Below are 121,910 nucleotides of genomic sequence, written 5' to 3' on the forward strand. Positions count from 1 at the left end.
CAGAACATTTGGTAGCGGCGCGCGTAATATGGATACGGAAAACGTGTTCCGACGAGTACGTCCGAAATCCACAAGGCCGGTTACGCTGTGCGCGTATTCCGATAGCACGTGTTTACCAATAAGGACGAAATCGATGAATTTTGTTTTCCAGAAAGTCCGTTTCTATTGTTGAGTAGTGAAAGAACAGAGCTTGTCGAACCAGTTATTTTCTAGAAGGGACGACAAAGAGGTTTTCAAATGTTATTTCGAAAACTTAGGGGGACCATATCCGGTGAAGTTAGTGTTGCTAACCCACATCAGTCAGTTAGGTTACTAAATGCTAGTGCTGAGTCTTGTAGTAGCAACATTCCCCCACTTTTGCCGAGAAATATCTCTGTCACGGTAATTGTTGTCACTCGTGTCCACAAACACCTGTACTCGTACACAAAACCGATCGATTTATCGTAGCCCATGATCCATTAATCAAATCCACCGGATTAATTGACCAAATCATTCGAAATTCATCGCGCGAAATAATCAAAACTTATTTGAATGCTCAACTCGTTTCCGAAGACGCCGTGCGCGTAAACAGGCGTTTTTATTGTGCCGACGAACTCGTCAGAACTCGCATCCGCAATGTAACCAATCACGGTTTTTGTCACGGACATGTAAAAAATCGAAAGCGCATTACCGTTATTGTGGAACGCGTTCGCAAAGCTCGGGCTACATTAATCGGACGGTATTACGCGTTTCCATCGTTCGTCCGCTGGCACACTCAGGGGCGTATTTTAGAGAGAGGCGAATGAGGCAATCGCCTCCCCCCCCCCTGAATCTGTATTTGAGGAATCGATTATATGTGAGATACACATTTAAAATTTTTTTAATGTCGATCATTTTATAACGAAATCAAAATACGCATCGCTATGAATACTGAATTGGGCTTTTTGTCAGGTTAGTGAAAAATCAAATAAAACACAAGCGTAACTTTTAATATACAGACAGGTGTTAAAAAATAACTACACAAAAGTTGATTCTAAGTAGATCCAGCTTTATATTAAAAAAAAAAAAAAACCACAAATATTAAGGATTCACCTGATTTAAATATTACCAAAAATTTTACTGGTAAATTTTGAGCCTGAATTAATGAAAACATTTGAGTCACTTCCCTCCTCCCCCTATAAGTAAGTCTAAATACGTCACTGGGCACACTAGATAAAAGATATGTGTGCCCGGTGGAAACGTTTAGGAGTGCGCGGCGGCACGTCGTACACAATGTTCACCGGTTGTACGTATTGTGTTGCCCAGCCCGATGTCGGTCAATAAACGCGCGCGCAGTATCGTATCGTTACAGAATTATTCCATTATAACCTCTAACGAATTGATTGCCGTAGCTTTTCCCAGATCGTTAGGACAGTGCATGGGCATTATTATTATTATTCGAGACGATATGTTCAATAATGTTCGCTGACGGCCACTGTTGTTTGGAAATGTTGAGAAAAATATCATATTTAATATGTGTATAAATAATAATCTGATGATCCGAAGCGAATCGATTTTTCTCCCGACGTGCACAAACGGCTAACAACAAGTTGTTGACTCTTAATGTACCACTTGTTCGTGTAAGTACGAGTTACACGATTACAGTTAAAGATCAATATTTTTTCTTGCACACACGCGCGCGCGCACGTTTATGTTGTACGTTGTACCATTTTATATTTATTTCAAATTTGATTAGAAAATTGAAATCGACGAAATACATGTAAATCATTCCCATAGACGGTAAATCAACTAGAACGTAAATTACCGGAGAAATAATGGAGTATTATGAAGAACACGGTGAAGTGTACTACGGGTACGATGAAATTGTTTTATTTTTGTTTTCTTAACGGGAACGTGTGTTGTGTCTATAGTTTATTGTGTACAGCGTATAGTTTCGACTGTTTTAAGTTATATAAAAACACTATGGTACTGCGAAAAGCTAAACTAGTCTGCGTTGAAAGTGTCGACTGTCTTCAACAGAACTATTTTTTTTTTTTTTTGCTAAATAACAATAGTGGCACGATAAAATATCAAAACGTCGTACAACATATTAAAAATTGAATACCGAATTTCTTGCTACTTCATTATTGTCACCTTTCGCGAACGATCTAAGCGATACGGGAAACGTATTGGTTCTACCGCGATGTGGTTTTTTTTTCTGTTGTTCGTCTGTCAACACAACCAGAAGGATTTCTTCGGATTTGGGAGGTTAGGATTTTTCAACAGTTTTAACAAATAATTATTAATTTTGGATCATCATCTGGCTTGAAAAAAAAATCCGTATGAGTGACTCTATGTTTAATAAACCTTGGTCACCGACTACTATGCATATATTACTACATTAATATTGAATAATATTATTTGATATAAATCGAATTCAAAATGTATTACCGACCATTGTCTTTGCGTTGCGAATTTTAAAATAGTTTTATAGGTACCCAAAAAATATCCAACGTTGAGTGGAATGTAATACTGTTAAAAAACATCGAATTATTATTAAACTTGTAGTCATGAATTTTCACTGTCTGATTTTCCGTGACGTATGTGTTTATTTTTTTTAACAATTTCCAGACCAAATAACAATTTATATTTAATATATTTTTGTTTGTTCATTTACCGTCAAGGCGATACGGTGTTTATAGTTTTTATGATGATTGATCAAAATTGGAAATATAATAAAAATAGATTATAATAAATTATGTGTGGTTATACACACTGTTACGTAGTCGTTTTTTTTTTTCATTGTTATTATTTAAAAGCCTGTGATATTTTCCAGTAGGTAGTCAATAATATTTGATATTTTTTCTTTTTTCAACAGTTAAGAATTATGAGAATTATGAACAGTAAGCATAAACCGATAGTTAACTTCACGGAAATTGGTCATTCAAGTAGTATAATAATAGTATAATAATTTTTTAATCTCAAGATTTTTTTATTTTGTGTTAAATACACTCGGTTTCTACTTTGTCTGTTAAAATATTTGATTCGTAAACTTAAAAATTCGTAAATTCGTCAGATTCCACTGCCGCACCCGTTATGAAGCACAAAATAAAATAAAAATAAAATGTGTACTTATGACACGTATTATATTGCACATAAAAATAATTTGAATTAAGAAACCGAGGTCGACATAGTTAAGGAAATGTAATATTGTGTTACATTTCATTTTGGCGAACTTAAAATTAGATATTACAAAAAATTCAATCCTTAATTGAAAATTATATGATTTTGTTATTTCATTAAATTTGAAAATATCTAACAAATACTTTTTTTTTTTATGGTTATTATTACAGTAGTAATCAATGTCAACAAGGTTAAATTTATTAGGATAAACAAATACACTAGTACGACAATATTCAGATAAGAAAAATCTTCATTATATTGAATAAACACATTCCATGGCCGTTTGTTCGAAATTCTAAAAATATTAGGTCTTGGGTTTTAAAATTACTTTTTCTACACGCTCGTACTGTACTAAATACTCACTAATTAAGCAATGTCTATGAAATTACATAAATATCAGCTAATTTTAACGATGGAAAGTACACAGTATGGTAATAAATAATGATTGTGTTAATGTCGTTTTTGTGTGATCAGTATTATTATCCGTCGTATCCGTCGTTCGTTCGACAGAGGAAAGTACGATTTTATAAAATATTAAACGCCGACAATTTACGTGTGTTCTAAATCATATTTTATACAATTTAATTAAGCGTAACTGGTAATTATGTTGCAAAATTGTTTTCAAATTAAAAAATTGCGGAGAATTTAGATTTTCCATAAATTTTTCAGCACAACATATTATTAATACGAGTATTATTACAATATCGCATTATGTTGTCATCCTCAATCGTGATCGTGATGAATACCACCTAATTGGCACTGTTAGATAATAATTATTTTGCAACACAATTTATTATTGTAATACGTGTTCTAATAAATTAGACGTCTTGCATAGATACACGAGAATACAAATAATATTACAATCAAATCGCAGTATAGGTTACGCCATTGAAACAGTGCTCGGATGAAAGTTATCTATTATAAGCATATTATGTTCGAGCTGATTACATTTAAATATTACATTCAGTATACATACGTATTTCTGTGCAGACATTACAAGATGTAGGATAATTTTTTCTAACGGAGCGATTGTCCATTTGCTTGGACGCGCGTTACGCAATAGAAAACATATTTTATTCTAATGTGTTGTATGGGTATTTGGTAATGGCGACTAATGCCATAATGTTCTATAGTTTGTAAATCCGCTGTGGCCCAGGAGACAAGCTGAACATAGTGTCGTACGGACGGGTTAATTTGCATCAATCGTATCAGTTTCCTTTTGAAAATAATACTGTTGTGCAGTTTGATGTGCGTGTGCGTGTGACAGAAAGAAGGAATAATATACGCGGGTAATAGATTTGCATTACCTGTTAGTATCGTTATCATTGTTCGGAATGTGTAAAATTTGTAATTTTTTCATTGTTATTGGTACGATTGAATTGAGCGAAAGATTTTGCCGCACGCGTGAAAACCGTTAACGAAAATCGTCATCATCGGTAATTAGAGATGGCTTCTCGTACACACGGGTTCATTATGCATATTGCTCGCCGAGAAAACGTAATGCATGCATACGTTAAACGGGTGAGAGAAAAAGAAAAAATAATCCAAAATCGTTTTCCCATTATCGTGTTTTATAGTACAACGTGCACACGCACTTGAATATCGTACGCGCGTACGTCTCGTGTATCCGGCGAATTTTATCAATTATTTTTTTTTGGAAATCGCCCGGTGTAGTCGTACAAACGCGCCATGAACGACCATGCCTGTACGCTTCGTATTGTAATTACGTTACGTGCAGTGCGTTCGTTGTACTATTGTACGCCGGTAATTGACGGACGATATGCGTACGCAAACGTTTTACCAGTTTTTACTGTTGGAAAAAAAAGAAAAGAAAAAACGAATAAAATGAAACACAGACGAACGTGCGGTGGATGGGCAGTGAAGCTGCCGGTGATGATGATGACGATGGGTGCCGATTTCGAATAATATGTGACGGACAATACTGTTTTCGACCGATTCGCAACGCCCAGCCGCCGCTGTTATTATTATTATTATTATTATTACCAACGTGTGTGTGTTACTATATATTTTGTACACACACGCACACACACGCACACATGCACACACGTCTACTGTTGGGTTAAACGAACTGCTGCAACAACAATAATAATGATAATAATGATAAAAATAATAATAACCGTCTTTCTCGCGGGCGACCGCGAAATCCGATTCGGAATAATATAATGTATTGTAAAAGAAAAAAAACCGCGCAGTCATTATCGTAATGTATGTACGCGCGCGCGCGCGTTATTATTATTAATATTTAAGTATATTATAATAACGTATCGTTATTGGTCCTTCCGACGAAATAGCGGTTTTCTAAACCTCGTTCCCAGGCTAGATACGTTTTTCCGAAGAAATCTCTTGCATTGCATACACACCGTTCGTTTTTCACCTACAGTTAGAACCTCGACTAGTCGAAAGTCCAGGTAGATACAATTTTTTCGACTTACTAAGGTTTTAGGTAGAAAATTCGACTTGAAGAGTTTTTAAAATGTTTTAAATCGTTTCTATTACTGTTACATATACAGTAGAACCTCGATTATCCGTCTCCCGATTAACCGTCTTTCTCGGTTAACCGTCAGGCCACTTGTGTATGAGTAGGTTATAAATAATAATATACACGGTGTATCAAAAGTCTTCATCCAATTTCAAAAATTTATATTTATATTAAAAATGAAGATATAAGGGTAAAATAAAGTAAAATATATTCTTAAAATAGTCAAGTTTTATTTACTTTGGTTACAAATGTTTAATATGACCCCCACCGGCTGCCCGACACACATCTATACAGTAATCAAATTCTTCACATCATATCTGATATCGCGGCATGAACAGCATCTTTGATTCTAATTTTAAGCTTTTCCAAGGTTGTAGGTAATGGTGGTACATACACTTTATCTTTTATGTAGCCCCATAAAAAAAATCACACACTGTGAGGTCAGGGAAACGTGGTGACCAGGGATGAACTTCGAACAAAACTGTCGAACATGCTCGATGTTTCCGTCAGAGAAACGAGGTCGACCTGAGCATTTCTGTGCACACAGACAACCACTTTCTTGGAACGTTTGGTGCCAACGTCGAATCCTTTGAGTAGTAGGAGCTTCAGTTCCCTAAGTTCTTCGAAAATCACGTTGAATGGTTAATGCCGACTCGCACTTATTGAAACGTAGGACGTAAAACGCTTTCTGTTGTGGAGTCGTCATAACGAAACAAAGTAACGGTTCCTAGTTCATTAACCATTAAGGTGCCAAATTTATCAACTAAATAACTTAAAATAAATTTATTTATATAATCTTTCCATTAATACATCGGTCATTAACCTGCGATTAACTGTTGCCGAACTATATCAGTTCGTAATCGGATGAAGACTTTTGAAACACCATGTATATAATCCGAAATTTACCGGCAAAGTCTACTATATAAGCGATAGGTATATATGTATATACATACATATATATTTAATGGGTGAAATAAAAACAGTTAATTGAGATATTTTGTTGATGCATTTTGTTTTTGAAAAATTAGTTATACATTGCACGTGTGTTCGTTCGATTAAATAAATATAATGTATGTATGTTTAAATTTTTGTTGCTTGCTTGACGTCTTTTCGATTATCCGTCAAAGCTTTGGTCCCGAGACTGACGATTAATCGAGGTTTTACTGTATATGTGTATTATTATTAAAAAAATATGATAAAAACGTGTAAAACTTTACGAGAAATAATTTGATATCTTACTCTGAGTTGGTCACTATCATCAATAGTATTTTCTACCACATTTAGAGCAGAATACACTTTATGATCTATAATACTGGATCGTTCGGTGAATGTCCTCAGCAATTTGAGAGCTGCAGCTTTTGCTTCCTTCATTGAAACATGTACGGGCTCCAATTATTGTTCGTCGACGTTTTTTAAAATTTTCAAGCCAACCATTACCGGCTTTGAATTGTTCGTGGCCTAATGATTTTTTGAAATTATCTGATTTTTCTTTTAGAATAGGACCCCCGAAACTGACATTGGCATCTTTGCATTGCTTAAACCACTTAACTACACATTCTTCTACATTTGAAAATTCAGGGCCTCTCTTACTCTTCCGATCTATTGGAAGGTTTAAATCAATTTTTTTTACTATTTTTTATTATGGTAAATACCGTGCTTGCTGGTATTCCAAATTCTTCAGCGATATCCTTCTTTTTTTTTCCTTTTTCAACTGTTTCCAGGATCCTTTGCTTTTCTCCAATAGTAAGCGATTTCTAATTACGAGGCATTTTTGCATTCACACCACTTAACAGCACATCTGTTACGGATCGACCGCAACTGACAATAACGAATGTATACATAGTGATACTAAAAACCGAATGAAACGAAAAATCTCGAGTTATCTATAGTTTTTCTTCCGAATAATCGAGGTTTTCTCGAAGGAACGAAATTTATTTCGACTTATCGAGGTTCCACTGTACGTACGAGGTGGTACGGCTTCCGGGTGAATTTTCCAACGGGTTTTTTTTTCCTTTTTTTCTGGTCCGCATACGTTTTACTAGCCTTTTTTTTCCAAACTAGTGTAATTCGATTGTTTCCGATTAGTTCACTGATAACACGAAACGTGTCGAATAAACGCACGCAGTGGTCGTACATGGTAAATATAGTAATAATAATTTTGTGTTTGGCTTCGTGCGCTGCGTACAATACAACGGAAACGAATTCTTAACCAACTTAATAATCAACCGCGTACTATACGAATACGATCTCGTCCGGAACGCTGTCCGTTGGCATTTGTACAAAATCGTATAATATCATTTTGTACGTACACGGTAGTCGTTTAATGTTTTGTGTTCATTTTTAAAGAAACTATCAATTAGCCGCACACGCGTTTACGGCCGTAGTTTTTTTTCGCGTTGTAATACTCTCCGTAAGGATGTAGCGAACGAATTGCGATTTCTTAGATCCCGATGAAATTAATTTTTGTTTACAAATCGTACACAACAGGTTTTCTGTAAAAAAAATGTTCAGTGCGATGTTTTCGCGATTACACTCGTTTATAGAAAATATGATGTACAATGAACTCGGATAAGATTTAATCGAATTATTGACCTACGATTAGAATGCATATCAACAGACGGTTAGGTCATGCACAAGACAAATATACAAATGAAATATTGGGCAACCAATAGGGAAATATAATACGATCTTCAAACTATGGAAAATTCATTATTACCTCACAAATATATGGATATAATTACAATTTTTTTTCAATTCCTACTATAATACTAAACGTCGTTGTGTTGAAATCATAACTTAGCATTAATTGATAATACAATTGAAGTAAAATCTTGCAGGTCGTGCCAATTGCGATGAAATTAAAAAAAAACGGCTTCGAGCTGAAAATTTAACTTCGATTTTATTGTACCTACGAAGTTCAGCACTTGAGTTTCAATGTTTATAACTTCATCAGCTGCTCATAATATTATAATATCGTTATTCGTTGACCGTTTGCGTGCGGAGGGAAAATAATAATAATTTTCGGACAAGTTGACCGGTGCGTTGAAAAAACATGCCCTTACGGTTTATTGTGTGTTCTAGATTGGAGGGATATTGATATTTGCGCAAGCGGTGTGTACGCATTTGATATATTACATTGTGTACATTTTTTGTTTCATTTTTTCTATATCGTAACTGTTGCTCCACGGTCCGGCTACAACAATGGTTAAGTTAATATTGGGGGGGGGGGGTCAAAGGTCAAACCAGTTAGCTCCCGAAACCCTTAGGAACGATGCAGCACTCTCCCCTGTGCGACCATCGTACACACTTTGCGTACTGCGTTCTCGGTGTTAATCTTCCCGGCATCCCTGTGGGTCACGGCGGTTAATCCATCAGCGACGGCGCGCTGCGGCAGTAACTTTTTTCTTTTATTTTTTTAATCCAACTATTTGATTCGTAGACATGATCCAACTCGTTGACAATTATTTTCGTCGTTTACGACCATTGCATTAAATACCCAACACGGTGAATCGTACACGCGAATAGTCACAATTAGAATGATTAATATACCATTTAAATGAAAATAATAAGTACACGTCATGTCTCCACGACCGATGAAATTACTAAGCCCCTTTTTGCCTATTGTTCGATTCTTTATTTTTGTTTTCATAATTAAATATGCGAAACGAATACGAAAGACGCTCAAGCAAATCGTGTGCGTGTTTATATGAATACGAGAAGGAAAAAAATAAAATAAAAATAATTATAATGGATTTTCGTGTACTGTATTATAAGTACACGGTTTGACGTCGTACGCCTGCACTGCACGGCACACACATATCGCGTGAACCGTAAACAGTAGTATCGGTGTGTGTGTTTTCGTGTCGGAAAAAACAACTAGAAATTAGTTCGCAATTAAAAACGTCAATAGGTTACCGATACACGGATAATTGTCAAAAGTTGCGTTTAATTAATTTGAATTTCGTTGTGCACGTGAAATAGTCCAGTACGATGCGTTATTGTATTTCGTATGCGCGCAGATGCACGCGTGCACGACATTGCGACAAGGACGCGAGACGAATGAACCAGGACCAGGGAAGGAAAGGAATACAACACATCGGTCGGTACGGAACTAGCGGCGGGGGGGGATGTAGGGCAGCACAGGCGGCTATCGCCGACCGGGGATGACGTGAGTAGGGAGAGGAGGTGGCACCGGAAAAAATAGCGTTCGTCGAATCGAATTTCCCCTGAGGAAAAGTCATCGGCCGCCGCCGCCGTCGCTAAAACCATAGGATTCGAGGAGGTTTTCCAATTAAAACCTCCTCACCCCCTTCTCCACAAGTGTGCCGTATGTGAATGTGTGTGGGTATGCTCGGGCGCGTGTATATATATATATATATATATATATATACATACGTGTGTGTGTATAAATATATATGCGAGCACGTGTGTGTAGGCGCTCTAATTAAAAACCCTTCGGTTCGTCCGGGCTAATTGCTTTATTTTTCTTTCGACGCTTCCCTTCACGGCCTCCGCCGACCGTCGAACCCCGTCCACGTGTGGTGGTCTCTTTTTCTTCTCTTTTGTTTGTCTTTCTAACCACTGCCACCGCCGCCTCCACCACCGCGCGCCGACGACGTCAATTTGCGCTCGACCCGCCGCTAGCGGATCGCGTTAATTTGAAAGACGTCCAAACCCGTAACCTAAATGCATTGTTCTAGCAGTAATTTTCATTTCGCTTCATCGCGTCCGTACCGAACTCCTCTCCGTACGGCGTACGTCGTTCACACGGTTGTGTACGACGCAAAGTGTTGACCGATTTATACATCGTATTGACGATTTTCGCGTACACCCAGAGCAGTCGAGCACTGCGCGCAATACGTACGTTAACATAATACCTGCGACAACAGCTCGTTTGCGGCCGGTTTCGGATTCGGAGCACACGTGCTCAATGGAAAAACCGCAGAGGTTCATTGTACCGGGGCCGCTGGCAGAGACGTATTTAGAGTTTTGACGCCCCAGGTACAGTTTTATTGCCACCCCTACACACGTTTTATACGATTTTCAAGAAAAATAATATTTACCATCTATGAATTTTACGCCATCAACTTTTGATAATATTAACATGTAAATAAAAATCGCCATGTGGTCACTTTACAAATTCTTAAAATATTAAAATTGTTCGATTGACGAATGAAAATAGATGATGGATTATGGTTACAAAAAAATGCTGCCACCCCTTAATTCCGAAAAAATGTGTCGCCCGGGGCGATGGTACCTCCCTCCCCTAAATATGTCCCTGGCCGCGGGGTTGGTTTTCGCGTTACGTGTAAGATATAGTGGTAGTGACCTCTTGTCGCAAAGGCCTGGCCGAGAACGTTTTAATCCTCTACGACGTATCATACTACGGTCAAGATTATTGACGTTTTAAACGTGCGTACGAACTTTTAATACGTATAGTTTGCAAAATATTATTACGATCGTACATTGTCGCGTTTCGATGTTCGACTGTAATAAATACGTACGTGATTATTTCTTTAGTTAAGCCCGCGACTTTTATCGGCCATACAAAACATTTTCGTTGTTTCGCACTAGTATCAAGAGATATGTTCTAACGTTGTTCGAGATATTTCAATTTCACGCAACCAAAAACTGTTAAAACACCGTTACGCCGACATAATGAAGAACTGTGCGAAAACGTTCGACTAACACCCGTGATAATAAACTAACCTGCATTTGTACAAAGGCGCAGTAGATTCTGTTTTCTATTTTACTCCCCTGGAAGAACGGACATACTTACCTATACAATTAACAAGCACAATAGTAATTTAGTAATCGCAATTTTCACATTTTATTTCTTAAATGTCTAAAAAATGATTTTCAAAATAATCATTGTAATATATGATAAATGGTCTTTTTATACACGAGTATTTGTATTGCTTAACATTTGTATGGACTACAAACGGATAAGTATTGACGAATCAAATCCGTAATACTTCAAAAGTTCAAAAAAAAAATCCTGTTTACGTTTATTTATATTATTATAGTATAGATACGACTGTTTCGTGAAGTTCCCATTGATTTTGATGAGAGTTTACTACACCGGCAAGTGTCTGAATATGAAATTTTTTACGACGGTGGCGAAGGTGGGAAAAGGTTGTAAATGTTAACAAAAATTTAAATGCATGTAGTATACCCTATTGGAACACCACTGCTATGAAAATGTTTTTGTCAAAAACTTATGTAATTTTGTACGATTTTGATTATCTGAAGTTTAATAACTTAATAAATACGTATTGGATATATTTCTAGTAGATGTATCTTATTGTTATTCAAAATGTTAAACCTAAAACATTCCACATTGCCTTGTTGGTCATTTTTATAAACTCGTCTTGTTTTTATAAGCCATCTGTGTCTTGACTACTTGCAATATGTTTCGTCGAATTAGTTTAGATCTGAGATCGAAGCAATAAATAGGTAAAAAAAACAAATGTTACTTCCATTAATGAATTTAAATTATACAGTATGTTATACATGTGTCCGATAGTATATTATTACTGAAGGGCAAATAAAATAATTTCTAACGAATATTAATAACAATTAGGTAGTGTTTGAATAATATAGATTTTATCGATTCGCTTGGATATTAAGTGATGAAATTTAAAATTATGTATACTATGTATATTGTGTGTACTTCCTACATTATTATTACATTCATATTGTAATTATTCCAAACAAGTGGAACACACATTTCCTATTTTACACGTTGACGAATTATTATAGTTTAAATTTAAAAGATTCAACACATTAAAGGCAATATTTTTACTAGTCATACAATTGATTTATATTCGTCGTATTAATAACTTGTTATACAATACGTATTTTCAACGATATTAATTGTATTAAACGAATGAATGGACTCAACGTCGTTTAAACTGAGGTGATAAATTGTTTCCTCCTTAAATTATTATCACTGAATAGGGCGAAAACATAATTACATAACTATAAAACTAACTATACGCTATTTAATATTTATTGACATGTAATAACATTAGATCTACTTCGTTTAAATGTAGGTTAAAATTAGATTTTTGTAAAAAATTTAAACTTATCAAATTATGATTGTGTATATTATTGCATAATATAACGAACTATAACTATGAAATTAATTGTATATGTATTTAGTTTGACATCATAAGATTATAATAGAAATAAGTAGGTAATTTTTTTAAATGTAATTTTATTTAACTGCACAGAACGGCTATGTTTTTTTATTAAAATTTCAATAAAAATCTGTATTGTTTTAATTATTTAACTAACCTTATTCAAAATTAAATGCTTGAAGTTTAGTTAGTATTTAAACCATAGGTGTGAGCAAGGGTTATGTAAGGTACGCATTCCCTGAACACAGAGCCTTGTTTCTAAAAATATCAAAAATAAACTAAAATTTTACGTAATCGGTCTTAAAATTGATATTATATGATTTTGTGATTACGCTATAATTATAATTATATTTTTATAATCAGTTTCAGACATTTTTATTTATTATTGAAACACAAATTATATACCAACATAATAATGCTTTAATGTATAACGGAATTAAGAAGTACTGTGTTTCAAGATAAATTTTATATATACCTTAATTTTTTTAACTACAGAACAAGAAATATATTTATCATTTATATCCAGAAGACATTATTGATAATTGCTAAAATTAAATTAAACGCAGAATTGATTTATGATCAATTATAATTATTTATCAAATTTATTTTGTTTTTCGTTGAAGTATAGGATTATGTTTTTGTTTATTTACCCTATTTTAATATACCAGTATTACTCAAACCATTTCAAGTGTTAAATTTTTAATTTTTTTTTTCGTTATTTATTTTAAATTTTAATTATGGAGACAGTTATAACAATAAAAAAATTACTATTTATCCATTTTTTTTTTTAAGAAGATAACTTTAATTTCAAACTAAACAGTTATTCAGAAATTTTATATATTTTTTTACCAGAATTTCATATACTTAAAATAACTTTCAGTCGGGGAGAGGGGCATTGGCTGCCTTTTGCATATCCTGAAAAAGAAGTTTGTGCACGCCTATGAGTTGAACGACCTGTGAATATTATACGTAGTTATTAAACAAGTCGTAGCGAAATTTGTAATTAATGCATTGGCCAAACTACAGTCTACAACAATGATTCAGTAACACAGTTATTTCTTCTATTTTTCACGGTTTCGGTATTTCTGTTGTAATATCGGTTATTAAGTGATTCAGTGTAGTTTTAAACTGGAAAAAATAGAACGAGTAATTAAACAAAAACTATTCCCATGGCAGTAATTAATTATTTTAAATACCGGTTGTTATTTAAATAATTATAACTCTTCCCGGTATAACCGGAATTCTTTCTAAAAGTCATAATTACTGATATTGACTTTACTGTTACACAAATCAAATTATGTTTAACGTAAATGAATATAATCACAAAGTAGAAGATAATATTCGAAGACCAATTAAACGTAACTATAGAAATAGAAGTGTAAAAAAATAAGCACACAAGTCTGATTAGTGGGTTTCCAAATAATTTGTCTAAGTACTGGTATACAAAATTAAGATACCAACACCCCTTTTATGGTGGGTAGAGAATTAATAAATTATTTAACACGATCCAAAACTATTCAGTCGTAAAAAAAATCAAAAGCTAAAGTTTAATAATACAATTTTCTAATATTTACTTATCATTAAATATTAATTTACATAATTTTTCGAAGAAATATTGGTGTTTAACAAATCAATGATTAATGTTTGTGTAAAACTATTTAAGAACTCAATAATGGTTAGCATCAGTTAAAGATATAAGTTAGGACTATAGTACTGCTCTTCCTGAAATCAAAAACAAGGTTCAAAAATTACATGAAATGTGATATGTAAATGGTTTGAATAAACGATTTCGACATATGAGTTTCTTTGATTCTATTGCATTTAGGCCGTATATAAATTATTAAGGTTAACTAAGGCTAACCCCCTCGACATTTTCTCCGATGTCTAGGTTAAAATTTACAAATTTTACAAGTTTGAAATATGAATAGCTAGTATTGAATATCTAGTATCATTGATTATAAAATAGTCTATTCTATTATCAATGCTATTATTTCAGTCAAAATATATTAAGGATTTACATAATTTTGTTAATTGTAAAATATGTTATATTTTTACCTAGACCCCCCCCCCGAAAAAAAATCCTGTGTGCGCCAATAGATATCGGCAACTCTTTCGACGAAGAAAATATTTTCCAAATGAGATACTACTGCCGCAAACCTGCATGTGATGACGTGTAACCCCACGTGTTACTGTTTGATGGGTCACAATGTGTCTATTGTACGTAAATACCATAGGGATTTCTATAAGTAACCAGTTGTTACAAAAAGTGGTACAAGTGGTTAGAAAAAAAATACACCGGCGTTTACAAACACGCACACACGCGAAATCACGCATGCACACGCACGCACAAACGCTGCGCTCACTGACCCCACTGACGTTTTGTACACATACATGTGGGAGAACGAATGCCGGACTAGGTATTATTATTTTTCCTCACGCCACCGATGGATCCCTTTCTGGTCGAATTTTCAGACACGCGCCAGAATTACGTCAAAATTTAACGAAACCGCGAATGTACTTTATCCTGCCAGCAGCACCAAGTGTTTCCAGAGGGTTCCGGTAACGTTTCTTTCTTTTTTGAGATCAATACGATTAGGTCGGTATATACGGTTGTCCGGTACGCGGTCGTGTTCAACCCGTTGATAACACCGTGAACATGTAACAAACCGCTGCGCAACGTCGCGCGATCGGAACACGGCACATTGGTATCGGCGGCGAGGGGAGGAGGAGTGAAAAAAAAAATAGGACTCCAGAAAAACTGCCTCCGTACGGGCACCCGCGGACGAACGACCGAACGGCGACGGCGGCGGCTGCGGGTCGTACGTATTATATTGTGTTTAAGTGCGCGGCGAAAGACGGTCGGACGAAATTAGGGACGGAAGCTGGTCTCGGACACATACGCACACCCTCGCGTGAAACCGAAGGCTGACGGGCGGCGTAGCGGTGGTGCTCGGGGCTGTTAATATAATGAAAGTTTTTTCTCGTTTCTTTTGTCTATCTCTCATTAAGACCGTCGCCCCCGCCACCCGTCCGGCCTATCGGTCATTGATCATTGCGCGTGCGTGCGTGCGTGAGTGAGCAGGTGGACTGGCGGGGTGGATGTTCTGGAAGGACGGTGTGTTGGGAGGCGAGTTCGAAGGGAGAGCATCACCGGTGCGGCTAGAGCGGATGGGGCGGAGGCTATAGTTCTCGCTAATGAGAAAGTTGGCTGAGCCCTGGCTCGTTCATTACCCTTCCACCCCGCATCGCGCTCGGCCGACCGACACGGCAGGCGGTGGGCGCGAACTATAAGGGTGGTGTGTAAAAGCTGCCGTTTGGTGGTCACACGTGAAGACCGCCGCCGCCGCAGGTACGGTTTAATAGGGTCCTTTAATCCTTCGAGCCATTTGGCCGAGCTCGCGCGACGCACCCCGTATTCCGTCTCCGTCACCGCTTTCGCAACCGCCACCGCCCTCACTGCGCTACCGCTGTCCTTCGTAATTATACCGATATATCTTTTTATATTAACTCGGCCGGACCGTATACGTATATACACACTGGTGTCGTAGCCGTTCGTCTTGTGCGCTTCTCTCGGTGACTTGACATCGATCGGCACGTGATGTATATATTTTTTCCCAGTTTCCTTGCAGCACCAGCAGCTCACGTCGGTCTTTTATTTTTATTTTTCCTACTCTTGCGCAGTCGTCGTCTGTTATGTTATGCACATGTATGTTTTATATCTACTCGTACTATTTGTGAACATTTTACTGTAATTTACACCTGCAGATCTCTTACTCTCTCACGCACCGGTCACAAGGTAGAACTCAACTATTATTCGATCAAATTATAACCTTAGAACATTCGCCCCCTCGTTTGTCTTGAACCGTATAATTCAAGTGGTATAAAAATTGTCCAGCACATACTGTATATTGAATTAAGTTTGTTTTCCTTTTATTCTTTCTTTCGACGAGCCATGTAAAAATAATGACACGCAGAGTAAAGTCATCTGAAGTAATATCTAATCAAATTAAATACCATACATCACTGTAAAATTATATTTAAATGATGAGAGAAATTTATAAGGTTTCAGTTTTAATAAAATATCCATATTTTAAGTTTAACGACGACCACGTAAGACCAAAAATCAGTTGTTCCAATGTTGAAAAAATCGTCTCTGCTGCAGATTTCCATTTGATTTCATATAAGAAAATATATATATATATATATATATATATATATATATATATATAGAATAAATATTTGATTTGAAGCTCTGCCTAACGTCCGCTTTCTCTCAAATAGAACTCACCGACGTCACTTACGATAACGAAAGCTTCGTCGTTAAACGCATTTATCACCATCTCCAATTCCCATATAAGAACTGAGTCGTAAACATTTTAATTGCTCCAAATGCCGATCATACGGAAATAACAAAACCTCGTTAAATCTTTTAAAGTTTACACCGTTTTCACTAAGTCACATGTGTTTTCAATTAATTTGTTTGCCGTCCAATCAAGTTTTTTTTTATCATTTTTAAGTATGATAAAAAATGTTCGTATTAAACTAAAATGTCCATCAATTAAATGAATGGATGATGTACGTCAATTATTTATTTAGAATATTAACATCGATGTATTTTTTATGTACATCGTTCTTCGAGTTATGTATAGTTTGTTAATAAAATATTCAGTTAGTCGCATTTCTTAATATTTTTTCATACATGTAATTTTACTTTTAATAATTAAATATTATTTGATTTAATAGAACACACATTAACTTAATAATACAGAAGTACAATAAATATTAAGTGATTTGCCATTTATAGAGAATATTTTTAAAAATATAAATCATAAATTAATACGCATTATTATCTAAAAAAATTTTACTAATTACTTATTTAGCTTTTTTTATTTCTCCCTCAAGATTCATTATGGAAAAGTTTAAATAAAAAACTCAATTACTTTAAGAGGTATATTATTCTCTATATTATTCTCTAATAATTTATTAATTTTTTTCTGATTCGTTAATAATGCATGTATTATAGTAAATATATATATATATATATATATATAACCTCTACTGTACATTACACGATTGGCATATCGATTAGAGAAAATTCTTTTCGTTTAATTTGATATTTAAATTACGTTATATAAACGGTTTTATCTGTCTAGTACAATTTATCAGTCAGAAAAAGATACCAAACGAATTTTATTTCGTCATATAGAATGGATACCTATATGGACATAAACAGTTTGGTTTTGTACTTTTATACCACTTTGTTATACGCACACAATTGTCTTGTATAGTATTATAATTCCCCGAACGATTTTTGGTAATCCAACAAATGAACCTATTTACTACGTTACATAATAATATTCTATTCTATCGTTGTTGTTTAATGTAATACGTTCTAGTAGGTATTACATTTGACCAATTGTTAATACGAATCTAGTTATTACCATAAATTAAAGTTGTTGCCAAGTAAATAAATGTATATCTACTGCTTTTACGTGTGTCTGAATAATTTAACGAATTACTTAAACAAAACCAACACGTAATTCACATAGTGTTATGTTTCGTCGTACACAGCATTTACATTATTTTCCGCCATAATATTAACAGTAATGGCGAGCGTTCAAATAGTCCGGGACAAAAGGAGGTTTTATTATTTTTTACACACCAAAACCCTTCCTGTTCTCATTTACACGGCTCAACCCAAGTTATTTATTTAACGCTATTGTTACACATCTCGAATTTCCGTTGGGCTATTGTAAGAAAGATTTATTCGAACGCCCGAAAAAAATATATAAACATTACTAGATAATAATAATTATTACAGTTATTATTAGTATCTTTTGTGTGCATCTTTTTAAGATACGCTGTTTATCACGATGGTCACGACTATATGACCCAATACAATTTTAATATCGTTAAAAAGTAAAATTCTTAATTATATTTCTTCCAAACGTACATCGAATTCGTATTGTATTCACGGAAAAAATATAACCGTGAATCGTATCTGTACACATAGTTGAACATTTTTCGCGTACACGATAGTTATTTAATGGACCGAAAGAGGTGGTAGCTTTTATGATTTCGAGCGTTGAATTGTGATTGTTAAAACTGTTTTCAAAAATATTGTAAATACAGTAGAATCCGCTTAATACGATGCCGTATATGACGATATTCCCGATAAAACGATTCCTAGAAATGTACTTGGTTGGTTTTATATCTCACGTAGGTAATGTTTTCGTCATCTGGATACAACGATTTTCGGATATAATGATCTGATTCTTTAGGTTTCTTGAAGATCGTTATAAGTGGATTCTACTGTAATTAAAACGCTCCAATTATAAACAATACCGAGATGTATATGTAAAGGGTAAAATATTAAAATAAAACTTGTTTATGACCACTGAGGATATTATCGAACATATAATACGTTCAACACGCCTGCATATATGTTGCTCCTGTTCTTCGTTCTTTCCTATACTTTTCTGTAGACATTAACAACGCGGACATACATAGTCGCACGAGCGTCGTAAACACAACCCCCACCCCAAAATGCTGCCTGTTCCATCATCAACTCGGCACAACGACCGAGATGTACTCGTTTTCATGGTTTTTTCTTCATTTTTATTTTATTTTTTTTCGGTGTCACCAAACGGTACGGCCGTGATTTAACATCAATCGGGATAGATCCTGCGCATACGGAACAGAAACGAAACACGTACGTGCGCGCGGAAAAGGAGCGTACAGTGCACCTCGTCTCGGCAGTGGTTTACCGTCAAGAAGTGTACCGTATCCTTTGTATCGAGGGTGGGCTACTGGCCCGCAAGCCTTTTTTATCTGGCACGTACTATATTTTTAAAGTTTTTCGTCTATACTCTATTTTATCGATACAATAATTTTTATCTGGTATTAAACATCGTTAAATGTCTAAATGCCATATGTATACGTATAGATTTCAACCACGGTTGTTTATACCGAACTGTTTAAATACATACGTTTTTTCCCGTTCCTTTTTATCATTTGTGCCATGCTGTCGTGCGTGTTGAATTCATTATTTCCGTTTACATAAACGTTATTTAAATTTCCTACTTCGAATGACCTTGTTTTTTGTTTCTGTTGATCAGGCCTGCTAAATTTTAATTTTCTAAAAATTTGCCCTCTAGTAACTTTGAGTTGACTGTCCCTGCTATATACGTACTTGCGCATCGCACAGGACCGCTCTCGATATCATATCGGACTCGGATGTTTCGTCGTGTTTCTTATTAGCCGACGGTGATCGGCCAACGTGCCCTCGGGACGCGCGCAATCGTATACTATGTGTGCAGAGCATATTATAACGTACAAAGTACCCCCCCCCCTCCTGGTGATAATTGAACGCTACCCAGTGGTGGATGATCGCGCTACGGACCAACACATTCTCACAATGACCGTAGGTGATATGAGTTGATTTTCCCTGTACGATCCTCTGCAGAAGAACGCCTCGTCTACGAACTACGACGGGGGACAATTTAATTCAAGCGTCGCCCAGTGAAAATGATTACTTGAAACATGTTCTGGTTGTGCGCGGACGGACAATTAGAGTGAAAAATATTGCCGTGCGGGATGCGAGTAATATCCTTCCGCGAGGATACGCGACACGGGTGCGCACACACGCCCGTGTGCTCCGCGTCCTGTGTACGCGCGACCGTACCAACACGGTCCCAAAATCTCGTCGAAGTATATATCGTGTGTGCGCGCGCGCCCGTTTGTTTTCATTATATTCCCTAGCAGCCGTTATATTAGTTTTCGCGGTCAGGGTAGGTACGATGGGAAGGGGGTGGTGAAGGGTGTTTTTTTTCATTAGAAACTTTTAATTAAAAATCTCGCGCCGCGCCGTACAGAGCAGCCAGCGGTGAGCGAACGCGCACAGTTGTGGTACACATAGGTCCAGATTTCATTGGTCGCCGGAAAACCGCAGTAGGTACGCGATTCCTGATCGATTTCCAAACGATTAGTCTCACGCGGTTTTAATCCGACGATTTAATACATGCATGTATACGTACATTAATTTCAATGAATATTATTCGAATATAGCCCGAGTATTTACATATTTACACGGCAGATTCCATCGTATACGTAGAACTATAGAGATAAGATTTTCTAAAATAAAAATAAAAACAATTCTACTTCTTATTGATATACTTGTTTGGTCCGTTTTAAAATGTACACTATGCACTTATAATACAGTTTAATGAAAATATAATATATTGCGTTGCACTGAATCTGTGGTGTATGTGATCTGTGTATAATTAATTGTATACGTACTAGAGCTCTTAATATACGCGAATTCAAGGAATTCACGTGTCACGTGTCATGTGTAAAATCCAAAATAAAAAAAGTAAAACCTTAACTTAATACTGTACTAATAATATTTCAATAAAACCAAGTACATAACATAAAATTACTAGTTTTTCCATTATAAAAATGGATATATATTTTGGATAAACACTTATTTTACGTGTCACGTGTTGTAAGAGCTCCAATACGTACTCATTAAGGGGAACATTTCTTTTGGATTCTGTGCCCAACGAGTGTAATATATTAAATAAAAATCGAATTCTGAAGATTATTGTTGTTATTGTTGTAAAGTTGTGACGATCATTCGTGAAGAGATTTCTAACCCTCAGTAGTGGTGTTTAAAGAGTCGAAGGTTTTTGACAAATTTACTATACACATACGCACACGATCTTCGATTTTTATGACGAGTCTATGTGAGTTGTATGATGTGAAAAACAATACGTATATTGCCGTGTCGTATGCGTGTTCTGTATTTTTGCGGAATTCGTTAAAAATTTTAAAATGTTTATGCAGTTATAAGCATAGTCGTGCACAACACAATTAATATTCGTGTAATTATAATCCGATAGATCTCGTATTGTTGTGAACCGACTTTACTAGTGTTACCGTTTTAAATCCGTTACCGTATTCAGTGATTTCCGAATATTTTTCTGTTCGCACAGTATACACCGTAATAATCGGACAGATTTGTTGTCCGTTTGAACGAGGAAATTTGGAGTGCGATGGTTTTGCAGTTAGTTGGATTACTTAAGCTACAATATTGAAGTCAAATACATATCACCGCAAGTTTAAAATATTGGTGAAACAAGGCTTATCAGTTGAACGTAAGAGGATTCAACAAAATTGTACCGTACTTCAAACGTCCGTTGGTGATGGTCGTTCAAGTTGTATGCAATAAAGTATATTATTCTACAATCTCCAACATGATATTTATTTCACGTAAGTTCTAACCGAATGTAAAAACCGTAACGTATAAAAAAAAATCTTTTATTTTTGTAAGATTAAACAATAAATCAGACAGAATACATATATTCATGACCGGTACGAAGACAGATACGTGTACATACGTAGAGTCCAGCGTTGTAGATGTTCAGAAAATTATTTTTATATTTTTAATGCATTCCGATCTTATACTGTCTTATGCTTGGACAGCGAATACAGATCAGTGATTGTTCGGTTTAAATGTCCTATAACGATTTGATTGTACACCGTACGTGCATTTTATACATTATGCACAATATTTGTTCACGCTCGCGTAATGATTCTTTTTACGTGAAATTGAATAATTATTTAACGATTTAAAAAAAAAAAAGATTAACTATTTGAAAATGGATTTTGGTACACAAAAGTTTCAAGTGTATCCAAAACTTAATAATCTGTTGATGTTTTGTTGTTGTTGAAGCAAGCTAGGAAGAAAGCTACAAAGAAATGAAGTGTACGATGTAATAACACGTAACGGAATGTGGCCATAATAAATTGGTACCTACGTACTTGATTTAACAATATGTTATTGTTGTCGCGCGCGTCAAAACGTTTTCCGCTGTGCGATCATATTATAGACAAAACGAAAACACTATAATAAAACAAATGCGCTGCGGAGAATGATTACGATGGCTTAGGTCCAATAAAATATTTAACTTCGGCCTCCTCGCCGGACCGTTGAACGTTCGCCCAGCATTCGATTAAATCAACATCGGTATTGTTAGGGAAGTTAATATTGTTTTACGCATTTTTATAAACATCGTTTGCAAACGTCGTGATGTAAAAATATGTACCCCCGTACGTGTGCATATAAGATTTTCACTCGGTTCAAGAATTCTAACCTAACCTGTAGATCGGACGCGCGGCCGCGCTGTATATCGTAAGGATCCAAACGAATTAACACGATCGTTATACATCGACCGTTCGCATCAGACATATTACGTATATAATACGTTTCCAAGTGCGAATGTGTGGATTAACCTATCGGAAACACCCACTGATTAAATTAATACCGTATCCTGGTAGGCGTAATTACCACGCCTAAAAATATGCAAAAACGTTCGAAACGAAATTGGCATTGTTTAACCATTACGTATACGGTATCTAATTCCAGTACGTACATATTTTTTGTGTATTTCCGTGACGGTTGACAACGCGAGATCTATAAATATGTATTTTGCATACCAAGGACACCCAATACGAGTACAATTTTTTCTCAGGCACAATGGAGGTACGTAAAAAGATGTTTGCAGTATAATAACGATTGATCATAAACACGTCGTCGATGTTCTATGAGATTAACCAAGTTTGTGGACGAATCATTTTTAATTATTAATGTAAATTTGAATTTCGAGTGAGAAATTTCCACAACCATGGTCGTGATTCTTAAAATAAGAATAAATATAAAACGATAAACTTAAAAAAATATCCAAATATATTGTCTGACTAAAACTTTTTTGTGAAATAAATTCCAAATGTCTGAGAAAATAAATCATATGCACTTTTATGAACAATGCAAACTTAATTGCAGATTAAATTTATTTCGTTATCTTTCTTATTTATTTATATATTCCAGTATAAACTATGGTAGCTCAAAAATGTTGTTATCTTTTAAAGGAATTTCTTTTGTATCGAAATTTATTGGAATAACTACTATTATTTCTACAAAAAGTCAAATGTTTTCATCATAGCAACTAAAATATTAATTTAAAATTATCTAAACAATTTTATCTAAATGTACAGTACATTATTGGAAAAGTATTAAGCCATTATACGCAGTTGTAATTCTATGCAAGTTAAAGTTTGTGAAGCTGCAGCTTCGCAATAGACAGTATGGCCAAAAGGCGTACATTGCATAATATATTAATGCGTAAATCGTAGAATATAAATTTATTATTATTTATAATTCATGGTAATATCAAAAATAAATTAATATTAATTTATTTTTGTATGCATATCGTTAACATTTGTAATAAAAATAATTTAAGCATTGTTAAGTAAAAAATTGTTATGCATTTTGGTACTGGGTATATGATATGGAGTTGTAATATATCATTTCGGAGACACGGGATACTGTTTATTTTCGTTTTTTTTTTTTTTTAATAATTTTCATCGCAAATAAACCAAAATATTTTACAATTCTTTTCCAACAGAATCGGAATTCTGAATTCTGACGAACCACATTGGACTTTTGGTTTTTATGAATTTAAATCACGTTCAATTCGCTTTGACTAAATTCAGTCTAAATTCATTTGTGTGTGTGTGTGTGTATGCGAGTGTAAACTCGACAGCGATGTTTAATCTCGGACTGGGATGTTCAAACTTATGGTACGCCTGTTGAATATGTAATGTGCAGGGCAGCGAAAGAAAATGTCATCTTTTTCAGTTTCGAATGCATATAATTGGAATCATTGCCCGAGTCGAGTTTTCTGTTCTACGCAACGTTTTGCGTGCATTAAACTAATTCACGAATTATAATCTCCAAAATATTACCTCTCTGTGTACTGTTAACAATTCTAAATCCCATAACAATAATTCTATTTCGGTTTCGATAATAGATAATCGCAATATACATATAGTTTGGTTTTTACTTGAAAAAAACCATTGCCTGTTTTATATTAGTTCAATCATAAAAATATTTTTGGAAAAGATCGATAATTTAATTGGTACTCAACAGGCGCCTAGCTTAATTTTGTCTGTGAAACGGAACAAAATCAAACGTTGCTGACAAATTAAAATCAATACGGTTTGGGAATCCCAAAACTTTGACAATGTTTTTTCGCTCTTACCTACTAATTTGTTTATCATGATTTTCATACAATGTTGTTTCGGACACACTTATACGAATTAGTACGCAGATAATAACATTGAGTATTTACACTTAATAATATGTTCAGCCGGGGTCTGTAAAGATTGAAATTGAAAAAAGGAATTTATTTTTAAATGCATTGTCGAACGTCGCTCACGGAGACTTTTTTTTCTCTTTTCCATTACTACTATAGAGTTAATTCACTGTTACAGTTGAACACAATTTATGTTTCGGAAGACTCGGTCGGTTGGTAAATGTTACGTTTTACGACCGCGTTTTTGTGTATGCGGTCGTTATTTTTTTAATTGTCTTTTGTGCGAAAACGTATTAATTCGCATTTTTCGGGACGTTTAGCCGATGTAAATGTGTTCGTCAGCCGAACAGTGTACGACACCGGGTAGGGACGGTACGCGACGGAAGAGACCGAAATGTCCGTAGAAGGAAAAAAAAAAGGAAATAGTGATTAAAAAATAAGAAAAATAGAATAAAAACTTAAGAGCATTCGAACTTTTGACCACGTCGTACCGGGGGGAGGGGGGAATAGCGTTTGCTAATGTTGTTCCGAAGCACCGCGCGGTGTACCTGAGAAGTGCGGTCGGAAGTAGGTTCACGCCGGCGACCGTCCGGCGAAAACGGGCTGGGCGAATGGTGGCGACCGTGTGTTCGCGGACCTCCCGCCAATTATTGTTTTATTCTAATGAAACGGCGAAGAAGTCGCTTGGGCGGACGGGGGGGCCGTACCGTTTGCGCGCGGCCATTGGTCGCCCCGTCGTCGTCCTCGTCATCGTCGTCGTCGTCGTCGTCGTCGTCGTCGAAGCCGTGGTCGTAGCCGCGTCTGTCGTGCGGAGTGGTGGAGGGGAGACGGCGGCGGCCCAGGTGCGTGCTAGTGTCTCTCTCCGACGCATTGTTTTCGAATCCCCCCCGCCCGCCCGCTCGCCGGCGACGTGACTCCTCCGCCGCCCTACCGGCGTGTAATTAATATATGCGCGCGGCCGTTACACCGGGGCCCCCTCGCCCCGCCGCGACCGTGGCATCGCGCCCCGCAACCCGACCGCCGACTCGAACGAACGGCGGCGACCGCGGACGGGCGGGCGCGCGCGGTGCGCCGGACCGGGCCCGCCGAGTCGCCGGCAGCCGAAACGACTACCAGTTGTACGATGACCGCCGGCGCCCGTGTCCACAGGACGTGCCGAGTACCGCTCCCGTCGCCGAACACGTGCCGCTGCCGTCGTCTTCGTCGTTGCTATCAGTGCGATTGTTGTTAGCGGACACACACATCATTAATACGTACGCGCGTACGAATGCGAATATTATTAAAAAAAAAATAATTTATAATTTTCGTTTCTCCATAAAATTGTGTTTTGATAATTATTCATCGTAATAATAATAATAATAATAATAATAATAATAACTTAGTAATAATATAATATATATAATAATTATTGACGTCATTCGCACGCACACGCACACACATACATACACACACACATACACATAAAAACACACATACACGTGTATATCGTATTCGAATAAAAAATAAAACGATGCGGATGTTGGATGCGGTTTTTTCGGTAGACTAGAATTATTAGAAAAATATCGTTTTGTGCGCGGTTCAGTGTTTCCGGGAGTAATTAACAGTGCGTTTGTTAACACACGCACCGAGAGACTATATTTAGACGGGGAAATATTTTGCTACATCGCGGACGGCTGTCTATCGTACAGTTGTTCCGATTCGTTTATTGTCATTCGGTTTGTTTTTCCGATCGTTTGTGACCTGGCCGCCTTTTACCACCTGATACGGGACACTTCGGTCGTCAACGTCGTGCCCGCGAAGAGCAGGAGCAGCGCGACAACCCAGGTAAATAATCTTTTCGTTACAATCATTTTTGTTCGAAGCTTTACGCTTCCAGCCCATCAGCACTCACTCACCTACTATCGTTGCGTAGGAATATGAACGAATCGTTGTACATTATCAAATAATAGTAATAATAATAACGCACGAGGGGTACGGTTAGGAAACAAAAATCGATTTTTCTTTTTCACCGAGGGTTGTTACGATAATTAGGTTTTGAGACCACACGGCCGACGAGGGGTTCAAATTTTTCATATACTCGACGGCCCCGGGGACGACGCCCTGCCCGTCAACGATCGACGAATGAATATTGAATAATAATTTACTTTTGCCGAGTTGACGGTGAAAAAGTTTTTTCACCGTTAAATCCACATTGTACACCGTACGAGATTTTAAAAATATTTCTCTGTACCTTATTCCGGTTGTTCTGGTGTCTGGTCGTTAAGTGTCTACGCACGGATGATTTTAATTGACTTTGATAACGTGATCAGTTTATTACCAATTACTTAGAGTATTTTCTCTCGTTCGAATTTATTTCTAAATGTAGAATATTTCTTTTATTGAAAACTATCGAACCAAGCGATTAACGTTTTGTTTTAATTATCAGTATTGTACGAAAGTTCTTGTGCTTAATTTGTTTTTACACCTAATTACATTATTTTTCCAAAGGTCACCTACGTTATTTTCATTTAAAAATAAATTATTTTTGAAATAAAATTTTCGGCCACCCTTTACAACTGTTCACCTACATAATTCAAAACGTGAGTAATTAATTTATTAATTTATTCGTGATCAATTATAAAATATTATTTATTATTTTAATTTGACTTTTACTATGAATACTATAAAAAAATAATATATAACACGTTTATTATTTCATTTCTTTTTTTTCATTTTACATTTTGATTAATAGCACTTTGTAAATTACCTACTTAATATCATATTTACGTATAGTGATTTTTAAGTTCATATTTATTGATTATTAAAAATTATAATTTTTAAAAAATTAACTGGGAATGTATAAATACAAAGTCGACTTGCCACTCGGGTTAATAACCCAATAAATAATGGGTAGTATATTTTATTGCCCACCATTTATTTATTTAGCGAAATTGACCAACAACACTTAGACTGCTCATTTTACATAAGTGAACCATAAGTGCATTGCTGCTTTCTCATTTTCATAATATTTAACCTAACATTTTGAAGATGAACAATTACATCAGAAAAATTGTATTAACAGGATATTAAATAATTATGAATTCGGTTTTTACAGTCACTATGGTGTTGTAATCCCTTTAATCTATAAATTCTCAAGTGCGTACGGTTTACGGGCAACCGGGAATTCAAAAAAGTCGTAAATCTCAACGTGAACGATCTTTTTTGTCGTGCGCAACGAAACTTTCCGATTTCCGTCTCGTCCGTAATTCGTAGTGCTAAAAAAAAAAAAAAAACTAGTATTTGATATTTATTCTATTTTTTGCCCACATACACGTCGAGTGAACTTTCGCCGAGTCTATCGGTTCAGAAATACACTCGTGGGTGCTGAATCTCGGTGAAAAAAGTGGCGGCAAAATGCAGTGCGTCTTTTTGGCGGGAACGCGGTGTAGGTACCTGCTGCTGTCGTGGTCGCGTTGTGTTTGCGCGTTAATGACTGAGCGAAAAGCTCGTCGGCTGCAGGGCCGACCAATTAAAACGCCGCTGCCCGTTGATTATGTATGCGCGCGTAGGCGTGTCTGATAAAGCGGAATAGATAACGGGGACGCCAACCCTGTGCATATATTAATTAAAAAACCCTCCCCGTGTGCGTGCCGCCCGAAGTTGTCGACGCACCGCTCGTCCCTCCGTCCCGAAAAGCCACCCCTTTTCGCGCAAACTTCACCGTCATATCGTTGTCGTCGTCGTTCGTTGGTGCGTGCGTGCGTGCCAGGGATGATGCGTCGTCGGCGGCGGTGGTACTGCGCCCGGGCGGGGGCTTTTTTGAATATGCGCGCGCGGCCCGTGTGACGAGTAGGTCGACGGCGGTGGCGGTGGAAGCGACGACGACGACGACGACGACGACGGCGACGACGACGACCGAGGGGCACGTCGTTCCCCGGCATTAGCATATATACCATCCCTCCAAACATCTTCGCTCCTACTCCTGCGTTCTTCTCCTTACTCCTCGCTACGCCGCGGGCCAACGGTTTGTCGGGTTCTAGTGCGCGTGCACGGCCGCTACCACCGCCTTCTCTTCCACCGCTGCCGCGACGACTATACGGTTAAGGGTAGGGATCCACCACCGCGCACCGCTACTCCGTCGACGCGAGGAAGACGCTTAATTATACGAAGCGTGTGCGGGGAGCTAGCCACCCCTACAGACACCGCTTCCACCACCGTCGCCGCCGACACCGAGCGGGGGTGGATGCGCGGAAAGCACGCACGGCGGCGGTGGCGGCCCCTTTTCCCATGCAAAACAGAAGCGTCCCGGCGCTGCCGCAGGCTCACGCGCGCTCTCCAGCAAAAAAATAATCGCGCGGCCCCGACAGTTCCAAATAACCATTCGCTCTGTGATAATATACGGTCTGTGTAGTTCCTCAATTATTATATATAATTCTTATTATTATATTACTATTTACCTTTTAATTTTTTTTTTTTGTTTTTCGGTCGCTTTTTTTTTATTTCCATTTCGATTTTATTATTTCGTTGTGTTTTATTTATTTTTTTTTTTTTTTTTTTTTTAATTTTTTTTTTTTTATTCTTTTTATTTTAATAAAAAAAAAAAATTTAAATAAAACAAAAAAAATAATGATTTCGGCCACCTCGACGACGATGGTCAGTCGACAGTGTTTTCCGTCCGCGAAACGTCACCGGTGATAACGACGAAACAATTAACAAACGTTTTCCGTGCGTCTTCCGCGCGCGCGGTTTCTTCCATCACCCGCGAGGACCGTCGTTCGGGCCCGCGTCGTTCGCGGTGTCGTCGCAGCCAGACACTACTGACTACATTATCCGTGAGTACGCTTTTTGCACGCTAGTAGCAATGATTTTTTTTTTTTCAATTTTTTTTTATTACATTTCTCCGTGAAAACAAAATAATTTCACCCGATTCGAATACTGTTTTCCGGTTTCGTATTAAAAAATGTGTCGTTCTCGTGCGTCGGATTTTATTCTCCTGATCGTCATCGTACGGTTTGAACTTTTTAAATTATTCGATTTTATGTAACCGGGATGCAATAATTTTAATATTCATATTTTGAATTATAATTATTCTATTACGTAACAAATTTAAATATACCGCTTTACGATTAAATTGAATTTTTTTGTTATTTTCGTTTTTAATTTTTTAAAAACCCCGTGATACGGTTAGTGTTGTATTTTATCGAGTTTGGCTTCTCACAAAATTTAATACACCCATTAGACGGCTCGTTTTCCTGGTTTCACGCGTAATCCTATATCCGTAAAACCTGTAAACCAGTGTCGTTACCGTAAACGCGTGTTATTACGAAATTACTATGCAGTTTCAATTAACGAGCTGTATTATTTTATGTAATTATTGGCTTACCTACATAATTATTGTTGCCGGATTTTGCGGTAAATTACATTTTTAAGTTATCCTTGAGTATTTATACGTAATTTCTTTTACCGTATACGTGTTCGCGTCATCGGATTTCACGAAACCAGATTTATTTTATTTTTTTTTTTTTAACACGAAATTGTTATTAAAATTTTATTCCCAATATCCCGGCCCTCGTTTGTTCGGGAAACTACCGAAGTGCAATTATCTCTACGGACATTAATAACTCCACATCGTGAAAATATGAAATCCTAGTCATAGCCCCGTGCATGCGGTGTTGGCACCCTTGTGTTCTCTCATCTAAGCACGTTTCCACCCTCGTATATTTAGACACTACCGCCGTTGCCTCCACTACCACCACCCTATGGGTTTCCGGGGTTTTTCTTAGTTAGTTCGCGCTAATCCTATTAACCGATATCGATTTTTTTTCCCCGCACATTATATAATGACGCGCGCGAGTATATATATGTATATATGTATATAATTGTGTGTTTTTGTGCGTGCGTTTGCGTGCGTGCGTGAACGTGCGAGTGTTTTGCTACCGAGTGAATTTGGCAACAAGGCAGTTGGTTTTTAAAAAGGGGAAAAGTATATATTTACCAAAACTCATCGTTTTTCAACTATACGTTTGAGGAACAGGCCCCCGGCAATGATGATGGGTATGCGAGTCGTATACAGTGTTACGCGAACGCGTGTTGGTCCGGATCAGCGGTGAATAAAATCCCTGGGCTAGGTAAGACTTTAGGATGTGAATCCATTAACGCGCGAGGCATAAAATATCTGGCAAACTTATTTAATATAAACGGTTTGAAGAGCGTAGAAAATGAGAGAAAAAAAATAAATAAATAAAAGGAAAAGCTGTTGTAAAACTATTGATTATTCACCGCTCCCTAGATTTCTCTCTTTCTTTCTCCCTCTCCGTCTTCGTTTCCCTTGCTCCGCGCGTACGTGTGTATGTGTGCATGTGGCTGATGAACCGCGTGTTTGGTAGCCACACATTCTTTTTTTCTTTTTCTTGTTTCTTTTCTACCCCCGCACACACACACTCGCGAACTACCCGTAACCTCCACCGCACCTCGCTCGCATTGTCGCCCGATGTTATTATCCGTTTTCGCCTCGGCTACTCATGAAACTTTAAGTCCGGTGTTATTACAAATGATACACACACGCGCTGATTAGCTTTTTCTCTCTATCCGATTTATTATATATTGTGTGTACGGGCGGTATATATAAGATTTTTGCCCCAAAAGGGTGGAACAACGCGCACATACACACACATCATTAATCATATAAGGCGCGGCAGTTAGGCTGCTTGGTCCGCAGGAAAAGATAATGTTTCTCTTTGGATAAATTAATATATATATATCATAGTGGTGGCGAAACGCACGCGGTTTCCTCAAGGCTATTCAATTGGTGGGTGCTTAATACTGCGACCGTCTCGACCGCAACGATGTAAGAATTTTCGGAGTGAAATCAAAAGCTCTAATGGTCATCACTGTTATAAAAACTACGAATCCGTATAAAAACTTCATCCACATCCTATCTGTTCTCCGTCCTCCTACTAAATTCTTGGGTCGTAAAATCGTTTATGTCTTTCGACTCGCGTTATACCCGGGTGTGTATGTATATGAAACGGATTTACATCAAGACGTTTTATAAATCATGACGTTTGTGGAGTAATAGAGATACACACACGCAGAGAGAGAGAGATGGATAAGGAGAAAAAAAATGCTCTAAGCGTTTCGGATTTTTACTGTTGGCGACCGGCTGACGGCGGTCTACCAACTATCACCATCCTCGTCTCTCGTACTCTTCTCTGTGGGCGTTTGTGCAATTCAAAAATGTTTCGCAGTATCGTATTATTTTTCCAGGCCGAAATAAACATCGACGCACTGGCGATACAGTAGCAGTTAACGACCGTAATGACCTTTTCAAAAACGTCGTAATTTCATAACGTAACGTTCTGATATTTGCCCGATGATTGATCCGTCGTTTTGCAATCGTTATTCAAGCGACATTCGTTAGTAGTAGTTGTACAATCATAATTTTGTTTTTTCTAATAGATATATATTTTTACCGTCGCGTTGATTAGTACATAGAAATCTGTTTTACGGATATTATGATCGTGCCACGTGTTTAAACATGTGTATAACGTGTACAGAGGCGTGTATTTTTTGTTGTTTCCTGGTCAGTTTTTCAACCGTGAAATTAAGAACATAAATGGTTTTCATTGCGTTCCTGGAATTGATGGTTTTTATATTACCTTACGTCCCTTCCCGGATCGGTTTTTTCGTACTTTTTTTTTTTTTTAGCCAAAAAAAAGCCGGACGACCTGTACTCGGTGCTGCCTGTGACGATTTCGCATTGCATGATTCCTCAAAGATGGTACCTCGAACAATACGCTTTTCGAACGAATCGTCTATTACCTGTAACATAATTTGTAAACATAACAATAGTTATTACTGATTTGGTATGATTCGTCGACGGCAATAAATTGTTATAAATATTCCCCACTCATGCTGGTTCATTCGAAAACGTGATTTTCCTTACACAATACGAATGAAAACTAATGTAATTTAAATAAATGGTATTTAGTTGTATGTAGACCGATCATCGCTTTAATAAACCGCAAACAACCAAACTTTGATGAGCGTATCGTATCCCAGTGGTATGTACGACGCAGCAGTAGTAGTAATAACATCGTAAACATCAATACTAAAAAAAACAATGACGACGAATACTTTGTGTGTACCTAGTATTCGATTTCTTGAACGCAGTCGCTTGTATAAACCCGAAATGATTACTTGATCAATGCTAATAAAACCGCTGATGCTAAGGTCGAAAGTGGAAAGTTAATAGTACGTTTTATCGGTTTCAACCCCGTCGGTGCTGCCGCGGCGTACGTATAAAACCGTATAAACTCGCAGTCATGCAATCGTTCAGCTGTCAAAAACGACGGGGCAATTATTGTGGTAGACGAGTCGTACTTTAGACCGTTTCGAGGGAGCCTTTATATGCCGTTACGAACTGTTTTCGATTTCGGGCTTGGCTTGAACAAGTGTCGTATAAAAAAAAAATCAAAAAAAAAATAAAATATCAAAAAAAATTACTCTCAAACTACTTCTCCCGTTCATGCGATTCGGTGTCGTACCGACGACGGTGTACCGTTATCGCGCGTGTACAGCGGGGATTACGGGCGATCACGTCGGACGTGTTTACGCGCGTTCTCTACGCGACGAAGACCGACGGGCGCGTTTTGGCTCGCGACCAACGCGCTGTGCCGTGCTCGTAAGATGCGAAAATCGAAATAAAAATAAAAGAAAAATCGATTCGTTTGGAGTTTTATTTATTTTCTTCTAAACGCCGGTGGGGTGTCAAGGTCGGCTTGCGCCGTCGTCGTCGTCGTCGTAGCCGTTGGGAAGATTATTATGCGGTCAGCGAACCGTAACATCAGCTGTTGGCCACCCCTTCGGCCCTCTCCTCCGTCGACGTGTCAGAGGGGGTGCGAGGGGAAGGCGGCCGCGGTGGTGTTCGCTCGAAGTTTACCGCCGCGGTGCACTGACCTACTACACGTGTGCCTCCGTTTTTAGTCGAAGTGCAACGGTCGCGCGTACCCCCTGAAACGGTGACGAAAACGTTCGCGGCCGCGTCCGTTCGGTCGCATCGTCCAGCGCCGTCCGCTCCGGCGACCTTTGCGGCTGCCGCTCCCGTTGCCCCGTTCAAATGCCGCTTATGCAAAACACCGACGCCGGTGCGATCCGTGCTGCCGCCCCGGAAGGGACGACGGCGAGACCGACCTCGCACGTCGCCCGGCCGTTATTTTTACATTTACATAATGTACGTTGTTCCCGTGTCGCGGACGTTTAATTACGACGACGTGCGCCTGTTGATCATAATTACCACGCGCTCACGTTTAAAAATAGCGATTTTAACAACATTCCATCGGCAATAATTATTTTTTCCTCCCGTCTTGTTCTCGTTCCTCGGATCTAATAATAAATCACTCGCGGTCGGTCCGTCGTCCAACAGTAGTTTTTAGTTCCTGTCGCCCCGACCATTCGAACGCGATCGTTTTCGTTTTCCCCGAACGGTACATCGGTTTTCGAGAAAAAACATAAAAGACCATCTCGGTTACTGACCTATAATAATGTTCGTGTAACGTTCAAATTTTAAGATACGTTTTTTATCGTCACGATATTCTCCGTTCGACTTGCGACAGTGATTTACACTCGCACGGGACACGTTTCGGTTGCTATTGCGCAGTTACAGCTCGTACGTTTTTCGACACACGTCTGTTCGACGCGACTTCGGATCGTAATTTTTTCCTCGTCGACGGTGGAAAGCGTGTGACGCGAACACGTGTTGTATTGTACAGTTGCAGAACGGCGTACCTGTTACCAGTGTCGTGTTGCGCGCGATAATTGTTCCGATATTGTTTTACCACTCGAGTTTTTACACCTTTTTTACGTTTCGGTGGCGTTAACATTTCCAGATCAAACCGCGCGTAAATGACTTCCGGGACGCCGGCTATCGTCAGTCCGACAGAATGCCTTCGGAACCTACGGTTCACGTTTTCGACAACACGAATGCGGCCATCGTGCGCCTCCTCACTGCTGTTGTTGTTTTCGTACGCTTGTGACGTCCGAACTTACGTAAGTTTTCCGCTTATAGACCCCGGCTATACTCATAAGCCCGGCTTTTCTTTAAACCGTAACTCACGGGTGTTTTGCATAATACACTATCGGGACGTAATCCGTGGTGCACGTGCGACGGGGGGGGGGGTCGATAGAGCGAATACTCCCTCGGCGTGCACTCGAAAATAAAAAATTACCCTTTGGTATGCGCATTATATTAGCATACGCTTAAAAATCCTTTGGCACGTACTATTTTTTTTTCAAAAACTATTTTGCAGTCCATAATAATAATAATAACGATGATGATCGTGTGCCCCCCGAGCACCTTTGGCATCGGGGGTAGTGTGGCTCGCGCGCCTACCTTATTAACATAGCGCACGCGTTTATGCAAAACATATTCTGTTTTCAAACGCATTTGAAATTCAAATTCTATGCACAGTTTCCCCGTGCACGCGCTCGCATGGTCGCGCGCGCGCCGCGACGGATAGGGATCCACCGAAGACGACGGCGGTAGCACACGATTCGAAAATCCTCGTGCTCGCCAATAATTACTATAAATCCCCCCCGTCATCTTTCCGTGCCGGTGTCCAGCGCCTCGTAGATTATCGTTAAGGACGAGAATAATTTTCATCTGTACAACGCTATTAAATTATATATATATTATGCGTGTATTTGGTACCTACCGCGCAAACTGGTTTCTCTGCTCTTTGTGAGCAACACATAAATCATCATCATCATCGTCGTCATCGTCGTAGTAATAGTAGTAGTAGTTGCGCGTACGATCGAGACGATGGGTGTGTGAGCGCGCGCACGCGGCATAGATCCATTAATGGTCAGCAAAGACGGTACGATAATAATTTTTTTGTCATTTCAATAAATCGGGTTGCTCTCCCTCCCCACCCGATTGCCACTACCACATTTTCTTATTTCTAAAAAACCGGTTACCGGTAACCTACTATATGTATACTTACGTGGCGTCGGCGGCCGATTCGCGAGAGTTTCGATTTTAATTATGTTTTTCCGACACCAGGTAACATTCGTATTGCGTACACCATTCGTTATTTGCTTCCGATGCATGATGTAGGTATACGCATATGACGACGGCAGACAATTATAATCGTATTACGTAACGGAAACGGAACGGGAATAATAATAGTAATAAAAATAACAATATGCAGATAATAAAAAGGAAGAAAAAAAACGGTTATATGTGCTCGCGATTTTGCCAATTCGATCGTTCTTTTTTTTGACGGCGTCGCACTGTATCGAGTGAGAAAATTATTATGCAAATTATGCACAGGGGGACAATATTTTCATATTGTTTATTGTTAATGGGCCCTGAGGGTCTCGGTTTCTCGGTCGTCGTTTCGTATGTATATATATAGCGTTTCGGTGGCTGCGGTGGCGCGACGACGAAGACGACGATTTTTAAAAACTTAAGAGGAGGGTGCGCACCGGTCCCCTCCGGGATGACAGGCAGAGAGAAAGAGAGCAGTAGCAGGTCTGAAGTGATGCGCGACGATTTCGCGAATTCTACTGACTACCCTCGGCGGCGACGGGTTTGTGTGCGCGCACGGGTGCGCCAGTGTGAATGTCGCGTACGGCTGCGAGTGAAATTTATGGTTGACAATTAACCGTTTATTAAAAAAAAAAAGAAAAGGAAATCTGGTGCGCCTCTCTCTCGCCGTACACGAGAATATAATAGGTAAAAGATATTGACAAACTCGCGCGCGCACACATCTGAATTGCCGTGTAAAAAGGGTTACATCGTGTTAAACGATTCACAATTGGAACGGTTATTATTCGCGCCCCAGATAGTTAAGGTACTACGAGCCCGACGACGTGCGTGTTGCGCGCGGTGATCGGGATCCGAGAGAGTGGCGCGCGCGGACGAACGAAAAAATATGCGCGCACACGAGTCTTACGGATATTTATACGGATGTACGGTACGAACGTTCCCCTCGCATTTATTTTTACACTTAATATTATATTACGTTGCACCGCGTGCACAAACTCGGTACATCGGTTATTGTGTATTGCACATAGTAGTAGGTGTACGTTTTCACGTGTTTGCACGAAAGTGTTCTGATCGCGATTATTGTTTCGTTTGCTTCGGTTATTCTTCCGAGACGCCATCGACGTATTTTGAATACTAATTAAATGGCATGCATACGTCGTACCGTACAACCGTATTACATGCGCGCGCGCGCGTTTTTGCACTCGTCGCTCCGCTGCGTAAAACGGTTTTCCTGTGCTCCGTGTGTTTTATCGTCCATTTGTAAACGTATATTCATTCACGCGTAATGGTCATTATTTCCATGATCGTCGACAACCTTCTCCGATCTGCCGCATAAGCTGCTGTTCTCGATCTCTCCGCACGACGTTCACGTAATATTTTCCCGCAAACGTACCCACTCTTTAATTGAGACAATCTAAACGCATTTTCTTCTTATTCTCCGATAAATTATGCAACCAGATTAGTAACAATATACACTCGGTACACGTGCACAATTGAACACGTCTTACACTTCTTGATCTTGTTGTAGAACGTAGAACAATGGCAATTCGATTACCGATCTTATCCCGTGTTCGGCGAAAAGCACAAATGAACTTGTTCGTGTGCCGTTTTTAATACAACAACGCAGTTCTCGGATTTCGAATATCCTCGGTAGGATTTTTTTTTCCATTCTTTCGTATGATTAGTAAGCATGCCATTTGCATTTAACACCGCGGCGCAGGATTCAGAAAATATCAATCTTTCCACGGATGACGGGTGTTCTCACGATAATGACGTGTACGTATATTATATACGTGTGCCTTATTCCATTGTGGACGGAACAAAATGCATTTGGATATTATTATATTTGTTATTATTGTGCGTGTATAGATATGTGTATGCGTGTGGTATACGTGTGTGTAGGTCGTTCGGTGCGTTGTTGTGTGTCCAAAAACCGCGGGACGCATTTACGAACATTTCGGTTGTATACATTCCAACCGATTGTGTCTCACACAAATCCCTAATGAATTGACCCTGATGGTCAGGTAAGGCCCAGAAGCCCCAGCATACAACGCGTATAAACATCTATGTACCTATATTGTGTTTGCGTGCCTAACCCATACAGAGCGGTCGTTGAATCCGTCCGATATTTTTCTGATGTAAAACAACCTAATGAATGCTATCGGTGGCGGTTTTTTCTGTTTTTTAATTCAGCCGCTGTCACTCTGTACATTTACATGATATTATCATTGTTCGATTGGAAAATTGATCGTATACATTCCAATATGAATAATTCCGTATAAAAACGCTCAAACGTACGGCGTAAAAACGAGGTTTTATTCGACTCTATTGTATGTAATTAATATTCCGAGGTCAATTGAAGGTGATGCATTTCGTTTTGATAACTCCAATATTGTTCCAGTTAACTGATTATTTATTCTTGTATGATTGTGAGTTTTTTTCTCGTCCGTCATCTTCGAACAGTATATGATATGGTACATGGTATATGGTATATGAGTTAATGTTACGTATACGCACAGTTAGCGAAATACACACATGTACATGTGTTTACTATTTAACGTTCGGAAAATGTGTTAACGATACGTAGGATCGAGTAAAAATTAATCCGAGGGGGGGGGAGGTTATTTTATTTGCGCCTGCGAGACGAATAATAATTCGTTTTAACGAACGCAACACTCCTACAGCTGCCTACAGTCGTCGGTACATTACTATTTAGGTATCGAAAAGTGTTCGCGTACAAACCTACGACATCATTGGACTACATCACTCGAAACGCTCTGTATGAGGGTTTGGTGTGGCCGATTTTACCTGTACGGAAACGTCGACGATATATGTATTTTTTTTCTCTCGTCCTTCTTTCAAATATCGTACAGTGTGTACAAGACGCCCTCTTGCACGTGAATTATCGGTGTCCCTGGATTCGTGTCAAACCGAAACGTATTCATCTAATAATGGATTACCATTATTACAGACTTTTTTTTTCATTATATCACATACACGTTCACATTCTCTGTTATTATTATTATTATTGTTATTATCATTTATAGTATATATTTGTAGTTGTATAGAGATAAAATTGATTTCTATTGACGTGGAGCGTCGTGCGTGGTATATTATATGTTTTTTTTTTTTTTTATATTTAGTATAGTTTTTTTTGCGTTGCTCGTGGAAAAAAAATGTTTAATTAACCGGTATATCGGAACCGTGTGCGTGCGTGTACGATAGTGGGTGCGGAGAGACACGTAAGGGTGGGGGCGTCCTTTACTTTAATTGCCTGTAATCACACACCTCCGTTGTGTGCACTGCGGAGACAAATAGTGCCCTATTGCTATCGCGGCGGCCATAATATTTCGCGCGTTGCCCTCTGCGCGCGCAAACGCGCATATCCAGGAAACAACTACGTTCAGTTGTTTCTCCAATAGCACACACGCAGCAGCGGTAATATAATGATAAAAAAAACAATAATTATCGTAACAGTAATGTTAACAATAAAAATAGGTAGTTATTCTAATTCGGAATAAAAAAAATTGAAAAAACGCCAACAAAAACTACGTGTATCCGAAAGTAATTAACCGTCTCGATTATTATATTATTTTCTGCCGCACAGAACACGTAAAGCAGTTATTAACCGTCATTACGTCGTTCGAAAACATTTTTTTACGTACACCAATTTCGTCACTCCGCAAACATATAATACTTGTACGCATTACGGTGTGCTGCATGCCGCGTTATATTTTCGATTTATCGTGAAAGATCTTTGCATGGTATAATTACGATCATTGTTCGATTGGATGACGATAAAACGTGTAGGCGCACGGGGAACGGCCTAAAATTATTATCCACCACCTGTGTGTGACTATCGACGATCGCTGATGATAACTCGCAATGCATTTTTCCCGTACACCCGTCGTCGCCTCGCGTTTTTTTTTTTTACCGCATACGGTCTTCGGGTGATTTTGTTTAAAAATATGTTCTACTTTATTTTACGTTCCGAACATCTTTCTTTTGTTCCGAGATAACCCGCGCCATGATCAACGCCAAAGGGACAGCTAAATTGTACAAAAGATATTAATAGAATCGTTTTTATTTTTTTAATTGTACATCCATCGGTTTTACGTTATTCAAACGGTACGCGCGATGACACGTCTCGTTTGATTTCAAACGGCGTGTCCGTCGCCCGTTCGTCGGTCGTATTTAGATTTTAACGTTTCGGAAATAATTCGTTGCGACGCAATACAGCGAGAAACCAACGGCAATTATAATATTAATATCATTATTATTTTCGAGGACCTAGACGCACGGGTCGTCGAGAGCATCAGCTGCAGACCAAACGCATACCAGAAACGTTTGCCAACCGAATAAGAGATACGGTGAATGCAAGGGGCAAGAGCGAGAGAGTCTGAGTGGGGTGTGAGGAGATGTCTTGCTCGACAAAGAGATTATGCGAATAAATCATCGTCGTAGTCGTTTCCCGAGACCAGTTTTATTTCTGGTGTGTCCGGCAGTAACAATTAAACACTACGTACATGTATATATATATATGTGTATAATCTCTTAGCACACTCATATACAAATACAAACACATTTAAATAAATTAATATATTTGCATCTTGAACAATAATCGTAATATTAAGAGTAAATTATGTTTTATTAACTCATTTGGCGTTCCTTCAAACATCTCCGAATCCTTATAAAACCACTCTTTGGGTTGGGCCTCAACTGAATTCCTCGGTTTCTCTGTGCGATATTTAAATAAATAAATACGTAATACACGTATGTATATATATATATATATATATATTTTTAATATATTGAGCCCACGCTATTTTAGTTTTTTTTTCATTCTAATTAATGACCGTTTCTTTGACACACTTGTCCCCAGTACATGTGTATATTGGCCCCGTTGTCTCCTATGGTTTTAATTAATTCGCATATTTTATTAGAAAACCGACTGCCGGTGAGTTCATTAAACACCACGCGCGTTAAGAAGAAACGTTCGGCTAATTAACGCGCACTCCTGGTCACCGGGGCCAAAAATCTTTTTAAATTTAGAACCATCATGTTTTTTTTTTAATGAGTCCGTACGTACACGTGTGTTTAAGCCTTAAATATCTCACGTTCTCGTCCGCAGGATATATTATTTATTTTTTCCGAATCGATTGTTTAACAACTGTATTAAAAACAGTTCTGTTTAATATAATATCAATTACTAATATTGTGGCAGCAATAGTAATAAAAACGAATCGCAAGTGCATCATACGCTAACATGTTGTTTTGTTTTAAGACTTTGAGAAAATAAATGCACGTCGTAAACTCTGTACATTTGATATCAAAGGAACGCTACGGTCGCGCTCGTTTCTTCCGGGTCACTATATCACTATATCATCCTTGTGTTATTGTTTTCTATACTTTTATTAAAAATATTAATATCTGTCGTTACGGCGGCAGTGATGATGATCATCTTTTAACGAACGTAATCGACGGTATAAAATTTGTTTTTTCCCGTTATATATTTCTTCGTTCCGTTTTTCTCGTACGTTCACCGACCACCAGAGAATATTGTTAGGTTCGATAGGTATTCGTTGTTTCGAGGATTTGCGCATTACCCGCGTTGTTGTTAATACCCGTATACAACAACTGCAGATGTTGTCGTCCGAGTCGTCGCGTCGGCGGCGGTCCACCGTAAACGGAACGACCAAATTAAGTATTCCATTAATGCGTTTATTTTATTCTCCACAACTGGTCCATAAAGTACGCGTACACCGCGAGAGCAACGTGTGAGACGAGGAGGAACAGAAAATAAAAAATAGAATGTACACATTACGAGATATCGTTGTTTTATCTCTCTTTCATTCTCATTTTCCCTTTCCCCCGTTCACCACACACACGATCTTCGCGCGTGTGCGTGTCTTGGCTTTCTCGCATATTTTATTAAAACGAGATTTCTCCGTGTGCGATCACCACCACCACCACCACTAACATCTCTCCTTTCCCCTCCTACCATATGCACACCTTGGACTCGGTACGCGCAAAAAACATCGATTTCAAATTAGCCACTACACACATAGTACACCGACGCCAGGAGTTTATGTACCGGCATAATAATATGTCAAGGTGGAAAAAAAAAAAGCAAAAACCGTTAATTATTGCTCGGGCACACTACAGATACAACCCCGTCGTCCGACGATGACAACGCCCACGTTCTCGACGGTCGCCGACTCGGCACATTATGAGATTGTCCTGTAGTGGGTGTACGTACGTGTACGGTGCGTGCTCGCGTATATATATATCTATATATATACGTATATGTACGATGATAATGTGATAGTTTTTGGCGTTCCGGAACAAGTCGAAAAATAGACTAAAATAATAAATTAACGGCGCCCGAGGGTTGACGTTATATTTTTGGACGATGCGCCTTTTAAATGGCTCTCGTATTGTTCTCAATTAACCGGACCCCGCAGGTAAAAACGACAACAATACGGCGGCTATCGTAGTGTGACACCAGAAATACTCTATAATATGCTGCTTCGACCTAGTATGTTTTTACTACCTTCCTGTCCGATAAATCAAACGTAATGGATTTCGGCCATGGGAAAAATTGTTTGTTTTCCCTCGTACCATTTTCGTACATCCTTTTATTTTTCTGACGCCAGGGTCTTATTTTAATTCTGTTTCACAGCGGCCAAGGATGCATGTGCCTGCGGTGTGCACACAAAATGCATGAAATACTTTTTTTTTTTTTTGTTTTTGTCCCCATAAATACGTCAAACCGTGTATTTATTATCGTACGTCCATTGTGTATTGTGTTGTTGCAGGTAACACAAATATATTTCCGAAATTCGTGGTTCTTAGTGATATTTCCTAATCCTACGCGGCTCTCGCAGATCAACGAAATTAAAATATTTACCGTTATAACACACGTAGAAGCGTAATAAAATGTTCAAGCAAAACATAAACGTCACCGAAACAATGGACTAATATTTTTTAACCATTTGGAATACGTTCAAATCCGCTCGGTGGACACGTATATTTACAATATTATTGTATTTGTCGTTGTCTTGTGTGTACCTACGTTGTTATTCAATGCGATTCGTTTACATAGGTACTCATCGCTTCTTTGATATTATTTATAAGGCAAGTGACCGTTGAAAAAGTTACAAAGTGGAAAACGTATTATAATATATCGTATATAAGGTAGTGTTGCATAAATATAATTAATATTTGGATATGAAATATAATAATATGTACACACGAAGGACGTGGAATATAAAAATAAAATCGCTTTGCAGTTTTAAACCCAATTGAAGTTGAAATATTATCGGGGATCGAGAAAAATATTTGAATCAAAGGTTTATTTTTGAACTATTATTGTCCATTAGAATAGACACTCTCGAGTCATTTAGATGGGATCGATCTTTCAAGTTTTTTCGCTGTACACGGTTGTTAACATGTTTTAGTGTCTTAAAGAAAAAAAAAGAATAGATCACTCAATTACTGCGAGTGCCTGTATACTTTTATTTGTTTTATTTAGAAATCAAAAATAAATGGTTACAAATCATTAAGTTTAACAAATAGGTACAGTTTTAATTACTTACCTCTTGTAAGCTAAAGCTTGTGTTGGAGTTAGGTAGATATTAAATGCACAGATAAAATAATACAATTAGGTATTTTTCTTATAATATTTGGTACAATAATTTGTCAGTAAGATTACTTTAAAAGTATAATAGTAAAAAAGAAAAGAAAAAATGAAGCAAAGTTTTAACATTATTAATTTACAATAAATATATAATATTAATGCACATTATTATTTAATTCTAAAAATACATATTTATATAATATTCCTTTAATATTAATTTTTTTACATATAATATTTCTTTTAAGATCCAGATGCATAGCATTATAATAAGTCGAGCCTAGGTAATCTACAAATGTATGACCAGAAAATTTATTTGTAAATTTAACTATTTAATATTTTATGACTATTATCATTATTTAACTCATCACAATTAAGTTGTTTAATAATGAACATAATTGCTATTTTTTTTATATAACTTTCTTATTGACAAGACCCCTAATTCTTTATAATTTTCAATTGTTGATCATTGTAGTGAACATTTATTTAGACAAATTCTAACAATGTTATTTTGATTAATTATTAAAGGACTTAATATATTTTCTCAAAGGCCACCCCAAACTAATAAGCCGTACTGAAAATTGAATTGGTATAGAGCAAAATAAACTAATCTCATTGTTTGCTCTGGAACTATTTTTTTCAGTTTAAACATATTACAAATTATGAAGCGTAGTTTCCCTAATATATTGTTAACATGTAAGTTCCATTTCATGTTATTATCAATAATTATCCTAAATAACATATTTTTACAATTTTATTAATTTTCTTATGGTTAATTGAGTTACAGTTTTTGTTATTAGAGCATTCATGTATTGATATAGAGTTAACAAGTAGAGTCAGGTTTATTAATAGAGAACGGAATGAACACTGTTTTTTCTATGTTTAAGGATAGATTTCTTTCTTTTATTATTTGTAATACTTTACGAAAGTCAGTTATGGATTTTTCATACATACCTTCCTATATATTATATGAGAAAAACAAACAGGTATCATCCGCATATGTTACTATTGAACCCTCAATGTAAGCATCATATATTTCATTAATATACAAAATAAACAAAACAGGGCCCAATACACTAACTCTGAGGTACTTCATATTTAATTTCATATACGTTACCATTAACTCCATTAATTTTAACCGTTTGTTTTCTATTAGTTAAATAGCCTTTAAACCATGTTAGATTACACTTATTTATTCTAAAGCTGGGTAATATACTAAATAGAATATCGTGATCAACCGTATCGAGTGCCTTAGCTACACCCAAAAAGATTGCCAATGATTTTTTTAGTATTATTTGATGAGCTGTACAAAAATTGGTCAACTTTATAAAGGGCAAGGTCAATAATAATAATAAAGGTCAATCTGTACTTGACCCTGGTCCGAAGCCATATTGGTTTTTTGATAAAAGTTGATTTTTTTCTAAGAAAGTCTCGCTTTAATATTTTTTCAAACATTTTATAATGATAAAGCCCGGCAACTTCACTGGCAACTCTACCGAATCCGGGCGGTCGGTTGATCGCACTTGGCGTCTAGTGCATGAGAACAAGTTACCACGCGCATGTCGCACTTCGGTATTGGTGGAAGATGAGGCCTTTTCTCTTTCACTCATTTCGTATGCACACCGTATACGATTTTCATTCCTCTAAAATTTTTCCCCTCGCATAAGAAATAAAAAATAAAAACGTACACATACATAATACACAATATACGTACACAAATAGAACTAGAAGGTATATATGCTTTTTCTCGACGTCTACTTATTCTTATGGAAATTTCCCTTTTTTCCCGTACACACACACACACACACCTCCCGTCCGTCGCGTTCTCGCTCTTTTTTTTTTTTCCTTATTTTTTTTTTTTTTGTCTTTTTCATACATGTTAAGTTTCTTCGCTCCCGTTTTTCATTATTACGTTCTTTCAGTTTCCCGCATTCAGACTAATGTATATGTATGGGTGCCCATTTCCATTAAAACTTTTCCCCGGCTCACCGCTTCCTGCGCTCATAGACGTAGTCGTCTGCCGCCGCCGCTACCCCCGTGAACCCGTCACATCCCGTGGCCGCTATTTCCAAGACGTACGTATTTTATTAATGCCCGCCCGCCCATCGCTCGCTAACCCCCCCCCAACCCTGGGGCCGTCCCTTTGGACGACCGTTGAATTATTAAACCGTTTTCGTTTTTCTCCTTTTATTTTTTCCCCCACCCCCGTCCGTATAAAAAGCGGCGCTTTCGCGTGCGCGATCGCGCGCGCGCCGTGAACACGTGTAGCGTTTCGTCCGTCCGCACGAAGTAGGCCAAACCGAAGACCATCCGTTGCTGGTGCATACGATTTGCGCACCCGGTAGTAACGTTAAGTGGTTTGTGTAATCAAGTGCACATGTGAGTAACGTATAGGCGCGCGTGCGTACGGGAAACGTCACGACGACTAGTGCACCGGTGCGCTTTCGCGTCAACGTATATTTATTTCTTTTTGTTATGGTTTATTTCCTTTTTTTTTCATTCTTTAATTATTATCACTTGACAGGTCTTTTGAGGATTTTTTTTTTTTTTATTTATATTTTTTTCGATGCGTTATCCGAATACCGCGTCTTTGAACTCGCGCCGGTTTTTTACGAGTCGTAGACAAATATCTGTGTGTACGTTCGCGCGCGCGCGCTCGTACGTTTTTCATCCTCCACTTTGTTTTTTGTTTTTTTTTCTGATTTTTATTACTAACACCGAAACCCGTTTGCCTGCATTTTTTTCGTTTTTATGTCATCCGTGTTAATTGCCCCGCCAGCCCACGAGGTATGAGAGATCGTACGTGTGTTTGTGTATGTTTTAACGTTTATACGTGCGCGATAGAGAGGTGCAAAAATAAACGATCATAAAAAGAGCAAAAAAAAAAAAGCGAGTGGAAGAGTGAGTGGGAGATAGAAAATAAATACTCGAACCGAAAATGTATAAATGGTATCGAAATGATTCTTAATTAACAGTACTGTGTGTGTGTCTTTATTTATTTTTTATCATTCTCTTCGGTCGCTCGGACAAAAGAGGCTTAATTAATTATATGATTGATCGGGCCCATTAGACACCGGCGTGGGCGACTCATCAATACCTATCTGATTTCGCGTCTCTGGCAATTTATAACCTCAATGACAACACGGGTCTTGTGTTTCTTCTTCGGTTCAATTAACCCTGTTGGGGCCTCGCGAAGGTGATTAAAACCGACACTTTGAGTTGTCATTCGAACAGAACATTTACGTCGCGTTCTTGTTGTTTGTGGGAATATGAAAATTAGGTGTTCCTTTTTTTTTTTCGTCCATTATATTAATTAATTATCCCATCGACGAAACTTATCGGGGAAATATTATTTTAACAATATATTACAACACTGCCGCCGTGCTATGTATAATATAGTGTTTGGTAACGAAAACCGTCGGAGTCCGGTGGTCCACTGTTGACGGATGTCAAAAGTACCCACTTACGTTTTTCGTAATCGGACAGATCCGGCAGTTGCTGAGGAATGATTGTTGTTTAATGTCATCTCATCAGATAAAATCAATCAACAGTCAAACTGATTCGTAAATTGTTTTAATTTACAAGAACATTAAGTTTTTGTAGATATTTTACTTTTTTTTTTTCACTAATTCTAAGCATATTTATTTAAATTGCCGAGTTCCAAAATTGAATTAATTTCATAATATTAAAAATACACTGTGCGTCAGAATTCTGTGCGGTAGAAAATAATTTAAAAGAGAATTATTTGTGGTATATAGAAGATATATAGAACAGGTTTTCATTGCATATTATTAATTCTAGACTATAATAAAATATTATTCGTATACGTTCTTTTTTGTTTGAACAGTTTCATTGTTAATATTAAATGTTTGTATCTGACTAAAATCAAATTTTATTTCTTAAATATTTCATGTTCGTATAAAAATATTTTGTTTCTAATTTATTTTTTTATAGTGATTTCCTAATACCAGTGGAATTTTTCGCAATATCCAATAACAATAAAACCACTATTAATTTTAATTTTCTTCCGGGCCACATTGCCCAGGTCCTTCAATTATATCAAAAGAGGAGAATGAAAAGAGGTAAAGATGGATAGAGGATGAGTCTACCCCTAAAGATGACGTCCTTTCTCGATAATATTTAATATATTTAGGAATGCGACCCTACGAAAATATTGGGCTTAATGAAAAAATATATTGTCCGATTTTTCGTTTCCGGCAAATGCCTCGATGGACGGCCGCGAAGGGTTCTAAAGGATTTGTTTATTCACAAATCGAAGATCGAAAAAATGTCCGGCTTAAAAGCTCATTTTTTTTATTTTTATATTTAATAATCTTTGTTTTATGTTTATTTTCAAGAGAGTAAACGAAAAGAAAAAAAAAATCCTCCCCTCGTCGGTTGAAATTAATTCCTTTTTACACGATCGTTGAACACGAATTCCCTCTAATTAATTGCTGAATAAAATCGCAGTGGTCATTAAAAAAAAAAAAAAAATCTCCCTCTCGCGAAATGCATTCCCCGTTTAAGACGTTAACCGTGTTTTTATTTTTTTTATTATCATCATCATCGTTGTTCGGTGTAAAAATATTTAACTAATTTCCTTTTTACCGCTTAACTTTTTCATCGCCGTTGTTTACGTAGGATTTTTTAATTGCCACAATAAACACGGGTTTCCGACGGTACGACAGTTTTCCCCCCTCGGCTATCAAGTGGCAGTTAAGACCGCGGGTATTACAAGCGCACAATTAACGCGCGGCGACCGTTTAGCGGGAACGATATTAATTATAAATTTCCATATTTCGCCGCGTCCCTCGAAAACGGTGGTGGTGGTGGGGGGGAGCGGTTGCTGTTTTTCTCTCCGCTCGTCGAAATCATCCGGCGTACAGCGACACGGTCTGCTGTGCAGTGTTCGCGCCCGGGTAAACGTACGAATCGGCTGGACGGTCTTCCACTGCAATCGCGGCGCGAACGGGAAACTTTGTACCGCAGGACTTTCCGGTGTTCGCCGTCCGGACCGGCGCAAACAAACTGCACGCACTATTCGCGTACATTACATCACGTTGCGTGTACGTTCTATACTTTTGACGCGCGCGCACGTATCCAAACTGACGTCTCGTCGTTACGCGTACGCGCGAGAGCGCGTCGACGCGAAAATTCCGGAAAAACCATCGACCCGGTCATCCGTGCCCGGCGCACGTTTCGAGAATGAGGGGGAGAAAGAGAGAGAGAGAGCGTTTCTCGGGCGGTCGTTTTTAATTTCTGCGTGCGCGTCCGGGCAAAAACAACGGGCGGTCAATTAAACCTACTACTCTCTCGTTCTTACGCGTCCGCTCCGCCACCGCCGCGCGCGCTCACGTCCGCGCTCGGCCGATCGGTGGTCGGACGCGGTGGCGGCGGTGCGGACGGTTAAATCGCCGGGGCCGCCAGGCGCCGGCCGGACAAACGACGCGGTCTTTAATGAGCTTTTGCGCGTTCATTCCGGCAACGCCGCCGCCCGCCATCATCCCCCGTGCGTGCGTGCGTGTATGATAGACGGAGGCTCGGACGTCTTGCGTGAACGTCGGCGGGAGGGCGGGTGGTAAGTTTTTCCCCACTCGGTTTAGGCTTTTAATTAATGGAAAAACCCGGGCTATGTACGTGTGCGTGCGCGTGTGTGCGCGCGCCTATATGTGCGGTAGAGCGCGCGGAGAGGGGAGCCAAATGGCGACTCTGAGATATGCTCGGACCCGAAACGTAAGCATCCAATTTATCTAATTGTTGAAGACCTCGGAAAGAAAATAAGACGACGACGGGGAAGGAAGTTCGGCGAAGATCGAACAGGGGGGGGTAGTGGGGAAAAGAAAATAAGGAAGGAAAAAAAGAATAACCCCAGTACCGCCGTATAAACTGCTGCTGCTGCCCCGTCACGTCGTGTGTGTGTGCGCGCTCCAGTGTGATTGTGTTCGCGTGTGCGGTAGCGGACCCGAGGGGTGGAAATGAAAAATGCTCGTCGGACTCGGGTCAATATTAATAACGGGCCGGTCGTGGCTTAATTAATCTGTAGCGACCGAACGGAGAATTATGACGAGTCTCGTTTTGTGTCTGCGCAACGGTTCGCGTGCAGAAACACGCATGTTCGGAAAACGATAGTTTTACAAACGGGCATTTTTTTAACGACGACTGCACCGGGACTGCACTCGCGACAACATCGGTGTGTTTCGTACACCGCGGCGCAGACCGCACTTGTGGTGTGCAGCGTATGTGTCGGGGTGAACGCGTGAACGTGCGCGTGTTTGTTCGGTAGCGGAGGAGCCCTTGACCTAGTCTCAGGTGACGTCATCAGGGGCGTGCGTCCCCGCGGACTTGCATTCATCCGCGTTGCTGACCACTGGTCAGAGAGATCCCATTGAAAAACGCGATAGCCGCTGCCACCGCCGTCGTACACCGCTCGCGCACAAATCCCAACGCACAAACACTACACCCCCTCGGACGAGGGTGTCGTATGTGTGTTGGTGCGTGTTTTGTCGGTTTTGTACGCACTTTGTAAAAGTCCGTAGCACACGACCACCGCTTTACGGTACACACAGCTTCATTGCATCCGGTCGCAACCGAAAATTAATCGAATATGTTTACGCTCATGATTTGGTGTCACGTGCACACCCGACCGCTGATCAACGTTATTTGTCATCGTCAACAAACGTGTGTACGATTTGTGTACCATTTTTTAGTCAACATCCAAAAACGTTTGGTGATTTTCGTAATTGTATTATTTTTAATTTATTTTTATTTTTTTTATTGCCATTTAACTAACCGTGCTTAAGTCGATTTCCTATAGTATAGACGCATTATTTTAATCTATAATTTTTTTTACCGAAAAAAATGTACGCAATTGTTTCGGCCGTTCGTCTGGCTTGTAAATAAAATCGTATGATATATACCTATACTCGAGTAATATGGGCGATGCGTGATGGTTATCGGTCGGATGTTTCATTTAACGAACGAGACACGGACTGATTACGAAACGGTGTCACGTTGGAAATATTACATATTCCTTATGACGTTTACAAACAATAGTTTTCGGGTGTTTGAATGTTTTTCGTAGGTCGACGTCTATACGATATTCAGACTGTACCGATGATTTATAACAACGTTACTCTGTGTAATGCTTATAGATAAATCATCGATTCCGTTTGTTATTATTCCATAGCGTGTTGTGTTTGAAAACCGCGTTCGTGGTACCTAACCACCATTGTTGTAGGCGACGATGTGAAACAGACGTGTGTAGGTTGACAATGTGATTTCCAAAGAAATGTCAAAAATCAGTTTCTACCTGCGTGTGTGGTCAACGCGATCGATAATAACACGTAGAGGTACCCATATCGCTGCAGCGAATGCATATAATTTCTTATATAATTCTCCGACGAATAAAATCCTTTTTAATAATATATACGACGTTGACGTTAACTTATCGACGGTTTTCGGTCGTGTTATTTCCCCTCGGGTTTCCTCTCTCTCACTCACTCTCTCACACTATTCATCGACGTTTATAACGTATATATATAGTTTAAAAACGTGAAAAGATATTATTTTCATTTGGCAAAATCTTTCAGTCCCGAAGCGCGCGACGTTTAAAATCGACAATGCCTCTTTTGTTGCATTACACACTTCAATGTTGCAGAGGTGTTTGAGCGGGATCCGTGCAAGGTTTTCCGATTTCGATTTACAGTCATTTCCGCTCTAACCTTGTTTATCGTCATCGCCGAGACAATATTTTGGTATTCGATTTCCATAAGTGTTTGCGAATAAAAGTAAATCGTGATATCACATCAAACGGTCCAAATGTTAAAACACCATCTTGTTACGTTTCCGTCGGTCGGGCAAACGGATGAACCTAACGCAAAAGCCAATCTTGATTTTGTCCGTCCGCAAAATGTTGAAACCCGGTTGTTTTTAGCCGCGGTCCATCCGAATGATACGAATGAATCGAATAATAACTGCGTTGCGCAACAACGGGAGCCGTTGCGCGACGTGCACACACGTATCGGTCACTGTGACGCGCGGCGGAGTCCGGTGACCCGCGTGCCGGTATAACTAGCAGTGCTATCTTTGGGCCGCGGCGTCAACTATCGCGTCGTCGTCCATCGGTCGCGCCGTATCGCGCGTGTTCCGCCGACAACCATCTCGTCGCGATCGACCCTTCGACGCGGCGTTTCGCACGACCATGATCTGACGATTTTTCCCGTCGACCGATACGATATATTTTATAGTTTTCGCGTTCGTTTCGGCGACGTGTTCCAACGCCGTAATACGAAAACACACTCGCCAACAATTAGTGCAAACGCAATTGTTCTTCCATATCTGCCATTCGCGCGCGTCCCGTCACGTTATTCTTTTCGTCGTTCCTAACCCTCTTGTTTTCATTTCCGTATTTTTTACACGTAAAATACGTGCCCGTAACACGCATTCGGTTTCGCGTTGATAATTATTACTTTCGGTTTTCGGTCGCGCGCGCGCGCACCACCACCGCCACTACCACCGCACTCCGACAACCCCCGTGCGCGACCCGTCGGCCCTGCGCGCCGTCGCGATCCGATCGGCCGCCGCCGCCGCCGTCGTTGCCCCTCGGAGGCCGTCGCCGCGGTTCGCGTTCCCCACCGCGGCCGCCCCGCGCGACGACGACGGTTTGACGTGCCGCATGCAAAACACCCCCACCACCGGCGGCCGCGCGAATGGGTGGGGACCGGTCGGGACTCCGCCTCCCCGTGCCCATTGCAGGGGAACCGCACCGAGCGCATCGGCACGCCGCGCACCAGTCTCCCGGCACAGAGCGCGCCCTCACGTACTGCCAGTGTCGAGTGATTTTTTTTTTCCGTCTCCACACACCAAAACACTGTTAATTATTTTATTTATTATATGATTTTTATTATTCGTCTTTCGGTTTTCGCGTAACGTCGTCGTCGTTTCAATCGATATTTTTGTACTCGCAATCGTTTAACGTTTAATTAATAATCGTTTTAATTAGTATTATTACTAGTATTAATATTATCGGGTATTTTTATTTTTTATTTTTTTTTAATCCCGTTCGATATTGTTGTGCGATCGCTCTCGTTCTACGCTTGTGTTCGGATTCACACCATCGTCGTAAATTTTCGACGCTCGTGCACTCGCGTCTCGCCGTCGTCCGTCCGTTCGTAAACGCGAGCGCGCGCGCTCTCCGGCACAACCGTTTGCTCCGAGTGATTTTCGATATACAACAAGTGTGTTTGAATGTGTCCAAACCGACCGGGAGTGACCCGAGTGTACGCCGTTTTTTTTTTAACTCTCACTCAAAGGATAGCAGAATTTCCATTTCGGATGTCCGAACGACATGTTTAGAGGTATAATATAAATATATAAATATGTGTATAGGAGACCATTATTTTTATTATTACATTTTTTCTCCGTACCCGCTAACCGAATTTCGTTTGTTTTCGGTACTCGTAAACCAACCGTAAGTGTCGCGAATGTTTTTTAATCGCGTTAGTGACGGAATCAATATAAGAAGCGTCGGATTTTTCTTTTTTTTTTGTTACTTTTCCATCGGTGTTACGATTGATATTGTGCGTGTTACGTTTCTCATTATTGCATTTGTTCTGTTCCTCGACTTCAGCCAATAATTCTTCCCGCGCTCATTGGAAACCACGTTATTTTTTTAATTTAAATTTTCTATTATTCCTTGTGTATTGTTTTTACGTAACACCGTCGACGTACATATATTATGATATCGCGAAGAGACACGGCACGACGGTGCTCCGACGGTCGAACAAAAACAATTATAGGCGCTTTATTCTGCCGTCGGCTGATTAAACGTAAAAAGTCCATAATGTCATGTCGTCATGATTCGTGTTACGAGAAACAAAAACAAAGGCTTACGTTGCCACCACGTGCTCGTGACAATACCGCTCACGCGTGTACAACAGTAATTAACCGCTCGATATCTGGTCGGAGGTGTAAAGGTCGGTTGATAAATCGGCATTTTTGTGCGCCGGAAGTGTTTTATTTTTTTTAATTATGTTATTCGTATCGAAGTTTATTATTGCTGTGCTATTATTATTTTTATATCCATCGTGTATATTATTATGGTTTTCTCCCTCCGTTTATTTATGTAACTTGCCCGTCGGACGCATAAAATATTTTATTCCCCGGTACTTTGCATAATATCACATCTTTCCGGGGAGAAGAGACGGACGCTCGTGCCGAACCAGTTTCACGAGAAATTCAAATGAGACAAAATTTGAATATGTCTCTCCCTACACGTTACAGCAGACGTCGTCGTCGTCGGTGTGTGTTTCGATGTTATTGTGCGCGGCCGCGGTGGCGGTTGTAAACGCGCGTTCGCCGGGACCGCGCACGTGGATCACACCGTAAACACCGGGGGAATACGGTCGTGAATTTATGTTAATTCCTCGGGCACGTGGACGTTACAAAAAAATTTTACCCGGCCAGCGCAATACGGTTTTCGGTCTTACGCCGTAGAAAACATAAATCGGACACTTTCGCGAATGGGATTAATGTGCATGTTTTGGCCGACGGTTCCGCGAAGCCACGAACGCCACACCACGTCATGCAATAAAAATAATTGCGCAACGCACGTTTTAATCTTTATTAATATACTTTATTAATATGAAAAAGTGCACACAAACGTTTCTCGGCAACGACTAATGAGTATAATTACTGTGTTAAAAAAACATTAAAAATTAAAACGAATATAATAATAATGATAATAAAAGGTGTACGTATTCCGTAACGCGCGTATGTTAATTAATGAAAGAAAAATATGGGTTCCAAAACGTCTTTGAAAATTATTCACGTCGAACATTGCGTACGTATTTTATTATTCGCCTGTCGCGTTTTATTTATCACTTGCTCTCGGGGAACGAAAACGCGCGGTAATTATACTACACGCACGCGGCGGCGCACAATATTCATATATATATATATATATGTTATAAAAAACCCATATGATTAATCGGACTCACGAATGTTTTTTTTTTTAATTAATTAAAAGCAATTAAAAACCGACACAATACTAAAAATCGTTTCTGGACAATCGAACCAGTCGACGGCGGCGTACCTGCTGTAACACACGTATTCCGGTTTTTTTTCGGTGCAAATCGATTTCGATAAAGCAACAGTACCCATATAATATACCGCGCGGTCACTTCGGTATAGTAAGCCCGGAGGATAATTAACGATAATAGTAGTTAGTTCTCGGCTGGACGGTTTTCGGTGTATCGGTTTTTACGACATTCGTTTTTTCATACGGTTACAATGTTTTGAATAGGAATGTGCTAGTTGGTTTTGTTCATAGTGCAATACGAAAACAACTGTACATCTTATCATTCGATAATGCACCCGAACACCCCTAAGACCGTATATTTTTAACTATATAGTTAAAAATATAGTATACTATAATATACTATATAGTTATAGTTTACTACCGTAAGTAACAATAACAATATAACTATAACTATATAGCATGTGTAATTATTCAGTTCTACCCGCAGCAACGTAGGGTCTTACACGGTTCTCCTCCTCGTGTTTTACGGCCGCGCTCCGTGGTGGCCCTGGCCGAAACACCTTCGTTTTCGGCACGCATTTGTTGTACGCGCACACTCGCAATGCGTACCAAGCACTGGTTTTGTGTATATTTTTTTGGTTATTGTTGTAAAAATACAACGGACGAATGCGTGTAAACGTTATCCGTTCGTTTGAGATTTTTTCCCCTCGAGTCTGCAGCGTTCCTAATCGTGAATAATTAACGAATCCGTGCAAGAGAACCGAGTGTAATTAATATACACGCGTGGGGACGAATTAAAAACTTATAATATATCTGCTATCGTCGTTGCCGGCGGACGGTCGTCTCCTCTTCCCGAAACGAGAATTACTGGTTTTTTTTTTCGGTGACCACCGCCGGACCTCGTTTCCTTTTGGTCGCCGGGTCAAAGACAATATTATCGTGTTGAAATCTCCTTGTATTTTATTATCTGGTTTCTGTGTACGCATCCTGCGTTATCTTCGATTAGGATACCAAATAACGTTATTCCGGTAGCGTTTTTTTTTTTGATTTTTTTTTTTTTTTGTTAAGACCGCATCAGTTTCATTTTTATAAATAATTTCTCGTGTCGCTTTCCTTGTCAACTTATACAATCGTTGGTTTGACATCATCATACGATATTATATCAAATCTTGTCTTCGACACGGTACATTTTGTTCATTGCTTTTACCACCGTACTTGATGTGCATTTCGAAGCGTTCGCGTTTCACGTTTAAACGATTTATCGCGCGCTAATCGCACGGTGCACAGTGATATATGTTGAACCGTACAGATTTCCATTTCCGTTCGATTTGAGAGTTATTCGATCACGATATGTTTTACTCGCGATAATCTCGTTAAACCTAATCAACGTGTTACAATGAACATAAAATTATTCAAATCCGTATGAATTCGTACCCCGCGATACGGATCAACAAAATGTCACGTCATTTTCTACCGTGAATTCGATTTCGACGGTCGCGTAGATACAACAACACCAGGTCGTTTTTTTTATTATGTCTCCTAGTTATCGTTATCATCTGTCGTACAAAAAACAATGACGAGCGTGTGTCGTGCTCACCGCGACGCGTTTATGTATTTATGGGTGTGCGCGCGTTTGACGGACCTCATTCGGAATTCAAGATGGCCGGTGTCGTCGGACCGGTGCGAGGGCGGGTGGTACGCCGCGGTGTTTTTATTACAGTACGCATGTTGTATTATGTAACGCGTTCTGGTCGGATGATGAATAGGAAAACGGCAATTATCCGTCGCGTCGCCGACGGGAGAAAACGCGAAAACCGCGCGTTCTATCGCGTTCTTCGGACGCGCGTATCCCCACAACCAACGAGGTAATCCTTCGACGTACCGGGATACGATAAATTTATGTGTTTTCTCGTCGCCACCACCGCCGCCGCCGCCGAAATCTCGTTCGTATTTTTTCCTCGGGAGAAACACACCTCCGGGGGATGTTTACTAATTAATGCGGAGTAAAAAATCGAAATAAAAATAACGTTCAGTACGCGTTGTTGTGCCCGGGCACCCGGAGGCTGCGGCGTGCATACATAATTAACGCGCGCGGACGCGGATAGCGTGATTTATCATTCGAACAGGTGTGTTTTTCATTATTATATAATGTGTATTAAGAATATTATTATTATTAATATCGTATTGACGTGTATCCTATTATTGTGTTGAGCTGTGCGCGGGAGTATATAGATGCGTCCCCAGACTCCGTGCGCAGTCGGTGAAAGTTTCGAACGGGTAAAAAAAAAAAATAAGTAAAATATCGACCATTTATTAAGCGTTAAAAAGTTTCAACATGATCCGTACGGTGTCGAGGTGTACACACGTATAGGTTATAATATATGCATACAACGTATACAGGAAAAAAATTACAAACAATTAAAAAAAAATAATCGTTTACACATTTAGATAAAGTCTCGCCGCTGTTATTAATTATATCGCACCCAATAGTTGCGCATACTATACACAGATAATAACATGAATGGATTAAATGGGTTACACAGAAATCCGTTATTTCGTGTTATACATTATTACTAATTAAATTCGAACTGATCGTGAAAACCGCGTAAAACGAATGATAATTGTACACATCTGCTCTTGAAATTCATCACATTAATACATCTACTGATTAAAACGATGATCCTTGCACTAGATTATTATTGTTAACGTGTAATATAATTATATGTGCACGCAGTGGGTATTAATGTAAATGTCTTTATGTGGATTGTGAAAATTCAATCTGATGTGTGTATCGCATCTTCGCGTTAATTGCGTATTCTGTCGAAAAAAAAACAGCGGTAATGCGTTATTCGAAAAAACGTTCTACGTCATTTATTAAGGTTACGAAAAACACATTAATTAAAATCGAAATAAACAAAGTAATTATAAACGTGTGTTGTTATAATTATTAATGATGTAAGGTTTCCGATATGATTTTAACGCGCCGGTTCGTTGTTGTATAATTAATTATTATAATGCGTTATAATAATAACGTATTTAGTATAATTTTTCTATTCGATTCGCCCGTACCTATATTGATTACAGTGGTTTTGGTCCACACGTTCGGCGGGAAAACAATAAACTTGTGTACAGTATCTCTCGTTCTTTAATGTAAACACGGTATATAATAATTGTATTTGTGCACGTATTCTTCTGGCGGGCGCGCGGACGGGGTTCGCTCGGGAGATACTACGGGAAAATCGACTTCGGTTTCCACTGGAAACGCCGCGCGGTCGCCGTCATCCGTGCAAATGAATGCGCAGGCTCTCGTTACGCCGGGACCTTTTCCTCCTCCCGCGAATGGCCGCGCCAATGGGAAATTAGAGGAAGGACTCGCGAATACACGATCTTTTGTATCCGTAAATTATCCGCGTCGCTCGTATTTTCCACCGTACTCGAGTTTCCGGTAGCCCGCGGCGGTGGCGCCACGTGTTGTGTTCCGTCGATTAATTAAAAAACGCGATTCTCGTACGATGTGCGTTTTCATCGTTTACGCGAACCCCGGAGCCGGTCTCCTGTTTTTTTTCGGACTCCTCGGCGTCCGTAATCGCCGCGCCGGTACGCCTATTTACGTATTGTTTTTCTGATGTATAATTATTTCGTGCCGAGGGCCCGACAGACTGCCGATGCCGCCGCCGCCGCCAGTTATAATTATCCTCTAATTTGTCCCTGGTAGACGGTTGTTCGGCGCCAACCGTCAACCCCCTAGAAACCACCCATCTCTCTGTCTGTTCCGACTTTGCTCTCGCACCACTAGAGGTACGTGATGTAGACGTCGTTACGAAATTGTAACATTGACCGCGTAGTAGTAAACGCGCGCGAGCATCATCAAAACGTCGGAAATGTCGACCTGGATGTGTTCGCGCGCGAAATCCTTCTCGACAGAGGAAATCGGCCGTTTCCTGCGTTTCGCGCAATCGTCGTTTCCTCTGGCCCACATTCGGTGCCGCGCGCCTTTTTCCGCGGCATATAGTTGTTTCTCGACGGTTTTTTTACATAATTACGGATAGGAAAATAAAAGAAATAATAGAAAACCAATTAAACGGTTATTCTGTAAAACGGGAGGGGAAAAAATAAGACATTGCGCGTGTGTGTGTGTGCGGTGTGTACATATTATATTCCTCGTTCTGGCATTATGTTAATGTTGTTGCAAAACACAAAAGAGCATTGTTTTTATCTGAATTCGTGAACGGAATGAATAATACATTTCGCAGACCGGTTGTATGTGTGTATGTTGAACACGGTGGAACTGGTATGGAAAAGAAAAAAAATGAAATAAATAGCCAAGAAATATTAACAATTCGCTAAGATGTATATAAAAATATATATATTCGGACGGGCTTGATTAGCTGTGGCGGTTCCTGAACAATGGAAGCGTTAGTGTCACATACCACGACAACAGCTGTACATCACCTTTTTCTTCATGGAGGACGACGGACATACGCGAATTAAGACGGACACGTTTCGAGTTCCCCCCCTCCCCTCTCAACCCGTTTTACTTGATCAGAATTGTGTGTTAAACGTAATACACGCGGTTAAGTATAATAAAAGAATAGAATAATAATAATGGATGAGAGGATCAAAAAAAAAAAAAATTAAATTAAAAGATAAAAAATAAAAATAATATAAATAAAATAGTAATGAAGTACCTGTTTTCTTGCTACCGGTTTTTGGTGTACAATGTGGTGCGAAACGTGTGGTACACATCTCGAGGCGTGGTCGAAACGGCCGAATTAAAATTTGAACGGCATAAAATATTATTACCAATAGTAGTATCGCATGACTCGTACGACGAGTTAGTAGTGTTAATAACTTACGGGTCGCACGTAACCGATTTGCGAATAAAATAACTTTTAACGAAAACATACGCGCGCAACGTATACAGTGTGCTCATCCTTGTATTAATTTGCAGATTGCGGTGTGAGCGGGGCATGTCAAGGCAGTGGTGCGAATACATTGGTGATGATTGATAACCAGAGATGCCGTCACCGATACCAGTACAATCGTCGTCGCCAACAGGCGGAGGCCTACTAGTGGACCGTGCCGCCGGATGGACAGCGGACACCACCGCACCGCCGGAGACGACTAGCGCAGCGCATAACGCCGAGGCGGCTGTTGCGGTGGCCACCAACGCCACCAGCACCACCACCACCGGTAGCATCAACACCAAGAGCAGCTCTAGCAGCAGCAGCACCGCGGCCGTCATGAGCCCGGAGGAGGAGCAGTCCAGCTCGCCGGTGACGGGCGTGATTGCGGGACGGGACGAGGAGGAACGCCGGTTGACGTCGCCGCCGTCCGGCAGCAAGTTCGACTCGGTGGCCAGCAAGCCGGATACCACCGAGTCCGAATCGTGGGCGAACAGTAGCGATGTGGAGAAGTTCGACGGCAAGATCGTGTACAACCCGGACGGGTCCGCGTACATAATCGAGGACAACAGCGAGCTGAGCGAGGAGGACGGCGGCGGCGGCGTGGACCTGCCCTCGGAGCTGTTAGGTTCCGGGAGTATCGTCGACGGCCGAGGCGTGAACCTGTCGCAGGCCGAGGTGTTCCCGCAGATAGCCAACGCGTTCTACGTGTCCCGCGGTGGCGGCGGTGGCGACCACCATCTGTACGACCAGCAGCAGCACACCGACGCCGCGCCCGCCGCCGCGGCCCTCAACAGGGTGTTCCAAGACAAGAAGATAGTTCCTGAAGTGCCTGTGATGCACAGTTACAGGGTGTACTCGGTCCGCGACAACAAGACAGGCGGTGGCATGAACGATAACCGGTCGTCTCAGCAACAGCAGCAGCAGCAGCACCACCACCAGCAGCAGTCCAAAGACTGTTCCACGGTACCGGTCAAACCGATATTGATGTGTTTCATATGTAAACTGTCGTTCGGGTACGCGAAATCGTTCGTGGCACACGCCACCGGTGAACACGGCGTGACGCTGCAGGAGGACGAGTACAACATACTCGGGCACAAGAACGCGTCGGCCATTATACAGTGCGTGGGAAAGGAGAAGGAACCGCTGGTGTCGTTCCTCGAGCCCCTGGCCCTGTCGTCCAACAATAAAGCTCATCATCACGCTCGGGTCGCGTCGTCCCCGTCGTCGTCGAGCGCTCACAAAGTTCCTAATGCCTATATAAATGACGGTAATCGTTCCTGTTCCTCGTCCTCCGACGGCGGTGGCGACCACCAGAAGAGCTGCCCGGAAAGTCTGGTGGTGCACAGGCGCAACGCCACGCCGCCCACCTGTTCTCCAAGCGTCAACACAGTTCCTGAGACGTCCGTCTCCCTACCTCAATCCGGTAGTCCTAGAAGTAATGTTAATAACTCGTTTAGCTTAAGTAAAAACAACAACAATTGCGGTAACAACAAAGCTGCGGCGACCGGTGCTCCTTCCGCCGCCGCCGCCGGCAGGTCCAATGTGTACGATTGCATCATGGACCTGACCAGGAAGAGTCCCATATCCGCGTTGGCCGTGTCGTCCGGCACGTCGGCCCGGAGCAACAGCGCGTCTCCGGGCGCGAGCCCGTCGCCGGGCACCACGCTCAGCCCGCAGCTCATGTCTGGTGGCGCGCCGCTGTCGTACCCACAGCCGCCGCCCAACTTCATGACCGGCACCACGATCGGCGTGTGCCCGGATCACATGAACGGCCGGCCCAGCGGCGTGGACTGCGCCCGGTGCGAGCTCATACTGAACTCGTCCAGGCTGGGCGGCGTAGGCGGCTCGCTGGTCGGTATGCACTCCAGAAACTCGTGCAAAACACTAAAGTGCCCGAAATGCAACTGGCACTACAAGTACCAGGAAACGTTGGAGATACACATGAAGGAGAAACACCCGGAGTCTGAGACGTCGTGCGTGTACTGCATCGCCGGGCAGCCGCACCCCCGGTTGGCCCGCGGCGAGACGTACACGTGCGGCTACAAACCGTACCGATGCGAGGTGTGCAACTACTCAACCACCACCAAGGGCAATCTTAGCATTCACATGCAGTCGGACAAGCATTTGAACAACATGCAGGAGCTGCAGAACGGCGGCGGCGTGGCCGGCACCGAGATGCAGAGGCACCAGGCGTCGTCGCCGTCGCAGCACTCGAAGCAGCAACAACAGCAGCAGCAGCAGCAGTCGGTCATGAGCCCGGGGTCGACGAGCGGCCAGCATCCGGCCATGGGCGGTCCGATGATCAACCAGAAGCCCAAACCCACATTCCGGTGCGAGGTGTGCAACTATGAGACGAACGTGGCCCGCAACTTGCGCATACACATGACCAGCGAAAAGCACACGCACAACATCATGGTGCTGCAGCAGAGCGTCAAGCACATGCAGACGTTGAACGCGCTGCAGACGCACCATCAGCAGCAGATGAACTTCGAGTCTCTTATGCACTTCCACCCGGGGCTGACGTTGCCCGGTGACAAGCCGCCGCCGCACACGGAGGCCGCGCTCGCCGACATGGCGTACAACCAGGCACTGCTCATTCAGATGATGACCGGTGGACAGATGCCGCCGCACTTCGCGGGTGACGTATCGCCGCACGTGGACACCGACATCGGGCTGAACCCGGAGACCATGGAACCACCGCCTGAGCCGGTGGACAAAAACCCGAACTCGATGTTCCAGTGCAGCACATGCAGCACGTTCGTATCGGACTCGCTGGAGGCGCTGTCGCATCACCTGTCCGCTGACCGGACCAAGGTGCGCGAGCAAGAGATACTCACCGTGGTGGCCGGCAACTACATCTGCAACCTGTGCACGTACAAGACGAACCTGAAGGCCAACTTTCAGCTGCACTGCAAGACGGACAAGCATCTGCAGCGGCTGCAGCACGTGAACCACGTGAAGGAGGGTGGGCCACAAAACGAGTGGAAGCTTAAGTACATGTCGTCGCCGGGCGGCGTGCAAGTCCGGTGCAACGCGTGCGACTACTACACTAACAGCACTCACAAGCTGCAGCTCCACTGCGCCGGTCAGCGACACGAGGCCGCGTCCCTGTTGTTCCGGTACCTGCGGGACAACAGCGACGGCGACGGTTCCGTTTACCACTGTCTGCTATGCGAGTTCTCCGCCGGCGATAAGTTGCCATTGCTGCAGCACGTCCGGACCGTGAAGCACATGCAGATGGAACAATTGCACCAGATGCAGAGGCGGTCCGACGGCAAGGACATACAGACCGACATCAACATGGTGTTCCAAGTGACCAGCGCTCCGCAGCAGTCCGTGGACAGCGACCAAGAACAAGGTAAGTGTCGAAGGAATCGTCGCGCGTTGATCTGACTTTTTTTCGTGGTGCGAAATCATCTTGACAGTCCGTAAATCCATCGCGGACGGACCGTCCCGGGGGGGGGGGGGGTTGGAACGTTTAACTGCTTATTGGCGAATACGTAAGATTATAAAATTGTTTTTTTTTTTTTATAATTACCGTAAAAACGTTCTATAATTAATTCTTATTTTCCCTTAACACAATAAGTTAATGATTTATTTATTTTTTTTTTTGCCGATTACGTTATAGATAATTATACATATCAATTAATACGGTCTTATAAATAATTGTCTAATCATTTTTCGTACCTAGAAGGCAAAGTACAATAATAGCTATTATACGGTATATTAGCATAAAAGTTATAATAACAATTTAAAAATAATGAAACCGTATAATATTTAAAAAATAATTAAGCATAGAAACGACTTATCTCAATTAAAGTGTAATTATTTTGTTATTACAAAACTATTAATTTTAACAAAATAAATTATTTTTATTAACTATTATTTAGTTTATTTCTATACACAGCATGTTGACCTGCGTTTACTAACCGAAATATGCGTAGGTATTGTATAATTGTCGTAATTAATTTTATAGTTTGATAATTTAACGGAATAAAGTAATAGCGGCACGAGTACGAATACAAACGAAATAATGTTTGAATGTAAATTCATTTTTTAAAAACGAGTCTTCTCACTGCACTAATATCGATTTGGTAGATAAATAAATAATAAATTACGCGTAGTCTCCGCCTATGTAGACATTTTCTGTGTAAATAGTTTCGAATTTAGTCGTGCTAGTTTCATCTGTAGTAAACAATATCTCATATTAAATCTCCATTGACAACAAAACTTAAGTGAATGTAAATCATTACCGTATTGTACGTTTAATTATCGGACAGCACAAAGCCCCTTGAACGTGAAGACGCGTATCATTGTTTGCCATTTACGGAATAAAGAATTGATCCCATTGGTCGAGAACCACTTGATGATTAGAAAATGTCTTCACTTCTTTTGTAGGTTAATTTCTATCGAAGGAATAAAAAAATAAAAAATAAAAAAACACGAAATGAAGTTTTGATAATAATTGCATTAATTAGTTAACATTAAAGTTCCACCTCACAATGACACGACATAAACCGTTGTCTTTTTTTTATTTATTTTTTTTTATTCTTTAATGTTATTTTTCCCGAACACTTGATTACATTTTAAATTATCTTTAATTGTATTAAAAGTGACGGGTTGGACGGTAACAAAAATCTTATTCTTGTTGTTCACTCATTCAAAGTGTGTACGCCCATTGTTGCTTTCATACTCCGTTGACTTCGGTTCCCACAACGCCGTCGCATTAATACAGTTAATACTTTATACAGTAGGATATAGATTTTATATAAATGTTTTTTTTTTTAAATTTTTATTTAGATCGCGAAAATAAAGGAGACAACGAGAGTCAAAATATTTCTATGGACGCGATGAAAGCCGAAAGTTCCGAACAATTCGAACTAGATTCCAATCGTAACTCACCGAAAATGATCGAAGGTCAAGAACAATCGACCGACCAAAATAAAAACAAACTTTACTGTCCGCTTTGCCAAGACGTTTTCGTAGACATAAACATTTTCGAAAAACATCTGATGAACATTCACTCAGTCAACTCTGAAGGCCTACAACGGCTGTTGAGCTTAGTTAATCAATCGCATTGGTTGAACTCCTCGAAGTCGTCGCAACAGAGTCCGCCTCACACGTTGACCAGTCCACCGTCACCGGATTTGGACAAATCGAACGAGAAACCCGACGAAATCCAAGAGCAAGATATCGACGAATACAGATGCCCGACTTGTCAAAAAGTGTGCAAGAATATTGACGACTTGTGCCAACATCAGAACGACACCGGTCACGTGGAAATCAAACAGACGCCCAACGGACCGGGATACTTGTGCTGGAAGAAGGGCTGCAATCTTTACTTCACCACGGTTCAGAACTTGCACATTCACTTCCGCGAAGTTCATGCCGGACAACAAAATATTCTCGTGTCCGAAAAACACGTTTACAAATACAGATGCAACCAGTGCAGTTTGGCGTTCAAAACGTTGGAGAAACTGCAAGCGCACTCGCAGTACCACGCCATTAGAGACTTGACCAAATGCGTTTTGTGCAGACGTAGTTTCCGCACGGTCGCGACGTTCCAAAAGCACTTGCAGACCGCCCATCCGGATCTGGCGCAGGCTGACCTGGAGGCGCTAAAACAGAATTCAATGCTCCAATTCGAGCAGTCGACCGACGAAAAAATGGAAATCGACGAGTCCGTGGACGACGAAGAGGAAAAAGACGAAGAGCCCGAGTGCGACAACAGTGACGATTCGATCGCGTTCAAACAGCAGCAGTTGATCGAGGACTACATGAACGGGCAGACGCTCGCTGAGGACGGTTACAACGATTCCGAGAGAAAATACAAGTGTCACCGCTGCAAAGTGGCGTTCACCAACCAGAAGTACCTTACTCACCACAACAAGACGCTGTTGCACCGCAAAGGCGAGAAACAAACGTACCCGATGGAGAAGTACCTGGACCCCAACCGGCCGTTCAAATGCGAAGTGTGCAAAGAGTCGTTCACGCAGAAAAACATATTGCTGGTGCACTACAACTCGGTGCTCCATCTGCACAAGTTGAAGCGTTCCATGCAGGAACAACAACAGCAGCTGAACAACAACAACACGCCGATCGTCTCCAACAACTCGTCGTTCGTGGCCGTCAACGCGGCGTCCAAGACTTCGGGCTCAACGTCAGAGGACGATGACAAAAAACCGTACAAGTGCAACATTTGTAAAGTCGCGTACACCCAAGGGTCCACGCTGGACATTCACATGCGGTCCGTGTTGCACCAGACCAGAGCTTCGAAACTCCATGACCTCGCGTTAGCCGGACAAGTGGATCTGACCAAACCGATAATCGAACAACCCGAGCAGGGCAGCCGTCCGCCGTCCCAGAACCGACAGGACGCCGAGAGCCAAGCGTCGGCCGGCAGTGGAAAGGACGAGCCGCCGCAACAACAACAACAACAACAACAACAACAACAACAACCACCACAGCAACAACAACAACAGTTGCTACAACAACCGCAACAACACTTGAAGGGCAATCAGTTGAGCTGTCAACGGTGCAACGCGTTGTTCTCGAACCAAGAACAGCTCAATACGCATCAGCAGCTGTACTGCATGTTCGGCACGCCGATGAATATGTTGCCGATCAACCCGGCGCTGGCGTTCGCTGCGAACAATCTGACCGGTGCTGCTCAAGGACCGAAGTCTCCGTCGCAACAATTGACGTTGACCGAAGAACAGCTGCTGAAGGTGCCGTTGTCGCTGCAGGGCAAGAAGCACTCGCACATGTACAAGCTGTTGGAGAGTTACGGGTTCGACCTGGTGATGCAGTTCAACGAAAACCACCAGAAGCGTAAAGAGAACGAGAAATTGTTGCAAGAACTGACCGCTCAAATGGAAATGGAACAGGCCAACGCCGTAAAAGAGGAGATCACCGAAATCAACGAGGAGGAGACCAGTGACCTGCCCGAGGTGGCCAAGTCCACGTGCGTCCACTGCAACAAAGAGTTCTCCAGCGTTTGGGTGTTGAAAGCCCACTGCGAGGAGGTGCACAAAGACCTGGTGCCGTTCGATTTCCTCGAGAAGTACGCCAAGCAGATCAAATGTGAGATCGAGAAGAAGGGCAACGATCCGGCGACGACGACTGTCGCGTCGTCGACGTCGGTGTCCACGACCACGACGCCGATGACCAGGATCAACTCGCCTGCCGAGGACGTGTCCGTGAAGACCGAGAACGACCAGGACATGGAGACGCAAGGAGAGAACTCGGATTACATGTCGAACACGGCCACGTCGTCGACCGGTGAACCGTCCAACGCGAACATGTCCGGAGTGCCGCCAAATATCCCGCTGTCGGTTGCTCAACACCTGAACGAAATGCAAGCCGCGTTCAACGCGATGGCCGCGTCGCAACTCACTCAACAGTTGCAGCAGTTCAATCCCATGATGGTGGCCAGCATGGCCGGTCTGGGAATGGGCTTACCTTTGGGCCTCAACATGCAAGCGCTGGCCGCTATGAACCTTCAACCCCCGTTGGTGCCGATGATGATGCCACCGCCGAATTTCGAGTCCATTATGGGCTCCCAGCAAAACGCGATTTTTCAACAGCAGCCTTCCGGCCTGGACCCAAATGGAATCTTAGCTAAACAACAACAATTACTCCAACAGCAACAGCAAGTAGTGAGTACCGTTTGCTGTTTTATTTTTCCTTTTTTTTTTTTTTTTTTTGACCGAGTGAGAAATAATTCGATTTGAAAATCGTTTGTTAAAATAACAATGTACGTGCGTATAAGTAAGCACAGTCTCTCCATCTTATTAAAAAATCTTAATATTGGAAATAACAGTTTTATTTAAATTATTTGTGTATAAATAATATACATATGATAACTTATTGAAACGCATAAAATATGTTTGGTTAATGAATCTAGTTTATACGTTTGAACAGTTTTATGTTTTTTAAACATAATTGTTGCCTGAGTGTATTTATTATTTGTATTCGCTATCGAAACGATTAAGCTTAACAGTATTCATATATTTATTAAAAATAAAAATAAAAAGTAAAAGTAAAAATAAAAATTTAAACTTAAACTTAAATTTCCACTTAAAATTTATTTAGCTGGTACATTTATTCTAAAGCACTATAGCATAAGTACAACATAATCAATCAGTATAGTTTGTTATAAATTTAAATCTATAAATCGATGAGTAAAATATAATGGAAACAATTAAATACTTTATGGTGGTAAATTTTATAATATTTAAATTTTAAATTTAATGTATTAATGTTATTAATGTATTTAATGTATAGTATTTATTTTTCTGACCAATACAATTAAAATAAATTGTTTTTGGTTGGTTCTTATCGTTGTTAAAATTAATTGTAACCTTATAATTTTAAAAACTTATTCTTAAAAACTAGTTAATATCTGCTCATGTTTATTACATGTTAATAAAATATTACAGATTATTCTAATATATTGAATTGCACGGTGAATCACAAAAATAAAATAAAAAAAAGACTAAAATAAAATGTTATGGTAATTATTTTACCTATAGTTATTTGAAACATATTAAATAATAAGGAAACAATGTGAAACTGTTATTTTTTCACAATACATTTATTCTTATAGGTTTTTTTAATCCATAACGCTTATTATTATGTACAATATTATTGTTTTTAAATTTCATGCTTGAAACATGTTGCGTAATTAATTTCGCATACAGTAGTTTATCTTTGAGCAATGCTTAGTTATTTCATTATTAGTGTTTTATTGTCATGGTTTAATTTTTTACAGCAACAGAATTCGCAACAAAAACGAGCGAGGACACGCATCACTGATGATCAATTGAAAATCCTACGTGCTCACTTTGACATCAACAATTCTCCGTCTGAAGATCAGATACAAGAAATGGCCAGCCAAAGTGGTCTTCCGCCCAAAGTCATCAAACACTGGTTTAGAAATACTTTGTTCAAAGAAAGACAGAGAAACAAAGATTCTCCGTACAATTTCAATAACCCGCCGTCGACTACATTGAACTTGGAAGAATACGAGAAAACTGGCGAGGCAAAAGTAATGCCGCTCGCACAACCGATTGTCGAAAGTACCGAAATCATTGTTAAGGAAGCACCAAAAACGCCGACGTTTACAAAAAAGAAACCGCTCCAGACTAGTACGCCGAACAACACCACCACCACTGTTGTCCGAGCTCAGAGCCAAACCCCCACGTTTCCACAACAAACATTTGCTCAAAACTTTTCTAGACCGTTCACCGCACAACCATTGGAGTCTCCTATCAAGATGGAGGCACAAGTTAAACCCGAACTCAAAGACGCCGAGACAAGTCAGTCCGAGTCGAAATTTCCATGGGGTAACCCTGAGTCTCCTTCCAAACGCAGAGACTCAGTAGAAGAAAAACAAAACCTCTATCTGCATCACGACAGAGTATCTCCGTTAGACTTGAACGCGGCCGAAAACTTGACCCTTTCATCTATTCTCACATCCCAGCACCAAGAATTGAACATGACGAATGCGATTTCCACGAGTAACATGCTACCGCCGAAATTGTCCGCGGCCAGTTTTACGTCGCCTCCACAAATGTCTGTCACCACCCAATCTGGCCCGCGGAGCATTAGCCCGGGTAGATCGCCGAATTCGTCCGACGGGTTTCCGCACTCAATCATGATGAACCAGAGCAGCGGTGGTTCCGGTGGTTCCACTTCGTCGGGCAAACGAGCCAACCGAACTCGATTTACCGACTGTCAGATTAAAGTATTACAAGAATTCTTCGAAAACAACGCTTATCCGAAAGACGACGATCTCGAGTACCTATCGAAATTACTTAATCTCAGCCCAAGAGTGATAGTCGTGTGGTTCCAAAACGCTAGACAAAAGGCTAGAAAAGTTTACGAAAACCAACCAGCCGTAGAACCAGCACCAGGTATTGTTGAAGAGGGATCTAATAGATTTCAAAGGACACCCGGTCTGAACTATCAGTGTAATAAATGCCTGTTAGTGTTCCAGAGATATTACGAACTCATAAGACATCAAAAGACACATTGCTTCAAAGAGGAGGACGCCAAGAGATCGGCACAAGCCCAGGCGGCTGCCGCCCATATAGCGGCTGCGCTCAGTTCGGAAGATTCCAACTCGAGCACGGTAGAAAACCATCAAGGACAAAGTGCCAACTCCAATCCGATGACTCCGACACCCACTCCGACTTCGACGTATCCAACGTCGCCATTACAAACATCTTCGTCGCACGACAAAGAAAACGTGTACAACTGCGATCACTGCAACTCGGTGTTTACAAAACTCGACCAATGGAAAGAACACCAACAGGTGCATTTGATGAACCCTAATTTATTTCCCACATACCACCCGGAAAGTGCTTTTGGCATTTTGCAACAGCAAGCACAACTACATCAACAGCAACAACAGCAGCAGCAACAACAACAACAACAGCAGCAGCAACAGCAACAGCTTCAACAACAACAGTCTCAATTACAACAAATAAGCGGTACGTCCGAAATGAACCCCAATCCTACGTCACTGATATTGTCGATGATGCAACAGAACAACAAGAGGTCGTTTGACGAGTTCGACGATCAGAGCGACAAGGAAACGGAGTTCACAAAGGACAAGCGCTTGAGGACTACTATTTTACCGGAACAGTTGGATTACTTGTACCAAAAGTACCAGATCGAAAGCAATCCGTCTAGGAAAATGTTGGAGAGCATCGCGCAAGAAGTGGGCTTGAAAAAGCGCGTCGTACAGGTTTGGTTCCAGAACACCCGGGCCAGAGAACGCAAAGGGCAGTTCAGAGCGCACTCGCAAGCAATCAACAAGAGGTGTCCGTTCTGTTCGGCCATTTTCAAAATAAAATCGGCGCTCGAATCGCACTTGCAGACCAAACACCCGGAACAGTGTTCCAGGGGATACATCAACGTGGACAACATCCCGGACGAGGACGTCAGCATGGACTCGTTCGCGTCGTCGCAGATGAGCGAGATCGGCCAGAAAAACCAGACGTACGCGCCCAACCTGTATTACCAAAACGTGGAGGACGTGGAAAACCTGGGTAAAATGTACCAGGAATCACTGAAGAGATATATGGAAGAGATGCAACAGTCGAGTTTGCAAAACGGTGGCGGCGGCCTAGCCGAGGGCGGTGGCGCCGAGAAGACCAAACCGGAGGGTGAAAGCCCGTTGGACCTAAGCAAACCGGTGGACCTGCGCATGGACAATGAGCAGGACGACGACGAGGACAGCATGTCCGAGTGCACGGACATCATGGACGACGAGAGTCCGGCGTCACCGGCGTCGAGTACGCAAAGCGGCCAGCAGAGGGCTAGCGCACCGGGCGGCAGCAGCAATAGCCAGAACAACAAGCGGTACCGCACGCAGATGAGTAACGTACAGGTGAAGGTGATGAAAGCGCTGTTCGACGACTACAAGACGCCGACGATGGGCGAGTGCGAAATGCTGGGCCGGGAGATCGGGTTGGCGAAGCGCGTAGTCCAGGTGTGGTTCCAGAACGCCAGGGCCAAGGAGAAGAAGTACAAGGCGCAGACGAAGCAGAACCAAGAGCTGACAGGACCGCCGGACGAGTGCAAGTACTGTCGGTTCAAGTACACGCACAAGTACTCCGTCCAAGATCACATATTCACCAGCCGACACATAGCCCTGGTCAAGCAGCACGTGGAGAGCCGCATGTCAGTGTCCGACATGTCGGGCAACTGCAGCGACAGCGACTTCACGGTGCCGCCCACGCCGGGCGACCCGCACAACAACAATTTGCCCAACCAACAAGTCAATCAGCTGCAGATGCTCCAGTTGGCCGGGCTCATCGGACAGTCGCCGGTGGCGCAGGCCGTGGCGATGGCCACCATAGCCAAGCTGGACGGCAAGGACCAGTCGCAGATGACCGCGGAGGAGCTAGCCCTGTTGCCGCACTTGTACAACCTGGGCGTCAGTTTCCAGCAAGGGTTTATGCACCCGGGCACGGCCATGATGACGTCGCCAGGTCAGTAGTCTTATACTAGTGTTTATTAGTTCGTAGTTTACCGATAAGAGGTTATTATAATATTACACTTTAAGCGTGCGAAAATACTTGGTTTTTTTTTGTCCCTAACGAATGTCGTTTGGTCGACTGCAATATTGTTATTCGGGATGGGACTGCAATACTTCGAACGTGTATGTCGCAGTACTGCATAATAGGTACATACGTCTATTATTATTACTATTATTATTATCATTATTCGAGTAACAGCCGTCTGGGAAACGTTTCGTGATGGACAGCTTGGGGTGTGATGCGTGAACAAAAACAAATTAATATCTATCGGCGTGCAAATTGTGTGTGTGCAAGTCACATACATACACGCACACACGCGCGCGCGCGCGCAACGAAGTATAATATAATACGGAATAATGTGCAAGAGAAATAAAACTGTATAAAACACATAAGTGTATGGACGAGAGGTATAGTGAGCATGCACAGAAATTCTTTCATGATCCGATTGATATTTTTAATGAAAAGGGTTCCGCGCGTATCGAACGTATCATCTCTGTAGCTGCGTACACAATGCTTCACGTTGGAATCGTTGCTGGGGTACGTTAATTCTGGAAACAATGTCGTCCGCGCCCCGGCAACAGTATATATGTGTGTGTAGAGATTATTACAGAAATTCGTTACGTCAAACGTGAAACCGGAGAAAGGAACATCTCCCCAAACAAAACAAAACAAAAAAAAAAAAAAAAAAATGGAAATAATAGAACTTATATATATACCAATATATTTCTATATTTATATATGGGTTTGTATGTGTGTGTGTGTTTTTAAAGGTTTCCCTCATATTTCTAGTCGGTAGGTATTATAGTGTAGTAAATAATGTGTATGTATGTGTGCACGTGTACGAGCCACGTTTTTGCCATTGTTGTGTGCGTCTATCGACTATCGCCCCGTTAAATTTTGAGAGCTGATAAACGGCGGTGGCGTTAGCGGGGCAGGCAACCGATTTGATATTATATTTTACCCGACTCCGAGGCGTACGGTATGTATGCAAGTATTTTGTAGTTTTCCCGTAAACGTTTTCTAGTGCGTCCGTCCAAGGACCTCCTCGCGCGCGCGTGTGTAGTGTGTTTGTCACCCGAAACTGCTTTGCTGCTGCCACGACCGAAGTCGTGTAGGCGTGAAAAAATCTGCAACCACCTGCGAAAAGTTTACGATCCGCGAACAATATTCTTCGTATATAACGGCAGTGGTGGTGGTGGTTTTAGGAGCGCGGGCGCGATATTATTGGTTTTTGACTAGGGGTGAAATATTAATTCCACTTATGTGCCCTCGCCATGTGCCATCGCGTCGGGCCACCGCGGATTTACCCGATTTACTGCCGTTATTACGTTCTCCTCTCTGCCGAACGGCTATTGTCTACAAATGAGAAATTGACGTAGTCCGTGACCATAATGTATACGTACACACACACACACAAACACACTTACATACTCATACATACACACTACAACAGTGTGCAGGAGTGGCAAATGAACTACTCTTTTTCCTCTGCGATTACACGATTGTGTGCGTGCGTGTGTGTTAACCAGTCTTCGGAGTGTAACCGTGCAACGGTGGCCGGTGAATAAGTAGGCGGTGGTTTTAAATGAATGGACAATACACACACACACACACACACACACACACACACACACACTTCAATATATCTGAAAAGAGTGGAAAATATAATTTAAAACCGGCACAAAAGTGTTAAACTCGCACTCGTATGCGCACCTAAATACGTACGGTTATAGTACGGTTATAGTGAGGACAACAACTTAGGACGAGGATAATCCGTTAGGCAATGTATTATTATAATACACATAATGCTGTGGGAATGTCGGGCTCATAATATTTCAGCACATATTATTTATTTTTACTTATTATAATTATTATTATTATTATTATTTTGCATGATTTATCATTATATTAGTATTGATTTTATTTTTTGCCGTTTGTTTTTATGATTTATATTTATTTATTTTTTCTTTTGTTTTGCGCTTTTTTTGTAGGATAGAAATGAGTGATAAATGAGCTATAAAAACGTAAACATTATGTTGTTCTTCAAAACACAAACACCACACACAGGAGATGTGGCGCCGACATTATATTCATCATTTTGTTTTTAATACGAACGTGTACGTACACCTTGTACATTTTATAAGTCGTAATTATGTTCGAGGTTAGTCCTAGGAATTTTACGTATACTAATGTATAATGTTTATATGTATAAATCAGAAATGAATCTGAATTATTGACTTTTTAATGTATAATTATTAATTTTATTGAAAAACAAATAATAATAATAAAATTTCTGTTAATTTATTTGTCGTGTGTGAAAAACCAACACAATAAACTTTGACGAATTCGTAATCAGACTTTACATCATGTTACACATGATATGTTATTGTATACTATGCCACTGTCTGACCGTTTTAGTTATAATTTATTACCTAGACAATTGTGATATTTTAGGTTATTTATAATTATTTGGCATTTTGACTACGCTTGTTATTTATTATTTTCTTTTTATCTTTTTTCGTAATGTAATTTCAAAGGCTTCGCCTGTGTACGTAATACAAAAAAGACTATATCATTGCCCATTATTGCCACCCTTGCCAAGAGCGCGGAGAGGGTAACTATAAACTTTAAGTAATAATAAAAAAAAATTAAAATGGAGGGCTAAAAAAGTATTTGTTTTTTTTCGCGTTAGTCATCGCCACGTTGTGACTATATCACTAGGATATTTCTGTTCCGTTTCATTTAAATTAAATTTAAAAACGAATCTCCTATATATTATACGATACCATTATCCCACCAATCACCCCCTTGATCGCTACTAAACGGCGGAGCCCTAACAATAAGACTGTTTGTATAACATGTATAACGCAAAAGACATTTCTCGCGAATTTTCCTCTTTTAGTTTTTTTCAGACGAATTCTATGTCACTTATTTTTTATACACGCATATTTTAAACGTATAATATTTGATTTAGTTACGTTTCTCTCGATAAATGTTTTCCATGAAAAAATATTGTTTTTTTCTTGTTGGTGTACATATATGTGTTAATGTTAATATATTATTAAAATTAATATACGAATAATTTAATAGATATTTATATATATATATACTGAAATAGTTAGATATAATAATTTTATTTTTAAGTTTATGTTTTGACTGTTAATATTAGTTTAAAAAACAAAAAAAAAACAACAAAAAAAAAAACAAAAAAAATGAAACCAATGTCCACGGAAACGGTGGAAGACACGTCGTCGCGTATTCTACTACACGTTTAAATGTACTCACGATTTTCGCGTGTGTGTGTATACGTGTGTAAATGTATTTTAATTATAAAACATTCGACTAACCTATAGGATTAGCCACCAACGAGTCACGTACAATGTAGTAAGCGGATGACTCGCTTCGTATGATGTAATAATCTATATTTTTTTTTTTTTGTATTAGATGTGCATTTTGTATAATTTTTTTTCTTTTTTTTTTCCGAAATAATTATATATTAGTTTTATATTTGAATTTAAATAAATATTATAGAAAAAGGAAAATATAAACGATGACGCAAATGAAGTTATTTTTTACGTTTTGTATAGTTTTATACGTTTTATTACTTTGCGATTTTATTTATTTTGCCTTTTTCGTTTTGTATATGTACATTATTATTACTACCTATGTACGATGATTATTATTATTATTATTATTATTATTATTATTACTACTTTTTTTTTTATGCGAACGAGATGAAATGAATAAAAGGAACAAACAAAATATACCGAATATATTCAAAAAAAATACACAAAAAGTTGTCTTTTATTATTTTGCATGGCTGCAGTGTGCAGCAGCGCTTTCCGTTTTTTTTTTTTCCGTTATGATTTGCTGTCACGGCTTTTCGTTAAGACGTAATGTTACATTACTCGTTACTGTGTTGTTGAAATTATGCAGCTCGTGCTCTCATGGTGGTGTGTCGCGCTGGTTCGGCCCACCGGATCCGGTGGCGGACGAATAAATCGCGGAAAAAAAAAGGGGTTCGTCGGTCGCCGGGGATTGGCTCGTGCCGAGACCCGCGATATATTTGCATGTGATTACATCGAGGTCCGGCATGGGTTGCCGCGGCTGACGGGCGAGAGCAGGAAGAAACGGCATCGGGTATTGGGCGACGCCAAGTGTACGCGATAATATGTAAATATATTGTTGTATAGGTACTACCGATACACGGTGTGTGCGCGCGCGACCAAGAAAATAAATTATAATTTACCATTACACGATGAGTATAAGTAGTATGTGTGCGGTTCCCGTGATTTGCATAGGATTAACCCTTGTTGTCCTGCGGGCGTGCGCGGCGTACCCCTACACACGTACAAGCCACGTACAAGGGGGTGGCGCAGGACGTAACGGAAAAACGCGCTCGTTCCGGTGGGGAGGGGACGCCGCGGAGGAAAACCTTTTTTGCTCGCATAATTATTGTTATTATTACTGTTCGACGTGTTTAGGTGTTGTACGGTGCATATATTATTGCACGTACACGTAATACAAAACGTGTACAATGTGCGCGCGCGTGACAATACCGCGACAACCGCTCGCGCGTGTACAACCAGTTCTCGCAATAATAATATTGATGTACGCGGCGACTGCGGTGTATATATAACTACGGTTTTCCGTTACCGTGCGTGATATTTTATCCTCGGGGAAAACGCCGACGGCGGTCTTTAGGGGCAACGTTGAAGACGAACAGTTTTACACAAAAAACGAAGACAACGACGCCGAGTGTATAACTTATATTGTATTATTAACCGTGCTGCCGCAGCAATAGTAATCATGATGATGATGATGACGATAATAATAATAATTGTTACACCGACGTCAACAACTACAACAATAATAATAATAATAACCGGGATAACTGAACCGTGGTACTGGTAGAGTATTACTCTGCAGCGGTTAACTGCTCGTGTGTGTGCGTGCGTTTGTACAATACATCCTTACACCCGCGTAGGTACATAATACATAATATAGGTGTGTGTACGTACTCGTGCGCGCGCGTATACACGGGGAACTAATCGTTTGTGTTGCAGCACCGTGTGTATCACGCCGCGCGCACGGTGTAGAAGGAGCAAAAAAAAAAATAGACATTAGACGCTAGAAAAATTAAAACGAACGTAACCCGATGGAAGAGAGGTATCCGTAATGTATAGGAAACTCGGAGAAAGACAAAAAAAAAAAAAAATAAATACCAATATTATATTATATTTTATTACGTAACGCCGCGCGCGCCCACCGTCCGTTTTCAGTCCATTGCCGCGGTGAAAGCGATGGTCGTGTTTCGTTTTTTGTGTTTCTTTTCTTTCTTCCGTCCAAAAATAATTCGTAACAACAATAATCGTATTCAAGGATTTCGTCGCCGAACGGGGCGGAAAAAACGACCGCAGGAGAGACGTGTGCGCGCGCGTAAGTGTACAACACTAGTTCTTCTGTTCACCGTATTAGCCACGGCGGCGGGAAGATCTTAAGCCGGCGGCCGAACGATCGTTTTCATCAGCGGCAGTTGAAATAATAAAGACCGTCGTGATACCGTACCGAGCCGTTTTATATCTTGAAGCGGGACTGAAGCAATGCGCCCCCTAGGTTGTAGGGTTGTCACATTCGCAGCTTTTATTATGAATAATACGATTCGAAAAAATCTGAAAAATTGTAATCAGGTTTCTAGCAAAACAAGACATAAGATTTCCTAAAACAAGTTAATTATTCGATATTTATGCGCCCAAGGGTCGCCCGATTGAAAACGTCCTGGAAATCGATACAAAACACGCGCCATGACAAAACACTTCCGTCGTAGAAATTGCATTACGTTTGCAGGTACTCGTACGTGTAATATATACGTTTAACGCCTTTTTTTTTTTTTTGTGCGCAAACCGCACACGTACGTACGGAGTGATTCTGTTATCACGTGTCTCGGACACTTGCACTCGGAGCATGTATTATGCGGAAAATTCGTGTCCCGTCATCAACACGTATTGAACATTCCGCGGTGTACCAGAAGCAAAACGCCACTCTTTTGACGTCCGTTTGTCGAGACGATCTCTCTTACCACCCTCGAGCGCGCTATACATTCCACGGTCGCATAATTTCTTTAAACGGTAATAATTTACATGTATCATATTCACAATATATATTGTGTACGTGTCCCTTTCGACGTACCCGTGCGTTCGAATCGATTTCCGGCTCGAGAAGAGTATAGACGTACACGAGAACAGTTTTTCTCTGGAAAATCCGAAGCAGAGAAACTCCGCACACGTATCGTAAACGATTGAGCGTTTTGGTTGAAGAGTTCGACGAGAAACCGTCTCTCGCGCGCGCGGCCATACCTAACAATGATAATAATAATAATAATAATAATACGTTAAATAACGAATCAATTACAAATCGTAGAGCGGGCGGCGAAGATTAATCGGACCGAGAACCAGTCGCGCGTCGACGACGAAGGATAGACCGCGCGCGGAAGAGGAAAAAAATATCGGAAACGAAATACGAAAGGTAGAAAAAAAAAATTAAAAAAAAAAAAAATGTTAAAATAAAAATAATTACAATATCAATGGGTTTCCCGCGACGAAAACCGCAACGGCCGCCATAATATTTTACGTGTGTTGCGGTCAAGCGTACGGTTCGGAGGGGGGGAGGGGGTGGACGGGTAAGGGAGAAACAATCGAATACGTGAGAAACGTACCGCGCGCTCGTGTACGTACGTAATAACGATGCAAGTCGAACTCTCCGGTGCTTTGGGGTTCGTATTACGCGCGCTCGGGGAATTATAATCTTCCGATAAACCCTAATTATAATTTTACCTATTTTTTTTTAATTTTTTTTTTTAATGTGTATATATTTTTTTATTATTATTATTCCGTTCGTCGTCCATGTGTGGTTTTGTTTTAAACGAGATCTCTCTCTGTCTCTCTCTATCTCTCTCTCGTTCCCCGTACACTCGTTTATACGTGCACAACGCAACGCGGCCGCGCAAAGACCTCGGGACGACTGTACTCGAATGCGCACGCACGCACGCACCCAGGTAATGGACCGAAATTACACACGTACTTAATGTTTACCCGAGTGATTAGAAATCCGCCGCCGCGGCACGTCGGGTTCTCGTTCGCGTCTAATAACAGCGCGCGCGGGCGAGATACAAAAAAAAAAAAAAGCGGCGGGGCGCATCGAGGAAAATTACATAAAAAGGTGGTGTGGACACGGGGGATTTAATTCCACCGCCCGTCGGACGATTCTCCGCGCGCGTATACGAATTAAAAGTAGTAGTAGTAGTAATAATGGTAATAATAATTTCTCTCTAATGAGCGTTCGGCCGGCCGGTCACCATCACGCGTCAATTATAATACGCGGTACATTATATATAAGTACACTGCGGCGGATACATCTCTGCGCTGTTGATTATAATTCGGGTTTTTTTTTTCCTCCGTTCTCTGGAAATTCGAGTAAGGATGGAAAAAAAATACTGATAAACAATTCGAGAAACATAAATAATAATAACCCGTCGTCGTCTTGCCGAACGAAAGTTTTTCAAATATTAATTACCGTTCCTAACCGAGCGCGGTACAACAACCGTACGACGAAAACAACAGTATAATAACAACGTACAACACGTGTGGTGTAACCTCGTCGTGTAACCGATCGAATCGCGGACGGTGAGATGAATTTTTTTCGAATCCGATTGGAAACGTATCGTAATCGACAGCCGTTGACATAGTACATGCGGGGACGGACGAATCGCATGTCGTACGAGGGAGGGAACCGGAAAGACTAATCGGTGTTCCACGGTTTCGCCGTGCACCGATGCTTTTCGCTGTCGAAGAGCCGTTCGTCGATTCGCGTTCGACAAGACGGACAACAATTAAAAAACATCGAATCGTACACGCGAAGTGACCGAGTCCAAAACCGTTCGCGCCGATTCGTAGTGTAGTATCCGTCACAGGGATATCGTGCGTATGGTATGACCGCCGTAGGATTATCAACACGTGCACCGCAGTGTTCGTCCTGCTACCGCTGCTGTTGCGACGTGTACAACAACGTCCCGGGGTCCGACGCCACGTCCTTTTCGTCATTATCGTTTTCCTCTTCGTTTTTCGTGGGAATCTATTGATCTACGAGACGAACCGTTGTACACCTCGGCCGGGGCGGCCGATTAAACACATAATAATCCAGCATATTGTTCGATCTGCCGCGACAATACGGATCCCCGGCCGTCGAGAGCAACGTGCGGTAGACAATGCGCGGAGTTCCTCATTATTTTTTCCACGCTACAATATATATCGTACACGCAGTGCGTTCCGTGTCGATATCCGGGCGCGTCGTTGGGATGTGCTGCAGCAGTTGCGTATGATTTCGAAAACGAAATACGCCGTTGGCCGTTCGTCGCTGAAGAATAATATTGTATCGCTGCGGGTTCGCGGAATAGGGGGGTATAGGAGCGGGGACGACGTGCAACAGTCTCGAGCACCTATTGTACAGGGCGTTTATCGTCACAGTCCATGCGTCGTACAGGTCCGAACATCCTGATGCCGTGTACCGTGTGTCGCGATTTTATATTTCACGCGATAAAAATTATAACATTTCACGTGCACACGGTCCGTTGGATTTATTTTTTTTAACGTGATTTTATCGTAGAAATTAAAACGCGTACCGATAAACAAAAACAGTTCGTGTATTTTGATTTTTAAAACGTTTACGTTTCTTCCGGATGTTACTGAATGTGTACGTTCGTCTGGTCGATTCTTACGGCACGAAAACGAAAAACGTTAATTGGACATGACTAACGAACCGCATGCGAAAGAAGTACGCGGTCTCGAAACATTCGCGGGGCGCACTTGGTCCGCAGTATCGGCGTATAGGTTTCGTTCGCCCTACCACTCCCCTCCGTCGGTTCCAACGAAAACGTACGACAAAGTCCGTCGACCGATCGTGCGAAAAGATGACGAGGTCGAGCGCGAGCACGTACACGTCATCGCGGTCGTACACATGTGTCTGTCGGTCAAGGTCCGTCGTCGGGTGCGTGCTGTAATGTCGATCACGCGCGCGCTGTAATGTCGAGGCGTTGTTTTTTGCTCGCTGGAGGCGTCTTCGGAAAAATTTAAAAACTTTGTACCTAGTCGAAAAAAAGAAAAAAGAATTTTCCGTTTTTGCCGTTCCACTTGTTCGATAATAAAACGTTTTCGCCATAACGTTATGCGATCATAACGATTTGTTTCTTGTGATCAAAAAATCCAGGACCTGCATCTGAAGCCCTCCCGACCGCCCCCGGTTGGCCCTCGTTTATCGAACGCCGTCCTTCCCCCGGTCGATCGCCCGCATCGTCGTGATCGTGATTTGTCACAATGCGCAGTGAATTTGTTCGTTGCACATCCAACGACGTCTGCTGCGGTTTGTATATTCTTGTGTGAACGCGATCTGTGACAAATTGTCCGCGCGCCATTCGTCGTCCGCCACCATCGTCGTTTTGTGGTCCCCCGAAACGAACCGAAGCGGTAACGCAATTAGAAAAAAAAAAACACCGAATTAATCGAAAACCAATCGCACGTCTCCCGCGGTAAACTCCGACGAGTTCACGTGTACCCGAACACGACGCATCGGGCACGATAGTTGTATAATTATTATACGTTTCGTTGTACGCGCACTCCACGCGAATAAACGGAAACGAATGGGCAGGATGATGACTTTCCGTAATTATTGTTGTAATAACAGTCGTAATTGCGCGTGCCCCGGAAATTTCGTGAACATTCAATCCATCATTGTCGCGGACCCCGTGGGTCGTGCGCGAACCCTTCCGAGCGCAGGTCGCCGGTGATTGCGGGCGGCCGGCCGGATTATTGCACGTATACGTAAAATGTCTAGCAGATTTTTAATAATACACCGATGGCGTGACATACAAGCGTGGCGCACAACGGATTACGTTTTCGGGTTTTAATATTCTTCATATTTTTATAAACATTCGCGTTGTTCGAATAGGGGTGGTGCGTACCGCGGTATGTACGTACACGATCGACGAACGCCGCAAATTCGTTCTCGGCAAATTATAAGAACGCGGTACCCTGTACGGTTACGGTACACGGCGACGGAGAAGGCCGTGCACACAATTGCGCGGTGTACGAAGTTTACGCGATTTCACCCGACACGACATCGTTCGTACAACGGACAAGTGTATGTGTGTGCACTGTAATAATAATGGAAGAAGAAAAAAAAAACGAATTATCGCGTATTCGAAATAATCGCGTGTCGGACGATTAAAATAAAATAAAAAAAAATAATAATAATAAACGTAAAAATGTCGGCCGCGGCGTTCCCATCACAGTCACTCGGTCCGTTCGTTTTTCCAGCGTGCACATAATACACACAAATATTATATACACACAATATCACGTGCATCCCGCGCGCGCGAACCCGACGAGTAAATCACGAGCTATGGTCGTCGTACAAACAATGGGCAATTTGTATATTACCTGTGTGTGTGCGCGTGCGTATTTGGAAACTAAAGTAATATAATAAAAACCGGGTAATTACATCGCGTAATTTGTCGTAATTGCGTCGGGTTTTTCGTGCAGAACACACGATCGGCGGTGTCCGCGCGCTTACCTTTATTACGATACCCCCACGCGATTACCCAAGTGTACAATGGATTTGACGGTAATATTCAGGCGCGATCGGTCGACCGATTGCACGCCCGTAATCTTTTGTTGGACACTCGATCCTACGCCAGTGGATTTTTTAAGCAATTTTCGTCGGACGACAAACCATATAATTCTAAAAATAGTATGATGATGGCAACATTTTACGTTTGATCCGCATAATCGTTGACTATAAATCCTAATGCCGATCGAAAAGGTAAACATATACAAATTTATCTATCGTACATAACTTAATTATTATTTTTGCATGATTTAAAAAGAAATCTCCATTTGATGATTAATCGTGTTTCGCCCGGTCCTTCATATGAATATCAACTATGCGACAAAATAATTTCGCCGGGTGACATTTCTATCGTCTAGTTAACTAGTTTAAAAATGCGCTGTGCGACGCACGCACATTACGAGCATATATCCACAACATATTGTCCTCCTGATCCATTTTCATGTTTATGGTAAAAATTAACGCCGCCCAAACTATATTTTATAACGATATAATTGCAATTCTATCCGGCCAAAGTCCGTTCGAGTATTGTTTTATTTCATTTTTAAGTGCTTTTTTCAAACTGAAATAATAAAAATGATACGTTTTAAGATTACCAAAAAGACTACCAATAATACGTTCTCGTTAAAGTGTTTTTTTTTTTTTTTTTGTTTCACGTGTAAACACAAGCTTTTGATGCGTATACATCGATGTAAGGTCGTGATCACGATGTGCGTAAACATCCCTCGGAGCCTGCGTGCGTGCCGACGCGTACGAGGACGGACAAAATGGCCGCGTGCCGCCCATTCAGACGCTCGCCGTATATGCATACACACTCACACAAACACTACAGGCGGGCGCTCGTCCGTCGGAGGAATATCCTTTCGAGGCCAAAGTTCCGCTCCTCGTCCTCCACCGACACCGATATAATATTATAATAAATCGTGTGCGTATTGATTTTGTTAACATATATTATTATATTATATATGCGAGCGCGTTTTGTTCATTTGTTAACGTCGTCGGTGGAAGCGGCGGCGGCGGGTATAATAACGGGTCGGATATATTATATTAAACATACACACACACACACACACACACACACACACAAAACCGTGCATACATTATCACGCCCGCGTAGGTAATTTGATAATGAAATTTCGATTATCCGCTTCTGCAAACATGGCGGCGGCGCGGTTTTATTTTTATCCGTTCTCTTCAGCAAAACATTGTGGACTATGTACGTGCGTACATAATACACTCACGCTGTAACCATGTATTTTCCAATATGTACTTTTGCGCCCGAGTAAATCGTACACGATACATTATTGTTGTACGCGATGTGTACGTTCGTGATTTTTTAGTTCTTTTAGCGACTTCATACCACCGCGGCCACGGAAGGGAGGAAGAGATTGAACACGGTGTGCATGTGTGTGTGTGTGTGTGTGTGTGTATGTGTGACGATAGAGATAGTGTAAGGGAGAGAGATGTTGAGAGATACTCGTCGGAGGAGGGTAAGAGAGGTCGTCGTCCAATTAGAGTTCGATTGTACACGGATCTCGTATTCTCCGGGTCCCGATAATAGTGTTTAATGAACGATATCGGTTATGCCAGTACCTACACATATATATTTACTGTGTATCGGAAAGAGTTGTTGATGAATCCCCTCTACCGGGGCTGCTGCAGGTCCCGCAGCTGCGTCGACACACGTCTATTAGATTAATTCGAAGAGAGAGAAAATAATAATAATAACAATAATAGTAAAACTAACTCTTCGGATATAATATATCATGTACACGCACATCGTACCGTAAGAGCCGTAAGAGTATATTATTTATGTGTGTGTGTGTGTGTGTGTGTGTGTGTGTGTGTGTGTGTTTTGTACACGGAATAACTAATTTACGACCATAATATTATTAATAATATGTAATTCGAATTTTAACCGCTGTCGACGACCTCATCGCGTAAAAAATAGGTAAGATATACGCGTATATATATATGTGTGTGTGTGTCCTAAGCGCTGAATGGTAATAATAATAATATGTAGAGTCGCGTCCTCCGCGGTGCAAGGTTAAAAATTCGTGTGGCCAATGGTTAATTACGGTTAAGTGCCGGACGACGTAATGTGTACCTGTGTTGTACCTAACGTCACAATGGGTTAGAAAATATTTATACATATTATATCCATTATTGTATCGAAAACTAAAAAAAAAAATAGTAGAAGAATTATATTATTAATACAAAAACTCTACGATAAAGGTCACATTACGAGCGAGAAGTAGCCTTGGTTTAATTACAAAAGGTGTCCCCGCGCGTTCACGTACGTTTAATAAACCTATATACTGCCTATGTGTTAGGGCCATCGCATTGTGTCTGTGTGCGACCGATTTCTTTACATAATATTTTATAGGTACAGAGTAACCCGTTCCATACGACGTACTGTATTCTATGCAACTATTTGTATTACTCTTCGGTATAAATTAATATTTTGATAACTAATTCCATAGCGAAAAGTCCAAATAAATAATAGTTATAGTCTTGTTCGATGCAATACAGTTTATCATTATTTATTTGTTTATTTAAACGTGTGTATAACTGAAATACAATTACTCTTAATTATTCAAATCATAAATTTGATTAGAATACCGACATATCAAAACTTTGCAGTTTGAATATTATATGATTTATCTATTTAAGTTACATGATGCCGATTGATGGTTTTGATCACATTGTTTTTTCTAGTTTTCGCTTCTCGCTTCACATGATTATTATTAATTATTTATAAATTACATAAAGTTAATTTACATTTTTGAATCATGTTCGTTTTGTGTGTATTTTACTACGAAAAAATTAGTTTTGACTTGTCGAGTTAAGTCGAATAAAATACTTAATAATTCTTTACCGGAAGACAGTAAATATTAATTAAACAACGTACGTAATACAAAACTAAGTTATAGTAATCCGTAGTGACACGGTTCTGTCTGTTTATGGTAAATTACCAAAAAAATATTTTTTTTTTTTTATAAACTTACTTTATGCTTATGAGAAATATTAAGTACAATAAGAGTGTTGAACTGAACTGGAATAATCGAATCTCAGGTTAGGATTTTGAAGAATAATACATTATTATTTTAATTGGTGTTGGAAAAAATAATGTTTGGGACATATATTAGTGCAACTTATATAATAAAAACAATAAAACGTGAATATGATGAATTATTGATTACAAATTATATTTATAAAAGGTTTTATAAACGTAAAATAATAAAATTACGTTAACTCAGTGTTATTAGTATTTTTTATATACATATAAATCAACGGATAACGTGCGTAATCAGTCAAAGGTCAGTCGACTTTATTTATTTATAAAACAAAATTTGCATACAATTACTCAACTTTGCTACAGAACAAGTATACATTTATGATATTTCACTCCCTCCTTTCATATGGATGCGTAATGACACGTTAAATCGTACAATTATTACAGTCTAACGTATATTTATAAAAATAATATAATTGAACGCGCAGCTTTGATGGAATACGTCGGTAGAAATTTTATGTTTTTTATTTTTATTTTATTTTTTTAATTCTCAAAATACCTACAATACACGCCGAGCATGTCGCGACTCAAATACGTCGCATAGTCACCGTTGTTATCGCGTTATTAATAATACATGTATACATAAACAATACCATTAGGACCGAATCGTTGGCAATCTTTTCGTTTCTTAATCGAGTTCAAATATATTTCGATGGGTAAATATTTTAAAATGATAAATTGCCAATGCAACGTGCGCGTTTTCACAGGTCCGTTAAGACTGCAGCAGCGTAATCAATTTCGGAATGTCAATCATCTTTTTTCGTAATAATATTCTATTAAAAAATATATATATAAATATAATAACACAACAAACAATATTTACTCCAATTTTCCATCGGGGCCCATTAAATATACGACGTTTATTAAACAGTAATTATTATGCTGTAAAAAAAAAAAAAAATGTTAATTCCCATTGCGGCTTTCTTTATTGGTTTTTTTTTTTTCCACCGAAATCGTAAATTCCTAATGCCGTCTATCGCGCGACAATCGCGCCGCGTCGAGCAACACCAATTTACGTGTCAAACGCACCGTTTGAAATTATAATTACGAAAAATCGTAATTAAATGCGACCGACCGACCGCTGACGACGACGACGGAAACACATGTACCGTTTACGGACGATTAAAATGAACGGACGTAGTTGCGATAATTTCGCGAACTCGACGGCGTGCGCGGCATAAATCGTAGTACAGTAACTGTTGTCGAAAAATTGACCGAAATCGGACGTCGATCGTGTGCGATTAGTAGCGCGCGCGCGCGCGCGCGCGTTTCCCGTTGCAGTCGTTGAAAATGAAATATTAGGTTAAACAGGGTCAGATCGAATCGCTCGTTTCCACGCCGCAACGTGGTGTACAGAATGCTTTACGTATTTTATGCAGTACGCTGCACGTGCATGGACCGATAACGATTCATATATGTATTGTTATCACCGCATGGACGACACAACACGAGAAAAAATAAATAAACAGCGAACTCTTGTGTGACGGGGTACGCGCGTTACGATAGCAATAATAATAACACTAATACTGATAAAAATTTGATAGGCAGCGCACGAGATGGAAGTGGGGCACACGTAGATTTATACACATATGTATTACGTGTGTACGATGTGCATAAATTATAATAAATGGTCTCGTCGTGTCCTTCCGCCTCGTTCGACGGTCGGCTGGGAATGCCGTCGACGACGCTGCCGCCTTACGGCTTGCACCCGGTCCGGTGGTATACCAAAATGACCGTAGCGTTGAATACGCAGCAATGAGCGCGAAAAATCGTATAATAAATAAAACTAACGCGTGCACAAATCGCGCATACCGTTTTCGATAGAATTTCAAACCGATATTGCACGTCAATATAATGTGTTATATTTCGCACCGTGCGAGACGGTGGACGGATGCGATGCACGTAGATACTACTGTTGTCGTCGTTTTAAGAGGTGCGTGCAGCTCGTAAGATACGTAGGTATTGTGCGCAGTCGATGAGCAACGAGCAGTGAGAGAGAGAGAGAGAGAGAGAGAGAGAGAGAGAGAGAAATATGTAATAATACAGAAAAAATATATTCGTTTTCGAGGAAATAAGAAGTCATAACGATGTCGGACTTATGCTATTATTGTACGAGTACATCGCAGCGGCGACGGCGGAGTATAAGTTTTTTTTCATTATTTAGGATATTTAGGACTAAAATTTACTTTCTCTGGACATTTTCCCCACGATCGTACCCGAAAACACTGCGGTGTACGTTGAATAATTTTTGCGTTCAAATATTGTGCGCGCAAGTGCACCCGAACACGCACACACGGTTCAACGCATTTTAACGTGTCGCATTGTTTTTGCCGCGGAACGAGTTGGTTTTACGCTTATGTATGGTGAAAGAAAAATTTTAAAAAAAAACCTGTTTTCCATGTTTTAATTGCAACGGACCAGAAAAACCGCCGCGCCAAAACCAACGCAGTTCGATTCCGCTTTGTATAAACGACGACGGTTGCGGCAAATTGTTCACGTTCGGTAGGTACAAGTCAGCTGTCGATAGTACATATAATATATATATTATAGTGCGCGATGACCACACGCTTCTTTCTCCGCCGATTACTATTGAATTTTTCGACGATTTTTCTTTTCCTTTCGATTCCTGCGATATCAATTATTACCGTCGACGGACACTCCGTAGAGGAACTATAATCGATATATGTCTCTCTACTACCCATTACATTTAATCGGTTCGTCAAGCATCTTAACCTCCCTTGCGCGTAACTCTACGTTATAAACCATGGTTCAAGTTAAAAAATTTTAAAGTTTGATCGATTCGCGAAGAAAAATGATTTCTTAAAATAACTTCTTAAAATTAAAAAACCACTGAAAAGATTCGTTTCCCTTCAACATCTACATGCATTATGCTATTATATCAACTTTATTTGTATATATTCTTCGTCGAACGAATTTCTTACCGTGTTATATACTTGCTGTATTTCAACAAATTAATATATACCAGTTACTCGACTCTTAGTGATATAGTATATAATTTTATGTTTTCTAAGAGAGAAATCAATTTACTTGAGTGCATCAGAATCGTGATTTTCTATGCCTCCAAAATATTTTCTTATTACGTATTGCACTGTAAATATTTCACCTATTTCAATTTTATATTTATTTCTAAACACTATTTAAAAGGAACATTGTAACGATACAATCATAAGCCGTATCAATACATTTTTTCTATTTCGAAATAAATTTTTAATTAATTTATCAAAAATGAGAAACGTCGAGTAAAAGCTTCGCTGTTCGAATTTCATAGCGAAATGTAAAAAAGAAGTCTCCGATCTTGGTGTAAAATATAAAACGCCCACGATAATGCTTTCGATTTATTAAATTGTTTATCTCTCTAGCACTCTTTTGTCTTTCTCAGGCGTGTTTGAGCGTAGCACACGGTGCCAAAGAACGCGCATACCCTCGAGCGTCCGTCTTTAACGTGACCCATTAGTCCCGCAGTCACATAATTCATTGTGCACATTTATATACATATTATTATACACAGGTAGTTTTCTTCATCGCCGCCGTCGTACGTCCACTGCTATTTGTATATTCTCGTTTTTTCTCTGCTGTTGTACCTATTCATTATTAAATGTATTATCATCATTCCCGTGCATATGTCCTCCGATCTGGTGTCTTCGCTATACCTGTACGTAAATCGTGTAATGTATATTCGGTTCGAATAGCGCAAAAAAAAAAAAAAAAAAAGATCGTTGAATCGATACATCTATTATTTGATTGTTCGCAGAGCCATCGGCGTTGCTGGGGAGATTTTTTTTTTTCAGCCGTTTAGTTTTACGCTGTCCACAATGTCGTTGCCGTCCGATTTTTCACGACTTTTTTTTTCCCCATTAAATTTTTACCCGTAAACAGCTCATCATAACGCACGCACGCACGCGGTACTTGTCCGACGGTGAACGCTGTACCTATGTTTTTCTTTTCGTCTTCCGGTACAAGCGGTTTTTTTTTCTCTCCCTCCCCCCATCATTGCACACGATCGCTTCTCACGGCGAAATCGGTTGATCGCGACGAATTCGTACGCGCAAAGGTACAGCACAATGTACAATCGTCGTATTATTCCTAGAACTTTCCTAACCGCTTGTCCACGGGTTTTCCGATTTTTCGATCTCGCTCGTCGACGATCGGATTCCGAAAAACCTGTTGGAACCAGCGTTACGTAGGTACGTAATTGTGAGGTGGGGGAGAGGAATCTCGTGTTCCCGTCGATCGGTCGAAACGCTAACCGTTGATTTATTGCGAATATTTTGGTATAAAATAGTGTATAATAGATGTTACAATCGACCATCAGAAATGAATAATTAGATTTGATTTTCACACATAATTTTTACCACAACTCCGTCTTTTGCACTCGTATAGATTCATGAAACCAACACCATAGGAACCGTTAATTTATACTATTAAATACACTGAAATATGCCCGTGGCGTGCACCCGTGTGCACGTCTACGCCTACGGTACGAGCGGGAGACGCATTCTCGGTGAGATTTTTTTTTTCGCGCTCCAGCACCACGGCAGAGGCTGATGTACGGCGTAATACCGTAAAGCCGTTCATAAATACCCGTGTGCCCGTCGTCCGGTTTTGCGCGCGTTGGATCGGAACAAATAAAAACATAAAAAACACTTGACTTTGTGTTCGCGGTCGTTCGTACGGGGATATGGTGTCGGCCGCGATCGTGCCCAGAGAAACGAGCGGTTGGACTTTGGCCAACTTTGTCGGTCGATCGCATATCGAACAAATAGGTTTTCTCGTTGTTACGTACGTACGACGTGTACGCGAAACTTGTAGTTGTTGCACGTGCACGCGGATCGCTGAAAACGCGCGTCGACAGACGGAGAAAAAGCGCGTTTAACATATACGCGTGTCCTCGCGACCGCCGCCTCACGTGTTGGACGTCTTTATTCGTGTAATTAATAAAACTTCTTTTTTTTTTTTTTCATTTTTCACGTCCTTCACGCATACGGTGTTTTTTTTCCTTCCTCTGTAGTCGCTGCCGCCGCCGCCGTCGTGTCTTGTATATTACGTCGTCCTCCGCGTGCATAATATTATTGTACATAGGTACCGGGACAGGTCGTGTACGTCGTGCGGTCGGCGAACGGAGAGACACGGTGCTAAATTATTATCGCGCGCGCCCGGGTAAACGAATATCGTCGCGCGCACACGGTCTCGGAAACGCGGTCGTAGCGGCGGATGTAACTCGCCATGTACTCGGCCGTTCCCCGAGTAAAAATCATCGTTTTTCGCGTTCCACCGGGTTTCTCCTTCACGCGCACCGTCCAAGAAAAATGGCACAAGTGAAGGGTGTGCGCAATAATTAGCGAAATCCAAGTGTTCGGCGTGCACACTTATGAGTGTCCGACTATTCCGAAAACGTGTTAAGAACCGTCTACATCGTCCCGCTGAGGGGAGGGGGATAATTGATATGGAAATTAACGAAGGCATATATATATACCTATCTGCTGCTGCGGTAACCGTATTTAAAAAGAAAAACGTACAGACGTGCATACGGTTTATAATCGATCGGACACAGATAATTACGCCGCCGCCGGATTTCGAGAGACATTGCGTCATGTCCGCGTTATAATGAAACGCGAGTGCGCTGGTCGTAACGTCTGTGCACAATGGAATATACTGCTGCTGTGTAATGTGTTATCCGCAGATACACGTATTCACGTAAACGAAACCGTCACGTAACATATAAAACGGATTTTTACGAAAATCGAAATTGCTAGATCCACGCAATTCCATCGCAATTATTATATGGTGACGACTTTGGGGGCGTCAAAAGGACATGTATCGTACAATCTTCATAACTTATTTACGGTCGTAATACTCTTGTAATGTATTCAAATACGTGGAAATCAATTTAAAATAGTTTTTAAAATAATAAAATCATTTCCGACGGAATCAACATGAATCGTAAGTAATTCGTCTGGAAACGGTACAGGATGTGTAATAGTTGTTGCATACTATTGACGTGCACGATCTGCGGGCTTTAACTATTGTCAAACGCTCCAATGTATAAATAGCATAATACGTGCCCTGTGGCTTGAGAAATAATGTATCTGTAATGTGGATTCATACATCATAATATGTACGTGATCAAAGTTTTAAGAACAAGTTAAATTTCTTTATTTTGATAGCTAATTTTTGCATTGTTATACAATTATAAGGGAATCGAGAACCATACAGTATTGAAAACTGATTACAAATAGACGGTAAACGATTATTTATATGGAAAATAGATAAAAGTGTAACGATTATTATAAATCCGAAATCGCTGAATAATAATAATAATAATAATAATACTTTGATGTAAAATTCCATTAACGTGATGGCAATTTTCTCGCGATTATCCCGTCGACGTCCGTTTTCATCATCCCGGGTTGGATTCGTATAAATAAATTTTCTGTTCGAGCCCGGTAACTCTTGTTGTGTATGAAATATTCGGTGCACGACGGCAGGTATAAAAATAAAATAATTGTAATTCCGTTCTCTCTCTTTTCGTCCCCTAAAACGTGTACAGAGCTCCATAATATTATATTATTCATGTATACAATATGTCTCCGCAGGGATATAGTATAAATATATATATATATATATATATATATATATTATTTTTATTAATATGAAAACCTCGACGACCTTGGAACGCTCGCACGGGGGTGGCTACGGCGGGCAACGATGGCGATGCCATTAACCGGCACACGCACGCACGCGGGCGCGCGAGTTCGTTTACGATGACGACCACTCGCACTTTTTTTTTTTACACAATGAGCGCCAAGAGGATTTCCAGGTGCATCGTATTTTCGGTAAAGCAATTTATACGCGCACGCACGCACGCACGCACACGTGTGCAACTCCTCGTCGTGCGATGCGTTCCGACGATGTTTGTTCTTCGCCGAGTCCCATTCTTCGTATTCATTCATCCGGACCTAAGGTATTTTTCACCCCATCCCACCCCGCCGCCGCCGCGCCCTCGTATCTGATACGACCCGCCGTCGAATATACGTACCCGGGCTACCTGCCCCGTGCACGCACACAATTATATTTGCGTGTGTGTGTACACCTATTTATATGCGTCGTGTACACCGCACCGTGTTAGCTTGTATCCTTTGTGTGACAGCCGAACGTGTGTGCGCAGGCACGTTCATACCTACACATACCTATGCGCGTATGTGTACACATGCGTATGTATAATATACGAGGATTTTTTTTTTTCGCCAAAATATGTTCCGAATCCATTTACACGCGGCCGATCCTTTTTCGGCGTACACCTATAAAACACTGCATGGGAGGCCTTCGCAGTGCCCGTAACCGACTGCGCTACCTGTACACGCAGTGAACACAACCCGTCTTATACGTATAATAATCGTAATAATACGACGATAAATATTTATATCGCAGCGCAGATAATATGGACGGTATATGCGTGCACACATTTTCCCCCGTCGTTCGAACGAGATTTCACCGAACCAGTGATGGTGACCTATGGGTTATTTAACACCGACACGTTTTCGGTGTGCGCGCGAGTCCGCGGAGATTTTCGTGTCCGACGTGTGAAATGAATAATTAATGTACTTGCGTACGTTTACCAAGACGAAAGTTCGGTAACGTTTATGCAGACTGGAAACGCGTGCGCGCGTACTACCCTGGCGCATAATATATCTCTTCAAAACAACGTTAGGGTGTGTTGCGCAGACGAACACGCGATAATTTCTGTAAAATTTAATAACGTTTACGTGTAATTATTACACGTCTATGTAGGAAAAACATTTTGTAGTTTTCCAGCGCGCGAAGTTGTTATAACTATTGTTTTGTATGACTAGAAACGTTTATACGCGTGTAATAATGATAGGTACACGTGGTAGAAATCGATACGGATTTCTCCGGCCGTACGTTATGACGTGCGAAGAAATAACGCCGAGCGTATAGGAATAATAATTCTGATGAGCGCTGTATAGAACAGAAACTCCGGGTTGTACGAATATCTGTATATCGGTACAGCGCCGGAGGAGTAATTGCGTTTGCTTTTTAACGCTTCACCGAAGGGGTTACAGGAGACGTATACGAAATTTCGTTATCTGGACCTTATATATGTGTGTGTACGTAAGGAAACGTTGGCGGAAAAACGGTCGGGTAGCGGTGCACGTGCGCGTCGGCGCAGGATAACGCGCGAAGTCGACGATTGCCGGTGCAGCTGGGAAAATGTTCGGTTAGTTTAACTTTGTTACGCGCGGATGTCCAATGATCTGTGATGCTGACACGTATTCGTCTACCGTAATAAATATATATGGATAAGGATCAATTTGATCCGACTCGCGCCTCGTCCTCGGCCGACGTATACGTGCGCGACACGAGGGGCGACGATAATTTAATTATATATTATTCGGTGCGATGTGTTGGTGGTCTGCGCATAACTGCTTGTGGCCGATGTGTGTGTGTGTGTGTGTGTGTGTGTGTATGTGTATACTTTTAAAATTTCAACGGAGTAGTCCAATCGAATTTCCGCGAACAAATTTTATTTATATAATGTCATAACCCACGCGCGATGTGTGCGAGGGAAAAGGAATCGCAGATAAAACTATGTGCGTGTGTGGGCTCGACTGAAAGAGTTCAACCCCGTCCGCACGCATATCATTGTCTTGCAGCAAAATGGCGTCCGAAAGACAAAGCTGGTCGCGGGGACAAACGCGCACTGGCTGAAAATGCAAAAGGGGCATTTGAATTATTATTATTATTATTATTATTATTGTCGTCCGTCGCGCGCGTAGAAAAATAAAATAAAAATGGCCGTTTTCCCGATGTCCGAGGGTGTGATAAATGTTTGTTCGTTTCTTTTTTTTATAATGTTTTATAATGGTCATTGAGAGAGATAGATGGACAGAGAGAGAGAGAGAAAGACACACGTTGATGTCCTCTTTGTCATCTTCTTTTTCTTCTTCTTCTTCTTCTTCTTCTCCTGTTGACGGTGGGGCTCGGTAATGAAAAAAATATAATACTACACCAGAGGGTTGTTTCGTTTCTTTTTTTGTTTGCGAATTCATTGAAAATATTACACACACAAACTCATATCCTCCAAGTCGGGTATACAATATATATATAAATTGTACAAACGTAAGTCTTTGGAATAATTCGATACACAATGTATAATGTAACAACGACGACGGAACTGCTGCAGCAGCAGCAGCACATGTATCGAATTTCTACTGCAACCAACCGCATTCGGGTGGTAACAATAATAAAATGCTGCCATAACCATAATAATTATCATATATTTTATTTAATTCGTTTTGTTGACTAGTATTCATCATGGTTTTGATTCGAATTTTTGTTTTCACATTTGTGTACAATATATTCTAAACTCTGATGGTGGAGATGTGGGAAAACTGTCCGAATCATTATACCTATGTACGTATATTATGTACGTTATATCATGTTAATATCACTATGTATGGTGATTTAATTTTGTTCGAATACTACGCGGTCAAATGAAAATAAACGAAGTGCTGGTATTCGCGACGTGTATTTACCACGTATATATGTATAACGAAATCGTAATTTATGGTAATTTCAGACGATTATCTCGCGAACGTCGTACAGCACGCGCTCGCTTTAATTTATATGTAATCATGTATATATACAAGCGAACGGACAGAAAGTTTTTTTCTAACAAATTGATCTCGGCGGAAAAAGAAAGAATAGTGTGTAAAAACCGGGTAAGAAACGAGCGCACGTTAACCCGACGGGGTAACAACTTTTATCTGCAAAAAAAACCCATTTCCGACACTCGCCCCGACTAATCGGCTGACGACACCCGCGGGAAACGAGAGTATTTTTTTTTTTTTACTCTTTTTACTTTTTATAATGAGGGAAACGACTCCTCGGTCCACCTCCACCACCACCGCCCACGTCGATAGAAAAAACTTACATTTCGTATATATACACACAATTCTGCGTGCTGCGTGCGTGGGGATCAAACCCTAACTTTATAACGTTCTTTCTTTTTTTTTTTCTTTTTTTGAAAATCTATGCGCGTCCCTTCGAAGGGGAACGTTTCTTCCGGTTTGTCACTTCAATGCAGCGCAGCGGCATCGGATATATAGTAGCCCTTTATTTCACTTTTTAAATAATAACGAGACCTACTACAGTGTGTACAGTGTATACGCCGCAGCTTCGACTCGGGTGAACGTACGGCGGCGACGGGGAGGGAAAAAGAAATCAAATTCCCTCTTTGGGAGCGCTGCAACGCCAATTTAAAATCAAACACCCTCCACCTCGAAACATTTTTCGCTATTGGATTTTTTCTTTGCTCCCTTTTCGCCACCGCCACCGCTCGCGTTTTCCTCTAGCAGTCACTCCAATGTGTATGTTATTTTTTTTCTTTTTATACTTTTTATAATCCCAACAGCTCCCCAACGTGCGCGCACATACATGCATTCATGTAATACCGTTTCGTGCATGTGTATCGTCGTGTCTTGCGCGCAGTCTTGAGAAGATATCGATCTGCAGACGCGGCGAAACGCGGTGGATATTAATTTCAAAAAAACGAAAACTAATGTTCAGAAAACGTCTCGATGTACGTATACACCGCGTATATGTATGTGTGCCTGTAATATCGAAAGTCGGCATTATTATAAACAAGAGTTATAACGGGTACACGTGCAAACATATATAAGATTTTATACGACGTGCGCACACCGAGTCATAAAAACCGATACTCGACGGCGGCGGAGGAGCTCCCGATACAATCATAAATTACGGTTAATTTATACAAAGAAATATTTTTATTTATTCGTATTTTTATTTTCTCCACCGCCGCCACCGCGTTGGCTATTAAAACGAGTAAAAAAATAATAATAGTTATAATAATAATAATAATAATAATAATACTTATTTTTCTTCTTCTTAAAAATATTTACGGCCGACTTAAAACCCATTGTCCGGCCGCGCGCCCGAGATCGGAGGCGACAACCCGACACGTACACATACATACACACACGTATGTATATATTTATAATGCTCGTGTGCTACACTATACGTTCGTTTGGATATTTTATGGCGTTTTTCTCTTTCCATATTATATTATACGCATAAAGTATACACATACGGCTTGTGTAGTATAGGCGGGTCGCTCTTTTTTGCTCGTACATTGTGACTATATATGTATAACGCATATTATTATGTATGTGTACACGTTTAGAGTATTTTTTCTCCAACTCCGGTCTACGGGTTTTTTTTTCCTCCCGGTCTCGAAATCGTTTATTATTATTGTGTATGCGCGTAATATACGTATGTATAATATTATGTGAGCGCGGTGGCGTACAAGAAGGCTCCCGGAGCGAAGGGTTTTTTAGTATTTTTAATTATAACCCGAACGGCGAGTAAAAAAAGTCGGTTCATTAAAAATACATTTTTATTTCGTTTCTCCCGCCGCGGCACCGCTTGACAACGACGACAACAACGGTATACGTGTAGAGTATACTTCGTACGTATGGTTATTTTTACAGCCAGAACGTGATTTTATGTGCATCTAAAAACCACGATGTCCGTGCGCGCACGAGATGATATTGTAAGAATAATGTATAACGTTTTATTTAATTATTTTTTCCTCCGCCCGCTATAGAACTATTCATTTTTTTAATAAATCAATATTACTATTATTGTTATTTTCGCATTCGGTCGGTGGATGGATGTGGCGTGCGAGGCTTGTGCGATCAATGAACAATGCGAAGCTGGTAAAACGGAGGATTAACGAAAACGAAAAAAAAATTCAATCGTATATAACTTTTTACACAACTCCAGTCGGGTACGGTTTCGCGTTATTAACAACGTCCACGTCGGTCGCGAAAACAATGGGATTCGAAAAGCATTGCGAGTAATATCATAGTACGTCGTCGGAAATTATTTATGTGTTTAAACATCAGGTGACAGTACGTACAATGTATATAAAAGGAAAGTGCAGTTTTATAGAAAGAAAAAAAAATAATAAAAAACATTATAAAACTCCTACGCGAAAAACGATGGCGTCGTCCGAGTACCTATGTACACCCGATAACTTGTTCACTCTCCCGGCGCACTAAACTCGCAACGTACAAATAAAACGTTTGTATAGATATCGTTGGTCGGTATACTGTATTTATACGTATAAAATGATAAATGGGTCGTTGTTAATGGACAACCGTTCCGATCTGAAACGTTCTCGATTTTTCGGGATCGGCGGCTGCGGCGATTCCGGATAAAAAACAAATAAAAAAAAAAAAAAACAACTAAACAACACGCCTACAACTGCAGCAGCAGTGCGCGTGCATACAGCGCGGGCGCTGTGCAACGATGATAACGGCGTTATTATGATAATTGTTACGTTTTATAACTGTTTTATACGCGCGCGCACGCGCCGCAATTCTTTTCCACTATTTTTCTAACCGCGTACATGTGCGACAATAATGTGTGCCATTTGTAACTGCGCGCGTCTATCATTTATATCGTTTCGATTATTATCGTCATTATGTATAATGTATATTATTATATGAACTCGTGTACACGTGTGTAACGATAGAAGCGAAACGACAAATGTACACACACACACACACACACACACACACATATATATATACGGGTAATTTTCGCGAGTTCGACATGCAAAACCGTTTACGTAATAAAACTGTATACAGCCGATGTGGTCGTCGTCGCGTCTGTCTATCTTCGACTCGAACAGATTTTCAATTCCTGCATTTATAATTACGTACGGTACATGCATATGCGTTCGCGGACGTCACGAACAAAATCTCGTATCATCTCGCAATAGGGCCGGTACCTATGTCCGCCAAATCCGCAGATAAGTATCGCGTTGCGTGTCCCGCTGAATGATAAATATTATAATGCGCGCGCGTTTTTTTTTCGACGATTTTTCGTATATTAATTTCCAAATTTTTTGTTTCTCATGTGTACACGACAAATCCCGTCGTTTTTCGGTTAGATAAATTAGTTTTGCGCGCGGTAGCTCTTTGATTGTGTGTGTATACGTGTGCGCGTGTGTGTGTGTGTGTGTGTGTGTGCCTATAACTACGTATATGACGTGTTTGTTCGCGCAGCTGCGTCTTGATCCTCTCTCCGCACTCATATGTATATGTATGTATTAAACACCATCGAAAATCTCCACACGGCCCCCACCGATTGTTTTTCCCGCTCTTCGGTTGCAATACATATATACGTACACACGCACGAATATGCAGCTGGCCGTTTTTGCAGATCACGGGACATTAGCCAAATATCGGGCAAAACAATCGGTTTTCAGGTAAAAACCACCCCAGCTGGTATACTGCACAAGGGTGGCGGCCGGTGACAATGAGAATATTTCCCATCGCACGCGGACCCGGTACGCTTCTCCACAAAAACGAATATTATATAAATTTTTATATTGTACGCTCTCCGTCGTGGGCTAAATGTGTACGGAATGGCGAAACTTGATGGATTCCGCATGCACACATTTCATATACACATATACAAGGTTTATTCTCCTCTTCGATGTATTATTATTACTTATTGTAATCCTACAGTGATGTGAAGTATATACAACCGATTGCCGTATCTCGGAGATATTACAATGCGACGTATACATGTACACGGACAATGCCGTTCGCTCGCCGCTTCGTGTTTATTTTCGCGAATATAATAATCTTGCCGATATTCGATTTATACGTTTTTAAAAGGATATGCACACACACACGTATAGTGAGTAAAGCGGAGAGAGGACTCCGGAGTAGAAATTGATCTGATTCAGAACGTATTGTTATGGTAATTTACGATCGGCAGTCTCAGACAATATGCGCTCGTATGCTTCGACCGGAGCATTTACAAAAATATTGTTTCTCGCGTGCACAGTACACCATAAATAAACAAACGTCGACGGGTTTCGAAAAACGGACGTCGTTGGAGTACCGATATTCAGTTCCGTACGGCGAGAGGATATGAAACACCGATAACTAGGTGTACAATAATATCCATCGTAGACATCGTGAGGGCGTGAGGTGGCCCCGTGCGAGTAGTGCTCTGGAAAGGGTGAAAAGGACGACGGCTTGGAAACGGGGTACGCGATACGGCATGCGCGTCTTCCACGTGTAACCTCGTAGGGCTAATAACGTGACGTCAAGTCGGGAACACGCGTACGGTCGACCCTTTTCTTGCAGCCGTTACCGCGGGCGCGTCTTACACGGGCAATATAAGCCGCCGTCGTCGGGGTACAGACCATCAGTAGCGGCTCGTAGTAAATATTCTGGGGAGACTTAAATTACCTAACATACAACTCCATACGACGACGAACAAGAATAACCCTTTCATCGGAAAATTAGTTTTACTTAATACTTCGATTTATAATAATAAACAATGAAAACGATACAACTTATTTTAAAATAGTTATTATTCATAAATATTAATTTTTTTTTTTTTTTTTTTAAGGGGAGACGAATTGCCAAAGTCTCCCCTGACGATCCGCCCCTGCAGACGACGAACGCCGAAAACAGCGGCTGATCGATGCCGGGGGTAGCTTTCGTGTTCCGGGCGTGACGTGTCGTGCGATATCGGGTTATCGAATCGGCGATTGCATCGAAATCACGCGTCATTTGACGCGAAACGATAGTGAAATCTGTGTTTCCCTGATGACGCGACGACGCGCACATAGTACACATAATAGTGCGATCCGTACGACTGTACGGCGTGACAGAAGGGTTGCCTTTTTTTCGTTTTATTTGTTTTCGCGCGTGATGTATGTTTTACATTTTTAACGAAAACCCGGGGACAATAAAAAGTTAAAATTTATGGCCCAGCCGTGCAAATTCGGAGCGCGTGTTCGGGTTTTTTTTTTTTTTTTTTGTTCTCCGCGGTAACCCGGAAAAAAATATTAAAGGGGATAAAGACAAAAAAACAACGAAAATAATTTTTCATGCTCATATACACACGTACAGACGCACACGCGGAGACCATATATTATAGCGCGTAAACGCACAATGGCCGCGCGCAGATAGACCATGCGCGTTGAAATGCAGTGAAAATAATTCGCAAGGACACGTTATACGTTTTGTTATGTATTTTAATACATTTTGCATTATTTTTCCGCCCCATGTGTGCGTATATGTATACACGCGTATGTGTCGCGGGCGCGCGCCATTTCCATAAAACATCTAGAACGGAGTTAGGGTTGACACAAAGGGCCGGTGTAAACGATACACAATCCTTTTGTTCTGCGGAGTTCCCGGGGGCCTGTTTCTGATTTTTATTAAAAATTATTATTTGCCATTAAAAAATAAAAAAAATAAATAAAAGTCGTTAATTTCCCGGAGATTCAAGCTTTTTCGTCCTAAAGCGGTGGGGAGAGGGGACCATTTGACAATTATAAATACGCTCGCGCGCATACACGCACCACGCTTGCGCACAGTCGTTTCCTTCTCTCTTTGGTTTTATTTATTTTTTACCCGTTTAATGGGCGTTTTTGACGAACCATTGTTCCCGCGATCGTTCCCGAAAATCCATTTATCGTCGTTAACGCTTCGACGTTCGGAATTGCCACGCAAAGGGTTGGCGGCGTATCCCATTACCGCTGCGCAATCGCATACGAGCGATACGTCTGACCGTGGTGGTTAATTCGTGATCGTATTTTGTTGTTTTTTTTTTTTGGTTTTACGTGGTGGAAACGTCCGCGAGAACTTTTCACAAAAAAAAAAAAAAAATAATCTGCAGCGGACAGGCTTTTACGTACAGACTTTTCCGATAAACCGCACGCGCACAAATATATTCAATTAATAAGACGAGTTGTCTACGCGATATAGGTAATATGTAGTCCGTATTTAAATACACTCGTGAAATGCATTCCGGTGCGGAAACACGATTCCAAAAGGAATACTATTATTAGGTAAATACCTACGAAGATCGTAGAATCGTACGCACACGTTTTATACGAATGTATACGCGTATGATATGCATTACACCAGCTCTGTTCGGGCACATGTTAATTACGGCCTATGCTCGGTACACATAGGCGACGGATAAAAATCTTAATGACCCCGTTCTCGTCATCGTGATGATGTCCGATCCATAATTTATGAAAAAGGAGGTGCCCCCCTCTGCCGACCGACGAAGCCTCGTCGTCTTCCTGCGCACGTACTTATATATATATTCCTGTTTACCAACCTTGTATTTCATACGTGTACCTATCACCGCCACCGCCCGCACAACAGCAATGCAAGAAACCGGTGCATTGGCGTGTGGATCAACACCTCGAGTATATTACGTATAAGTTCGAACGAACCACAATGCGTTGCAATCGCACTTTACGAACATAATAATAATATATAGAGCACGTATACGATTCACGAAGAAACAATGGTCGTTTTTTTTCTTCTTTTACTGTCGGCATTACAATATTATACGTATTTAATAATAATAATAATAATAATAATAATACGCCGGTGCAGTTGTTACAATTATTGTTACTCGTGTAACCGGCTCGTGCGGCTCGCGTTGCATTTCTAATGAACCCGCAGTAAACGCGCGCGTACTTTTACCGTACGGTGCACATATACCACGGTACGTATACCAAGTTATTTGTACCGCGTTACGGTGCGCGTGCAATTTGTTTCCCGGGATAACTCGAAAACAACAGCGGTGCGCGAGGTTATCGATGGAACGCGTCACGACGTTTGCGTGGTGCGAAATCCATATCGCGGACGATTATAATTAACGCGTACGAATACGGTCGCGCCCGCGTATTTCGCTCGTAATTCGTGTTTGATTCGTAATCGCCCGCCGTAGGCGGTGAGTTAATGCTTTTTTCCGTCTCGAGTTAATGAGGAAGTACGCGGAATAAGTTCATCAAGCTCGGACGCGTCCGTCGCACCGCGACGCGCGATTATGCGCGAGTTCGGTCAGTAGGTAGGTATTAATTGTTGTCGTCTCGCGAGCTCCCCGCCCCCCGCGCACCGTTACCGCCGGAGACTCGTTCTCGTTAACTCGTATCCTGTTTCGTGAACCCGCGTCGTCGCGAAACGCGCGTTAAAACGATAACGCCGCGACGACCGGTCGCAGACAAACGCGCGTACCGCGAGCGGCGGCGATCTCGACCGTTGTTGCCGCGGCCGTCACCGCTCGGCTCATCGCAATATCCGCTGCGCGCCCGTGACTAAAAGTGTGAAACGACTAATTACCCGTAATTAATGTCTTACGGTGTGTGCGCGCCGGTCCGTCGGACGGACGGTGCGCGCGCGCGACGGAGAGAGTGAAATAAAAAAAAAAAACCCGTGTTTGGTTAATGACCGACTTCCGGTGTGTTTTTCGGCTCACTCTTTTCATTATATTACATTTTTTTTTCCTTTCTTTTCTTTTTGTTTTGGACGCGTCGTTTTATTATACATTTCCATTCCGCCGCCACCGCCGCCGTGGTTAACGAATTATTACGCGCGCCCCCGCGGTGGCGACCACTGTGCACACGGTCACGGTCCATACCGCTGCCACGGTTACCGTCTCGGTACGTTTTCTGTAACGGTCGTACGGTTCCCTGAAAATCTTTACCGGACATTCCGAACCCGCGTCTCGATCCGTTGTCGTCGTCGTCGTGCGCTCGCATATGTTTCCCGTCGCTGTTAAACGATATATTACGTTTACGTAAACGCGTTGATGACGATTCCGGACGGAAGTCGTTAAACGCACTTTTATACGTCGCACAAGTGATGCGGTGTATTAATACGCGCACGCGTTACAGGACGTTCTTACTGCTGCTGCTGCAGTCGTCGCGAATCGATTTTTATTGGCGTGTTTAGAAAAAAATATAATACACATCCTGTCGCTCTCGACGTGTGTGCGCCGGCCAATCGGAGAATTCGGCAATAATATTAAAACCGGCGATTTATTATTATCGCCGTCCAATAATATCATTAAATAATTACACACCACCGACGTCAAGGGTTTCGGGTTTTATGCGTTTTCAGCGTCGTAAAATTCCTCGGGGTGGGAGACGGTCGCGCGAACGTTTTATTGCTTGCACGTTGCCGCTGACGCAGATCGTACCGAGACACGAGAGACGCCTTCGGAAAACGGTTAATGAGTTTTTTCTCCCCGTTTGAGGTGTGCGTGCGTGCGTGTGTTTGCATATATTATTACGGTGTTGCAACGCACGTGGTATGCAAAGCACGGTACACTATGTGTACGGAGGAAGTGGCTCTTTTCCGTTTATAAGGAAAACGTTCTCGCAAACTTTAATACTATATATATATATATGCGACGACGAATCCACTGTAGGAGGGCGATTTCATTTTTATTTTATCCGAGAAAATAAGGGACGAGTTTGATTATTTTTCCCTTTTATTTTATTTTTTTTCTCATTCTTTTTCGCGCGCGGAAAGACCTAAAGAATGAAGACTGCACTCCGGAGAGGGGTAAAAAGAAAAATGTATAAAACGAATTATTATTTTTCTGGCCAAAAGCCGATCCCTCGTGCAAACATCGCCATCACCAACCACCCCGAAGTATACGCACACACGCCAACCAATCAATATAAAACGGGGTTCGTATAGGTCGTGCGACGGCGTGACAGCACCCCGGGCTAACCCGGGCCGCGCAGCGCGGGATATTAAAATATTCTTAAAAGCTCGTCCGCGTCCCTGGAACGAATATCATATTTCGACGGAACGAATTTAGAGAATTTATTGAAGTGTCGGCATGCTCCGCCCTTTGCAGATTTACGGACGTCCGTCGATAACGGCTGTATTTGCGTGCGGAATCCTTCGCGTGTATACACACTCGATACGTCCAAAAAAGTTTCGAAATCCATTCGTCCCGTTGCAATAGTGTTTATACTATACCTACCCGTTTATACTACTAACCGTTGCGGTAGTGTACTACAGTGGCACTCGCAGGGAGGGTCCAAGGGGTTGTAAACCCTCGACATTTTCTCCGATTTCTAGGTTAAAATTTACAAATTTTACAAGTTTGAATTATGAAGAGCTAGTATTGAATACCTAGTATCATTGATTGTAGAATAGTCTATTCTATTATCAATGCTATTATTTAAGTTAAAATATATTAAGGATTTGCATAATTTTGTTAACTGTAAAATGTATTATATTTTTACCTTGATCCCCCCCCGTCCCGAAAAAAAATCCTGTGTGCGCCACTGGTGTACTATACTATTGATCCTGTTGTTTCGCTAAAATAGCCACCGATGTAAAAACAGGCCGTCCAACGGGTATGTAATACAATATAAGAACAACAGAGAGGTTGCGTATATTCCCCCGGCTCCGTAATTAATGACGTTTACGAGACCCATGAAATCGTTGAGCTTCACGTTCCGCGCGGAACCGAAACCTCAGCGTTTCCCGCGCGCATACGATGAATCGGCTTAACGCGCGTGATTAGCCGACCGCGATCGCATTACGATATTACGAGCACTGATTTATTATGCATGAATTACTTTGGCGACTGTTTGTTTTCCGATTTTACAATTTTTCGACATAAACTAAAGTCGGTCGAATCCGATGGACGTGCGGACGACATATTTCACCGTCGCGATGTACCGAGGGAGTATTTACGGACACTCGACGTACATAGACTGCTAATTGTTGTAAACTTTCGTTTATGCAGCGATCGAATAATGTGTTTGTCGAATAACGGTTTTCTACGCGCGCGTGTGCTTTTCCCGAAAACAATATTTTGAAATCTAATATCGACCGCACGCACTGTTACGTGTGACGCATAAGGTTTTTAATATTCTTACACGTACCGTAATATGTATATTACACTTACGTGTGTACATGTAGTTGTATACGTTCTTTATTATTCTCCTATATATGTGTATAAATTTTTTTCGTTTTCATTTCTTATTTTTTCTATTTTTTTTTTTCCCCCCGTTCTTCCACTCTCGAGTTTGGCTTGCTAAGACCGGTTCTGCTCTGCGGTACGGAATACAAATTAAACGTACACATGCGCACGGAACAAGAGGCGATTTTGTAAAACAACCGTCGCGGCCTCGTGATTTATAGGGAATCGGTACGGCGGCGGCGGCCGAGACTCCAATCTAAATGGATTTAAATTTTTATTTTTAACGTCACCGATTCGCAAGGCTATGTCGTTTCGCCGCGTTGTTTTTTTACCGGATGTTTCCTTTTTTTTTCCTTTCGCCCCGGCCGTACAGCGATGATAACGACGGTGATAATAACCGTTCCATTACGGCCTACACATTATGCACGTTATTGTACGCGAGCTAAACTATTGTCGCCGCCGATAAGGCTTCCAGACGTAAATTGGCTTTGCCCGATTAATTAAAACCGGTGATGTAACTCTTCATGACCCTCGTAATCAATCCGATTACATTGTTATTATTCCTCGTTTAATCCGTATATAACTCTTTCAAAACACCGTAGACGGGAAACCGTACTACGTGATATTCATTACGCGCGCGTTTTGAGATCTCATCAAAAACGTGTGTATACATCGAAATAAAATAAAAATTAGTGAATTCGACAGAAAAAGGGATGTTTAAACATAAATTGTGCGCGTTCTTTTTTCGTTTGTCATCCTTTGGTCGGAGGAGGGCGGCGATGCGGCGTATATTTAATAAGAGAGCGGCAGCGGCGCGCGAGAACAAGGAAAAAAAATATAAATCAGATCATTTCGTTTTCCCCAACCACCGTTGTACGGTGTTTTTTTTTTAATAACCGTTGCCTTTCACGCCCACCTTCCTTTGCCTTTTTTTTCTTTCTTTCTTTCTTATTTTTTTACTTTTTTTTTTTAATTAAGGAGCCCCTTATTTTTTTTCGCTCCTTCTTAACGCAGGGCGTAGTGCAAATACGTCTCTCGCGTAACCGAGAACTTAACAAACTGTAAAGAAATAAAAGCAAAAATAAAAACCACGAAGGGTGTTTTTAGCATACATAACAGTATCGGGTATAACCTATACATGTATATAATATTATGTGTACACAAACGCGCGGTGGCATTAGCATGGAAGTTATGCGGATCGAATCCTAAATGAATCATCGTGGGCGTGCGGTGTAGTAATAATAATAAGAAACCACTGGACAGGGTTTGCGGGCGAGAGCGAACCGGGGTAGAGCTAGGGAGCAGTAAACAGAGACGCTAAAATCTCTGGTCGAGGGTTGTTGTTGTTACCGCGCGGATAAGGGTGCAGTAGTCGTCGTCGGTCGTGGGGCGCGGAGAGAGACGACTATTTTAATTAAGTCGCGCGGGCAAAAGTAATAAAAAATCAGAGTAACTGTGGTGTACTTATTCACGGCGTATGGAATGATATTGCAGCGCGCGCCGTTAAAATATTCAAGAAGTAGGAATACCGTGTACTTTATAATACCTGTACTTTGTGTTGACAAACAGAACACGATATTACACTTTTAGTAATTACATTACGCGCGGATTTATTCGTTTTTCGTCCGCGTTCCAACGGCGAGTGTACCGAAAACGTCGGAACGCGTCCAGTGACCTCTTGAAAAAACGAGAATCGATAACGATTGTAAAAAATAATACGTTCCGCGTTCGGCCGGTACTTGCCCGGATCGGTTACCCGTTTCGTCCGTAACGCGAGACCCGGTACGTTTTAATTTCGTGTTCGAACGGGTTGTAATATTCTGTGCAGGATATGTATATTCTCACCCCCTTGGTTTCGCGTCTCGTCGTCATTTAGTACGAACAAAACATACATTCATGTACGGCAGTACTCACGCGTTGGTTTCTATATTAATATTAACCCAATTAGTATTCCGTGTACGTTATTACCAACGTGGAGGAGATGTGTTGTTGTTTTTTTTCAGTTTTGTAATACCTTATTTTATTATTATTATTATTGTCCGTATAAATGTATATATACGTTCGCGTAGGTACGTATTATTATTATATATATATATAGTTTTGTAATCGGAGGGTATACGACGCGACTGCTGTGTTGTTGCTGCTGCTGGTGCTGCTTCTGCTGCGGCTGTTGTCTCTTTTTTTTATTTTCTTTTATTAAAAATAATTATTCGGGCAGGTGTTCAGGTCGACGACGAACGGATTACGTGTGTGTGTGTGAGAGAGGGAGTGCGCGTGTGATGTGTGTAGACAACGCGGCGATGATGTGCCAGTCATTTTTAGTGTATTTTTTTTGTCTCTACAAAACGCGCGCTTTAAATTTAAATTATAAAAAAAAAAATGCACTCGACGAGTTTTTATTCATAAAACACAACGGGGCGTGGGCGAGGCGCGCACAAGTAAACACGAGGCTTTCCGATCGTACGCGTTATCGTTCTCCTTTCCCCTCACCGATAATCTTTACGTATTTATAATGTATCGTATTTTTTTTCTACAACAAACAATTAAGTGGTTTTAAAATCTCCTTCTCGTCCATAACTCCAAAGTGGGAGGAGTGACCAATCGTTTCAACACCTAGCGATAACGTACAACAGAAATTAACGCATATTTAATACACTCGGAACGCACAAGTTTCCGTTTTAGGCTACATACCCTCACGATATAAATATTTTATTCGAAAGTAATAGTTTACATATCATTAACATTATTTTACTTACTTATACGGTGTCGGTTAACGACAAATTATCACACCGGTGAGTACATATATCCAGTTGACATTATACATACGTGCATTATTATTATTTTCGATTTAATGTCACCTATTCACCCAATCGAACGAAAAATATGTGTGCACGCGCGCGTGCGAGTACTTACGATTCGTAAAATGGAAAACAGTTTGGACGGAAAATCGTAGTCGATTTGGGGAATGTGTGAGTGGGTGTTTTGTATAATGACGTTATAATATTTATGACACATATGCTTTTTCGTCTTGGCTACTCGACGAACGATTCTTAATACCTTGAGCAGCGACGTACAGTATAAGTGTAACAATATACAGCAGTTTATCCTGTAATTGTGTTTGTTTTTTTTCCTCCGATGAAAAAACCGACCAAATACAGAAGACATTATATCATATACCTGTTCAGCAGTAGAAGAGGAGATGAATCGGGTGTTAATATCATACGTACGCAAAAAATATCGTAAGAAAAAGATTAAAAAAAAAAAAATTCGAATCAAATGAACCGCCGCGACCAGTTTGAGTATAACTGCCCGGATGTGTCGGGCTTAACATGTTTCGCATCTAAAACGACTAATTATCGTCCGGTTCGAGAAATGTGAGTTCCCCGCCCGTCGATTTTTAATATTCGCGCATTGTTCTCTTCGCCACCGCCGACGCTGCCCTTTGTCGCGCGGTAGACCGCGAAAGATATTTGGTCGTCATCGTCGTCGGCGATAGAGAGAGATAGACGGAAATCGAGAAAACACTGGTGGACGACAATGATTTTAACGGGTTAGGTTATAATTTTTAATAATAATAACAAAAAAAAAAAAGGTTATAACTACAGCGCAGAAAAAAAAAATTCATACTCGTCCGAAAACCTGTAGTCGTAGTAGTACTGCCCGATGCCGTAAGAGTCTCGGACGTGTTTATCGTCCGCCGCGTATAAGAATACATCATAATACGATTCGACGAAACGACTGAATTTCTCTGTGCTCATCGAATGCAACGCGTTTTTGAAAATGATTACCGTACGGCTTATACGTCTAACTCGAGGGTCGTCCGCGCACAGATTGTCGACTGAAGTTTTTTTTTTTTTGCCTCCCCTAAGCCACGTTATGTAGAAAACCGCTACCGTCGTCGTCTCGCACAGGTCTTGTGTACCGTTTTCGTTTAGAATTCCGTGACGCGTATAAACGTGTAATAATATAGTCGTCGAGTATACACTTACAGTTTCATTGTTCTCCCGTCGTACACGAAAATAATTATAATTCCCGCCGGCACGGTTTTTTATTTATTTTTTCTAACGATTTCCGATTTGTATTGATTTTGGGTCCGTCCTCCCGATACAGTTTCCCGGTTAGTCCGTTCGCGCCCGAAACGTTATAACCCCGTGTGTCAATAATAATAATACAACAATACCCCGCCGATGCATAAAGGAACCTCCGATAGTACTGTATGTGTATTATTGACGTCTCATTTCCGGGGTCGATCAATATTTAGGTTGTCATAATGATTATTATTACTTTAACTGTTACCGCTGCTGCTGCTGCTATGCACACACACGGTGGCGGCGGCGGCGGCGGTGAAAAGTAAAAATTACATACCGTGTGAATCATTAGTCGGCGATGAAAACGCGTTGCGCAGATACCGTACACACAGGTACGGTGCGCATAGAGTAAACGGGGTTTCCGAATCAAACAATCGCGCGCTAATGACTTCGCACGACGAACAAACCGACGGGGTGCCCGGGCCCCTAAGGAGCTGCCTCCGCCGTTGGTCTCTTCGCCTGGTCGTGTCGGAATCAAAGTTCACACAAAAGGATTTCGCAGCGAACCTGATAGGCACGCCGACCGCGGTTCGCCATAACGACCCGGAAAGCGTTTGGAAAACGAAAACGATAATAACTCGTACCGGGCCGCGGACTCGTTTACTTCGCGATAATCGTAATCGTCGTTTGCCGTCGATTTGCGTTCGCGTGAAATGTTTATACAAAACGCTACAAAACGTCCTTCCACCGGCGGTCCACTGTCAACGTTTCGGTATTCACATCGTCTTAATAACGGACGTTATGGCGCGCGATTTCCCTCGGATTTCCCACGCGAAAAAAATCAAAAAAATCTTATCCGAACGGTATTCATAACGTCACCGCGTACTGTTGTAATAACAAGAACTGTAATGATACTGTTTCGGGGTGTTGATTTTCCTTGTCACGAACAATGGACGTGCGTAATGCCCCGTACCGCGTCGGAAACCGCACTTGTAACACCGTCCGGTCATCGTCTGCTGTGGCCGTGTCGTAATCCGTTGCACAGTTTTTCCAGTTGATTAGTGCGCGTTCGAGTTTTTCCAACGGTAACGTTTACGCGACACATTCGCGTACTAACGACTGAATGACCATTTGCACACGTAGTTAGGTTAGTAAATGTAGTCAAAGGTAGTAGCAAAAGTACCCACAAAGGTCGCATCAAAATCGCGATTTCCGTCGAAAAACTTCCAGACGTCGCGGTGTTTGCCCAGACGGCAATTAAAACTTGACCCAGTTTCTTCCCCTCGGGCGTTTGGGCGTTAATTATGAGACGGTGTCTTAAACGTTTCGTGATCCCTCTGGCGGCGGTGGCGGCGGCACGAGCGAGCAACAGGCGGTTAGCGACGGGTTAATTAAATATTCCGACGCGCGGCAGTGTTTAGCCGAAACGAGGAAAATAATATAATGAAAAACGGACAAAAAAATAAAATAAATACTACATAATACAGCCGCCGAGTTGAAAGCACACAAAAGATATCCTTTTAGCTCGTGTCAGGTTTATTATACACGCGTTTTCGGGGTTAATGAAGGCCTGCGCGTAGCTGCAACAACAACGAGCTGGCGTCTCCCTTTTCAGGGCGAGTTTTTTTTCTCTCCTTTTCCTAATAATTGCTTAATTTCCTCCTCTCGAGACCGGCGAGCGCAATTAAAACCCTCCTACTCCGTCCCGCCGTCGGATAATCGTCGCTAATTGTTTGACGTCGATACGAGCAAAAGAGGGGAACAAAACGTCGCTGCGTAAACGGCGCCAGCCGGGTGGAAGGTAACGAAAAAAATAAAAAATACAATTTCCGGAATTGTCCACTTATTACAACCCTTTAATTTCTGATATTACCGAAACAGTTCTTTACGTCCTTTCGCTATTATCCCGTGTGCGTGTGATGTCTATAGAAATAACTCGATCGAACGAGACTTAAACGTTATACGTAATATACGTTTATAATAGAACATATTTTACGTTTACACGCGTGCGAGTCGTGTCCATTATATGGTATGTACGTACCGTGCGCCGTGCTTTCCTGTACGCACTTCACTTGTAAACAATGAAAAAATAAATATCAAAACACGTATGCATGACGATAGTACGATGTACGCGGTAACTCGAAATGTAGACCTGAGCTCGCGAATACGTGTGCGGCAAAACGATAATAATGTCGATGGATTGTGTTCGTCGGTTTCGTGCGTAAAAGTATGAGAAACGTATTAAAAAATATAAAATAAAATAAAATAACATAAAAATGAGAAATAGAAAACACTAAACGATAGTGAAAAGGGGAGAAACGATTTATACATACGCATACACGACAACGATAAACACGGCGATCGTCTGCCTGGTGAGTTCGGGCACGGAGCCGCGGAGACCATTAATTTCATTTTCGGATCGCATGCCAAGTTCTACTTGAATGTTACGTTTTTCTTTTTTTTAAGAGCTTCGGTACCGAAACTCGGAGCAGGTACATGGCGTGCCGAGGGCCCCGACAGTACCCCATCACGATCGCGACAAGGAGATCCCCGTTGCCCGTCACCGCGGACGAATTGAAAAATTATCGAATACTCGTTACACGACTGTGCACATGTCTAAACGTACGACGTATACGTGTAAATGCAAGTGCAGCAAAAGTTCTTTCGCGATTTACATATTATTGTGCGCACACACGCGCGCACCACCTCCCTTGTAATATAGTTATTGTGTGCGTGCGTTTTAACCGTAAACGATTAGAATACGTCTTAATCCCGATTTGGTATACCGCACACGTACGCACTCGTATAAAAATAATGTATGCGTGTACGCGCGTGCGAGACGGCTAATGCACAGATCGTACTCGTGTGCACCGGTAGTAGGTATACTACACCACCTGTGTACATTATAATATGCAACCCATCGCCGCGATTCGTATTGTTATACATTTTGTTATGTATGCACCTAATATATTTAATATATACTGTTTTTTTTTTCTCCTATCCCTTGCCTACATGCCCGCCGGGTTATTATGATAATAATATAATGTAATTTAAATAACAATTTTTTTTTGCACTTTACGCGCGCGCGCGCGCGCGCGCGTTCGAAATACAGATGTCACAATAATTACGGTATCCATGAACCCTTTTCCTCCCCCGACCAAGCGTACTTTATTAGACAATTTTTTTCTCGACCTATTGTGCCAGGTAGGAAAAAAAATGTATGTTGTCGTAATTAGGGTTGGGTATGTAAATAGTATTATGTTAGCGTGGAACAAAAAATTTAAAAAAAAAAAGAAAAAAAAAATGGTACATTATAATGTATATACTATCGTACTCTTGTACATTGTCCGTGGCGCGCAAGGGTTTTGTTCTGGACAAATATGCTCGTTTGCAGTTGAACAACACGGACGAAAAGGGTTGGAACAAGTGCGCGCGAACAGAGTTGTAAAATTAAGGCCAAAGAGTGGTTTATTTTGGTTATATATTACACACACACACATATATATGAACACTGTGGTACACACAAGGATTATAATATTGTAAATTCCCCGGCGCCGATGACGTCTCAAGGACCCCCGAACGATATTATTTCGTTTTAAAATTTACGGCACACATTCAAAACGAAATGGTTTGACAAAAACTGTATAAGACAACAAAACACAGCATGTGTAAACGTAAGTACGGTGTGAGAAAAAAAAAAGAAGAATTGACCCTTTGGCGATTTCTCGCCCTTCTTCTGTATCATTGTCGTCCGTGTCCGAATACCTGGTCGATCCTATATGTATATATATATATAATACGGGGAGCCATGGGCGTGTGGGTGTGTGGGTGTGTGTACACTAGATGTATGCGACCGCAAACAACGGTACAATCACGAGGGTAAGGGTGGTGCTGCTGCTGCTGTTGCAGGAAACTCGCAGATAAAAGTCAATTTCCTGTTTGTTTTTGATCACGAAAAAAAAGAGAAAAAAACCAACACATTTCGTGCGTGTACATAGTCCGAGTCAAATCCAGTGTTTGTCTCTCGACCCGTTTATGTGCTAACCGATTTCCTACAGACAAGCGCACGACCCGCGCCAGCGGGTGCTGATGGGGATGAGGACGTGGGTCGACCACGGTCCATAGGAGCTTCGTATGTCCGGTGTAAAACGTTTTTGATTGTCGGTAGTGTAATGGCAGTGTCTTTTGTGCGCTCACACAGGACCGTGTCGGAACGCCAGGTATAAATTCGTTATCGCAGGTACACTCACACGCGCACGCTAGTCCGTTGCGGGGGATGAAAATCATCCGTAAACGATGCGTACGACCAGATTTTAATGTATTACATTCGCCTGTCCGGCTTAACTATTGCAACAATATATTACAATATATTACATCTTTTGAACAGCGCTGCAGTAGTGCACCGCGTCCTGTACACGGCACACAATACAGTATCGGATAAGTGTATAGGAATAATAACAATGGAAGGGACGTTTTCGAAATTCGATTTTATGTCGAAAATAATCTCCGTATGTGGCGGTCGGCGTCATTTATACATCATACATTTATAAGTGTGTAAAATACAAAAGGTACCTTGTCCGTAGTATTTAAAAAAAAAAATGTCTTACGTGCGCGCATCCTTTTCAAAAATGTCCCACGATTAATGTGTCATACGTATCACGGTCAATAACGAACGAAAAATATGTGTTCGGTACGTGTCGTGATCGTAAGGATTCACTGTGTGCGGTGATACATATTTTGCAATGGCGGTAGATGTTTATAACGACAATTATAACGCCTTACCAATTTTAAATGCAAATCGGATTTCTAGGAATCACGTGGGGGTGCATTACCACTACTACAGTATTGTAACACTTTTCATATTTTACTTGATATATACTACACACTAATACTACTACTTCTACTACTACGACTGCGGCTACTTTTTAATAATATAATAATAATAATAATAATCGTAATCGAATGGTGAATAGGTCCTGAGGTAGACAAGTGGTGGTGGTAGACAAGGAGATTTACTCGCACTGGAGCCGTCGCTCATTAGTAACTGTTACTAATTTACATATTAAAGTGATGTTAAAATTAACAATCACACCTCCAGGGGCTTTCCATATACACACACAGCAGACACATTCAGATTTCTTATTATAATTATATGCGAGCACATCGCATGAGCACCGCGTTTAATTCTTCTTCGTTTCCACTCATACGTGCCTGTGTGTGTATTCGTGCATGCGTGTACGTGTATATAGTTTATTATTATAATACAGGTATATACGGTGGAGGTCCAAACGTGGGCCCTTCATCCGACTATATTTCATTATTAGTTTCCATTATTTATTTGTGTTTTTCTTATTTTTTTTTTCTTATAATTTTTATAATCTTTCACGTGGTTATTATTACTACGCTCATTTGCATTTGACACATTTTGTATACGTTTACTTTATCCACCGACGCCGCCGCAGTTGTCGTTCATACTTATACGACTCGGCGGTGTTCGTTAAGGAAAGAACGCTGTAGCGCACACACACACATACACACACGAAACGCATTACTTTCTTGGAAATTAAAAACTGGAAGCCATTAATAATAATAATGATAATAAAAAAGGCCATCTACCGGCGGTGTCGCGACGTTTGTACGCGACTCACACAGTCGTATATACATCATATACATTATATAAGAAAAAAAATCGTACGTTTAATACGTGTGTGTGTCGATCTGTCGCATTAGCATAATACGTAATATCTTCGTCGTTGCTGTAATAATATAATCCGCCGGCAAGGACTTGTTCGTTTTCGGAAACGATTTCCCTACCACCCTTCACGAACCTACATCAACTTACTGTACTTATTACTGTTGTACACGGTTTATTGCTCCTATTACACTTCGGTGGTACAGTAAATGTTCTGTGTCCACGATGTGTGTGTCCATACAGTGGCGGATCTTGGTTATTTTGATAGGGTTGGGGGACATATAAATTGTACAATGATACTAATACTTTGATCATAATTAATAATACAAATTCTTATTTTAAACAAAATTGATAATATATTTAATACAGTATTGATAACACAATAATAATAATTGTTACCTATAGGCAAGTTATTAATCATATACGTAGTCAATAATAAATAAAAATATTTTTATAGATTATCATACTTTATAGCCTTATAGGCCAAATTGAAGTCTTTGTTTTTGGCAAACATATCTATCCAGTTTAAATTTAAATAATTATTATACTAGAAGATAATATTATTCTTATTTATTGTGTTTTTCATTTAAATGATACTCGATGTAACATAAAAAAAAATTGTCGATAGAAAATTTACAGGGGGGCCACGTGCCCTTGTACATCTCCCCTGAATTCACCACTGTGTCCATAATTCGTCTACTTACGATGCTGCTGCCACTGATAATTACTATTGCAAATACGATCAACAACGGTGGCGAGTATTTTACGATCTGACCGTGTGCGCGCAGCCACCGCCGAAACAATGCATATTACGTGTGTGTATGTACCTGTGCGTGTGTGTAATAGCCACGTGCGATATGTTTGCTAAAAAACCTCGTGTATTGTGTCTGCGGTGTATAATCTGGTCGTCCTTCAATTAAAAAAAAAACAAGAAACCCCAAAGACAATCGAAAACGGCGAAAAGTATAATAGGTTGGTCGATATTATAATATAATATATTATATTGTTTGGAGGTATTATAGTCTGGTGCGTTGGTATGTCGTATACGTGTAGAACGGACGAATTTTGCGATAAATGTTATTATTGTCGTGGGTTCCAATCGATACCAAGATTTTTTAGCGGTTTCTGCGTAACAATTTTTTTTTTTGTTTTTTATTTACGACGATTTGGGTAGTATCATGATTTATACTGTACTAGCGCGTACTTATGCCTGAAACGAATAGCGTGATAAAACAAAGAACGAGACGAATAATGAAAAAATATTCACGGAACGGATGAAAAATTAATAATCTTCCGAGAAGCTAAATTACTTATGAATACGCAGTTATTGTTCGTACGTTATCCTATTTTTGGCTTCGTTCAAACGTTCCTGTGTATTATTATATCGGCAGTGGGGTCACACGGCATTATTATGTAATAATGCGCGAAAGAGAAACGCGCGTGACAATGTTCTGGTATTCGGATGTGTTAATGGAAAACGAGTACAAAACATTCAAGCGCGTATTTTAAAAATAATCGGAAAAAAAACATATAATCATTATATTAACACACACACGTATATAAATATATATTTGCATACTTTAGTTCAAGTATTTATATGTGTACCTTTCGATGTCGAGTATATTATTCACCGTTGTCGTCTCACTGCCGCCCCCGTTCTCGGACCGTTTAAAGGACCGTAAGACTAATTTTATGCCTAGGTCGGTTTATTTATTGGTTTTTCTATTTTTTTCTTCTTCTTTTTAATCGACCACGCGTCATTAACGCGCGTATCGGTCAAAAACCTATTCGTGACACGTAAAGATTTCGTATAATAATATGCGCGAAGAATAAGACATACGTCTGGGCGACGGTGGTGCATAGGACGGCGATAGTTGAAATGAGAAATTTGTTTAATCTAAACGGATTCAGAAAGAAATATTGTTACGTACACCCACGCAATGCGTGTAAGGACCTGAATACGACATAATACTTTGTACGACTGGCGGATCCGCGTAAAAGAGTTATGTTTCTGTTGCGGAGGAGAAAAAATATAATATGTATTGTTTACGCTCACGGAGATTATGAAAATAAACATTTAAAAAATCGTTTTTCAACGGACGATAAGTTCTGACAAGTGACCGTGAACGTAACACGTAACGGAGGATATCGAACGGAATACTTGAGGGGGGGGGGGAGAAAACCGCTTCACGTTTCAAATCGTATATTCTCGGTGTTACACGATAACATTCAACACCTCGACGAAAAACGCCACGTGTTCACGATAATAATAAGCCCGACGGTGAAAATTTCACGCACCAAGTTGCCACCAAATCGCCCCACACACACGTTTAACCATATAACGCTACTGCCATAATGTACTATTCATCATCGTGTACGCCTGTTCGTATAAAAAATGTATCTACATATAAGCGTGTGTTTTTTTCTTTTCTATACATCTAGGGAGGTGATCGGAAGGTGGCGGGTCGGTGCGCCCGATGAGATGGTCATCGCGAGCGGTGCGTTTTTCCTCATAAGAAATTAATTATTCTAAGTACAGCTGTTTGCTATGGGGCGCACGCGAACACATACGCACTGTATATATTTTAGGTACACGTACACAAGTTCACGGCACACGGGTACGCTTTTAAACCATACAGGTCCTGTCGTCGTCGTTCCGGTCTTAAAGTACACATTTATATTGTATGGTCGTCGTTACATATATTATATTGTTTTACGGTAAAACACATGGCGCAAGTCAAAGATGTGTGCACGAGTGGTGTCTTCGGTCAATTGAAAAACAATTATAAAATAATAAGCCGCCGAGCAAAGGTGTCGTCCGGCTTGCGCTCATGGCACATTAATATGTATACACGACACGATGGTAGTGCTCCGTACACGTATTATGTAGGGGAAAGACGGTTGTTATCGCATACACAACCGCACTCGACGCGTCCATTAATCCCCGACCGTGTTGTATTTTACACGATGTGAGTTTTATCGGCGCGGCAGACCCGTTCTGGGTCCTTCCTTTATTATTATTATTTATTTTTTCTTTCTAAAACTGGTTTTTTGTCGTTCGTTAACAACAGATAACGTTTAAAATTGTCTTTTGAAATCACTACGGGCCGTGTTCAACAAATTATTAACCGAACGACCGAGACGATCGTTATTCTGTCCATCCGCATTATGAATACGACCGATACGTTGCGCGTCTCGTCACCGTTGATGTTCGGCAGTACCGATTGTTATGAAACGCATAACGCATCGTTCTGCGTCATCGTAATAGCGTTTTTATTTCTTAACGATTGTTAATTGCCGCGTATTAACCACGAACTCCGCGCCGAAAGTCTTTTCGAAACGAAACGCGTCGGCTGCAGCAACGACGTCCTCTCGAAAGCGTTTCCGAAATCCGGTTCTCGACTCGTTTCGTTGGCCGAATATTAAAATTGAAATTTACGCGTCGATAAAAACACAATACGGTTCGGACTTTCTCTTGTAGAGCACGATACCTGTACGGATGCGTTCCGTTTCGAAGATACGCCGCGTAGACCAATACGACACACTTACCATTAACGCGTTGTGTGCATAAATTACTCGAGACTGATATTGCGTCAGGGAAAATCGCAAGGGCTGTACTCCACGGGTGGGTGGGGTATAATGTTTAAAAGGGATGAAACCGTTGTAGGAATAATGAAACGGTGTTGTACCCACATGCATATGCACGTTCGAATTTAATCATCGGTCAAATATGGTGAAGCAAACGATTCGTAAACATTAATTAATGGGATTCGTGTGTTACAGCGGGCGCTTCCAACACCTCGGCCACAACCAATGGGATGCGAGCGGCGAGCGAACAGCACCGTAACGTGGCGACGGCCACCGCGACCGGCAATACCGGAATCAATAACAACAGCAACAGCAACAACACGTCCACCGGCACCATGACGGCGGCGGCGGGCGCGCAGGAACAGCAGCAGACGGGCTCGGGCACTCCTGTGCGCATGCTGCAGCTGGACCAATCGGTGATACAGGCGATCGCGGACCGGTGCCGGACGGTGCGACCGGACCAGACGGCCGTGGTCGAAGTGGCGGCCACCGCACCGCCGTCCGAGCTGCCGGCCGAGGGGTACGCCATCGACGGCGGCCGGACGGTCGGGCACGCGTGCGCCAAGTGTCAGCTGGCGTTCCCGGACAACGGTGGCCTGGCCTTGCACCAGCAGCGCGAGTGCCGCACCACCGGGTCCGTGGCGCTGGCCCACCCGGCGTACGGGTGCCGGTCGTGCGGCGTGGGAGCCAACGGCGAGACCAATACTTACGGCACCGTGCACGCTTTGCGCGCTCACATCGAGACCGCTCACCGCAACGCCGGCGGCCACTACGCGACGGCCGGTCGTCACCAACAGCAGCACCAACAGCTGCTGCACCAACAGCACCAGCAGCAGCAGCATCAGCAACTTCTGCTGCCGCCGCCCAACCTGTCGGACGAGATGGAGGACGTGGTGAACCAGATTACCGCGCTGGCCGCGGCCAAAGCGGTGGGTCGGAGTCCGTCGCCGCGCGACCCCAACAGCGACTCGAACGCCAATCTGTTTTGCGCGCCGGCCGCAGACAAAAAGTCCGGCGCAGCCGCGGCCACCGCCAAGATGCACAACAAGTTCACCGTGCCGCCCGCCAACGTGGCGCCAGCCGTACCCAGTGGCGGCCAATAATACTACCCTTCACCCCCAACGAGTTCAACGACCGCCCGCAGTAGTGTGCCCGTCGTCCGGGCGGTGGTCCACTGCGGTTCTTAACCACCCCCACCCGCCGATCGTGCGATGACAATATTATGTTCGCGTGTGCGTGTATGTATCCTATTATCATCATTATTATTATTATTATTACGATTATTATTATTACTACTAATTATACTTTTACGGTGTATAACTAACCCAAAGTTCCTTTTTCACACACTGATGTTCCTGGGGAGAGGATTTTCGTTTAGTTTTCTTTTTTGGTTTTTCGATTTTTTTTTCTGTTGCGATTTCCCCGCACACACTCACTATCATATAAATACGTCGCGCGTGTGTGCAGTGCGTATTATATTATATTTCACACGGCACTTTGAAAACCTTTTTGTTCGTCGCGTTCGTTTTTCGCCTCTCCTCGTTTTTACGTGCGTCTCGACCGTATTGTTGTACGATCAACGGCGAAAAAAAAAGAAGAAAATCTCGATTTCTCGGTTTTCCTTTTTTTCCCCCCTCGTCCCCTTATTATCTCAAAAAGGTACGTAGTTCCTCGTATTAAGAAAATCACTTACGATTTATACGAAAAGAAATAATTATTTATGTGTGTATAAAAAAAAAAAAAATACGATAACTGAAAGTTCCTTTACGCTACTTGTTTGTTTGTTTTATTATTATTATTATTACGATTATTAGTATTATAGGTTTTTTTTCATTATTTTTTATTGACGCCGTTAAAAAAAAAAATGTAATACGCGCGGTTTTTTGGAAACCAATACCTAATACAATTTAACGAAAACGTACTATAAAAACGTAACGAGTTATGAAATTATATAAAATTTAGCGCAATCATTTACGGTCGCTTAGTATTCCGTAGTACATGTTTAGATTATATACATATATACATATTTATATATATATATAGGTTTGTGTAAATACGAAAAGAGAGTATGGAGAGATAAATAAAAACCGAAAATCATCATTAGGTGTTAAGTATGTAATGCATTTCTACAATTATTATTATTATTATTATTATTATTACTATACGTTTTAGGTAGGTAATTTTATTTAACGAATATATTTATTATATTCAAATTATTATTGATATTAAGTCAAGTAACAAACACCTCGCTATAATTGTGCTGTAATAATTTTAATTATATATTTAATGAATTAGCAATCGATAATTATTATATATATTTAAATATGCCCTATTTTAATTGAATAAACTCATTATAATTATATATTTATCATTAATGTTTGAAAACAAAAAATATTATAGTATGTTAAGGCAAAGTGTTTCTAGATGTGTAAAAAAAAAAAAACAAAAATACAACATAAAACTCCCCGGTATTTTTTTTTCTATTTTTTGTTTTTTTTTAGGTTTCGGTATTCTTGTTTTCCCAAATTCACATTTGAAAACGAAAAACAAAAACAATACACTTTTCGTTTTTCACGTCAAACTAAATCGATTTCTGTTCTTTTCGACAATACTTATGTTTTATTTTATTTTTTTTTTGTATACTATTTAAAAAAATAATAATAATCGGGGGGCGTGGAACGAGTGTCCTTTGAATTGTTGGCACCAAAGGGCCCGCGATCCCCGTTGCCCCCCGGCGTCCCTCGCCCCACCAACCACTAACCCCCCCTTTTTTCTGCCCCCAATTCGTGCATAGTCATCACCACCAGAAGGTTTTCAATCAAATTCGGAAACTCACACACACATACGACTCGATCGTCATGTTATGTGCAATATCGTATATCGCTCACGTCTTGCGTCCGATCCACTCCGGGCAGGCGTAGTCGTGCGTAGCGAGTACACCTCCCGTTAGCGGAGTCGAGAAACAAGATGGTTCATATCTCTAAGGGGAAACCTTGAGAGTAGAGAGAGAGAAAGAGAGTGATAAAATATCATTCACGATAAAACCCCCTCCCCACTACCAACCTCCGTAACCCCCACACTCCCGTCCCTTCCTCGAACAGCCGGTGAAGTCTTCGTTGCTGGGAGCGAGACTTGACGGCGCCGTCCACCAGCTCGCGGCCGTCGTCGCCCCGCAATCGGTCGCACGCGCCCCGCCATGTTCTCTCACCACGCGTGGTCAAGCAGCAGGCGCGGGCGAGTGGCGGTCCGTCTGCGGGGCGGCGGTGGCGACCTCGTCCGCGCGGCAAACGACGCGAACACCTCCACCGCCCGGGCGAAACAACACGCGGCAGCGCATGGCTAGCCGACCCGGGCGGACGGCGTTTTTCGTCGCGCGAACACGTTGGTGCGCGCGTAAAACATAAGT

The 121,910-nt window shown here is 41.0% G+C and overlaps 1 protein-coding gene across 7 annotated transcripts; it reads left to right on the plus strand.

The window, feature by feature from the left end:
• The first annotated feature begins 26,372 nt into the window (after positions 1-26,372).
• LOC112687019 (zinc finger homeobox protein 3) lies at positions 26,373-120,771 on the plus strand. Of its 7 annotated transcripts, XM_025559533.1 has the most exons (6): positions 52,377-52,956; positions 59,590-62,903; positions 64,346-67,203; positions 68,319-69,462; positions 69,538-71,547; positions 118,700-120,771. In XM_025559533.1, exons 2-6 carry the CDS (start codon positions 59,657-59,659, stop codon positions 119,605-119,607), a joined length of 10,167 nt encoding a protein of 3,388 aa, XP_025415318.1. In that variant the 5' UTR covers positions 52,377-52,956; positions 59,590-59,656; the 3' UTR covers positions 119,608-120,771. The 7 variants fall into 7 exon arrangements, with proteins under 7 accessions (XP_025415314.1, XP_025415316.1, XP_025415317.1 ...); XM_025559529.1 differs by lacking the exon at positions 52,377-52,956 and adding an exon at positions 26,373-26,762 and having other exon boundaries at positions 68,319-71,547; XM_025559531.1 differs by lacking the exon at positions 52,377-52,956 and adding an exon at positions 29,501-29,749 and having other exon boundaries at positions 68,319-71,547.
• The last annotated feature ends 1,139 nt before the right edge of the window (positions 120,772-121,910 follow it).

This window comes from Sipha flava, unplaced genomic scaffold, assembly GCF_003268045.1.
Source record: "Sipha flava isolate LNK unplaced genomic scaffold, YSA_version1 32_pilon_pilon, whole genome shotgun sequence".
Lineage (NCBI taxonomy): Eukaryota > Metazoa > Arthropoda > Insecta > Hemiptera > Aphididae > Sipha > Sipha flava.

Coding starts and splice junctions, on each gene's coding strand:
- LOC112687019 (XM_025559529.1), top strand. CDS start 59,657: ATGCCGTCACCGATACCAGTACAATCGTCGTCGCCAACAGGCGGAGGC. Junction 62,904..64,345: donor GGACAGCGACCAAGAACAAG/GTAAGTGTCGAA, acceptor ATTTTTATTTAG/ATCGCGAAAATAAAGGAGAC. Junction 71,548..118,699: donor GGCCATGATGACGTCGCCAG/GTCAGTAGTCTT, acceptor CGTGTGTTACAG/CGGGCGCTTCCAACACCTCG.